Source organism: Moschus berezovskii, chromosome X (assembly GCF_049115385.1).
Source record: "Moschus berezovskii isolate FMDL1 chromosome X, NW_MosBer_1.0, whole genome shotgun sequence".
In the NCBI taxonomy this organism is placed as follows: Eukaryota; Metazoa; Chordata; class Mammalia; order Artiodactyla; family Moschidae; genus Moschus; species Moschus berezovskii.
In genome coordinates, this window is record NC_142488.1 from 56,670,947 (window position 1) to 56,812,078 (window position 141,132).

At 47.3% G+C, this 141,132-nt stretch overlaps 5 protein-coding genes and 1 pseudogene across 27 annotated transcripts; 2 read left to right on the top strand and 4 right to left on the bottom strand.

Annotated features, from left to right (window-relative positions):
* Window positions 1–4,569: 4,569 nt before the first annotated feature.
* LOC129535144 (protein peroxidase GPX7 pseudogene) lies at window positions 4,570–5,119 on the top strand (annotated as a pseudogene).
* Window positions 5,120–8,998: 3,879 nt separating this feature from the next.
* USP11 (ubiquitin specific peptidase 11) lies at window positions 8,999–24,379 on the bottom strand. Of its 11 annotated transcripts, none has more exons than XM_088833938.1 (21): window positions 24,173–24,379; window positions 17,290–17,399; window positions 16,985–17,115; window positions 16,527–16,644; window positions 16,241–16,386; window positions 16,056–16,117; window positions 15,843–15,942; window positions 15,300–15,473; window positions 15,055–15,213; window positions 14,441–14,665; window positions 14,215–14,298; window positions 14,002–14,096; window positions 12,972–13,178; window positions 12,224–12,315; window positions 11,787–12,047; window positions 11,641–11,711; window positions 11,194–11,306; window positions 10,089–10,238; window positions 9,870–9,985; window positions 9,607–9,695; window positions 8,999–9,528 (listed from the first exon to the last, which is right to left on the bottom strand). In XM_088833938.1, the coding sequence occupies exons 1-21, from the start codon at window positions 24,328–24,330 to the stop codon at window positions 9,391–9,393; spliced, it is 2,799 nt and encodes a 932-aa protein (XP_088690064.1). In that variant the 5' UTR covers window positions 24,331–24,379; the 3' UTR covers window positions 8,999–9,390. The 11 variants fall into 11 exon arrangements, with proteins under 11 accessions (XP_088690064.1, XP_055293729.1, XP_088690065.1 ...); XM_055437754.2 differs by having other exon boundaries at window positions 11,802–12,047; window positions 12,263–12,315; window positions 24,173–24,378; XM_088833939.1 differs by having other exon boundaries at window positions 11,802–12,047; window positions 24,173–24,378.
* A 2,927-nt stretch (window positions 24,380–27,306) lies between these two features.
* CDK16 (cyclin dependent kinase 16) lies at window positions 27,307–38,850 on the bottom strand. 3 transcript variants are annotated; one of them, XM_088833943.1, is made up of 16 exons: window positions 33,648–37,195; window positions 33,206–33,413; window positions 32,465–32,598; window positions 32,237–32,362; window positions 32,094–32,150; window positions 31,881–31,995; window positions 31,108–31,202; window positions 30,948–31,010; window positions 30,570–30,693; window positions 30,248–30,368; window positions 30,041–30,138; window positions 29,851–29,956; window positions 29,727–29,769; window positions 29,491–29,581; window positions 28,624–28,701; window positions 27,307–28,523 (listed from the first exon to the last, which is right to left on the bottom strand). In XM_088833943.1, the coding sequence occupies exons 1-16, from the start codon at window positions 33,954–33,956 to the stop codon at window positions 28,486–28,488; spliced, it is 1,806 nt and encodes a 601-aa protein (XP_088690069.1). In that variant the 5' UTR covers window positions 33,957–37,195; the 3' UTR covers window positions 27,307–28,485. The 3 variants fall into 3 exon arrangements, with proteins under 3 accessions (XP_088690069.1, XP_055293736.1, XP_055293737.1); XM_055437761.2 differs by lacking the exon at window positions 33,648–37,195 and adding an exon at window positions 38,480–38,850 and having other exon boundaries at window positions 27,310–28,523; XM_055437762.2 differs by lacking the exon at window positions 33,648–37,195 and adding an exon at window positions 38,032–38,354 and having other exon boundaries at window positions 27,310–28,523.
* Window positions 38,851–41,988: 3,138 nt separating this feature from the next.
* On the bottom strand, window positions 41,989–63,606 carry UBA1 (ubiquitin like modifier activating enzyme 1). Of its 3 annotated transcripts, XM_055437745.2 has the most exons (27): window positions 60,255–60,411; window positions 59,886–59,988; window positions 55,737–55,853; window positions 55,551–55,609; window positions 55,282–55,450; window positions 55,059–55,193; window positions 54,005–54,111; window positions 53,653–53,743; window positions 53,413–53,545; window positions 52,820–52,917; window positions 52,594–52,740; window positions 52,286–52,462; window positions 52,055–52,159; window positions 51,887–51,967; window positions 51,376–51,531; window positions 49,562–49,727; window positions 49,213–49,409; window positions 47,114–47,178; window positions 46,675–46,870; window positions 45,887–45,961; window positions 45,578–45,767; window positions 44,341–44,429; window positions 43,984–44,076; window positions 43,664–43,855; window positions 42,644–42,745; window positions 42,441–42,541; window positions 41,989–42,320 (listed from the first exon to the last, which is right to left on the bottom strand). In XM_055437745.2, exons 3-27 carry the CDS (start codon window positions 55,851–55,853, stop codon window positions 42,185–42,187), a joined length of 3,177 nt encoding a protein of 1,058 aa, XP_055293720.1. In that variant the 5' UTR covers window positions 59,886–59,988; window positions 60,255–60,411; the 3' UTR covers window positions 41,989–42,184. The 3 variants fall into 3 exon arrangements, with proteins under 3 accessions (XP_055293720.1, XP_055293717.1, XP_055293716.1); XM_055437742.2 differs by lacking the exons at window positions 59,886–59,988; window positions 60,255–60,411 and adding an exon at window positions 63,462–63,606; XM_055437741.2 differs by lacking the exon at window positions 59,886–59,988.
* A 7,177-nt stretch (window positions 63,607–70,783) lies between these two features.
* Window positions 70,784–96,409, bottom strand: RBM10 (RNA binding motif protein 10). Of its 9 annotated transcripts, none has more exons than XM_055438345.2 (24): window positions 95,940–96,409; window positions 93,967–94,108; window positions 85,731–85,914; window positions 84,008–84,238; window positions 82,147–82,216; window positions 80,294–80,367; window positions 78,824–78,910; window positions 76,657–76,717; window positions 76,337–76,513; window positions 75,817–75,974; window positions 75,553–75,650; window positions 75,379–75,466; window positions 74,584–74,770; window positions 74,344–74,483; window positions 74,125–74,242; window positions 73,939–74,030; window positions 73,689–73,853; window positions 72,621–72,770; window positions 72,249–72,314; window positions 71,983–72,171; window positions 71,829–71,903; window positions 71,418–71,524; window positions 71,213–71,342; window positions 70,784–71,128 (listed from the first exon to the last, which is right to left on the bottom strand). In XM_055438345.2, the coding sequence occupies exons 1-24, from the start codon at window positions 96,232–96,234 to the stop codon at window positions 71,003–71,005; spliced, it is 3,210 nt and encodes a 1,069-aa protein (XP_055294320.2). In that variant the 5' UTR covers window positions 96,235–96,409; the 3' UTR covers window positions 70,784–71,002. The 9 variants fall into 9 exon arrangements, with proteins under 9 accessions (XP_055294320.2, XP_055294317.2, XP_055294318.2 ...); XM_055438342.2 differs by having other exon boundaries at window positions 75,814–75,974; XM_055438343.2 differs by having other exon boundaries at window positions 76,337–76,516.
* Window positions 96,410–96,556: 147 nt separating this feature from the next.
* On the top strand, window positions 96,557–99,017 carry NDUFB11 (NADH:ubiquinone oxidoreductase subunit B11). The gene is made up of 3 exons (XM_055438351.1): window positions 96,557–96,987; window positions 98,506–98,636; window positions 98,792–99,017. The coding sequence occupies exons 1-3, from the start codon at window positions 96,781–96,783 to the stop codon at window positions 98,916–98,918; spliced, it is 465 nt and encodes a 154-aa protein (XP_055294326.1). The 5' UTR covers window positions 96,557–96,780; the 3' UTR covers window positions 98,919–99,017.
* Window positions 99,018–141,132: the final 42,115 nt, after the last annotated feature.

The following is a 141,132-nucleotide window of genomic DNA, read 5'->3' on the forward strand; positions in this document are numbered from 1 at the left end:
CTGTACTATCTCCTACAAAACAATTTCATTTGGAGTTTTACACTGAGTTTTAACATCAGAAAAGATGAAAGCTTTGGACTATTGTTGTTGTTTAGTTCCTAAGTCATGTCCAACTATTTTGCAATCCCATGGGCTGTAGCCCTCCAGGCACCTCTGTCCATGGGATTTCCCAGGCAAGAATACTGGAGTGGAAAATAAAAAAGAATACTAGAGTGGGTTGCCATTTGTTTCTCCAGGGGATTGTCCCAACTTAGGGATCGAACCCAGATTTCCTGCATTGGCAGGTGGCTTCTTTACCACTGAGCCACCGGGGAAGCCCAAACTTTGGACTATAGTTATTATAAACTCTCTTCATTCTCCAAAAGCACAAAATTAACTTGTTGTCTTATAAATAAAATTACTCCACTGACTACAACAGCACAATCTGAAGCTTCCAGCATTTCTGTATCCTGTGACAATGGAGAAGCAGCCCTGTGTGGTTCCATGATGGGAGTCCTCAAAACATGCCAAAGATAGAGATGGAGATATGGATGAATTACACTGTAGCAGTCAAAGCAGACAATGTTCAGTCTCTGCTTGGGCAACAAAACAACCAATCTCTTCTTTTTTTGATCCTAGGTTAAAACAAAGAGCTACCACAAATAGCTGAAATTTGGTGGTGGGGGGATTCCTAGAGAAAGTCAGCTTTGTTAAAGTGCTATCAAACCTCATGCCAGAACCACTAAGAAAGTAGGAAATCCCCTGAACTTGAGACATTTCCCCCTTGCCCACCCTATGATGATGGAAACTCCTTTAATAACCAGGAGGCATTAACCCCACCATGGCAGGGTGCAAAGAGATAAAGCTAGGGAACAGGATGGTCTAAAATAATTAACAGCTCTCTAAAGAGCTGGCCCTACTAACATGGCTCATTCTTTCCAATTATAGGAATACATTTCTTTGGGCTTTTTTTTTGGCCCTGCCATGCAGCATGTGGGATCTTAGCTCCCCAACCAGGCATTGAACCTATGTCCCCTGCAGTGGAAGCTCACAGTCCTAACCACTGGACCACCGGGGAATTCCCAATACATTTCCATTTTTTAAAAAGCTTACACATGATTAAATTCATTAGGAGGACTGAAAGTACTCTTTTTCTTCAAACAAACAAAATTGCTTTTCAGCACATGTTAGAAAGAATAGAGTAGTAGAAAGGGTGGGGCTGTAAAAACAAGACCTGGCTAAAAGATACCACTTATTTGCTATATGACCTTGGGCAAGGGCAAAATGCATACCTGCCTCAGCGGCAGCTCCATCACAATTATAACACCATATTCCACAGTGTCATACAGAGAGCAAGTGAGAACGTATCTAGAAACTTTTTGGTAATTCCTGAAGTCTCATATACACTGTTTTCATGACATTAGAACAGTACACAGTTTATAATATTTATTAAAGTATTTTTGTCTCCAGGATAGATTAAAAAACAGATTTTATGTGAAAACACATATTTTACCTTTACTGAAACTCATACCCCTATTCATACATGACAAAAAGAAAGGGTCAGCTGAAAGATAGAGACAGGGACAAGAGCTTGGGAAAAGGCAGCAGTGTTACCAAATAGATAGAAAGTCTGCTGTTTTCAGTACAGTGTCCTTTTGGAAAGAGGAAAGGTCCTCTCCAACCTGCCCTGTTTCCAACTGGGCACAGGAAACCTATTAACTGAGGGAAGGAGAAAGAGAAAAGCACTTTAGTGATTGCAACTGCTAGCACACACCAAACCTAAGAATTTGTTAGTTCCTACATGGAAAGAAAAAGATTTTAGAGCTGCTCAGAGAATGGGACAGGGATCTTACACAGAAATAGAAGAAAAGAAAGGAAGATCCCTTGGAACCCTGATTTCAGACATTGTTCATTCTTAAAAATACAGAAAGCTATACTCTCAATTAAGTTTTCTTCTATAGTGTATTTACATACTGGTGTTTTTTATTTTATTTTATTTTACCATTTTATAGAGAGCTAACACAGGCAGTGGTCAGCTCAATGGGGTGGCTGGTGAATGCATGTGGACCATGACCAGTCATGCGTTGCATTCCATGGAAACTACAACTGAAGATCTAGAAACCATAAGGGTTATATGCCATTTCTATAAACCTAATCCATGTGCTACTTTTTTCTAACTTTCTGTTCCCTCTTCTCCTTGCTTTCTTCTGCCATCCATATTTCCTTTGTAGCTTCCAAACTACTCTCTCTTCTATCTCCTTTCCACACAGAAAGAGTGTACAATTTTTTTAAAGGTATGATAAGCTTTTAAAATACAGAGATATCCATATTTATATACATTTTGTTCAGTTGTTAAGGAAACTTTTTTCAAGATTGAGGCTATGATGGCACCAAAAAACTGTAAGTATTTCACAAATGCGTTACTTTTTATTTAAAGAATAGTGTCAAAAGTAATCTATTTACATGGGGTTTTCACAATCCATGCTTCTCTTATTATCTAGGATTATAAACATAACAGGGCTTCCCTAGGCTCAGACAGTAAAGAGTCTGTCCACAGTGCGGGAGACCAAGGTTTGACCCTGGGTCTGGAAGATCCCTTAGAGAAGGAAATGGCAACCCATTCCAGTATTCTTGCCTGGAAAATCCCATGGATGGAGAAGTCTGGTAGGCTACAGTTCATGGGGTCGCAAAGAATTGGACACGACTGAGCGACTTCAGTTCAGTTCAGTTCAGTTCAGTCGCTCAGTCGTGTCCGACTCTCCGCGACCCCATGAATCACAGCACGCCAGGCCTCCCTGTCCATCACCAATTCCCGGAGTTCACTCAAACTCATGTCCACAGAGTCAGTGATGCCATCCAGCCATCTCATTCTCTGTCGTCCCCTTTTCCTCCCGCCCCCAACCTTTCCCAGCATCAGAATCTTTTCCAGTGAGTCAACTCGTCGCATGAGGTGGCCAAAGTATTGCAGCTTCAGCTTTAGCATCAGTCCCTCTAATGAACATCCAAGATTGATCTCCTCCAGAATGGACTGGTTGGATCTCCTTGCAGTATAAGGGACTCTCAAGAGTCTTCTCCAACACCACAGTTCAAAAGCATCGATTCTTCGGCGATCAGCCTTCTTCACAGTCCAACTCTCACATCCATACATGATCACAGGAAAAACCATTGCCTTGACTAGACGGACCTTGGTTGGCAAAGTAATGTCTCTGCTTTTTAAAATACTATCAAGGTTGGTCATAACTTTCCTTCCAAGGAGCAAGCGTCTTTTAATTTCAAGGCTGCAATCAGCATCTGCAGTGATTTTGGAGCCCAAAAAAACAAAGTCTGACACTGTTTCCACTGTTTTTCCATCTATTTCCCATGAAGTGATGGGACCAGATGCCATGATCTTTGTTTTCTGAATGTTGAGCTTCAAGCCAACCTTTTCACTCTCCTCTTTCACTTTCATCAAGAGGCTTTTGAGTTCCTCTTCACTTTCTGCCATAAGGGTAGTGTCATCTGCATATCTAAGGTTATTGATATTTCTCATGGCAATCTTGATTCCAGCTTGTGCTTCTTCCAGCCCAGCGTTCCTCATGATGTACTCTGCATATAAGTTAAATAAGCAAGGTGACAATATACAACCTTGACGTACACCTTTTCCTATTTGGAACCAGTCTGTTGTTCCATGTCCAGTTCTAACTGTTGCTTCCTGACCTGCATACAGGTTTCTCAAGAGGCAGGTCAGGTGGTCTGGGATTCCCATCTCTTTCAGAATGTTCCACAGTTTATTGTGATCCACACAGTCAAAGGCTTTGGCATAGTCAATGAAGCAGAAATAGATGTTTTTCTGGAACTCTCTTGCTTTTTCGATGATCCAGCACATGTTGGCAATTTGATCTCTGTGCCTCTGCCTTTTCTAAAACCATCTTGAACATCTGGTAGTTCATGGTTCATGTACTGCTGAAGCCTGGCTTGGAGAATTTTAAGCATTACTTTACTAGCATGTGAGATGAGTGCAATTGTGTGGTAGTTTGAGCATTCTTTGGCATTGCCTTTCTTTGGGATTGGAATGAAGACTGACTTCTTCCAGTCCTGTGGCCACTGCTGAGTTTTCCAAATCTGCTGGCATATTGAGTGCAGCACTTTCACAGCATCATCTTTCAAGATTTCTTTCTTTTCTAGAACCATATCAAGGCAAAAAGTTATAATAATTAATGAACTAAGTCTTCATCTCAAGAAGTGAGAAAAAGAACACCGAAACAGTAAACTTTATAAAGTTGAAGGACAGCAGTTCTGCTTCCAGCCAAGATGAAGCCACATGGACAAGACTCACCCTCCACGCAATGCAACTAGAGTAGCCCCCAATCACCCACAAGGAGGGAAAGCCCACATGCAGCAACAAAGATCTGGCACAGCCAAAAAAAAAAGAATGTACACTATAAACCATAAAGCAATCAGTGAATAAAACCAAGAGTTAGAGCTAATAAGCCAAAAAAAGAGATGAAGTGAAATCATTTTAAAAAACCTAATTCAAAATAAAGCAATTAAAGAGGGGAAATGACAAGAGGGAAGAGGACAAACAGAATCAGATAGCTGCCTCACCTCGCCACCTGCTCTGGAGCGAGTCATGGTGGTGGCACTGGTGGCCTGGCTGTTCCTGGCGTCCATGGCTGGTATGCAGCAGCAGCAGGACTCCAACATCAAGGCCGTCAACATCTGGGGCAAGCTGTTGTTGCTGAAGAAGTACAATGGCTAGGTGTCCCTGGTGGTGAATGCAGCTAGTGAGTGAGGCTTCATAGACCAGCACAGCAGGACCTGGGGCCCCAGCACTTCAATGTGCTTGCTTTCCCCTGCAACCAGTGGGGCCAGCATGAGCCCGACAGCAACAAGATTGAGAGCTTTGCCCCGCCGCACCTACAGTGTCTCTTTCCTCATGCTTAGCAAGATTGCAGTCACCAGCACTGGTGTCCACCCTGCCTTCAAGTACCTGACTGGGACTTCTGGCAAAGAGCCCAGCTGGAACTTCTGGAAGTACCTAGTGGCCCAAGATGGAAAGGTGGTAGGAGCTTGGGACCCAAGCATGACGGTGGAGGAGATCAGGCCCCAGGTTACAGCGCTGGTGATGAAGCTCATCCTGAAGAAGCAAGAAGACTTGTAACCACTTTCCCTCCTCTCCCCCATCCCCTCCCCCCACCGGGCATGAGTGACCAGAGCAAACTCAGATGGTGCTACAAAGGGACCACGGACTCTCCTCCACTCTTATCCTGATACCTCACTCCCATCACTCCTGTCAGGGGAAAATTTTAGTAGTTCGATTATTTGAATTTTAGAGCAACCTCTAGGAACCAGTGAGAGTTCTTGACCAATGACTTACCAGCTGGTAAGAACCTCTAGCCCATGAAAACATGTGGCAAATAGAAGCATTTCAAGCAATAATCTCCTATCTATTAAGTGGGACCAATTCCTACCTCACAGGGCTGTTGTGAGGATGAGGATGAAAAGGCTATGGAAATGCCAAGGGCAGTGACAGCTAACCAGGAGGCATTCAAGAAATGGTTTTTGCATATGAACCAAAAAATAAGTTGTGATCAACAAAAACTTGAACCCAACATGAATTTCTAGCCCTAAGAATCCAGGCCAAATATTTGCTGTTGTTACTGTTTTCCTATGTATTTTTGTCAATTACAAAAGTAATATAATTCATTGTAAAATAATACATGATACAAAATAAAAAATGAAAGCATCTCCCTCAAAAAAATAATCAGATAGCTAGGTGAAATACTGAAACTTAAATATATCAATAATCACATTAACTAAGTGATCAAAGCACCTCAATTAAAACTCAGACAATGTAAGATTATGTAAAAAGATCCAATTGCATTGCTTCCTAAGTGTGTTAAGAAACACACTTATAATACACAAGGGGAGTGACATCAGCAACATGGCAGACTAGGAAGCTCCAAGCTTATGTTCCCCAACAAAAACCTAAAATTAGATTTGAAAATAAAAAAGCAAGCAAGCCGAATTGTCAGAACCAACTGTGTCAGCACTTCTGGAAAAGTCACTCATCTAGAGCCAGACATCTTGGAATGTGAAGTCAAGTGGGCCTTAGAAAGCATCACTACTAACAAAGCTAGTGGAGGTGATGGAATTCCAGTTGAGCTATTTCAAATCCTGAAAGATGATGCTGTGAAAGTGCTGCACTCAATATGCCAGCAAAGTTGGAAAACTCAGCAGTGGCCACAGGACTGGAAAAGGTCAGTATTCATCCAAATCCCAAAGAAAGGCAATGCCAAAGAATGCTCAAACTACCGCACAATTGCACTCATCTCACATGCTAGTAAAGTCATGCTCAAAATTCTCCAAGCCAGGCTTCAGCAATATGTGAACCGTGAACTTCCAGATGTTCAAGCTGGTTTTAGAAAAGGCAGAGGAATCAGAGATCAAATTGCCAACATGTGCTGGATCATCGAAAAAGCAAGAGAGTTCCAGAAAAACATCTATTTCTGCTTTATTGTCTATGCCAAAGCCTTTGACTGTGTGGATCACAATAAACTGTGGAAAATTCTGAAAAGAGATGCGAATACCAGACCACCTGACCTGCCTCTTGAGAAACCTGTATGCAGGTCAGGAAGCAACAGTTAAACATGGAACAACAGGCTGGTTCCAAATAGGAAAAGGAGTACGTCAAGGTTGTATATTGTCACCCTGCTTATTTAACTTATATGCAGAGTACATCATGAGGAACGCTGGGCTGGAGGAAGCACAAGCTGGAATCAAGATTGCTGGGAGAAATATCAATAACCTCAGATATGCAGTTTTAGTGATATAGAATTCTATTATTTTCTGTTGACCAACCATAATACAATGGTATTAAGCAAATAATAGTTACATAATCACAATAGTAAAAGATGTTTATCAGTTTCACAGTAAGTAGCCAGACAAAAAAAGATAATTCTTAAGTTTTGCTATCATCTAACTCAGATCTATGGAGAAGGCAGTGGCAAGCCACTCCAGTACTCTTGCCTGGAAAATCCCATGGATGGAGGAGCCTGGTAGGCTGCAGTCCGTGGGGTCGCTAAGGGTCGGACACGACTGAGCGACTTCACTTTCACTTTTCACTTTCACACATTGGAGAAGGAAATGGCAACCCACTCCAGTGTTTTTGCCTGGAGAATCCCAGGGATGGGGGAGCCTGGTGGGCTTCCGTCTATGGGGTCACACAGAGTCGGATACGACTGAAGTGACTTCGCAGCAACTCAGATCTATCACTTGTTTGGTTCTTTCTCAACTTGTTTTCATTTTCACTTTTAAAGGTTTTAAATTTTTTTCACATGTAATCATCTCTATTTCCATGACCAGAATAAGCATGTTTTACACTGATGACTGAGGATTCTATTGTGTCTCTGTTACTGTGTTGTCTCTTATTTCTCCTGATTTTTAGGCATGTTGTTTTTTCAAGGTGTCTTTGGTTCAACCAGGGAAGTTATTTTGAGTTAATTCCTTTTAGGTGGATGTTTGTTCAGGACTGATTATTCATAGCTAATGAGGACTTATTTTGAACCAGCTCTTCATGCCTGCTTCATCTGCAAAATGGGGTAATAGTGCTTAAACCATATAGTCTTCTTGAGGACTTCAGTTCAGTCAGTTGAGTCAGTCATGTCCAACTCTTTGCAACCCCATGCACGACTCTTTGCAGCACGCCAGGCCTCCCTGTCCATCACCAACTCCCGCAGTTTACTCAAACTCATGTCCATTGACTCGGTGATGCCATCCAACCATCTCATCCTGTGTCATCCCCTTCTCCTCCCACCTTCAATCTTTCCCAGCATCAGGGTCTTTTCAAATGAGTCAGTTCTTCACATCAGGTGAAGTATTGGAGTTTCAGTTGTGAGGACTAAATGACAGCTTATGAGTCCCTGGATCCAATATTTTTATTTTTTGCTTAAGTCAGTTTGAGCTGAGTTCCTCACAGCAACTATCTCGATTTTACCTGCATCTACAGCATGACTGGAAGTTTGTGGGTGATAAGGCTGGGCTGGGTGCCCCTCAGAGGGGGCTTCGCAGGCCCAGTGCAAAGGCTGCAGGCTTGGCAGGGGAATGATCTCTCAGCCGCCCTGATCAGGATTCCCTTCCCTCAGTGTGAAGGGCTGCAGTGCCTGTCTATGTCCAGATACTGTACACTGGTCCACTCCATTCTGCCCGATTGTCCCCACTGGAGCTCTGTTTCTCTGAGGTGAGAGCTGGCACCCACAGGAGGGCTCAGGCAGGGGCTGTGCAGTGCTTAGATGGCATCCTACGCTCACACAATGCTGCACCCATTCTGCAGGAGGTCCTCCATCTCGCTCTTCTGTGGAATGAGGCTGGAGGGACCCTGCCTGGTGGGGAAGCTGCGGTCATGGTGGGAGGCTAAGCATAGGGGCAACACAGACACAGCCCACAACACATCTGTCCTGTCACTGTGGGTGGCTTGGGCCAGATGTACCACCCCCCCACTCAGAGGACACTACTGGTGGCCTGTGAGATGGTCTGGTTAGTATCTTAATATCCAGAACCCAGCCATTTGCCCCACACATGCCTTTCGGTTCCAGGCCACCTTTCCCACAGCGGCTAAGCACAGGTCATGTCCACTACCACTTCCATCCTGGGTCCACAGAGGTCAAATGTCACCTTTGGGGACTACTACCTCCAGTGTAAGTGATGAGGTGCCTGGACCTTTGGACATAACTCAAGCAATTACTTGACCTCTGCATATGTTTCCCCTGAAATTGGCAATGACAATTCCTCCATGAGACTTGTGAGGATTATGAGTCAATATTTGCAAAATGCTTTGGGAAACATTGGGCATGCAGTTGGTGCTGAGAATTGTGTCTGGCGCACAGATGGCGCTTCACAAGCACTTAGAATAGGACCTGGCACACAGATGGTGCTCAACAAGCACTCAAAAGCAGCAGCCATCACACACCTGGCATTCACTATGCACACAGGCACAGTACTGGTGCTTGGTTAAGGATGTGGAAAAAAAAAAACCCCACAATGCCAAGGAACACACTGGCACTTTTATATACACACAGCGCAAGGTACAGGGTCTCAATAAGAAAATACACTCTGTTCAGGTGCACCCCACCCCCACCCCTTGAGAACACCCCAGATTGAGGACAAGAAGGAAGGGGAGAATCATAAATAGAGAATAGAAGGGAAGGTTAATGCTCTAAAGGGCAAACACGGGCAGGGAACACACTGCTGGAAGGAGACACGACCTCTTCTTCCCTAGGAGAGTGCAATGTAGCAGCAAGGAGAACAGTAGCCACAACTAAGCCTGTGATGCCTGGCGTGGGGCACCTAACTCGGGTTAAGAGAATGGGGGTAGAGCTTCAGAAAGGTAGAGAGCTGGGAGATCTTCCTTCCCAGTGGCAGGGCCAGGGCCCCTCAGTTTGCATCCATGAACTCCGATTTGGGTGGGGCACCGCAGGCAGAGGATGCTGGGCGTTTTGACGAGCTGGTCTGGGTTCGCAGACGGCGTGCCACATCCTGGCGTTGGTAGAAGAGGACATAGGCTGCCTTGGACTGTGAGGAGAAGACAGGAGTCAGTGTGGGTTGGAGAAGAAGGTGTCGGGAGAGGGGGGGAAGAAAGATAGGAATCACCTCAATTTGATTCTCTGACACAGGTGAGACGCTGCTGTCATCGAAGTAGTGCCACTGGCCGCTGTCCTTGTTGCAGGCAAATGTCGTGTCTGTAAGAGAGGGCAAGTGGTCCTTACCCACCCTCCTGCCCCTAAGAGGGGTCCACATTGGCTCTCTCACTCCTCCGACACCAATGACCTCACCACTGGTTCAGATATCTACTTACCCACTGGGGCATCCCAACCCCATCACCCCCAACCCTGAGCATGCCCCCGGGTACATACAGTGTCCATCCCGCAGGCCCCCATAATGGTTGGAAACTGCAATCAGATCGTATTTGTACAGCTCCGGTGCTGAGTCGTTCTGCGGCTTGATGACAAACTCAGAGAAGTCCAGGTCCCTGTGGGTGTGGCAAGAGTTAATATCAGGTGCCCCCTTCCCCCAGTCCCTGCCTTCCTCCCCACCCCAATCCTGCCCCCGGCCAGCCTCCCCAGGCCCCAGACCGGATAGGAAACTCCACAAGGGTGTCCAGCTTTTCTCGGGAGAACTTGGTGTAGGAAAAGCGCTTCAGGTGGATGATGAGTGTCTCTGGCAGCATCCACAGGTCCAGCTTCTTGGTGGCCAGCTGGTGATGCTTGCAAGTGGGGCAGTACCTAGTGATGGAGCCCAGGTCAGGACACAGACACTTTCTGAGCTCTTGTTGCCATGCAACTTTCATGGGCCACATCTGGTCCAGAGACGCTACTCCTACTCCTATGTTACTTTAGCATGCTTGTTAAAACCCTGCCACGTACTTATCAATTGCCCAACGTATGCACTTTTGTACTGGCATGTGTTTTTGTCTGGATTCTGGTCTGGCAGACCCTAGTCATCTTTTTGAGCCTGGCTCTGTCCCTCTGGTTTTCTCTCTTCTGTTTTACTCACTCACTCGCCAAGTATTTGCCAACGGCCTACCATTGATATCTTTGGCACTACTTCATATTTGTTCCCTTTTTGCTTCATGGAGATGCTCCTCTTATATTTGAGATTGGCTTTATCTTTTCAGTTCTTTCTGTTTTGCTTATTCTCCAACAACCTAATGAGTGTCTACTGCACAGCCCACATCATTATAACCAATGAAAAGAGACACACAGTGAACTTAAAATGTTTTCACTCTCAAGGGGCTCACTCTAACAAGAAAGACAAAAAACGACGTAAGAGAAGAATCTAAGATGTGACATCAAGGGGTGTTATGGAGCAAGAAAGAAATGCTAGGCTAGGACAAAAACAGCACATGGAAGGAATGGAGGGAGCTGATGGCTGGGGGAGGAGCGGTTTTTAACAGAAGAGTAAGAGAAGGCCTTTCTGATAAGGTGATGATATTTGAAAAGACTTGAGCAAAACGAAGGAGGTCAAGTCCTGTAGATAACTGGAGGAAGGATGATTTTGGGAGAAGGAACAGCTCGGGCAAAGGCTCTGAGGTAGAAACAGGCTTGGAGTGTTGGTGGCCAGAGTGGCAGGAGGCAACTGAATGAGCGGGTGGGGGAAGGTGTATTTAGTGGTAACAGGGGCTGGGCGGAGGTGGTCCTACCTAATAGCACCCCCAGAGGCCCCGTTCTGGTCCCTTACCAGGGGTTTTCCTTCTCCAGGGTCTCAACGGTGGTGAAGAGCTCGATGCATTCCTGCAGGCGCACTGGTGCCTTCTTCAGCACATACCCGACGCAGTCATGCTTCACGTAGCCCTAGGTTGGGGGGAGCGGATGGCCAGGTATGAGGATGAAAAGTGAAAGTCACTCAGTTGTGTTGGATTCTTTGTGACCCCATGGACTGTAGCCTGCCAGGCTCCTCTGTCCATGGAATTCTCCAGGCAAGAATAATGGAGTGAGTAGCCCTTGGGGGATAAAAAGGAATGGGGGTAGAAGATGCATGCTAAGTAGTTAAGTGCATGGACTTTGAAGTTAAGAATCTGAGACCCTGGGTGCTCTGTGATCACGGCTCAGCTGAGGTAGGAGAGGGTGTGTGCGGCGCCAACTGAAAGTGCACCCCCCTCCCTGCCATCCCCGAGATCTCCTTTACCTCAGCCTCCACCTCGTCATAGTAACGCTTCTTCATCTCTGGTTCCCAGTCGATGGCAATGTACGGCTGGGCTAGGGGCGAGGGGAGGTGGTCATGGGCCCTGCTGCCAAGGAAAACCCCCTCCCGCCTCCCCAATCCTGGCTCACAGCTGAAGGAGACACCATGGGTATCCTCGTTGAAGGTTGAGCGGTCACTGGTCCCGTTGGAATTCACTGTATGCAGGGTGAAGAGGTGCTTGCGCCGTGCTCTCTGAGGCCAGTGAGATGGCCCAGGAGAGTTGTCCACAGGGGCCCGACTTCCGCTCATGACTCTGGAGCTGGGCCCAGCCTGCTCCAGCCCAGGGTCTCGGGAGCTGCCCTCAGTCACACGTCCAGGCTTAGGGAGGCTATCCTTATCCTCCAGGTCTGCTAGGATGGGAGGAGGGTGTCAGAGGTGGGAATGTGTGAACCCCAGTGGGCTGAGCAGCAATGCACATCCAGGTGGACCCTGTGTGTGTATCAGACCCACCCCAGACCCACCGCTGACCCACTGACCCTCCCTCTGGCCATGGGAGACCCTCATCCTTGCAGATCCATATACAGACCCTCATCCTTGCGGATCCTCTCTCCTTCCTCTTCCTCACCTTTCTCATCCCCGTCATCCTCATCATCTGAGCTGGGTCTGGTCACGTAGCGTCTGCCAACAGAACAGAGGAGACTCTCAAGGAGGGGGCCCTAAGGCGGGGAGGACAGAGCCCTGAAGTCTACTTTGCTTATGATGGGAAGCCATGGGTCAACTCCCCCACACACAGTTGTGGAGGAGCCAGAAGGTCTCAGGAGATGGTACAGGAACGTGGGAAGAGATGGCCTGACAATGGAGGATCTTGTGGGCCACAGTTAAGGAGTGTGGATCTTAAGTATGATAAGCCACTGTTATACAGATACATGATCAGCTGCACATTTCCATCAGGGAAGGCCTCTGAGGAGCATGCATAAGTGCCACGTGAGGGAGAGGTGAAGCCAGATAATGTACTGCTGTTTGCCTGGGGTGGACTCTGGGTTTTAAGCACAAGAAAAATCGATCAAAACACAAATAACCAAGACTCTCCTAGGAGGACAATTAAGTTCAAGATGACATTATCTGCCATGTTCATTCCTATATCCCCGGCACCTAGGTGAGGTGGTGGCAAAGTCAGAAATTTAGAGGAAGATAAAAACCTACACGTTACTCTCTGGCCATGTTGAGTTTGAACTGTCTTCAGGAGCTGGATGGGAGGTGGTGACCAAGTGGTTAGACACTCCGCTCTGAGTTCTGACCCCGCCTCCCCACCTGACCCGGAAGTGCAGACTCACGAGAGGCGGTACAGCAGGATGTGATACAGGGAGTCCCACGAGAGCCGGTCCCGAGGCACTGACACCAGGAGCGGGTGCCCAAAGAGCATCAGGCCATAATACGAACTGTTATAATCCCGGGATGGGGTGCGCTCCCGCAGGTAGATAGGAAGCACAACATCCTCTCTGGAGTTCTCACCAATAGCAGCCCTGCCGGACACCTCATATCTGTGGGAGATGAACATCAAGTTCCATCTGATAAAGATACCCAAGAGGGATTCAAGGACTCTGTCCCAGTTGCTCCAGCTACTCACCACTCACAGCCTGAAAGTATTTTAAAAAGGGTCCACAGAGTCACCCAGGGTTTTCAATCATTTACACAGCACCTTGTCTATGTGATGTTAGATAAAGTCTTTTGGTGTTATCGAGCACTGAAGGAGTTGACAAAAATTTTTCGTGACACAAGGATCTAAAACATTTTTTTTTTGAAAACTGCTTGGTTACAAAGAACTTTTCTACTCATAAAGCACCTTCTATTTCAGTTACCCAAATGTTTCAAACATTTATTTCTTTTTGGCCATACCACGTGGCATGTGGGACCTTAGTTCCCTGATCAGGGATCGAACCCATGCTCCCTGCAGTGGAAGCACAGAGTCCTAACTGCCAGGGAAGTCCCAAACTTGTACTGAATGCTTTTATGTTCAGAAAGCAGCTTAGCATTCCCTATCTTAAAAATCATGTGGGTTTTGTGGCCTGCAAAGTGAGTAAGGAGTGCAGATCAGCATCTGGTACATATGAGTACTAGTTAAGTGCTGAATAAAATAAACAGGAGCCTCCCTCACATAATAAGGAAAAAAAACACCCAAGGACACCCTGCATAAGGATTTCACCCCACTCACTGACACCTCCTAGCAGCCTGCCCTGCTAAGGCACACGGCCGAAGTCCTGAGCAGGCTGGTGCCCTGTTAATCAGGCTGAGGAAGGGAGAGGGAAGGTGGTTAACAAAGGAGGTTCCTAAGAAACCCCCATCTCCCCTGGTCTTCTTACTCACATGAAGATATCATCTCGGTCTAAGATGCTGCTCAGGGACTCCTCCAGCTGGAAGATCTTGTAGAAGCGGTGACTGAAGACATCAGCCACCATCATCTGGGAATGGGTTACGGAGAGGGGACCAATCAGTCTGCAAGATCTCCCACAGGCCTTTCTGCCTCCCTTGGTCTCCTTGCCCCTGTATCCCACCTTCCTTCTGTCTGCAGAGCCTCACCCTTTCTGGCGAGATGCCAGTGTGTTTGGCCAGAGCCACACACAGATCCGAGATCTTGCCTTTCTTGGGGACCACGAGCCGGTGCTGAGGGAGAAACGGTAGCCACAGAAGAGCAGAAGGATGTGTGGTGAGTTACTGCAGGAAACCCTGAGGTGTGGCTGAGTAATCAAACCAACTCTATGAGTGCAGGTCCCTCATTACACCCCCTTCCTCATTCCCCTCATACCTGCTCTGGCTTGCGGCGGGGGTCCATGGAGACAAAGAAGACCTCCATGACCCTCTTATGGCTCACAGGCAGTGGGACACTGAGGTAGCAGAAGGGGTCGAAGGTCACAGACACATTGCCACAATCAGGGCACACCAGTGTGGACTTGAAGAGGCCATGGAAAGTGTCCACGATCACAGAATCATTCCGCCGTTTGTGGTTCTGCCAGGCTTCCTGAGCAACCTCCTGTTGACAGTGTTGGGCTGGGTAGTGAGGCTTGCCAGGGGCTGGGGAAAACCATGGTTTGCAGGCGGGGTGCACATGGGAGTAAAGGTTAAGGCCACTGGTAAAGTTCAGAGACAGAGTTATAGTGAGGGCCACCTGGAGATGGTGTTGTTCGCTGTCAGGGCTGGGGGTTACTTGGGGAAGGAAACTGGGTGGGAGCTAACTCTCACTGGGTATGGGAGCAGATGAGATGTGCTGAAGACGAGGATGGGATTGAGGTCAGGGAAGATGAGCTTAACCAAAAATGGGAAGTGGTGAGGGTACCCCAGGGAGGTCAGAAAATCCCTGTGGCAGAGGTCCTAGTGGCTTTAACACGGTTCTCATGATGGGGGCCTTTTGGAAGCACCCACCTGATCTGGCCTCCCAGCAGCGTCACACAGCTCCACATATTCCTTCTTCTTGATGCGATTGAGGTCCTCGTGCAGCCCATCCAGGAGGAATGACAGCAGCTCCTGCGAGTCATGCTGCTGGTAGCCCAGAAACTGGGACGCAAAGTGGCCGACCTTGGTCTGAGATGGGCAGGGCGTCAAGCCATGAGGGAGGTGATGGGTGGGGGTTGGGAGGCAGATAGGGGCTAGCCAGGGCTGAGCCATACCTTGAACACCTGGGGTACGATGGAGCGGTGGTGGCCAGACCACGCCTGTTTCACCAGGTCCGCATAGGCCTGTGCAATCTCCCCCTTCATGCCCAGTGGGTTGCAGAAGTTGAGCTCCTCCAGGTATCGGTTTTTGAGGAAGTACTCGGTGAGCTGCGGCACGTTACTGAGGCACTGCAGGAGGCAGGGGTCAGGTGAGTGAAGGGGAGAAAGAGGTAACCAAGGTGGGGATGGATGAAAGGAAGGGGAAGGAGGACGAAGGGGAAAGAAAGGAACGGGCAGAGGAGTAGGGGAGAGGAGAGATCAGCACTTCAGGAGAAAGAAGAATGTGGTGACGAAGGAGAGGAGACTAGGGAAAGCAGGGAGCAAGTGGAGAGGAAAGGCATGGATATTTCAGAAAGAAACATGGGCACATCAAGCCAGACTGTGGGGACCTAGCTTCCAACCTGACACCTTGCCCTGCAGTGCCCCCAACTCTGTCCTCCATTTCCAATTCATGAATCCACCCCCATGTTGCACCAGACCTAGACCTCAGGGTCCAACCTGCAGGGCCGAGTTCATGAAGCACGTGTTGCCCAGATTGGTAAGACCACAGATGCCTGGCTGGCTCTGCAAGTCCTCTTCCTCCTCCAGTGTGCTGCTCCTGAGACAGATAAGAAATTTTTATCAGCTGAGGAATTACCATGCACAGGGAGAATGTGCTCATGGGCTCAGTCTGCCGACTGTGGGACCCCACTGGAAACCCCGAAGGCTCACGTGGCATGTGGCTGCGCACTGGGCCAAGTGCCATCCTTGTTTCGGGTCTCCATGACAACCACCTGGGTTGGAGGAAGAGGAATTAAAAACAAGGAAGGCATTCATGGAGGGCCCACGGGTACTGAGCTCTCACTTCTCTGAATCTTAGTATGGCCTGTGGGCAAACAAGTCCTCCCCACCCTCACCTGCCCAGTCTTGAGAGCGGCGTCAAGCACTGTGACGTGGGTGTTGCACAACCTCTCACAAGAGCCCTCCGCGTCCTTGATCCACAGCCGGGTCTCCTCCTGGGGACTCACCAGAAACTGCTCTCGAGCGGTGTGCAAAACTAGGTCTGTGGAGGGGGATGGTGCACGTTCAAGGTCTTCCTGGCACCCTGAAGGATCCCCCCGCTTCTTGACCTCAGACTCCTTAGGTCACTGAACCATGACTGTTGCCGGGAATGCCAATCCATTCCATGACCCCTGGGCTCACCAACAGAATCTGTCTGGCTGAATTGAGCCGTGTGAGGTGTGTCCATATCACTGTGCTGGACGAGCACCAGTTCTACTGGGTACACTTCAACCTTGTGGATGCTGGGCAGTTCCACAACCTGCAAGGAGGGAGAGGTACACATGCTGGCGTACCGACCGTGTGCACACACTGACACAGGGTGACGACCTCTGCAATCAAAGGAGCATCCACAGAGACAAACACACATGGCACAGACACATGTACGAGTCTGTGTGAGGTGAACACATACAGGCAAGCAAACACAGGGTACACAGCAAGATACCGTCTAATGACCTAAGAAAGGCAGAGCCAAATGTATGGGTACAGCGGACATGAACACACAGGTCTGGACCCGTCCTGGACCTTTAAGGCCTTCTTCCTACGCTTCCCCCCACCAGAAGCCAACCCCCACCCTGCAGCACCCGCGCCACCCACTATACCTTGCGTTCAATGGGAGGCTGGCCATGCTCTAGACCATACCAGTTGACCAGGTAATGCCAAGCAGCCGCTGGGAGCAGCACATAGTCCTCACCTTCCACCAATCCCTTCTTGAGGCGCCAGTTTACCTGGTCTGCAGGAGGGCGGGGGGAGGTGGCAGAGGAACAATCAGGGAAGGAAAGTGATGAGTCAATCTGGCCATCTCACCAGTGACCTAGCACAGAGAAGGGGCTCATGATCATTTGTTGGGACAGAGATGACAAGAAGTCCAGGGCTCAGCTGACATGGGGAGGCAGAAGCCTGGTACCTTCAAAGAGCTCAGCATTGTTGATGCAGCCAGGGAAGGTGCTGGAGTCCTTATCTCCTCCCTGCACGTACACCTCCCACTGCTCGTACCAGTGCTGCCCCACGAGGAACCTGGACCAGACAGGGGTGTTGCACAGTTACCTGGTGGTGTGTGATACCACGTCCCATAGTTATTGGAGTAAGCGTATCCACACGTTACCAAGAGGATAAGTTTCATGAACATCTGAAACTAATACAGAGCTAAAAAATAAAACAACAACCAAAACCAAACTCATACCCATGATGCCAAAAAACATGAGGTTTTATTATATAGAATAAACGATAATTTACTTGTATTAGTACGTGGGGTAACACAATCAAATTAGATTCAAAATAATTGTTATTTGCAGCTAATGTTATGAGACTTCAGCCATTTTTTGAATGCACAATGTTTGTACAGGATACAAAACTCTTCAGATGAGAAATGGATTGTTAAATATGGAAAATCCGCTCAGAAATTTAAAAAATTTCAACTGCTAAAAGAATCACAAAGTTCTCCTTCAAAAACTGCACATTGTGACCTTTAAAATAAATTTATCTTTAGGATTTATTTTGATGTCATAATAAATTTCTAAGTGTATGGTGACTAGCTCACTCTGCATAAAACTGTGAAAAACATGTAACATAAAATTTACCATCTGAACCATCTTTAAGTACAGTTTGACCTGCTTTTAAAGGAGACACTTTTATGCGCACTACTAGGATAAACATTTAGGACTGCTGAAATCTGCCTGTAGAATGCCATGAGAAATTCTCAAGTCTGCAGAACACCTGATAGAAAGTGCTAAATAAACATTCAGTTCAGTTCAGTTCAGTCGCTCAGTCGTGTCCGACTCTTTGTGACCCCATGAATCACAGCACACCAGGCCTCCCTGTCCATCACCAACTCCCGGAGTTCACTCAAACTCATGTCCATCGAGTCGGTGATGCCATCCAGGCATCCACTGATCTCCAGCAGCATACTGGGCACCTACCGACCTGGGGAATTACTCATTCAGTATCCTATCATTTTGCCTTTTGATACTGTTCATGGCATTCTCAAGGCCGTTATCATTCCAATCCTAGGGCTTAGACAAACAAGTTCATGTACACATAATCCTCATGCCTGCCCCCCTCCCCCCACCCCGGCGCTCTGTAACAGAAACCTGCTCTGCAACAGACTTTTTTTTTTTGGGGGGGGGCATGCCCCACAGCATGATCTTAGTTCCCCATCCAGGGATCAAATCATGCCCCCCTGCAGTGGAAGCTGACAGTCTTAACCACCAGGTTGCCAGAGAAGTTCCTGCTATGCAATTTTTGATACACAGAAGGCTATCCAAAGTATTTAACAGCCTCAAATAAAAACTTTTTTAAAAGTTACAAAATGGATGAAAAATATGTAACAGTTTTCTAGCTATTTAACTCTATACATTGGATTCTTCAAAATGGCACTTTTCTTTGTTAACCTGGAATGTCGCCCAGAATATGCAAACGTTTCTGTAGGCTGTTTTATTTATTTGGGGGGTTTGCAGTGACCCCCACAGATCCCGCACTTCATTCAGGCCGAGGACACACACACACCCTCCCCACCCCGGTGGTTCATGCCACAGACACTCATCTATAAGATTCTATCACGGACCTTACCCTCTACCACTTGCACCTTCAAGGTTTTAACTGCCTCCATGGATGGTCTATGACGTGAATTTACTCAGTAAAGCTAGTTTCTTATTAATGGGAACTGTGACACAAAAGGAGGCACAGCTTAACAGGTTTTTCTAAAGCAGATTTTAAAGGAAAATTAACATTAAAATAACTTTTTAGAGTGGTAAACAAAACCTCCACACCTGCCTACAACATGAATTTCTGAAGCCTTCATAGAAGACTGAAGCTTTACATAAATTTTCACAAAATGTTACTACCATGCTTTTTTCAATTCAAAGACACTTTGAATTTTTTTTTAACATTTCTGAATTGGGATGGCTCATAGCCTGTCAGCTCAGGTGACAGTCATGACATATAGTTGTCACTGTCTAATGGAAAAGCACACACATCATTACATTTACTCCTACATGCTCTTTTTTTTTTTTGGTTGCTACTGTAAATGTATCTCTAAAATTTTAACTTTCTAATTTCTTATTGCTAATATACAGAAATAAAACGGATCTTGTTAAAGTCACTTATGTTTCTGTTTCCTCCAATTTGTTAAAGTGATATGAAACTTGTACTTATGGAAAGAAGTTACTAAACAATATTGTCTGTCCTCTAGATTTCTTGTGTCTGGAGAAAATATATTTTGGTTAATCATTACATTACTAGGTATAATAATTATGGAGAAACAGAAATATGTATATAAGCTATGATTTCCTACTCATTTTATTAAAAGGTTGTTAGCTTATTCAGATATAAATGTACTATTACACTGTTCTAAATTACTTATATATCTATATAAGCCTAAATACATAAATAAAAATGGATATAAATAAGTCCTTTCTGTAAATTGTTACATGAATAATGTACCAAAGGAGGAAAATTAGAATTGGGGTTTTTTTCTAGAAAATGACTACGTTAACTTATACCCAGACTGGAAGCTCCTTTTTTGTCACCAAATTACTGTTAACTCTTGGTGCCTTTTGACCTCTCTTAGCTCACTTTTTAAAAAGAATTCTTGCTTTTAAGAAAAGTTAAGCTCCTAATAATCATTGCTATTTAGCACTGTATGTTTTACAAGGTTGACTATAAATTTCTTGTCTTCACTTCGATTTATATCTTGTTTTAAAAAAACAACAACTATTCTTGGGATTCCCTTGCTGGTTGGTGGTTGAGACCTGCCTTACCATGCAGGGGATGGGGATTCTATCCCTGTAAGATCCCACATGCCGCAGGGCTACTGAGTACACACGCTGCAACTAAGACCTGATGCAGCCAAAAATACAGAAATAAATATAAAACAACGAACTATTCTTGCTTTGTCTTTCCCAAATTCAGGCCAAAGTAAGAATAGTAACATTGTTCAAATGTTCTTTTCTGCCTAAACTATCTCTGGGAGATACCACAAAGATCTACTCCTTAACCCTACAAAAGGAATGCATTAGGTTTACCTAAAATTCCCCCAATTTTAATTAACTTAAATATTTTAGAAAAGCTCTTTCATTTTTCAAACTTTTTTAAGTTTTAAAAAATGACAAACCAAAAAGAAAGTTTATCTTCCTAGGTTAGTTATGGTTAATTATATATAATTAGATATACTAATATAAAAACCTTTCAATAACTGCATACTTTTGAAGCTAAACAGCATACTTGTGTTCAAGCAACAAAGACTACTACAATAACTTTCTACCAAAAGATCCCCCCCTCTATAACTCTAGACTCACAACCCCCTTTCCCATTTTGGTTCATAAGTAATCTGAGCAGATACTAGGGGTGCTGACTCAATTACAGGGGGATTGTTGGAGGCTTATTATTTATTTCACTCTTTCATTAGATTACACAGGATAAATACGCCTTGGCCACTGGCTAGTCTCTTAAGTTCCGGTGAGAAAATTGTTTTCCCTTCACACATCACAATAGATTCTGCAACACTGCACCCAGGCACCCACCTCCCTTGATCTGAACAAAGACAGGGTCATGCTTATTTACCTCTTGTTAGGAAACTATCTACACCCTACAAACAACCAGAGGCTCCTTCAGCTACCCCAGATTTAACTTCAGATGGTTCACCTAAGAAAATTTGCCAAGGAGGCTATACTATCATTGATTTGAATTTTCTCTTAAAATTTAAGCCTCTCCCGGAAATTAATCAGTTTAGATAGCCAAATAAATGCCCTCACCCAGATCTGCTAGTTGACAAAAGCTGCTGCTGCTGCTAAGTCGCTTCAGTCGTGTCCGACTCTATGCGACCCCACAGACAGCAGCCCACCAGGCTCCCCCGTCCCTGGGATTCTCCAGGCAAGAACACTGGAATGGGTTGCCATTTCCTTCTCCAATGCATGAAAGTGAAGTCGCTCAGTCGTGTCTGACTCTTAGCGACCCCATGGACTGCAGCCTACCAGGCTCTTCTGTCCATGGGATTTTCCAGGCAAGAGTACTGGAGTGGGGTGCCATTGCCTTCTCCTTGACAAAAGCTAGAAAGTACAAATATTAGCATGTATATTTAGGTATATGATTTGGGGTAGGTCCGAGACTTTGAAATGCTTTAAGAACACAAAATTCCTGATCACTCCAGTGACCCCCTATAAAACAGACAATTAAACTGGCTTCAACGCTTAACCAACATTGATGGGATAATTTTTTTATTGACACATCATAATTTTATTATTCATATAACATAAAATTAACCATTTAAAAGTGAACGATTTAGTGGCATTTAGTACATTCAGTGTTGTGCAACCACAACCTCTATCTACTTCCAAAACATTTTCAACACACCAACAGGAAACCTGGTATGGGTGGGATACTTTTAAAGGTTATTGTCACAAGGCTGTAAAGGTAAGATGGGGCAGGAACCAAAGCCTGCAAGCCCTTCTGAACACCTCCAAATGGGCTACAGCAATATTTGTTATTGTTGTTTACTCTAAAGATGGACTGAGGCTTTACCTTGCTGGAGAGCTATAGTGCAATAGTAAAATAAACTGCTTGGTTTCATATTTCCGATTTGGGGAATCTCAACTTGTCTCTCCAGTAACAGGAATATGTATTTCGCTAGTACTGTGATTAAAGAACTCTAAAAGGAGCAAACCTCACTCCTATCCTAAAGGCTTTCAGGTGAGAGCTTGCTTGCGGCGATGGAGGAACGCCAAGAGTCCAATATAGCCAGATGGAGAAAATGAGGGGGGAGGGTAATCTGAAGAGAGATGGGAGAAACGATCAGAGCCAGACACCAGCCTGGAAACTGTAAAGCTCTGCAAGTCACTGTAAGAATTTCAGCATTTACACTGCATTAAACAGTAAGACTGTTCAAACGTTCTGAGGAAAGGATGGACATAAAATTATTTTTTAAAAGAATCAGTGTATAGAAACAGGAAAATAGTACTAGTACAGTGGAGAAACCCAGCAAATACCTTCACCAAGTGATCAAGGTTAACATCACCAATGACGTCCTGTAGATACTGAGTACCCACCTGATATGATGCAAAGGGCACTCGACACGCAGCCAGTCTGATTTCACACATATCCTCCCATAAAATGAAAGCTTAGACCACAAATACTATTTAGGGATGCATACAATGGTGGGAAACTGATAACGAAATTAAAAATTCAGGGTAATAATTTCCTGTGGCAGGGAGGGGAATTTTCATCTGGGAGCGGCACAGAATTTAAGGTAACGGTTTGAATCTTAACCTAGGTGGTTAATTCACAAATTCTGTATTATTCTTTAAAATTTTAACTTAGAAATAGACTCAGAAAAGTCATAAAAATAATACAAAGAATTTCTGGGTGCCCTTCATTCAAGATTCTCCAAATTTAAATTTTTACTCACTTACTCGGTCATTATTTCTTTAAATACGTCTTTATATATGCTACTCTTTCAACCATTTCAGAGTAAGCTTGCTTACACAATGGTTCTCTAACCTGAAATATTTCTGTTCTTTAACCCTAAATGAATTTCCTAAAAACAAAGATATTATCTTTCACAATCACAATACAATGATCAAAACCAAGAAATTAGCAGTACTAACATCTAGTCTACAGACTTTGCTAAACATTTTATCAATTTCCCCATTCATACCTTTTACAGTAAAAGAGAGAAAATGCACCTTTTGAGGTGAACAAAAAGATTTTTAAATAATTAATTTTTTCTGCTCCGGGATCCAATCTAGGATCACACATTGCATTTAGTTATACATTCGTTAAATCCCGTTAATTTCTTCAATTTGGAACAGTTCTTCCCGACCTTGAAATTTTTGAAGAGTACAGATAGTTTATTTTTATAAAATGTCTATCAACCTGGCCTACGTAAACGTTTCATATAATCTTTGCGGGTCTTACGTATTTCTCAACTTAAAAAACGAGATGCAACTCGGCGAGAAATAAAATGAACCCAGGAACAGTACATTTCGAGCAGCGGTTAGCAAAGAAGTCAATTAAGTCGATTTATCAAGATACGCATTGATATTTTAAAAACAGCTGTTTTTTCTTGATTACAAAACAAATAACTACTAAAACAGAACACAAACATAACATCGAAGGCCCCTCCCGTGCCAATCACCTGCACTTTCTCCAGTCCTGGGAAGATGAGCTTGGCCAGCGGCAAAAACCTCGCCGCTTCACAAGCTTTGCTCGTTCGCAGGCGCCATTTTCTGCTTCACGGGCACCACCTCCCCTCTGCAGTCTCTCCACAGCCTCAGGACACGCCCCTCGGCCTCGTCACAAGCCTCGTTCCCAGGCTCCAGCTCTCTTCACCAAGCAGGGTCTGACTCCCTCCCTCTTACCCCGGCTCCGCCTTCGGCTCCCAATCCGCTCCTCGGCCTGACGTTACCCGTACTGACTTCGTTCTCAGGCGCAGCGCAGCAGTCACGGCCCGCCCCCAAAGGCTTCGTAACGCCCCGCAGACCACGCTCCCCAGCTCGGTGGCTGAGATCCCCTCCTTCCCAAGTTCCAAGGTCCACCTCTCTGGCCTGGCCCCGCCGCCGCGGCCTTCCCTTCTCCTGACCCGCCCCCTGCCTCTCTGCGCCAAATCGCACCGCGCTTAACAGGCTGCGCCGTGCCACAGGCCCCACCTCTTTCCCAGACTAGGCACTTCCCCGCCCCTCTCGTTCCCAGTCCCGTAGGCCATTCCTCCTCCCCAGGGCGGTTCTCACAGGGACCTCCGCCGCCTCGTCCCCCTACCGTCCCCCCAAGCCGAGGCTCCACTTTCAGCTCTGCCTTACCAGCTTTCGCCGACCTGCAACGGACGCCCTCGCCCATTCTCGTCATTCTCGATCTGGCGCCGCTGGCTCTCCAGGCCCGGCACCGCTTCGCGCTGTGGCTCTCGGTCATCGACCGCGGTCGCAGCCTTATCCGCGGGACTCGGTGCGACCGCCGCCATAGCCGTTTGCCCTCCTCTAGCGGCCACCGCAGCCCCTCAACTGCCACTTCCGGATTTTGGTCCCGGAAACGGAAGCAGAGCCCCCCATACAGCCAGGGGGCTGCTGCCATCTTGAAAAGGGACCCCCGCGCTCGGACTCGTCGAAGGGCTGGGCAGGCATAGGCCCTAGGGCGGTGATTTCCGCCACCAGTAGGCGGGGAAAATCCTCCAGTTGGGAACTAAGGACCAAGCTGTCTTGTGGGATTCTAACGCCATGTTGTCAGGACAAACGATTGTGTGGAAGGTAGAGATAGTGGTCCCTGAGGTGGAAGAGGACATGTTGGGGCGTGCTCAGGGGAAGCTTCCAGGACCTTTCGGTCCCATGCTCTGCTGAGGACCGCGGGCCTGTATTCTGGGAGCGGCATTTTTGCAAGCCTGACCGGGATGCCCTTCCTTCATTGCACTACCCTTCTCCATCAGAAACTAATGCAAAAGGGGGCATCACTTTCAGGGTGCTACCCAGGCCTGCGGGCCTCTTCTTTGCGTGAACTAGATTTATCCTCTTGACAAACGTGTTGAAGGCAAGTCAGCCCCAGGCCAGGTATATTTATTGGAGTTAAAGCACTGATAATAATAGTTGGCCCTGTTTAGATGTTTTATTGCACATAAATAGTAGTCTTAGGCAGCAGGTTGCCTATGGGAAACAATGGGGATGCTGAGGACTAGAAACGTTCATTCACTTTGCCCCACTAGTAAGTAGAGGAGTTGTGGTTGGAACTCAGGAATTCCAGTTCCAGAGGTGCCACCTTTAAATTCCAGGCCAGAGATTTTCAAACTAGGGTCCTTTTTGACTTTCTACCAGTTCAGGAGACCCTTTCATGGTTCACGAAGTCAAAACTATTCACGCCAAGACTTTTTCATGGTCATTTTCTATTGCGTGTGCCGTGGAATTTTCCAGAGACTGCATGACATAAGCAAAAGCTCTTTGAATATCCTTAAGAATATGAAGGAATTCTGAGACCAAGTTTGAGAACCAGTCCACTGCACCAGTTTTTTTCACCTTAGGCACTATTGAAATTTCTGTTGTAGGAAATTTAGCTGCGTCGCTGGCCACTACCTGCTAGATTCCAGTAGCATCCCCCAATTGCAAAACTTCCTCTGTGGGTGGGGGAGATTCTCCTGCTGAGAACCGCTGCTCTAGGCTATGTCTACATTTTCTCTGCTGGGGCTCCCAGCCCTCTATGTTGGTGATAACTAAAATTTCCCTCTTTGGCTCCCTTATATCGACCTGCCTATTGGCTGTCCCCACCTAACCATCGCACAAACTCCCTAAGACAGGCTTATGATTCTGGGTCTGTTTCAGTGTATTTCCCTATCACTACCCATTCCCACAGGCAAACACACACCTGCCTTTTCACACCTTTAGGGCCATGCACACACAGGTGTTCAAAATACCCTTTCTTTGCAGTTTCAAACCCCATGCCACCAATACACATGATCTCACAATTTACCTCTGTTTTCAGTTAACTTTGGTAGGGCAAGAATTGTGAATTACTGATGCCAGCCTCCAGCTCAGACCTGGCACAGATGAGGGGGTCACAACTCAGTTGTGTAACCTTTGAGGGAGGAAAGGGAGCAGCCATTTCACCTCAGGATCTGTAAAGTGGCATTCAAGTTGGGTCTGGCACATGGTAGATACCCTTCAGGCCTACCTGAAGCTTGTCAGGTTCTCTGAACTGACTCATTGCTCATCTGCAGACACCTCCTCCCCATTTAATTTGAAGCCTGTCCTTCCTACAATCCAACAAGAGGCCTCCCTCCCTAGGTTTGATTTCTCCACTTTCCAGAGACCAATCTCTGCCCACACCGATGACCCTACCAGTTCTGAGAGCAGTTGGGAGAATTCTAGTACTAAGTCCAGCCTGGCAATCTTGTCCCCTTTTGCAAGGTCTTCATTTTCCCCACCTCCCTTGCTTTCAGAAGTGGCCATGTCAACCGATTCTAGCCAAAGGATGGCACAAGAAGTCTGCTGAGGAGCTTAACGGATTTGGCTGTTATAAGGAAACAGGGAGGGTGGATTTCCTTGCTTGCTTTCCCATCTTTGGGGAGTTTACAGTCATGTGGAACCATAAGGCTGTAGACTATCACCAGAGTGCTTACAGGGACACAGTAGAGGTTCACTGCTACCACTGGACTTCAGCAACCAGCCACTTAGGCTTGCATTTCCTATAGCATTTGCCAGGCCCTGCCCACCCCACGTCTTCTGCCTGTAAATCTATCTGAGGCTTTGCCAAAGATGGTGGACAGGGGCTAGAACTCCCAGGACAGAGGAAATCAAAGCCTCAACTTGAGTCCCAGGCTATCTATAGACTTCTGGCCTCACAAACCATTGCATTCTTTCCACAGTCATCTCGTACATGTCCATGGTTTCCATTACTTCTTGGATACCAGTAACCTAAACTTCCATCAATGGCCCTAGTCCTAAATTTGACCCATGTGTTTTCTCCATGGTTTAAGATCTACCCTATCATATTCCAGCTGGCCTGCCTCATGGTCCCAGCTAGACATCTTAGTCATACTGGGTTTCTCTGCCTTATCTCCCCAAATCCTGGTTTTATTGGGCCTTCCAAGTCTTTCAAAGAAACAGCCTCTCCATACCTAACAGCCTATCCTCTATCTGGTTTCCTCGTATTCTGGGGTAAATCTGACTCCTCTCTCTCTGCTCAATCCTTAGCCCATCCTCTATACAGCCTGCCCTACCTGCTTCAACTCGATGTTCCACCATGGCATGTGCAACCCTCAGATGCTGTTTCATACTCCTGACACATCCCTGGCCCACTCGCAGTGCTCTTCTAGACAACAGGCACCAAGTGTGAATTCTCCAAGGTCCCAGTACTCACCCTGGCTTGAGCCCACCCCCACAGGGATTTGCAATCAGGTTTTTCACTTTAGACTTTTTAATATTTCATACAGCGATTACGGTGCATTCAGGAACCCACCCCTCCCAACTCCCCTAGGAGGGCCCCTGCCCTGCCCTCCCACCCCATTTGAGGGCCCCAGGGTTTAGAGTGGAGGAAGGGAAAGTAACCACCCATCTGGGGATTGACCCCAGAGACTGTCCCTGCCCTGTCTCACTTTCCCCAGAGGTTAGGGGGTAATGCCTGGGCACAACCTCCCATGCGCCCCTCTGTCCCTGCTTGTGCGCATATACACACTATGGCTCCATCGCTGAGTTGGTCAGTTCCTGGCAGGGCCCCTACTCAACAGCACCGTGCGGGATGGGGGCAGGAGGGCTGGGCTAGGGAGACCCTGAGAAGGAAGCCCCAGCTATGGGACTGCAGGAGGGAAAGAGTGGGGGCCCCCCACCTCATCCATCTCCCAGAGAGTCTCCAGTAGTCCCCAAGTCCCCCTGCGGCTGGGGATGGCAGGTGGGGGTTGGAAGGCGAGTTGTCAAGGCATGCTTTCCCTTAGCTGACCCCAGGGTCTGGTGATGATCAGGGTTTTGAATAGGGGCTATGTCCCTGCCATGAAAAGGCTGGGAGCAGGGCTTCATTGCACAAAATACTGTGGGAGGCCACACACAGTGAGTGGGGCCCAGCAGTCTGTATACAGAGATATTGCATTTAAAAAATGAAAACCTCATTTAAAATAATTAAAAAAACAACAATGAATGAAACAAACAAACAAGGCCCACACAACATGAGGCAGGAAAGCAGGAAGGGGAGCCTCAGACCCAAGGCATCACCATGTCTTGTCTGAGTTGAGATCCCCAGCCTGGGCTAGCTCCAGACCCCTGGTTGGCCATGGGGTAGTGGTCCTGGGGGAGGGGATGATGGGGAGGAGTCTAGGCCTGGCCTCAGTGTGGGAGGCTGGCACGGCCACACTGTCCACTGGCAACTACCAAGACAGAGAGAGAAAGAGACACAGACAGAAAGACAGACAGACAGACCAGGCAAAGGAGCGATGAGAGCTTTGTTAGCACCCAGCAGACAGGCCAATGGGTGGGCCAACAGGCCAATGGTCGGGTGTTCAGACAGGCAGCAGGGGACATGTGGGCATGGGAGCATGAGTCAGGCAGGTAGGCAGGCAGCAAGCAGGGAGGATGCAGTTGGGGGCTGCCCTGTGAGGGGTGTGGCATCCCTCCAGCTGCTGCCTGCTGGGGCCTCGGTCTGTGGCTTAGAATTCGGTGTCCACCACTCGATAAGCTGGCCTGCCTGCAGGGGAAAGCAGAGCAGATGGCTGTTGGTGAGCAAGCAGGTAAGTGGATGGGGGCCAGTGGGCAGGGAAGAGGGCAAGGGTGACACCTACGCTTACCTGAGTCAGGCATTGACGAAGATCGAATGCTGGCCTCCTTTTGTAGTTGAATCTCCTTTAGTGCAAATATGGAAGTAGCTGTGGGTGGAGGAGAGACAGAAGTGGGGCATGACCCATGAGGCCACCCAGGACCACCTCCTGTGTGGCCCCATTAGGGCAATTAGAAAAATTTCTAATTTTCTTTGAGTCTTGACTCTCATCAGCCAAATAATCCCACACACAAACCAGCTACCACTAGGGAAAATGGAATGTAGACTATTACATGACACTGAGAAATTAGTAATTTTGTCAAGTGTGATAGTGGTATTGCAATTACCACCTGTTAAGTCTAGATGATGGATGATGTTTGGGTTGTGACTGAGATTAATCCAATGTGTGTGTGTGTGTGTGTGTTTTTTAGTGTGATCATTGTATTATTGTTGTGCTTAAGAAAATATTTGAGAGGTACATGCTAAAATTGTAGAGATGAATGATGGATCTGAGACTTGATTTAAAATAATCAGAGTGAATATATATAAAACCACTCTGGCCATGAGTTGATCACTTGTTGGAGTACTTTGGGACTTATTATTTGGTTCAATATATAATAGACCATATTACTTGGTTTAATATATAAATATATGGGATTTTAAGGTAAAGTGATGGATATTCTGTCAGGTTTTATGTTTGAAAATTTACATGAAAGGTAAAAAAAACTGAAAGCTAAAAGAACTTTTTTGTAAAAAACATATCATATATGTGAACAAGGGCATATGCCTCACCCCATCAGAGGTGGCACAGCTAGAGCTCAACACAACTGCCCAGCTATCTGCAGCAATCCTGTTCCAAAGCCCCCCTCCAGCTGGTCCATTCCCAAGCCCCACTCACTGTCAGGAAGTTTGTGGATCCGATCTCCCAGACTGAGGAAGAATGGATGTTTCATGGCATCCTCTGCGGAGATCCGATTGCGACCTTCAAACTGAGTGTGTGTTGGGGTGGGGGAGTATTGACACTTTCAACAAGTAGGCTTCTCTTCCTCCCTGCCCCAGACCCTGCCCCTGTAGCTGTTTCCCCACATCTGGAATCCGCTAGCCCCCTAGGGTGGCCCAGGAAGGTGGTCTCACCTGCAGCAGCTTGGTGAGGAGGTCAGCCCCGTCGCTGTCAATTCTACCTCAAGGACAAGGGGACCTGTTTTAAACTGAGTTTGGGTACTCTGGCCCCTAATAGCCACCCACCCACCAGCCTCACCGGGGTGCATGGCTCAAAAGGGCCTCGGCTCGGTACTTGGGGTAGTTGTATGTCCTGAACTCTTCATTGGACAGGATGCCTGGCCATGTATCTTCATTTGGGGTTCCTGGCGGGGAAGCAGAGTTATCCTAAGCATCTTACAGGGCCTCACTGCATGTCCCCACAGCTCCTAGGGCTCATGCCTCCTTACCCAAGATGCGGAAGATGAAGTGCAGCTGCTCCTCCACTGTGGAGCCTGGGAAGAGGGGCCGGCCCGTGGCCATCTCATAGAAGATGCAGCCCACACCCCTGGGCAGGGAGAGCACAGTGAATAGGCAGGTAGTTGGCTGGTTGGCTGTTGTGACCAAGCCACTCCCCTTTACTGCGTGGCCCCTGCCACACTTCAGCCTGTCCTTACCACATGTCAATCTGAGTGGAGTAGTCCGTGGACCCAAGGAGGATGTCAGGGGGCCGGTACCACAGTGTGACCACCTCGTTGGAGTAGGTCTTCGTTGGAATTGACTTGGCCCGGGCCAGGCCTGGTAGGTGGAGATAATGAGCAGCTGGAATTGAGGAGGTCATGGGCCGTCTGGGGGAGAATGTGGTTGGGACTGAGGGCTTCCGAGGTGAAGCCTAGAGAGGCTGAAGGGGAGGGACTGAGACGAGGTGGTCAGGGGGAAGGAAGGGCTTGGACAGTAAGGTTGGGGGATCACTGGGATGAAGGGGGAGGCCAGGGGTACCGAAGTCGGCCAGCTTGAGCTCTCCTCGCTCATTGATAAGTAGGTTCTGTGGCTTGAGGTCTCGGTGTAGCACCTTCTGCCGGTGGCAGTAGGCCAGGCCACGGAGCAGCTGGAACAGGAACAGCTGGGGACCCAGGAACGGCAGGCAGAGGTCAAAGAGTAGCCAGCAGCCTGACCCCAAGCAGGCACTGCTCCCCCTCCCAAACACAAGCACTGAGCCCAGAGCCTTGTCTCACAAATAGAGGATAGGGTCCCAATGCCCTTCAAGGGCTCCCAGCAAAAAAGCCAAACAGGAAATGTCTGTTTCTGGGAGATTTGTGGGGTGGAGTGGGTGAGTGGGGGGCCCCCTTGTGCCCCTGCTTCCTGCCCCACACCCACTTTCACGTTGTGCATGTTGATGATGTTCCCACAGTCATCCAGGTACTGCTTCAGGTCCTTGTCCTGAGGAGAGAAGAGCAGGTAGAGGAAAGAGGGTCACATCCTGTGGCTCCTGGCCATCTCCCCACCTCCCCCAGGATCCATGGCCACCCAACCTTACCAGGTACTCAAAGACAAGGGTGAGGGACTTCTCCGTGTGAATAATGTCATGTAGCGTGACGATGTTGGCATGTTTGAGGTCCTTGAGCAGGGACACTGCAGGAAGCAGGGAGTTGGGACAGGGGAAGAGTCAAGGCCCACGCTCAGGACAGAGGCGAGGAGAAAGACTAGACAGGGTCAAGCCCAGGGTTTCCTCCTTTCCCTGTGTGGTTTGGGATGGTGGCTCACAGTCCACTCCAACCCAGCTCCAACCCACCTGCTATCAGGAAGAAGGTGTGTCCCCAAGTTCCAGACATGGAAACTAAGGCTCAGAGAAGAGTACAGAGCCAGAACCTGGGATCGCAGCCTTAGGCTTACATGATACTAGATCTTCACAACCAGTTTTTGGTTTTGGAAAGGGCTCTTGTTCCAACCCTCAGTTTACAGACCTGCAGCTTCGTGTAAAAATGAGTTTTCACACTCAATTTCTATACAATTCAGACTCATTCCATGTGATTTTTCTGACCAGAAACTATTGTATCAAGTAAACAGGTGAGCACTTCAAGGATATTCCCAGAACCAAAGCAAACAATTTACCTGCCTCTTCTCAACACAGGAAGACTCCTGGTTCCCCTGATTTATTATCTGGATGATGAGCACTTTTTCATGAAGCCCAGAGCACCACGAGAGAAGTCCCAGAACCCCCAGTCCTGTCCTCACTATGGGTGTGTATGTGCACATACACACCATGGGGAGAGCCTGGGAAGCCTGCAACAGATGGGGTGGGACCTGTACCTTCCCGGATGGCGGTGCAGGGTGCCCCCTCTTCGTGTTCCAGTCTGATCTCCTTTAGTGCCACAAGGTTGTCTGTGAGCTTGCTTTTGCCTTTGTAGACAGTGGCATAGGTACCCTGGAATGTGAGGAAGAGTGACAGGAGAGAAACTATGAGGCTACAGGGAGTTCCCACTAATCCCCAGCCTTACCATGGATCTCCTGGCTGTCTCTCACCTCTCCCAGCTTGTCCAGCTTGATGTAGGTCTCCAGTTTCCCAAAGCCAATCTCAGACTGTCGGGTAAAGGAGGCAGACTGAAGTAGGCTCAGCGGAAGGGACTGGGAGGAAGAAAAGGAGGACAGGAACAGAAGATGCTCACCAAGCTGACGCGGCGGAGACGGCGGCTGAGGGGCTTGTCAAAGATGGGGCTGTTGAGGGTCAGCTTCTCAAGGTAGCCCTCAGGCAGCCGGATGTCGGCTGGTAGTGACAGGCGCTTGTTGATGTCCTAGCAGGCAAGATGGGGGAGAAACAGGACCATCAACTACAAATCTCCAGATCCAACCCTTTTTTTCCAGCCCCGCCACTGCCCGGACAGGGAGTTAAGCACCTCAGTGGAGATCTTGCGTGGGGGATGGTTGCGCATGCGCACCCTCACTGGTGACTGCACCTCATCGGAGGACGTCGCTGAAGCCTGGTCACTTTCCCCGTCAGACCCCATCTTCAAGTCCTCATGCACAATCTCTGGTAGTGGGGACAGGGGAAGGGCACACCAGGTGGGCTCAGGAGCCCCAGGACAAATCCCCCCACCCCCATAACACATTCCCTCATCACACATGTACGCACATGGACTCCAGAGCAGCCTGGAGTTCCTCAGGGAAGAGGGTGGGAAGGCCCCAGGAGGTTCACACAGGTCAAGACAGGTTGAATTGGGCAGGGGGGGGCAATAGTCACCTAGTGGAGCACCCCGTGTCAGCGGCGAGCTGAGACTGTGGCTTGCCCAGGGCCAGTGGGCAGGCAGCGGCAGAAGTAGCCGAATGCCCTGGGAAGGCAGGCCTGGGGCAGGCAGGTGCCAGGAGGCCTGAAGGGGCTGTCACAGAGCGCAGAAGGGCAGAGGGAGGCTTGGGGCAGCTGTGGCAGGCGGGGCACCCTTCCTCCCCCTGAGACCTGGGCACAAAGCCAAGGAAAGGGGCACAGATGGACAACAGAGAGAGGGTGTTGAGCAAGGATGGCAGAGGTGGGGGAGAAAATGGAGAAAGGAAAGTGAAAATAATACAAGTCTAAGAAGAAATCGGTTGGCAGGCAGCACCCCTGAGAACCAGGCTAGGAGTGGGATGGTCAGTGGACCCACCTGGTGCAGAGCTGAGTGGGCCCCGTACAGAGCGAGGTTCCCCAGGGGCAGCACGTGTGGGGGCCTCTCCAAGGTCACTGCCGCCGCCCCCACCACTCTCATCCAGGCCTATCTGTTCAGGGGCACCATTGGTCTTATCTATACCTCGGCCCCCTCGGAGTGTCATTGACAGCTGCCGTTTGATCTTCTTCATCCGATCCATGGCGACCTGAGCAGGGGGTAGGGATGGAAATGGGTCCCACCCTAGCAGTCGCCTGACCCTCATGGGCTCCCTAAAACCCAGTGAGGTGCACTGACAGGAACCTGCAGCAGTGCCCACCCAACCACTGTGGAACCCTGGAATCACACAGGATTCCTGGAAACCTGGCATGTATGGAGACCTCAGTCAGTGCCTGCCACCTACACCAACCAGCCCCAGCAGACCCTGCTCCTAAGAGCCCACCTGGGTACTAAGACTTGGGTGGCTGGCTGAGGGAAAGGGCACAACTGGTGAAGTGTTGGCCTCTTTGGGGGCAGCCTCACTGTGGGAGCAGAGGGCTCTACAGCAGGCATTCTCAGGTGCAGCGGCACTGATGGACCCAGCCATCGGTGAGGTGGGGGACTCTCTCAGGACCCTGAGACCACTGACACGGCCCCAGGGATGTCCATATAATGGCATGTTCCGCTGGCACCAGCCCCACATCACCCCCAACTGCCAAGGCAGAAACGCTCCCCGTGGCCACAAGATCCCTCTCGCCCCCCCAGCAACCATCGTCAAGGTGACTAGTGGACTACCCCATTGGGCTACCCAGATGAGGGGTGCAGGGAGAGGGAGAGGTTTCCTGCCCAGACCCAACCACTGGGTGGCGTTGTGGGGGGATCTCAAAGTATACCAGCTGTCCTGAGAGTTGCTGGAAAGGTTCAATCAGGTTTGGACCACAGGGTCCCACAGAGATTTTTAGAAGCCAGGTCACGTTTCTTGTCTAGCTGAGAATGTACCATGTGTCCCTTATCACCCCAAATAAACGTCTCAGTCCTTCATGTGGCCCACAAGGTCTTACCCCATTCACACTACTACCCTTCTGGCCTCACCTCACTGCTTGTTGCTGTTCTGCAACTAGAAGTCCCTCCTCAGGGCCTTTGCAATAGCTGTTCCTGGTACTTAGAATACTCTTCCCCTAGATTTCAAAGTAGCCTACCCCCTTACCCCCTTTAGGCCACTGCTCAAATATCACTTTTTTTCATAGATAACCATGAATAACCCTATTTAAAATCTGAACCATCCTGAGCTCCCTCACCTTGTCAATTGTCCCCTCAGCACTTATCATCTCCTCAGAAATGACACCATCTACTTATTGGTTTCTTTATTCTTTACTGTCTCCTTACCACCATAACTAGAAGATCAGCTCTGCCAGGATAGATGAATGTCTGTTTAGGTCACAGCTATATCCTGAGGACCTGGAACAGTGACTGATTCAGAGTAGGTGCTCAAAAGGTGCTCATGGCAGAAATTAATGAATCAGGAGCTAAGGACCTAGGACCAACATTTGTCAGGGTGAGTCCCTGCTACTCATTAACAACCCCAGACAAGGTGGCCCAGGGACACTGGCATTGGCAAGAAGATGACCTAGATGGGGGCTGCTGGCAGGAACAGGGCCATCAAAAGGTTTAGGCCGGCCTTCTTCTGCTTCCTCCTGGGATCTGGGCCAGCAAGGAGGGGGAAAGACCTGGCTCAGGGACCATATGGACTCACAGCAGTGCCTAAGATGGCCCTGGGCCCAAGGGAAGCAGAGCTAGATAGGAGGCTAGGGCTGGGGCTGGATTTGAGGAGAGAAGTGAATCATCTGTTACCGTGAAATCAGGTGCTTACCCCAGCGGTCCCCACACCCCACTTCTGCCTGCCTGAATTCATCACCCCCAAAAGCGTAGAGGGGCCAGCCTAGCAGAAAAGACCTCAATAAAGAGGATGAAGTCAAACCTGGGACAACAAGAGCAAAAAAAAAAAAATCCTGACCCAGGAGGGTGAACACTGGACCTAAGGCTAAGGAAGGTGAAGCATGGCCAGTCCCCAAAGACTCTTGTGTCCGTCCATACGGCATGGATACCCAGTTGTTTTGCCTGTTGTGGAAGGGAATAGGGGATCTAGGAGGGGGGTGTATTGTAAGTAGGGCTGGATGGAGGATGAGGAAGGAGCCAGAAGGAGCCATGGGTCCACGACCTCTAAGTGGAAACTCCAAGGGCTGGACATGTTCCAGGGCTTAGTTTTGGGGAGATTTTAGGAAGATGAGGGTACAAAACCTGTGTTTCATGCAATGTCCCCAGCAGGGGGACCCTGCACAGGGTCCTGTGAGCAGAGACACTTGAACATTAACATGCAGTAAAACTTTTAAATATCATCTCAGTTTTCTCAGATTTTTAGATTTTAGGGTAGTGAATGAGGGAGCAAGAAACTGGATACACAACCACACTCAAAAAAGGGCACATGTTCTTTTTGACTCCCCAAGGGGATGTTTCCATCCTCAAAATATTTTCATACCCAAGGATACTCACCACCTCACATTACACCAGCCATTGAGGACACAATTATCACATTCTAGTAACTCCCATAGGAACATACCATCCTCATTCTGTTCAGGCACATCCCATAAGCACACCCTGGACTCTCACAGTGTCCTGCTTCCTTCAGTACACACTAGACCCTCAGGAAGGCTTCTCTGCATTTTAACTGCCAATAGCACAGCACTGTCCCTATTTATCTTTGACCCTATTAGCATACAAAGCCTCAACAGAACACTGAACTGTTAGCACCCAGCCAGTTCCTCTAAGTTAACTCTTAGCACCACATGCTGCCTGTTAGCTTCTCCACAGCGCTCACTGTTCCCCCAGCAAGATTCTGATCCCTATTTACAAGCACTTGGGACCCTGTACAGCTGTAAAAAGTAACCTACATTAGCATTCACTGGACCTTTGCACTGACCTGAATCCCATTAACACAAAGTGAATCTTGCAGATCCCTGAACCTGTTTTTGCCCACACTCAGACCCCTCCACAGCTGTGATCATTATTAACATGTTTTCTGGTCCTCCAAGTACCCTGTCCCCCCACTTCCCATCAGCACAGGCTGGACCTTCACTTCACCCTGACCCCTATTACCAGGCACCGGGCCTCACAGTGCCTCCCCATTAGCACACCCTGAACCCGTACTCAGCCCCATTCTCCAGGGACACACAAACACGCTGTTCTATAATGGCCTGACCCTCATTAGCACACACAGATCTTCATCCAGCCCAGAACCTCAGTAGCACACTTCAGCCCTCCATGGCTCTAATTCACTTTAGCACACCTAGACCATCACATATTCTTTTATTTCTCTTTGCTTCAACTCCTCCACAGCTATAACCCCTGTTGGTTGACAACTGGATCCCGTCACAGCCCTCATCTTCTTTACTGCACACAAGATCTTCTCCATAGCTCTATCCTCCATTAGCACTCCCTGGAACCTCAACAAATCTCAGGCACTCAGGAACACACTATCTTTACAATATTCTGACACTCACTAGCATATTCCAATACTCACTAGCATATTCCAGAACTCATACTGCTCTGATTCTCCCCACACTGAGACACATTTACATACCTCTGTCACTAAACCCACATGAGCAGTCACTAGAACTTCATACATTACCCTGCCTCTTCTTTATAGGGCGTCCTGGTGGCTCAGACGGTAAAGAATCTGCTTTCTCTGTGTGAGACCCAGGTTCGATCCCTGGGTTGGGAAGATCCCCTGGAAAAGGGCATGGCAACCCACCCTAGTATTCTTGCCTTGAGAATCCCCATGGACAGAGGAGCCTGGCGGGCTACAATCCAAGGGGTTGCAAAGAGTCGGCCACGACTGTCTAACACACACACACAAACACATAATCTCACACTCCCTGACCTCATGGATACACACTCATCTCACACCATTTTGATCCTTAATACAATGAACCTCCTACAATGCTAAGATTCTTCCCTCACCACCAATCCCCACTCCCCACACACCTATATCCACAATTCTGATACCCATTAGCACAAGGCTCAGGTCTTCCACCGGTTTGACCTCATTAATATACTGGGCCTTATACTGCCCAGACCTTTATTACCATATGCACATACCCTTGAGAGTTACGACCCCCCACTGGCACCCTCTCAACACTGGACCCTACCCTCTATAAGCACACTGTATCTTCAAACCCTGCAGTCCCTCATGGACAAATACATAGTGTTAACACCATCGTGACTCCCTTACCACACATAGGACCTCAGAGCTCCGATCCCACCAGCGAACCTTCCGGCACCACTACCACCTTATCCACCAGCAACACCCACAGGGCCTTTCTACAGCTATAACCCCATTTGCATATCTCAGCACTCCTCTGACGTCCTCTTCCTTGTTATTCATCCTCTGGCCCAGCACCGCCCCTCTGCTAGCACACACTGAGCCTCAAAACCTTACACAGCGCTAAGACTTATTACCACATGCTCCGACCCCTTCACAGCTGAGTCCCCCGTCAGCAAACCTCTAGTCTTTCACCACTCTGCCACCCATTTACACACCCCCTGGTCCTTCGATCACCCTACTCCCCACTAGCACCCATAGTACTTCGCATCCCTAGCTCCCAGACCAGGCCCAGGGCGGGGCCAAGGTCAGTGAGGCCCTGAATGACCCCCCGCCCCGGTGCATTCTGGGAAACTCGCTGGGGGAGGGGGCACAGGCCAGCGGTGCAGCCCAGACCACTGGGCACCGCCCGGGGTCTGGGTTCTGTAGGAAGAGCAGCCCCCACCCCATGCCTCGTGAACGCGCTCACCGGCGGGGGCGCGCGAGCAACCTCAGTGCCGCGGGGCCGGCGCGGCGGCGCCTGGGGCGGCGGCCCGGGCTGAGGCCGCGCGACCTCCTTCTCCTCCAGTTCGCCGCAGGCGCCCGTCCCAGTAGTCTTCGGCCATGGCTGCTGGGCCCGGGCCGCCGCCGGCTGAGGAGGAGGAGGCGGCGGCGGCGGCGGCGGCGGCTGAGGCGGAGGCGGCGTCCCGCTCAGCCGGCCATGAGCTTGGCCGCTGCGGGCGATGCCCCCGGGCTCGCTGGCGCCGGCTGGAATCCGAGTGCTCACGGCGGCTCGCGGTTCAGAGCCTACTGCTCACGGAGACGCGGCGAATCCCAGGGCCGAACAGCCAACGGCTAAACCGCTGCGCGCGCCGCGCTCCGCGCATGCGCACGCACGCGCTGGGAAGGGTGAAGGGGGAAGGAAGGAGGGGACTCACCTCGGACTGCAGGTACCAAAAGAGCCGTCCGCAGCGGGAGGGGGCGCGGCCATTGCGCGCCCACTGGGGAATGTGGCGCTGGCCCTGGAACGGCGCCAGCGAGGAAGTGTAGAGGTTATTTAGTACTGAGTTCCGATCTTGCTAGAAGTTTGCTAACGCCGAAGTGGGCAGCAGCCAGTGACCAGCGTGCCGGTCACCACTCGCTCACCCTACTCGGTCTCATTTGGTACATCCCCATAATAGAAAACGGGACTTTTGCAAGGAGGAAAAAGACAGATGAGGCAGGCAGTCCTAGTCCCCTGAGGTGCCTCGGGAGGCAGGGATTTTTAAAGGTTCGCGAGATGACTTTTCTCGGAGAGGCGGCCTGGAGAATCATTGGCCTTTACCACCTTAGATAGGACAGAGTCTAGCCCCGCCCAGCAGCTCCCCGCCTTCCTCCCGGACCGCGAGCTCATTCCAACTGTGAACGTTTGCAGCCCCGCCCTCTGAGGTGTCTCCCAGGCAATCAGATTTGCTCCCTAGGGTGAGGCTGAGCAAGAATGAAGGGCGTGGCCTGCCTAGAGAGGCGTGATTTCGCTGTCCTGGCCACGCCCCCTCCGCCAGGTTTTCACTGGTTTCGCCGTGGAGGGGGTGGGTCTCCTTTTTGTTCTGAGCTCCTCTTACTATAGGTCGAAGACCTCGCAAGGTGACTGGTCAAAAGATCGCTCAATCGCACTTCATCCCGCCTCTAGCCACCCCTATCTGCATTAACGAAGCTCACAGGGTGGAGCCTAGGCTGATGGGAAAGACGGACCTTTAAAGGGGCGAGTGCATTACTTGGCATGGTTGGGGCTTTGACTTGGAAGGAGGCGTCTTTCGCCTTTCGCCCGAGGACTTGCACCCTAAATTGGGTTTTACCGCCACCTTTCACTGACTGGATGGACAGGAGTTTGAGCAAGCTCCGGGAGTTGGTGATGGATAGGGAAGCCTGACGTGCTGCAATCCATGGGGTCGCAAATAGTCAGACATGACTGAGTGACTGAACTGAACTGCCACCTCTCAACTACCTCTTCTGGTCCGCCAGAGCCCCGCCCATGACTCCCTCCTGCACCACCTCCTGAGCTCTCCAGTTTTCCGTTGTATTTATTGGGTGCCTGTTGTGTGTCAAGCATTGCCAAGCCAACCTAATCCCTTACCCCTCTGCCTGGAAAACTCCTATACTATCACCAAGCCCAGTTCAAATGGAGGTAGACTCCACTGCACATCTTTACAGTCTAAAGTCATATTCCCCACCTCTTCTGGGCTTCCCTTTATGATACCCTTGACCATACCAGTTCATACAAACAAGGATTTACCAGAGCATGTCGTGAGTGTAAATACTTGACAAAAGTCCACCTCAGGATAGATTTTCAGGTCCATCACTTCCCAGGTCTCATCTCTTAACCTTCTCACTCCACTCCAGCCATACTATTATCCTAGCTGTTCCTGAATAAAGCAGGCAGAATCCAGTCTCAGGGACTTTGCACTTGCTGTTCCCTTTGCCTGGAATGCTCGTCTCTCAGATATTCATATGCCTCATCCTCTTCAAGTCCTTGTTTTAATGTCACCTTCTTCATAAAGCCTTCTCTGACTCCCCTATTTAAAAATGCCTGTCTGCACCCCATCATTCCAGACCTCCACACCTGGCTCTACAGACCATTTGAATTGCACTGATCAACTTCTAACATGCAATTTACTTACTGTGTTTACTGTCTATTCTGGGTCTCACCAGTATGTGCATGCACACACACCTTCCACCCAGGACAGGGATTTTTTTTATCTGTTGCTGTCTCCAACGCCTACAATACTGCCTGGCTCACAGTAAGCAGTTGACAAATGTTTGTTGAGTGACTGACGGTAAATAGTAATAGGCAGCGACGAGACAACCTTGTCCCTACCCTGTCCTTTGTGCCTGCTGAGTGCAGAGGGCTCAGTGCAGTGACTGGAAACCCTGCCCACTGAGCCCTGGTCTCCCATCTTGCTGGTGTCATAATAGTAGACAAAAATGACAGAGAAGTAAAATGGCATGTGTGGGCAACAAAGATGCAACCAGAAATCAAGGGTTCTTGATGAAGGGTTCTCATACCTTGTGTGAATTTGGTAGCAAGCTGTGCTGAGGGGAATACAGTGAACAAGGCCTAGAGTACCCACAAAGGTACCAGGATAGTAGCAGCAGAGAAATCAAGTTCGTGTGCAAGCCTCAGATGCCGCAACAGGAAAAACAGTGGACAGAGGTGCAGAGTGTTTCGGGTACTCTGGAACAGCAATAATGGACAAGGTACCTGTAGTGGGAAAACCTCTCCACTTGACCTAGCCAGCCAGCATGACCAGTAAATGGATCCCAGAGGTAAAGCACTTTAATCCCTAATGTCCTGGTGGAGAATGAAGGAAAGTATGGAAGGATGAGGTCACCCAAGCAGCAAAGGCCAAGAAAAGTAACCAGAGAGAGGTAGGCAAAGGTATATGCTGTCCTTGGGGTCTGGAGCTGGCCCAGGAGGCAACAGTTGTGCAGACAGGCTGTGATGGCTGTCAGGTCAAGTTCAGGCCAGGCTGTGCAATTCCCAACACTCAGGTTTGAGTGAAGGAATTTCTAAATGGAAAAGGAAAAAGTTGGAAATCTGGCTGGGTGAAAGACAGTGGTTATGAATGGCATCCTCTGGCACCACGTGGCCAGTCAGACTGGTGCTTTCAACTGTCTGGTGTGCTCAGCCAAGACCTAAGACAGAATGTTGGAAGTTCTGCAGTCCTGGTGGGGTTTGTGGTGGGCCTCCTACTGCCTGCTCTAACCAATCAACAACCCACAGCTGACTCTCACAGGTGGGAAGCCTCATGACAAGAAACCCAGACCCGAGGGACAGGAAAGAGGCTTTTCCTCCACAGATGTTCTCAGCTAAATATTTTCATCAAAACTTCAAAGTATGCACAAACACTGGCATTCCTCAGTCCAGCAGAACTGTTGAGCCCTCCCTTCAGCAGGGAAGTTGAACAAAGGGCACCACAGGCATTCCTGGCACTGGGAACTGTGATGCTGAAGGCTTTTCCAGGGTCTGAATGCTTCGATTCAGGTGGGAAGGGATCTTCCCCAAGGACATAAGCCACAGTGACCAAGTCCTGGCTGACTGGTTGCCATACGTTTTCCTTCACAGAGAAGGAACAAGGTTAGAGAAGTTAAAGGACTTGTTCAAACACTATTCTTTACTACCTCTCAAAATCAATAAGGCAGGAAGTTAGGACATAGAGACAGAGAAGGCTAATTTGAACCCAGCTCCAATGAAGTCACAGAGACCTAGATACCTGCTCTCTATGGCCTCACCCATGCTGCCACTTCTTCCTAGGCAGGAAGGAGAGGGGGGAAGACATGGCAATTCCCACATTTTCTCTCCCTGGGATGCTGGCAGCTGGGGTGAGGCTGAGCCCTTTGGGTTACCACATGAACTACACAACTCCAGGAAGTCCCTTCTTTCCCTGGAACCAGCAGGGTATGCCACATCTGGGTTAACAATTCTTTATTAGGAGTCAGGTTCCGAACAAGGTAGAAAGCAGCGGCAAGAGGAGTTCAGGTACGGGGATGAAGAGGGGAACACCAAGCCTGGCTAGCTGGGCCACTGCCAGAGGTCAAATGGGAGCCCTTAGATGGAAGGGATCTGGAGATGGGGGCTGGGGTCAGTCTGCAGGAGAGGACATGGATCAGCGGATGGTGTATCGTACATAGGGGACCTCAACATCCTCGCCGCTCTCATCGTTACAGCACAGCTCAAGCACCAGTGCTCGCACATGGCGGCCAAGCTTTCGTTTTGACACACGGCTTACAATCTCGGTCATCCTGGGGACGAGGGAGCAGAGGGTCAGGGAGGCAAAAGGTAAGTGAGAAGGGGCAGGTACCTGGGGGCAGTGAGCAGCAATGGGACAGCTGCAAGTTGAGGCTCCCCACCACCCAACTCACGGCTGATCCAATCGTTCCTTGAGCTTGGCGGCTGGCATGAAGAAAGAGTAGAGCATAGACACGCCCTGGGACAGCATAGTGATCTCCAACTTATGTTCTGTCTGGAAGAGGGGGAGGACAGCAGTGTCAAAGGGGTGGACAGGCCAGTCAGTCACCTGCACACTCCACCCCCAGGTGGGGGGAGAGTCAGAAAGGGCTCTTACCTTGAAGTAGTCAAGGAACTGTTTGAGGGTCATCTCCTCACCGTTAGGCTGCAAACCCTGTACCTCAAAGCGATCCCACAACGTCCACTCTTGGTTATAGTACTGTGGGGAAAGTAGCAATCTATGGGATGGGGGCCACCAAGGCACCAAACCCCATCAGTCTCCCCCTCACTTATGCGGACATGCTAAGACAGACCACAAGCCTCTTTTGTCCAAAACATTCTTGTGGCTTTTGTCTGGCCTTGAGTAAGCAGTGAAACCCTTATGATAACGGAGACAAGGCCTTACATCATGGAATCCTATTCTCTTCTGCTCATTTCCTATCCCCTCATCCTCTTCCACATTCTGTTCTAATGACTTCTTCCTCAAACAGGCCAGGCACACTCCTACCTCAGTACCCTTGCAGACACTGGTCCCTCTTTCTGGAATGCCTTTCTGGCAAGGCCTGGCCTGTCTTCTCACCTCCTCCAAGTCTGGACTCGTATGTCATCTTCTCCTTAAGGCCATTCCTGACTATCCCATATTTAAAATCCTAAATCCATCCCCTTGCCCCCTGGTATTCCCAAGTTCTCCTTATCTTGTTCTTTTTTGGAAGTTCCAAAATCGTTTACTGTATCACTCTATTTCAGGAATATAAATAACCGTAGCACCTGTTAAGAGTACCTAGCACACAGTAGGTGCTCAATAAATATTTGAGTGCATAAATGAATGAAGCAAGTAAAAGCACTGAGCATAGTAAGCACTCAATAAATGTTGGGTGCTACTTCTGTGCAGTTATTAATCATAATCTAATATTCAAATATCTTTTCTGAGGGCTTCCACAGTCAGATACCTACTTAACACATAGAAGGTACTTAAAAAAAAACATGGTAAGTGAATGAATGAACAAGGGTGTACACGAAGGAAGAAGGTACACATTGACAGAAACCCTCTCCTGGTGACAGGCTATGAAGCAAACTAGAGCCAACTCTACAAACAAACATCCCACCCACAAACCCACTTCCTAATGTAGACCCTCACCTGGTGACGAGGTGCTGCAAGGGGCTCGGAGAAGCCAAAAAAGGGCAGGGCCAAGTTAAGGAAACCATTCTTGTAGGAGTCAAGCTGTCGGTGCCCCTGCACCACCTTGTACAGCTCTAAACACACAAGGCCAACCACGGCTGCTGTGGTTGTGGCAATGGCTGGGATGATCTTTCCGGCAATCAGCTTGCTCTGTGAGGCAGCAAAGGATCAAGGAAGGTGGAAGTTAAGAGTAGAAGAGGCTGAGTCTAAAGAAGGAATGAAATGTGGGCAAATCCAGCCCGGGAGGGGGTGGAACGTTGGGTTTGGGTTTGCCTCACCTTGTGCCGGTCTGCAGGGGGAATGTCATAGTTCTCTGCCCGGAGGTTGGATGCCGCCACAATGAAATCCATATGGAAGTTGGTGTCATCATCCTTTGATGAGTGAGAGGTTAAGGGAGGAGGGTGGAGAGACAATAGGAGAGAATCAGAAGAAGAGGATTCCTGGCCTTTGGGGGTACAAGTATCCACTGCAATTACCTGCTGGGCTTTCAGATCATCCGTTCAGGGCTGCATAGCAGGCCCATGATCCAATCCCACAAAGGCCTGGGGCTGCCTCCCGATCCCCAGAAGCCTGTTCTGTCCAGCCCACCTATGCTTAGCCCATCCCCACTGCCTACTGGGGCCCCCACCCAGCACCTTCTCAAAGTCGATAGGGTACATCTTGAACCCAGGGAGCTTTTCGGGACTGGGCAATGTGGCCTTGAGCTCTTCCAGACGGCTGTCATCTGCAGGGAGAGAGGGACACCATCAACACTTTAGACCCAAGGCCAGGGTCTGACGTAGAAACAAGTGGGGCAAAAGGTGTTCAGGGAGACAAAGGATTTGAAAAGGAAAGACATCCTGGGAGAGACGAGGGACAATGGCAAGAAACAGTGCAGGACAACAGAGTACAAACCTGAAGAAGATTGGGGCGGGAGGGGTGCAGTGTGGAATATCAAGAGAGGTAACAGAGGTATCTCTAGAGACTAAGGAACTGAAACAAAGACATTAGGAGAAAGTGGGGATGGACAGATAAGGATGGGAGAGCAGGAGATCTCAGGGAGAATGATGCAGAGAGGTGGGGAGACATGGAGGATACAGGGGAAAAGGGCAGGGGAAGATATACAGAGAGGAAGTTGGGAGAAGTATGCAGATGTGGTTAAGATGGGAGGAAGATACAAAAAAGTAGAAAATAGGGGCATATATAGAGGGTGAGATGTGAGAAGACTGTACACCCTATATATAGTCTACATACACTGTGTCTGAGTGTATACACGCACACACACAATGTTTATACACATTTTACATGTACCTTTTTTTATATGTTTTATACATATACAAATACATGTACATGTATATGAGAAAAAGATGAAGGAAATATGGGTGAAATGCAGAAGTAGAAAAAATATAGAGAAGAACATGAGGGGTAGATATTTGGGAAAAAGATGGGAGACATGGGAGAAAATAAAAACAGCCACATTCATTCATCATGTATGGCTGCTTTGGGGCTTCAACTGCAGAGATCATTAGCTGCAGACACTATATGGCCTAGAAGAGTCAACTGTTTGGCCCTTCACCCGACAGAGAGCATGAGCTGGGGGAGAGAGATGGGGAACTGGGGTGGAAATATGAAGAGGGGGATGAGGAAAACTATGTGGAGGGTAACATCTCGGTGAAGACACACATGGAGGAACACAGGGGTGAGAAGATGGGGGCAGATACCAAAGGAACCAGACCACTGGCGGAAATCACACCTCCAGACAAACAGATTAAGAAGGAAGTCTCAGGACAGGGTTGCACAGCAGTGCCAGGGGCAGAGAACCGGTGAGGAGGCTGCACTGGGCAGAGGACCAGTGGGGCAGTAACTCCCGGCAGAGGGGCCAAACATCCTCACCCACAGAGGCATTGGCGCTCTGCAGCTCCTGGTCAGAAACATGGATCTTGACTCCAGACTTGGGGGTGAACTCAGGGACCTGCACAGACTGTAGGAGCGTGGCCACAGCAGCTCGGTCCTGAGAGCCTGTCAGTCCGTAGGTCTGGGCGAACAGGTTGGCAGCAGCTATCACGTAGTCCAGATGGAGGGACTGGGAGAAGGCAGGGCCCGGAAGGGTGAGCACGTCTGCCCTCACCTGGGGAGTCTCGTCCTCCTTCCCTCCCACCCACTCTCCACCTGACCCAAGGAGACCCCAAGAAGGAGACTTACGTTGCTGACATCAAAGGTGAGTGGGTGTGGACAGCGTTTGGGCCCAGACCAGAATGGAGCTCCTGAGCTTGTGAGCTAAAGAAGTGGAGAGATTTTTGAGCAGGATCTAAAACTGGAGCCTCTCCAGCAATCCTAACTTCTCACCTGGGCCTTGGGCGTGCCCTATTCACTAGCCCTGGCTGGGCATGCATGGCAGGGTATGGAGTCAATCATGAACAACCCAGACTGTAAGCGTCCTGTGAATGGAAGTTCTGATGCCAGGGCATTGATGAAAGAACTCCTGGCACTCACTCTGTGCCAAGACACAGCCACTTAACAAACTCTTATGAACTGCCAGGTACTGTTACTGAGTTAATATTAACAAATACCAAGAAATCCTCACAAGAACCCTCATGAGGTAATTATTACCACCTCTACTTTACTGACAAGGAAACTGAAGTACAGAGAGAAGCTATGTGACTTGCCCAAGTGCAAATGGTGCTGGGAGTTGAACCCCCACTGATTTCTTGAGCTCTTAACGCCAAGATTTTTCCTCTATGATCGCTATGTCCTAGGAGGTGGATGAGTCATCCCACCCCACAGGTAAGGGAAACAAAAATGAAAGTCTCTTGCTGGAAGGAAAGGGGATGGCAAAAATAGGTCAAGTTTAATCATTTTTCTGAGACTCCCCACACCTTGGGGCATGTGCCACAGCTGGATTAATCCCCAGGAGAAGCCAAAGAACTCACAGCAGGCTCCCATTACGGAAAAACGCATTCTGCCAAGTGGACCTGGCAAGTGGATGTTACCTGATCAGGAGGGAAGTTGTGTAGCAGCTGCCGGATGTTGTTAGAGTACTGCGTGTGCCAGTGGTGGCAGGCCCAGGTCACACAGTCAGCCCAGGTCTGTGGCCGCTGCAGCACAACACTGCGCTGCACGGCCTCCAGCACCTCCAGGGGTTGGGTGCCCGCCAGTCGCAAGGTCCGCTCCACAAACTTGGGGTCTCTATCAGGAATTTGGGGGGTCAAAGGGGCAGGATTACACAGCAGTCTCAGGAGTGGGCTCCAGGGAAACCTCACTTTCTCTAGAGAAAGCTAATCCTGACCGCCAATGGAATGAGGCCCAAGGCTCATTCACAGATTCATTTGAGAAGTGTGCCTGTGCTGGGTGTCACAGCAATGAGGAAAGCAGCCAGGATGCCTTGACTGGCGGGCAGGGGGTGGGCTGAGGGGACATTTGGTTACTTACGTGAGGTATTGGTTGACGTTTTCTGCCGGCTGCTTGAAGAGGCCTTCGAACTCATCTCTAGCCCACTACAGACAAACAGATTACAGGGGGCAATGGTGGACAAAACGGACTTCTGGAAGCGTTAGAAACACCATCAGTGAACAAATACAATGGGAAGAACATAGCTGCCCTGGGAGAAGGTAAGCCTTCCACCCGCAATCTTCCCCACTCCTCGACCCCTTAACACCTCAACTGGAAAACTAATGAACTTGACCTGGAAAGTGGTCACACTAGTGAATGTGTGAAAAAACATTAAGATCTGTATACCTTACTTGAAGTATGTCATGTCTAAATAAAAATAAAATTATGTATATGTTAAAATTTTAAAATAAAAGAAAAATGAAAATTCAGACCAAACACAAAAATAATTTCTATACAGGTCCTGAAGATTCAGCAGCAAACTGAACAGAGGCTCTGCCCTCTGAGGGGGTTTGGAGGACACAGCTGTGAGATCTAGGTTCAAATCCAGCTGTTACATACTATCTAACTTTGCGACTTCAGGAATACACAGTAACACCTAACTCTGTGCTGGTCTTTCCCAAATAGATACAGTAACAGTCCTAAGTACCGCAGGGGTTGCAAGTATGTATATATACATTTATAGTTTATTTAAAATAGCACCAGATACATAGTGAATGCTAAGTGCTTTACAGCAACCCTGTGAGGTATACACCACTGTCAATTCCATTCCATGAGACAGAGAAGCTAAGTTCAAGGTCACTCAAGGCCTAGTGACACTGTGGCAGGTGCACAAATATAAACACAACCAGCCTGGGACTGGAGAGGTGGAAGGGAAAGTGATGGAGGAAACTTTTCTCTCCCTATTTTGTTCCCATACCCCATACTTCAACTAAACATTCTGAATGGTCTGCTTTCAAAGACTGCAGTAAGAATCATCTGATAGCACAATGGTTATCCTCAGGTTCTGATTTGAGGCCTAGGTGCTGGATAACCTAGATATGTAAATTTTGTAAAAACCTCCAGGCAGATAATATGTGCGCTGCTGTGTATTATATATGTATGTGCATCATACCAACAAAATCATCCTGGAAAACCAGCTGTTAAACCCATTTGGAGCAATAGCAGGGGACACATGAATATGGACTGAGTGTTAGAGACAAATAAGTAACCAGGAGAGACAGTAAGAATTACCACTAACATTGTTCAACATGAAGGTGGTGTTTTGGCCAGACGCGGCAGTTCTCACCTGGGAGTGATTCTGCCCCCCCAGGGGACACCTAGCAATGTCTGAAGACATTTTTAGTTGTCACAAACAGAAGGGGGTGCCATTGGCATCTCGTGGATAGAAGCCAGGAATTGTGCTAAACATCCTATGGTGCTTAGGATGCCCCCATGACAAAGAAATACCGGGCCCCAACTGTCACCAGTGCTGAGACCCTGTTTTTATGTGGGAATATAGCTTTCCTTTGAAGAAGTATAGGGAGTGAAGCATTGTGATGTCCACAGTACACATGAATCTAAGAAAATGTGGCAAAAACATTAACAAATGTTAAATCTAAGAGTATTGGCGTGTTCCTCGTACTGTTCTTTGTATTTTGTCTAAATGTTGAAAATTTTCCCAAAAGAGAGAAATAAGTGGATCATTCTAGCAATATAGGCTGCAATCTATACAGTCCATGGAATTCTCCAGGCCAGAATACTGGAGTGGGTAGCCTTTCCCTTCTCCAGGGGATCTTCCCAAACTAGGGATAGAACCGAGGTCTCCCACATTGCAGGCAGATTCTTTACCAGCTGAGTCACAAGGGAAGCCCAAGAATACTGGAGTGGGTAGCCTATCCCTTCTCCAGTGCATCTTCTTGATCCAGGAATCGAACCAGGGTCTCCTGCACTGCAGGTGAATTCTTTATCAACTGATCTATCAGGGATGCCCTAAATGTTGAAAATTTTCCCAAAAAAGAGAGAAAAAGAAATGGATCATTCTAGCAATCTAGGCTACAAGATGGAAAGTAAGAGAGAGAGGTTTAGAGAAAAAGCAGAGGGGCCGGTAGCCATGAGGCCAGGGTGCCTGCTCCCTGCCCTCTCCCACCAATGCTGATCACCTGCAGGGTGTGCTCGATGGCATTGGGGAAGTTCTTCAGTGTGCAGATGGGGATGGACTTTTCAGGCGGGTCCTGGCTGGAGCTGTAAGATTCTGTTAGGAAGGGGATCACCACCTGCACGTTGCCCTTGGTTCCCAGTGTGCCCGACTCCAGCAGTGGTTTACGGTAGTACACGCAGCGGCGGTCCATGTACATGCCTGGGGGTGGGGGTCACAACACAACATGAATGGCAAAACGGAACATTAGGAGGCAGGAAGATAGACATCTCCAAAACACACACACACACGTGCACGCATACACGTAACTTGGCAACTTGGCCCCTGACCTCCTCACCCGCCTCCAAACTCACGGGCATCCACATTATCCAGGGCATTGGTTACACCATCCAGGTTTTGGAAGAAATCGTCATCATAGATGCGCTCAGTGTCAGGACCTACACGGTTCTGGTGGCTTGTCACTCGGATATGAGGATTCATCTGGCGCACAGCTGCAGCAGCTGTGTCAGACTTTAATTTCTAAGGGGGGTGAGAGTGGGAATGGGGGAACAAAACTCAGTTATTCATGTGTGCAGCCAGAGAACCTCTACGGAGCTGTCCTCCTGAAGGCTGGCATATTTAATGCTGCGAAGAACTAGGCCCTGAGTTCAGGAAGCTCCCTGGTTTGGCAGGAGACAGGTCGTGACAGTACCACAGGGCTGGGGCAGGGACAGATATGCCAGGGGTTCGGTGGAAAGAGAAGCAGTGGACAAGCATAGATTGGAGACAACAGGCCAGCCGTCTGTCCTTCTGCCTACCCAACATCCATTGTTCTTTCAGGTAATGGCACCTAGGCTGGGGAACATTCCCCCCAAACAAAACAATCTTAGCATACAGAGAAGGAGTTCGGAAAAAAAAAAAAAGGAGTTCGAGTCAGGTCATATCCTTCCTCTGCTGAAAACCCTCCCTTGCTCCCAACCTCCACTGAATGTAAGATGACTTGGTCCCCATTTCCTCCAGCTTATCTCCTACTCCCCTCCCATCTCAGCATCTTGGCCTGAGTGGTTGAGGAACTCTACTCCCTCATGCCCTCCAAGCTGGCAGAGATGAGCCCTTCCTCAACCACATATCAAAACTGCAAATTGATCTCCCTGGCCTGTCCACTTCCCTCATCCTGCTGTTGCTCTTTCCTCTGCAGAGCACTTACCAGGAACGCTGAGCATAAACTTCATTTTTGCACTGTGTTTATTCTTTGCTCTCTGTCCCCACCCCACCTATCTTTGTTTCCTCGGTGTACTGCAAGTACCTACAACAGCACCTACCTGGATAACTACTTGGTGAATAAATGAACAAAAGGGGAGTCAATCCTGGCCAGGCAATGACACTGTTCCCCACAGAAGGCTTACTAGCTAGATCCCCGTATAACCTAGCTTCTATCTGTGCAGAGAACAGTGAACCTAGCACAAGTGCTCTCCTAGGAAAGAGGCCTCCTGTCCAGGTTGGGCCTTGGCTGCAGTCTGGAAACATGGATTTCAAGAGTTCTTGCCATTCCCCACCTGGTAAAGGCTGCTCACTGTGCCTAGGCTGCTTATGCAAACCCTATGGTTTAGGCCGAAATCCTGGTCTTCTTCCAGGAGTCTGGAATTTGCAGATGTTCCCAGAAGAGGGTGCCTACATGACCAGCCCACAGTAAAATCCTTGGGTACTGGGTCTCTTACAAGCTTCCCTGATTGGCAGCATTTCACATATGTTGTTGCAACTCCCTGCTAGGGGAATTACACATGTCCTGTGCAACTCCACTAGGAGAGAGTCTTGGAAACTTGTGCCTGGTCTCCCCCAGACTTCTCTTTGATGATTTTATTATGTATTCTTTCACTGGAAAAAATCATAGCCCTGAGTATGACTATATGCTGAGTCCTGTGAGTCCCCCTAGTGAATAACTGAACTTGGGACCCCCAACACACTGTCCCAACCAACTTTCATAAGAGGTAAAGAAAAGAAAACAGGAGATGAAAAACGGTGGATTCAATGGAAGGGTACTCAGTGTTCATTGAACGAGTGACAGAAACTGAGGGAGAGCTGAAGGAAAGAAAAAGGCAGTAAAGCCCCCTTTCTAGGAAGAATGGGAACAAAAGTCAAGAGGAAAACAAGATGACAAAGTACCACCTCCACCCCCCACCACACTCACAGTGACATCCCAGGGCCGGAACAGAAACTGTCTGTTCAGATTTGACTTCTCAATGGTGTCCATGTCTGTGACAACAATTTCTCCATCTTCTGCACAGCCCAGCCCAATCATGGCAAAGTTCTTGAGCAGTTCACAGCCAATGGCCCCTGCACCCACCTAGAAGACAACCAAGAAGAGACACAGAGTGTCTGGGTCAGGGTGATGCAGGTCAGCATGAAGTCACTCATCACTCTGTACTCTCACTCCCCAGAAGACAGCAAGAGAGGGGTGTCTAGTGCCACATCCTTAAGTGCCACGGCTGTGAAAATAACCTAGTCATCTGAGGGTGGAGGCACAGATGGGGGAAACAGAAGGACATACTAGGCTTTCCCAAGATAAAAAAAATGCCAAAAATCATGTGATACAGATACAAGAACCAAAAGACACTCCCCTCAGGTGGCAAGAGACCCCATAACAGGCAGCCAGAGGCCAAGGGATATGAAGGAAGCAGGTGTCCCAGCGGATCACTCACCAGGAAGTACTTCTGCTTGCCCAACCTCTCCTGCAGGTCTGAGCCAAATACAGCCACCTGTCCATCATAACGGTTCTGGCGCTGAGGAATGCAAAGGGAGAAAGGTCAGAGAGCAGCCTCACCAGAAATGCCCCCTATGTCACCTCCCCCAGGGCCCTACTCACATACCGGGAGGCATTTGTCCTCCGTGAGGGCCTCTCTGTCTTCAGGGAGACACTCGAGGGCATCAAAGTACAGCCACTGCATGATGGGCATAAACTTCCCAGAGCAAGCCTGGAGAATGGGCAGGAGAGGGGAAGTAGTCAGTGCTTACCTGGGGCCTCATGCAGATTGGACAAGTGATAGAGGCAGGAAGGCGCCTGGCCTACCCCAACCCTGCCCTTTTCCACCTATGCTGACCTTCATGACCTCCTGGGCAGCAAGGCCTCCAATGAAGGCATTTATGGGAGCCAGGTCCCCAGCAGCCACATATGCTAGCTTCCGGATGAGATCCTCATCCAGGTGGTCCTGCTGCACTGCGGGCAGGGATCGAGTGTTCACAGCCTGGGCTATGGTCACCAGCTCTGCTGCATCCTCCTAGTGGGGCCAAAGGAACCAAGAGCGTGCCTGTTAGGTCACTGTGTCGGGGGCGAGAGGTGTAGGTAGTGGGGCAGAGTCGGCCTGCAGTGCCAAGGTCACCTGCCCGGGCTTGGCTCACCCACACCCACCTCATTGTGGGGCCGAGGGGAACGGCCATGCTGAGCACAGAAATGGTGTAGGGCCTGGAAGCCAATGTGTAGCTGGGCAGGGCGGGAATACTTGGCAAAGTCTGTCATCACAAAGTCAGGCTCTGCGAGGGATGCTGGCAAGGATTTCTGTGGGAAGTGGGGCATCAGAATCAGAAGAGAAGAACTGAGAACTGTGAGATGCCCAGCCCCAGCCCCTCACACTCACAAAGCTGATCTTCTTGGGTACTTTGACCTGGCTGACGATGCCTCCACGGATGTAGTCAGAGAAGTTGGAGGTGTCACAGATGCTAAAGGTGTAAGGACCTAGGATAGACAGGGAAACTGTCAGGACACCCACTCTCCCTAAAACCTACAACCACCTACGAAATGAAGGAAAATCCATTCCTGACCCAGCTCAGACATCAGGAGTAATCTCCTCTCCATCCTGGGTTCCACTCGAACTTCAGAAACCATCTCCCCTCTACCCCAGACCCAGCACCCATGGGACCCCACGTCTCTGAACCCCAAGTCTAAATGGAAGACGTTCTCTGCTCCCTGTCTGAATCAGCTCAGACACAAGTGGATTCTCTGATCTTTGTTCAAACACCAGAGACCTCGCCTCCCCTCAGTGCAGACATCAGGGGCCTATTCTATGAACAGCTCAAACACAAGACAGCACTTCTCCCCCACACCCTACTGGGTAGACCTTAGGAGACTCTACCTCTGGTTCATCTCAGATACCCAGGATGTGTCTCCCCTCATGCAGAGCCCAGGGAAACACCTCCTATCACCCCCGGTTCCCCCCTGGCCCTAGCTCACCCAAGACTTTGATTTCCATGGGCTGACTTCCATTTAGTTCAATCATGCCCTGTACTTCCGAAAAGGAGACGAAGTCGCCACTCTCAAAGCCATGTCGGGCCTCATCCAGGCAGGTAACCACACCGGGATTGTCCTGGTTGGAGGAGGAGTACCTCAGAGGTAGGCTCAGGGTACTGGGAGCAGACAGGAAGGCCTGTGACCGCCCATCCACCTGCCAGGACCCAAGGCTGGCCTCCTCACCTTGGTGACCATAGAAACCATAGCACTGAGTGGCTGCTCCCCATTGGAATCAGTGAGGATCATTTCCTCTCCAAAATCACAGAAGAGCTGCCTGTAGAGGGAGACAACAGGGCTGATGCCTGAGTCCCACGCGCACTGAGACTGCACGTGTCCCTCAAGATGCAGCGAGTATTTGCTCAGCAAATTCAGCCCATCACTGTTGGGAATCAGACTGCGCTCATGCTACTTGGGGCAAGGTAAACACACAGCATCCAAAACCCAAGGGCCTAAGGGGGGCTGAGGGCAGTCAGAGCTTGGGGGTCTTTTCTTGGGCAAGGCAGGGGTTGGGGTGGAAAAGGGCAGGGGCACTCACCCAAACAGGCCCCGGGTGTCTGCCACCACCAGCTTGATGCCACGGCTGTGACAGAACTCACCCACCCGCAGCTGGTCCTCCAGGGGGCTGTTAGTGAGGACCACCACCTGTGGAGAGGTGGAAGCTCAGGCAAGGGCCCAGTACCAGGGTGAAGGGTAAAGGGAGCGATCATGGAGGAAGGCTGGTAGGAAGGCTCACAGGGTCCTTAAGGCTTTGCTGGTTCAGCTCTCTATCACAAATACAAAGTATCTACCACGTATCAGATTCAGCCCAAGCAAAATTCAATGAAAGGAAATGTGAATCCCGAGACTATGACAGGCAAGGGAAAGAGGCAACTGGGAGGACAGAGTCTGGATAACAGCTGACTCCTTCATTTGCCAACACCCACTCCTGCCTGTTTACAGCCCTGCCATGCCCTGGGAGACACAGAAGTAAAACTTTGTCATCAGCCAAAGTCTGAGCTCACTCCTACCACACCCACTTGCTCCCAATTCTTAAAACACCTGCTCAGCCATGATCCTTGGGTCTCTGCTCTCTGCCTGAATGCCTACCCATTCCCATCAGGGTGAGCTCCCATGGCTACAGCAGGGTCCAGCAGCAGTGTCCTGGCTCGCAGGGACACCCTGGGGCAGAATTTCAGCTCCCACAACTCCTCTTTGTAGTCTAGAGTTTTTATTTAACCAACAACCAGCTGCTAGTCCATAGCCCTCACAAAACCTTTGTCAGGTCAGCATTACTACAATTTCCATGTCTGCAGACAGACAAAGGCAGAACAGGAGACTCCATGACTGGCCCGCGGTTATGCAAGTACAATGAGAGACTCGTGCCAAGGCAGTTGGGCTCCAGTCTGTGCACATAACCACTATGCCTTCCCGTCTGCTGGCTCATATATTCCTCCTAAAGAAGCAGGCCCAGGGTCTAAAGCCTGCTCGCATTCCCTTGCTGCACCCTTAGTGTGAAACCTGGCACACAGAATAGCCCATTAAATGTTTATCAAATGAATAAACCAGAGCAGGGAGAACTGGGCAGGAGGTCGGGTGATGGCCCATGGTACCTGGAAGTCACTGAGAAAGTCCTCCACAAGGGGCCCGGTGTAGGCGCTGACGGGCACGTAGCTGTTGAGCTCAGCAAGGCGGGGCTGGGAGACCTCAGCTCGGTTTTTTCCTATGTCTTCTTCCCGCAGGTAGAACTGCAAAGGGGAATGTAGGAAGAAGTGAACTGGCTGTGTAGCCCAGAGGGCTGGGGCCTTGGCAAAGAAGGGAGATGGGAAGAGGAACCTGGGAGGAGAGGTCAGCCCACTGGGCAGTGCCCTGGTCATGCAGGGTGACAGCCTTGACCCCTCCGAGGATGATGTTCTTGGCAATCTCCACACCCAGGCCCCGAAGGCCTGATACCAGTACGCTGGAGGTCTGGAGCCGCTTCATTGCCTCATGGCCCAACACATACCTGCCAGGTTAGAGGGTGTCATAGGTCAGGGTTAAGCCCTCCTGATCCTATCCACTCAGAGCCCCCTCCCACCTCACAGTCCAACTTCGGCTCCACTCACAGCTGCCGGGAGTAAAGGCCTTCATCTATGTCTGCGTCACTGCCATTTTTCGCCATTCCCTAGAAATGGAGGTGAAGACTAGGTTCAGGGAGATGTGCAGGAGGGACGGGACAGACAGGACAGGGACAAAGAAGACGTTCCCACCCACCACCCCACCCTGCCAGTCTCTAGGAAGAACAAACTCACGTTAGTTGGCACCGAGGGCACTTCAGACAATACAGAGTGGGCAGGGGAACAGTTAGAACCTGGCTTTGGATCAGGCCCGGACACGCGACGTCTCTTGGACAGCGGCGAGCTGGACATCTGGAGAGCATAAAAGAAATCAGAAGTGAGCCTGGGGCATGGGGGTGTTCCTGCTGGTTAGTGATGACTAGGGGGGAAGGGAAGATGTAAGGGCTAATATCCCCATTTTACAGAAGAGGAGACAGAGAGCTGAGGTGATTTGCCCAGGGTCACATAGCTGTCAGAGCTAAGATCTGAACCCAGGTGGTCTGGCTTGCAATCCATGCTGTTGACCACCAGGCCATTCGCTTTTCTCCCCAGCCCAGCATAATGAGGGAGAGACTCCAATCTTGTGGGGGGAAAGGAGTGACAAGAATGCACTTGTCGGGGAGTCAGAGGAAGGATGTAGCTTCAGGTGAGACCGTGCTACTCCTCGACAGATATCATTTAACCCTTATGGACTTGGTTCCCTTGCCTGGAAAACACAGGTGAGAATACCACTTACCTACCCCATGGAGTTGTTGAAATGATGAGATATAACACAGACCAGAGAGCCTGACATGGAGCAGGGAGGGAGGCAATAGCAAGGAGCCATTCTCCTTCCCCTTAATCCCAACGACAGGTACCAGGGTGGCATGATGGCAGGAGATATTATGCCGAGAACTCAGCTCCCAGAGGGGTTCACAGCAGAGTTTCACAAAGTCCAACCCCCTCCCCACCACCTCCAGCTCTGGGTGGGGAAAACACCCAGAGCCAATAAAAGAAGTTGCAGAGACAGAGGGGAAATACTCACTTCCCAAGCCTTGTCCCTGCATGGAGTCCTTTAAAAAGGTCAACAATGATAAATGAGTATTTATTAGGAGTCCTCCCTGTGCCAGATATCAAACTAAGCTCTTTATGAGCTATGTCTCACTTTGTCCTCAGGGCAGCTCTGTGAGGTTTGGACTACTATCAGTAAGACCACCCTCCAACTCACACTGGAAGAAAAAAAATCCACTCAGGGACTTTGGAGATTTGACTGAGGTCCCCACAGAGAGTGGCCAAGCTAGAATCATACTAGGATCTGCTGACCCTGGAAGCCCAGGCTGCCTCCTAACCTTATGGTGTTTCATCCACTCAATGGTCCTGACCCTGCAAGGCAGGGCTGAGTGTCCTTGCCAGACAAATGGAAAAACCTGAGCTCATGAGGACTAGGTCCCAGAGACAGAATAATGCAGCCTGCTGTGAAAGTGAGATCTTGGAGCAAGGGGGTGACTGGACCCAGAGACTGGAGATGACAGGACTCTGAATCATTTCCCCTCACCCCCAATGCACCTCTAAGCCTCTCATCTCCTACACTGAGCCTTTTCTGACACCCAATCACACCAAGTACCCCCACTGTACCTAGGAGGCCACCTTGGCACTTGTCACATGCTAGCACTAAGCAAGATGACAAGAGCACCCTAACATCTACTAGGAACTTACTGCCCATCAGTCTCTGGGTAAGGGGCTTTGTCTAGTTCTACCAATGCTCACAAACCAAATAACCTTATACCTATGCCACAAATGAGAAAACAAGGGCTCAGAAAACTCCAGTCACTTGCCCAGCATCACACAGCTGGTGCTAGACTGTTTGCTAGGCGTTTGCCAAACACCTCCTGGGGGAACAGAGTCAGGACCCAGCTTGGGGCACAGTCCACATGGCTGACAGATGAGAGGTGAGGGAGGGGTACCCAGGAGGCTGACTACGGTCCAAGGCACCCAGCTGAAGTGCTGGGAATGCCAAGAACCAACCTAGGTAGAAGAAGCTTGGTGAGTTAGTTGGGAGACCAAGGCAAATTCCATTTTCCATGACTGACTTCCTGAGACAGAGTAGTGAGCTCATTTCCTTTGAGCCCCATTTTTTTTTTTCCGCAAAGCAGGGACAAATGGAAATACCCTCAAGGGGCTGCTAGAGAGGTTAAAAAAATCAAAGTCTGTGGTCAGAACTCAGCGACTTAAGCTCCTCCCCAGACACTTCCAGAGAGGCCTCCATTACTTAGTTATCTCCTTGCCTTGCCACTGATTTGGTTGTTGAGCACACACCATCTCCCTGCACCTGAAATTAGAAATGGTCCAGGGCCAGAGAGAACTCTGCTATCTAGACTTCGACATCTGGATCCCTAGTGCTGGCAGTGAGGGTCTAAGCAGATTTCAGCAGATGATCTGAGAGAAGACTTCAATTGCAGAGATTGCAAACAGGCCAGTCTCAGGGCAAGCAGAAAGGGGTCTGGGGGAGAAACCCCAGAGCAGATTTAAAGATCCTCCACCCCAAGTATAAAATCAATACCTTTTCTCTCTCAACACATGCTCAGGCCCCAATTAGGACACATGTACCACCAAATGTTCAGCAAACCTGAACCAGGACTCAGAGAACTTCAGAGCTTGCCTGAGAGCTCCAAACTGCTAATTTTGAAACCTGAGCATTCTCTACCACCCAAACCAGAGACGGTTTGAGGTAGGAGCCCTGCAGCAGGCTTGAGAGCTGGCAGCCACAGGGTCAAGTCATCAGCACGCTGAGAAGGTAGGGCACAGGATGCTGGGGCCTGTCAAGCCTCCTAAGAGGGATTAACTGAGAAATCCCTAGGAATATAAAAGAGAATCATCAGGAAGCGGTTGCCGGAGCCTCTGGAGGGTCAGAGGGAGACAGGAAAGGGGATGTTAGAAGTCCGGGGTGGGGGCGGGGCGGGCGGTGGACAGCCAGGGTGTGACTGGGCAAGGTTGTTAAGACTCAAATCCGGGTCTCTGGAAAAGCTTTCAAGAAAGGGCAGGGAAATTGCACTGGAGGCCCCAGTGGCTACACAGGGAATGGATGGGGGATTCTGGGGCCCAAGGGGGTTTCAGGAAGATGATGGGATCTGGGGGCAGGGGGTGCTCTCCATCAGGAGGATGCTGGGGCCCTGGGGGTCTACAATGGTGGCAGAGGGAAATCTTTGACCAAAATTAACAGGGACTTGCAAGGGAAAAGGTGTCTCTGACCTTGTATATCAGAGATCCAGGAGGCTACAAGGGTGGATGCTGAGGGTGGGGTTGTGGAGGGATTTCTAATGGAGCACAGAGGCCTCGTGTTGATCTCTGATTGGTACATGCTAGGTACTGCAACTGCTCTGAGGAGTGGAAGAGGGAGGTTGAGCCCAGACAGTTCTGGCCCTAAAGATTTCAGTAAGCAGGGTTTCTCTGACCAATTATGTGGAAGCCCATGGAGGCTCTGAGAGTCGGTGCTGAGGAGGGGTTTTCTACTCTGATGGAAAACAACTGGACCTGTTGTGGGAAGGGACAACTGACCATGATGTTGGGGTCCTACGAAGCTGAAACCCTGAATGAAGGTGCTGGGATCCTGGAAAGCTCTGAGGGCAGATTCTGAGGCCTGATGCAACGTTAAGCGATCTGTGAGAGAAGCTAGAACCCTGGTCAACTTTTGAAGGCAGAGGTTGAGTGAAGGGTGGGATTTGAGAGGCAAGTCTCTGATGCAAGGGGCTAGGAGCCAACAGGGTCTGCAAGGGCCGAGAGATCTCTGATGGAGGATTATGTGTCTAAGCAATTCCTCCCTGGTGTCTGGTCCCCTGGGAAGCTCTGAGGGAAGATACTGGGGGTTAGGAGTGTCTGATGGGGGAAATGTTGAGGCCCGCAAAAGATAGTCTCTAAAGAGAATACTGGGACCACAAGAAAAAAGGAGGCATTCTCTTAAAATAAAGGAAGTCTTTAAGGACAGATTCTAGGAATGAAAACAGTCTCTAAAGGTGAATGCTGAAGTAGACCTCTGAATAGAAATGCTGGCACAAAAGGGTTTCGGAGGGAAGATGCTAGAGCCAAGGTGGGTTGGGAGACCTCTGGGATGTGGAGGAATGGTCTCTGACATGGAGGCCAAGCACAAATAGCCTTTTACAGGGTCTAGACTCCTTGAAAGCTCTAAGGACAGACTGTGTGTGTGTGTGCGTGTGGAGGGTGGTTCTGAAGGAAGATGCTAGAGAAGGTTAAATGAAACCAAATGGACCCTCCCTGAGGTTTGGCCCCTCTTGGAAGCTGCGAGGACAAATTCTGAGGAACGAAGGGTGAATGAAGAAAGATTCTGGGGGTAGGTCTTTAATGACATACACTGGTAGGAGGCTTTGACCAATGTCGATCCCGTTTAATTCTCCATTGCTGACTGGGGGGAAGTTCCGATCTGCCATACAAGACGCAGGACAGGGCCAGGTCCCTGATTAGGAATGCTGGATGAGTCTCTAATAGCAGATTCTGGAGATCTGAGCCTAAGGTCAGATTTTGGGAGCCCGAGGGACTGGGCTGGTCCCAGATGGGAAATACCGGCCCCGCCCAAAATGTACCCCCCACTTCTCTTCAACGATCCCTCCGTCCGAGTCATCACCACCCGCCCCGACATTAGCTTGGCCCAGCACCGGCCCATCACCATCCTATCTCGAAACCCCAGCCCCGGTCAAGGCGCTGAGAAAGGCCGTTTGTTACCAATGCCGGTTCCCCGGGTCGCGCCGCCGCCAACTCCTCTAGGAGCCGAAACCAAGCCCGGCCGCTACCCTCCTCCTCCTCCTCCTCCCCGCCGCCTGGGCCGCCTAAAATCGCCGCCGCCGACTTCTCCCCGGATCGTAGTGGTCCTGCTCGTTCCTGTTACCTCCTTCACCTCTGCCGCCGCCGACACAAGATGGCGGCCGCGAAGCCCGAGGCCGGAACAAAACCTTGGGCCCCACCCCCCAGAAACCCGGATGTAGGCAGGCCGCGCCCGTTAATGAATCATTAACGGGTATGCTGGTACCGGTTCGTACATCAGTCGAAGGGGAATAGCACCATCTGGTGGCTACTGTAGCAGTAACTAGGCAAACAGGTAATTGACAACGTGAATAATGAATACATTGTTACAGCCAGACTACCATGGTAACCCAGAAAGGCCACCAAAGACACACTCCCTGATCGTGAATTATGCATGAGGACGGGTGGCTGGTTGACTAACACCCCGCAACCAGAAAGCCAATGTTAAAACATGGAAGCCACACCCCAATGCTCATGAATAATGAATAATCCTGCTGCAGCCTGGAAGCCAAGGAGACTGAGGCCACATCTCATGAATAATGCATAAGGTGGGCAAGGACAAAAGAGACAGGTCGGCCCACTGCTGCATCTAATACCCTGTAAACAGGGAAATAGGGCTAAACAAGAAAATACTCTCACCTAGCTCATGAATAATGAATAGTGATGCTGCAGCAGCCCAACCTGGAAACTCAGAGAGGTCAAGAAAGGTCCCACCCAGTTACTCATGAATTATGCATGAGGCTGGATGGACAGAAATACTCCAGACAGCCCTGCCCAGCAAGTAAGGATTATGGTATTCCAGCCAAGGCAACACGATCACCGCTTCCTGTTCATGAATAATGAAAGATGCTGCAGAGTCACAGAGGAAACCCAGGGGGAAGTGGAGCTGCCTCCTCCCCACTGTTAACTAACTGCACGTGAACCAGAGCTGCTTTGGTCCACCCAAATCCAGGTTTACTACCTGCGTTTGGCAGTTGCCTCAGTTTCTACAACCGTAAAATGGGGGTAGTAATAGAACCCACCTACATCATAAAGGGAAAATGTGTTACTATGAAAACAAGAGAGTATAAACTATGAAATGAACTCAGAGCAGTGCTGGAACAGAGCACTGTTACATTTTTAAAGTATTATATATTAACGTAAAGGTAACATGTAAATATAATATTTTGTATTAATATAAATTTAGTTATGGGTGAGGGTATACCCAGACACCAGAGAAACCCCCAACTTGGGGCATTATCTAAAAAATAATGCCTTGAAACACCCTTCCAGATTTACACTGTAAAACAGAGCACTAAGGCCACCCAACGTTTGTTAAATAGGTAGCACAGACTACCAGGTTACCAGAGGTACAACTGTATACCAAAGCCCCAGGCACACAATAAACATCCACTACATTTCTATTTAATAATAATAGATCACATTAACCGATCGCCTGCTATGTGGTGGTTCCTATGGGGTGAGTCCTTTCCATGCGTTGTGCCACTTGTCTCAGGAATGCAGAGCAGGTAATCAGTTCCTTCAGGTCTCAGGTCAAAGGAGACCTCCTGAGTTCTCAAATCCTCACAAAAATCACTTCCACCCATCGACGACTAGCTTTGTGACCTGGGACCAGACACTTCTCTGGGCCACTGTTTCCCCACCCATAAAATGAGAACAATAGTAACCTACCTTGTGATGAAATTTAAATGAATAAACATGTAGAAAGGGCTCAGAACAGTGCCTGGCCACCTGGTGCTATATGACTAACAGTAGTAGAAGTACCAGTGAATTGGGTGGGTGGGAGAGAGACATTATGGTATTTAAGACTACAGACTCTCGAACTAGACTAACTGGATTTCAGTCGTGGCTCAGCCACTCACTGTGAGTAACCTTAGGCAAATTACTTAGCCTCCTGGTGTCCCAGTTTCCTCATCTATAAAGTGGGACGATAATAACCTACCTCCCAGGGTTGTTGTGGGGATTAAATAGTCTAATAAAGCTGCTAAATGAGTGCAAACTAACCTGATCACCATTATGCTCAGACTCATTTTTTCAAGTTCACAGATCTGCCAAAGATCACACAGCTGGCAAGGATTGATGTGACTTGAATCTAGAGTCTTTGTTGATAATCTGGGATTATCGGGCAGCAAAGAATGAACAATGCGCCAGGCCTCATCCCTTCGCGAGACGCAAAACTTAAATCCTGAAACCTCTAAGGAAAAGCTAACAGCGGATCGTGCCGAGGAAACCCTAAAAGCTACGCCCCTCATGAATAATGCACAATGCCCCTAGACAAGCCACAGAAAACTCCGGCGGCTACTCACCTTTTCACGCTTTATCAGTGTGATCTAAATTTGCCCGGCAGACTGCAAGGCGCCCCTTTCAGCACGCCCCTTAAGTACAATGAACCGCTCCCTCGTGAATAACTCACAAGCTGATACTTCCAACGAACCAGGTGCGAAAAGGGCCAAAATGGTCTTCCTCAACAGCTCATCTCCTCATGCATAGCGAATAAAGCCATGGCAAAGGAAAGCCGGTGACACTCTGTCCCCTCAGGAAGAGCCTAGCACGCTAGGCTCCAGCGTCCCTTCTACAGCCTGGGCTGGGGGCTCCTCTTCCTAAAACAACATGTGGGCCCCAATGTGTCCGGTCTCTCAGCCTTTAATACCCAAGCGCGGTGAGACATCATAATAGAAGGTGAGGTCACAAAGGCCATTAGATTCCTCCACATGCCACGTCGGTCCCGCCTGTTCCCACCGTCACCAGGACCCTTCCTGAATCAAGCCCCCCCCCCCAAATTCCGCCTTGAGTTCAGGAACCTCAAACTTTGCGTCTCCCCTTGGGAAGCACACCGAATCCTACCCCATGGACAAGAGTATTCATACACGGATCCTAAGGGTGGCCCCAAACATCCCCCTAAACCCGGTCTCTAAGGGGAATAAACCCTGCCTCCGAGGGACACTCGGAAAACAGACTTCAAAGTCCCACCTGAGTCCCTAACGCCACTTGCGTCCCCTCAAAAACAGCCACCTCTAAATGCCACACCGGGCTCAGAGCTCCCAAATATGCCCCTTCAAGAATCCCCGAAATTGAGCCCCCTCCTTCGACTGCTGTTCAGGGGACTGGGGGGACCGTGATCCAGCTCACCCCCTGTGCCGGGCGGAAGCCTCGCCTTCCTGCTGGAGATGAGCCGAAGCCACGGGGCAACGGAAGAGCAAATCACCTCAGTCGTAGAAGAGCCAGAGTTTGCGCGGAGCTCGGAAGCGCGGGGCCTCGGAGGGCCCCCGTTTGGGACGTACCACAGATGCTAAACTAGAGGGGAGCCCTCCCCTGCCCCAGCGCTCTTGGAGCCCGTGCCAGACCCCGACACCCCTATGAGTTGTGGTACTTCCTGAACGCGCGTGGCATGCTGGGGGTCGTAGTCCAGTTGGACGGGTGCCTGGTGCACGTGGTGGGCAGGAGCGCCCAGGGTACTGGAAAATGTGAACCTGGGCTGTGGAATTCCGGGAGCTGTACTCTGTGGGGTGAGGTGGGTAGGAAAAGGGATCAGAACATGGAAGTTACTCCAGATGGAAAGGCACATTCATCCTACAGATGGAAAAGCTGAGGCTCAGGTGACCAAAGGAGTTCATTCATTTGACACTTATAGAGCTCAAGCTGTGGGCCAGGTGCTAGGGATCTTCCTTGCCCTCAGGGAGCTGACAGACTAGAGAGACAGCCCATAAATGTAAAAATTGTATCTAACAAAATGTATCAATATTTGTAAATGTTACATAGTTTACATAATATGATAACTAGTATCAATATGTAAATAATTTACATCTGTAGGGAATTCCCTGGCAGTTAGGACTCTCCTCTCACTGCCCAAGGCTCAGGGCAATCACTGGTGGGTCAACTAAGATCCCACAAGGGAGCAGTGCTGCAAACAAACAAACAAACTACATATATAATAAATATATCACATACAATGTGTATAGTCTATATTCATATGTGAATATACAATTAAATAGATATGTAAATATATGTTGTGTATATGTGATAACTACTATGGAGAAAAATAGACAAGGTAAGGGGAAATGGGGCTTCCCAGGTGTAACTAGGGGTTAAGAACCCGCCTGCCAATGCAGGTAGACATAAGAGATGCAGGTTTGATCCCTGGGTCTAGAAGATCCCCTGGAGTAGGAAACGGCAACCCACTCCAGTTTTCTTGCCTGGAGAATTCCATGGGCAGAGGAACCTGGTGGGCTACAGTCCATGGGGCCTCAAAGAGTCTGACATGGCTTAAGTGACTTAGCATGCACAAGAGGAAATCTGTGCGGGAAGGTTGCATTTTTAGGTAGTCTGGTTATGGAAGGCCCTCCTGAGAAGGTGTTGCTCCAGCCAAGGTATTTAACATTAAATGCCTTTATCACCTTATCCCAAATTCTGTATCACATATCCTGTCCTCAAATTCTCCAAATTTGCTCATCTGAAAAAGATTTATTGAGTGCCTACTAAGTGCAGGGCTCTGGGAACACAGCAAAAAACACAGCAAGGAGACTCAGTTCAGTTCAGTCACTCAGTCATGTCTGATTCTTTGTGACCCCATGGACTATAGCATGCCAGCCTTCCCTGTCCTACTCCATCTCCCGGGGCTTGCTCAAATACATATTCATTGAGTTGGTGGTGCCATCCAACCATCTTGTCCTCTGTCATCTCCTTCTCCTTCTGCATTCAATCTTTCCCAGCATCAGGGTCTTTTCCAATGAGTCAGTTTTTCGCACCAGGTGGCCAAAGTATTGGAGCTTCACCTTCAGCATCAGTTCTTCCAATGAATATTCAGGACTGATTTCCTTTAGGATTGACTGGTTTGATCTCCTGCTCCCCTTGCAATGGTCAAGAGCACTCTTCCATCACATCTTTTCCTTCTGGTTTATCATTTGCCTCTCTCTGAGAGATCTTCCCTGATACCCCATGTAGAGTAGTCAGGGAGTAACTCTCTGAGGAGGTGGCCTGTGAAAAGTGAGGAAGCAAACCATGTATATTTAACATGGGGGGAAGCATCAGATAGAGGGAATGTCAGGTGCAAAGCCTTGAGGTTGGAAGTTCTTGAAGTGTGTGTAGCTGGAGAGGAGTGAGGAAGGGAGAGCACTGGGAGATGAGATTCAAGGCCATGTCAAGCAAAACCTTGTAAGCCAGGCTGTGTGTTTGGTTAGGTTTTTATTCTAAGACCCGTGGGGAGCCATAAAAGGATTCCATGTAGGGAAGTCACATTATATGAATTATATTTTAGAATAAACAATCTGGCTGCTCTGTGTGGAAGGAGAAAAAACTGTTCATGGCGGGGGGAGGTGGGCAGAGAGAGGAAGCAGACAAGCCAGTAACAAAGATACTGTTAGAGTCCAGGAAAAGATGAGAGTGTCAGGCCAAGGGGAATGTGGGGATGGGGATTCGATTTTTCAATTGATTTTGAAGGTAAAGACACCAGGGTTTGCTGAGAAATCAGATACAGGGCATGAAAACTAGAGAGGGACCCTGGCTGACCCCTGGGTTTTTAGCCTTAGCTGCTGGAAGGATGGTGCTGTCCTTAACTGTCAGGGAAATACTCCATTAGGAGCAGTCATGGGGCAAAATCAGGAGTTTGTTTTCAAATGTGTTACATTTTCAATGCTTGTTAGATATTCAAGGTCTGATATATGTCAGTTGAGTGAAAACTTTGGGGACTAGATCTGAGATTCAGGGGTTGTATTTGGGGGTCATCAGAGGTGGCAACTGAAGCCATGGGTGTGGCCAACTTCTTCTCTGAAGAATTGACTGCCTTCAAGTGGATCAGTAGGAGTAATTGAAACAGGATTTGGCCTTTCCCAAGTGAGAGGGAAGGTCACTGTAGTCAGAGGGAACAACTTCGACAAAAGCCTGTGGAAGTAAGAAAGCAGGGAGAGAGAGAGAAGTGGGGGCGAGAGGTGTACCATTCACATTGCCCACAGCCACGTATGAGAGTGCAGCTGGTTTATTGCCTCACTGAGCAGATTGTCAAACCTTTAGATGTTTGCCAATCCAGTGAAATTATAATATGTGTGTCTCTTACTAGGCATGAACTTGGGCATCTTTTCATAGATTTAAAGGTATTTGTCGTTCTTCTGGGAGTTTTCTGTTTGAATCCTTTATCCATTTTCTATGAGGTTGTTGTACTTCTTATGGCTTTTTAGGGACTCTCTATATATTAGCCTCTTGAAAAATGGAATCTTGAGGATGAGAGAGATTTGAACAGTTGTGGTGTGTATATTTATTCTTGCTTCCAAGGTCCAGTATGTGCCAAACCCTGGTCAAGGCAATACAGGCACAGTGGTGAGCAAGACAGACCAAAGTCCCTTCCCTCATGAAAGCTTTCATTCTAGTGAAGGAAACAAATAATGTAGGGGAAAAAAACATATAGTATATTAGAAATTGAGAAATGTTATGGAGAAAAAGAATATAAGGAATAGGGCATAGGGAATATTGACAGGGCAGAGTTTGGAACCTTAAATGGGGTAGCCAGGAAGTGACATTTGAAAATTCAAATGGGACATCTCCTTCAGTCTGGAACAGTTCTTCAGTCTTCCCTTGACCTTCATGACACTGACACTTTTGAAGATTATAAACCAGGAGTTTTGTAGACTGTCCCTTAGTTGGACTTCCTCTGACATTTCCTTGTGGTTAGATTCAGGTTCTGCATATTGTCTAGGAGTATCACAGAAGAAAAGCTGTCTCCTCAATTCATCCTATTAGATGGCTCAGGATTTTAATACTGCTTTATTGACTATGCCAAAGTCTTTGACTGTATGGATCATAAAAAAACTGTGGAAAATTCTTAAAGAATGGGAATACCAGACCATTTTACCTGCCTCCTGAGAAATCTGTATGCAGGTCAAGAAGCAACAGTTAGAACTGGACATGGGACAATGGACTGGTTTAAAATTGGGAAAGGAGTACGACAGGGCTGTATATTGTCACCCTGCTTATTTAACTTATATGCAGGGTACATCATGCAAAGTGCTGGCCTGGATGAAGCACAGGCTGGAATCAAGATTGCCAGGAGAAATATCAATAACCTCAGATATGCAGATGACACCACCCTTATGGCAGAAAACGAAGAACTAAAGAGCCTCTTAAAGAAAGTGAAAGAGGAGAGTGAAAAAGCTGGCTTAAAACTCAACATTCAAAAAACAAAGATCATGGCATCCAGTCCCATCACTTCATGGCAAACAGATGGAGAAACAGTGGAAACAGTGACAAATTTTATTTTCTTGGGCACCAAAATCACTGTAGAAGGTGACTGCAGTCATGAAATTAAAAGACACTTGCTCCTTGGAAGAAAAGCTGTGAGAAACCTAGACAGCATATTAAAAGGCAGAGACATTACTTTACAAAGTTCTGTATAGTCAAAACTATGGTTTTTCTAGTGGTCACGTATGGATGTGAGAGTTGGACCATAAAGTAAGCTGAGCGCTGAGAAACTGATGCTTTTGAACTGTGGTGTTGGAGAAGACTCTTGAGCATCCCTTGGACTGCAAGGAGATTAAACCAGTCAATCCTAAAGGAAATCAGTCCTGAATATTCATTGGAAGGACTGATGCTGAAGCTGAAACTCCAGTACTTTGGCCACCTGATGTGAAGAAATGACCCATTGGAAAAGACCCTGATGCTGGGAAAGATTGAAGTCAGGAGGAGAAGGGGACGATAGAGGATGAGCTGGTTGGATGGCATCACCGATTGGATGGACATGAATTTGAGCAAGCTTCGGGAGTTGGTGATGGACAGGGAATCCTGGTGTGCTGCAGTCCGTGGAGTTGCAGAGTTGGACACAACTGAGTGACTGAACTGAATGTTCACTTTTTTCCCTTCATTGAGATGGTGTCTGTCAAGTTTCTCTACTAGAGAGATACTATTTTCTGCCTTGAAACTTTGGATCTATGTAAATATCCTGTTTACGTCAAAGTGTAACCACTGACTTTAGCACCCAGAGATTGAATCACATTAGCTGAACATCATTACTGTACCGATTATTAGTTGACATTCTACTCTAAAGGAGATATTTCTCTTCTCCATGTATTTATCTTTGATTTCTATAAATATGGATTTATGGATTCTTGAACTGTATCAAATGCTATTTCTGTGGTTGCTGTTTGTTTTAGTCTGTTTATCTATATATATTCTCTATTGTTGGTCCAATTTTGCATTCATGAGATATTTGATTAAAACATATTTGTTAAATATACTATTGGATTCACTTAGCTAAGATTTTATTAAGGATTTTTACATCTACAGGTATAAGTGGCTTGAAATATTTTCTTGTATTATCTCATCTGTTTTGGGGATCAAGATGACACCAGCCTCATAAAATAGACAGCTTTCGTTCTTTTTTCTTATATCTAGAACAACTTTGTATGAGATAGCGATTAGGTGTTCCTTGGGGGTTTGGTAGATTGCACCTATAAAAACCATCTGGGTTCTTTTTTTGGCCAGGAGAGGGAAGATTTCAACTTCTTTACTACTTTGCTCTATTCAAGTAATCCATTTCTTCATGGAACAGTTTTGGCATTTTATATCCCTCTACTAATGTATTCATCTATATTTTCAGATACACTTTCTCTGTTGCATCTGTAGTGAATTCCCCCCTCTGGTTTGTGTATTTGGTTTGTCTGCTTCTTTTTTAATTGATCAGTCTTGCCAGAGAGGTCTGCTTTTCCTCTTAATTTTTGTTTCAAAGATTCCACTCTTGATTTTATTAACCTGTTGTTTCCCTCCCTACTTCATCTATTTCTGCTCTTCTATGATTTCTTTTCCTGTTACTGAGGTTTGCTCTGGTGGCCTTTTTCCAACTTCTTGTGTAATTTATATGACAAAATGCCCAGATTTTAATTATACAGCTTATTGAATGTATACATGGTTATACACCCATGTGACCAACACCCCAGTCAAAATACAGAACATTTCATTTTTCTAGAAAGCTGCTTTGCAACACTTTCCAGTAAATCCAGAAAATCTCTATCACCACAGATGTGCTGAGAACCTGATACAAACAGAACAGTAAACAATGTACTTCGTGTCTTTTTTCACTCAACATGTTTGTAGTTCATTTGTGTTGATTTTTGTGTCAGTGATTTTGTCACTTTTCATTGCCAGGTTGTATTCTGTTATATGAATGTACCACAATGTATCCATTTTCCTCTTGCTGGATGTTTGGGTTGTTCCCATTTTGTGGTTATTCTGAACACAGCTGCTGTGAATACATGTAACAAGTCCTTTTGTTGACATGCTTGCATTTATTTGGGATAAACATCTAAGAACGGAATTTCTTGTTCACAGGGTAACCTTATGTGTACCTTTGTATGAAACAGCCATATTTCCAGAGTGGCTGTACCACTGACTATTGCCAGTCATGTATGAGGCTTCCTTGACATGTGATTCCTGGGAGCTACACTCAGGAACAGCAACAGGGAAGGGAACATGGGGTTATCTCCAGACTGAAAGCCACCCTTTCAGGTGTCCTCTTTCTGTTCCTATTTCCTCTCCCTTTCCCACTGGGCCAACACCTCCACCCCAGATCAGCACCATCCCACTTCTAGGGGGCCCCATCTTTCTCACCTGTCCCTGCCACTGATGCAGGGTGATGTCTTAACGCAGACTATTAAGAGGGGAGGGCTTTTGAGCCAATTGCTCTTCCTGAACCACCTCCCTTCCTGTCTCACAAGCTTATATGTTTGGGGGAGGGCGGTTCCTGGCCCTGTTGCACAGCCCAGACCCCTAAGGCCCAGAGAGGGCAGGCCCAGCTTTGTGTTCTGCCGCACTCAGACCTGTGCTGAGAGCACACACACTTGTGAATCACAGGGTGTAGATTGGTTAGCTTGACCGGAGCAGTAAGGCACTGTGGTAAAAGCCATGGAGAAGACTGGGACATGGGTGGGCCCAAATGGTGGGGTATCCCTGGGACCTGGGTTTGGCAGGTTGACTTCTCTATCTCCACGCCTCTGGGGTCATCAGCCCGCTGAGAGCACAGGGCCCGCTGGTGCCAGAGTGCCCATCATCATTCACTTAGAAATGCCCTCAAGCACTGTCCTAGGGAGGGCCAAGTACAGTTTAGCCTTGTGACTGTACAGCAAGTGTAGCTGTGGGGTGGCGAGGCCAGGGGGTGGGGGTTCCTCATCCTATCTCTGATTCGGAGGGACAAGCCCAACAGTGCCCTGGTGGTGCTTGACTTCCTGGTACAGTCTAACCTGCTGGACCTGAAATGGTGAGGCGCTGTGACCAGGATCTTGCATGTTGGGGAACAGGCCAGAACACCATGTCCTGCTCCCAACCCTCACCAAGCTGGGAGGCAACATGAAAAACACTGTGAATGCCACCATTGCCACCCACCTCAGCCTGACAAAGCCTTGTCTATCTGTGTTTATGTTCCCATGTCTGCATGTGCCACAGACCACTCTGGGACATGAGAAAGAGACATAAGCTGCGGACTTTTCAGCTTTTATTACAAAAACAAGGAAGTGATTCCAGCCCAGTTTTCCAATAAAAGTCTGCAACTCAAAGTTTGACTTGGTCACAGCTTCTCTGGCTGGGGAGTAGGGCTGGTAGACAGGTGCAAGGCTTCGCTTTGACCATCCAACATTTCATTTTCCCCCGCCCCACGCTGGACACCTGATACAAATATAAGTAGGTCTTGCAGCTGCTCACTGGGCCTCGTTGAAGCGGGTCACCATTGTCTTGTGCAGTGTCTCCTTGTAGGACTCAGTTGACGTGACCCCATAGGAGCTGCCTCGGGCACCCAAGCCAGAGCCCCGCACCCGTGTCTGGGCCTGTGTGAGGGAGGCAGACTTTTAGTCAGCCAAGGCTACAGTGGAGAGCGCTGGAGGACAGGGATGGGATCCCAGCAGGCTCACCTCAATGGGAGTCACAATGCCCTGCTTCTTGCGGCCCAGGCCACTGCCCTCTTTCCAGCCCATGGCTTGGAGCATGCGACTGCCAATGTTGTCACTGCCCAGTCCATCCCGTGTGGGCTGCTCAAAGTCCCTGCAGGGGACAGGGGCACAGTGTGAGCGGCAGACCTGCTGGCCCCACGCCCCCCACCTGGCCCTGGGCACTCACACAGAGGCCGCGGACATGCCACTGTACTTTCTCCTCTTGGGCTCCGGTGGCTCAGGGATGCCGTACTTCTCTCTGCGTTCAGCTGCGCGGTCCCGGTACTTCATTTGCTGAAACAGTGTATGTGTGTGAGAATGAAGGGGCTGACAGCTCTTTGCAGGAAACATGGGCAGAGCTGGGGGGGGTGCCCACAGGGAATGAGATCTGGCCAACAGGTCTGAGGTCCTACAGCTGCCAGCAGCCCGCCAACACGGGGTAGTTGGGAAGAAGCTCATGCGAGGGGACAGATGTGAGGTGGCTGATGGCAGCCAGGCTGTCTAGCTGAAGAACTTGCCCACACCAGTTGCCTGCATGACAGACGGGGTGCTTGGCAAGGGACTGACGGATGGAGCCGGGGAGTGGATCACACCTCACCTCCATGTCATTCTTCTCAAGTGCCTCCAGCTCGTTTTCTGACAGGTGGGCTCGCCGGTGAATCTCAAGGTTTTGCTGAAAAGGAGGACAGGAACAGAGTGAAGTGGCCGGGCCAGGCCAGGCTGGGGTTCCCTGCCAGGCCTCCCTCAGTCACCTTGTGGAGCCCGGAGAGTTGCTGGTGCCGGATGAGCGCCTCCTTGCTGGGGAACTGGCGCCGGCAGAGCAGACAGGCCAGCTTCTGCCAGTCGGTGAGCTTCTCTTCCCGCTCCGGGCCCCCACGTTCCTGCTCCTCCTCACTGTCACTCTCCCCGCTGTAGGCTGCCACCAGCCCCCTAGGTGGGCTCTGGAAAAGGGGAAGGCAAGAAGTCAGGCTTGGCTAGTTCACAGCCCCCCACCCTTCCTTCTGCCCCAGGCACTCACTGGGCGGTCATCGCTGGCCAGTTTTGGGAGGTCCATGCTGGTGTGCTGTCTCTCAGCTAGTGCTCCCTGGGGTGGAAAAGTGGAAGTGTGAGTTGCTCTGTCAAGTCGGACTCTTTGCAACGTCATGGACTGTAGCCCACCAGGCTCTGTCCATGGGATTCTCCAGGCAAGAATACTGGAGTGGATTGCCATGCCCTCCTCTAGGGGATCTTCCTGACCCAGGGATGGAACCCGTGTCTCCTGCATTGGAGGCATATTCTTTACCCTCTGAAGCACCAGGGATGGAGAGACAAGGAAATTCAGGGACTCCACAGAAGGACCAAAGGGATGACAAGCCTGGGGACAGAGCACAGATGGACGGTCACAACACACCTTCTTCTCGAGGATGGCGTAGCCTGCATCCGCGGTGGCTGACTCCCGCCTTTCATCATCTCGCAAGTTGCTGATGGGCTGGAAGCTGTTTTTGAAGTTTTCTTTTTGCTTGTTGAGGCTGCGGGCCCAGCGTTCCATGTCCTTCGCAATCTAGGGATGAGGGTGGTGGTGGGGTGAGGCTCCTAGGAATCTACCAACTGCTGGGGTCACCAACTCCAACCACAGCCCTTGTAGCAGCCTGCCCCTTCCTGCCCTGCAGCCTCAAGCAGAAGGAGAGAGAGGCAGAGGTTAAAGTCCCCATTTCTCTGTCCTCCTGTCATTGGTGCTCCTCCAGCAAGCCCCTCCCTGGCTGTGTCCCTATCCTCCTCACAGGTGTCCATGCTACTAGGGTCGCTGCAAGTTTTCATCATTCTGAAATACATAGAATGGCTTGTTCTGCACACAATTTTAATTAACAGGTGTGATTCTATGCCACATTCCATATTGATACCCAATCCCCACCCAGGCACACCATCAGTTTTAGAATTTACCAGGCTGTCAAGGGAACATGAAGTTCTTGCTTCTAAGTGTTGCACCCAGACTGTCACACTCTTCTTCCTCAGACAAGACATGGAGGTTCCCTCCAACTGCCCACCACCACAGAACACTGCGATGGCTGTTTTCCTGCCCACCCCCTGATGGGCCTGTAAGAAGTTCTCTGGCACGTGTATACACAGACTGATGAATACACACCATCAGGTGGGTTTCTGGGCCCACAGGAGCAAACTTGTGCATCTGCTTCCCTAGGCACGATTAGCCTGGCTTCAGGTGTGCCCAGACCAGCCCACATTGTCACCAACAGCACAAAGGTTCCCACCAGGGGACAGGAAAGTGGAAAGGCTGCACTTGGATGGCAGTGGCCACCTCAGGAAGGTGGGCAGCCCCGCCGTGTACCGAAGAGACAGCCCTGGCTCAAGGTCACACAGCACAGAGCAGAGCCGGACCAGGAGTTGGGTCTCTCTCAAGCACAGATACTGCCCAGAGGACACCTAACAGACAGACAGTGACTGCTGGACTCCCAGTGTTCACCTGTTGGGCTGTCTTGGTCTTGTGCTTTTCCTTCTTCTCTTTGCCCTCCTTGGAGGGTGCCCCTGTCTCCTTATGCCCGTCAGCTGACTGCTCCAGGGCGGGAACGTAGGTCCGCCTCTCCCCATCCCAGTACAGGTACTGTTGGCTCTGGGCGTTGTAGTAGTACTGGGGGTGATGGGGGAGAAGGGGCGTGAGGGAGGCCTGAGACGATGGGCTGCAGACCCCATCCCTCCCCAGGCGGCCCCATCACCTGAGAGTTGGGATCATAGTAGAGGCCAGTCTGTGGGTCGTAGTAGTAGCCAGATGTCTCATCATACTGGTAGGTGGAGACATCAGGAACAGCTGGGGAGTGAGAAGTGTGGCGGGGGGGGTGTCACACACCTCGCTGCTTTGTGAAGGGGTCCCCCGTCCCTGGCTGCGGGCTGTGGCTACTCACGGTACTGGCTGTAGGACTCCTGGGCAGAGGGACTCGTGGCCGGTGGCAGGGTAGAGCTGGGATGGGTGGGACTCTGGAGCTCTGACTTGAGTACAGCGGGTGATATGATGGTGTATGACTGGTCACGGGGGCAAGAACAGGGAACAAGGCTCAGTGTCTGCCAGTGACACCATGTCACCCAGGGGCCCTCCAAGGACCCCACCCCCCAATTTCCCTCACCTGGCTGTTGGCAGCACCCTGGCTCCCGCCTGCTTCGGCTGCTGACTGCTGGTAGACACCAGGAGCGGCACCAGGCTGGGCACGGGAGAAAGCCTGTAGGGACACAGAGTCCACCCCAGGCTCCAGGGAGGTCTCGGGACCTGGGAAGGGCAACAGAGAAGAGAGAATGTGAATGGGAGGGCCCAGGACCCTGGGCCTGCCACTCCCCACTGTGGGTTTGGGGGAGATGCTGGGGCTCACCTGCTCCGGCCGGGTCCCCTTTGGTTCCGGTGATGCCGGGGCCCTTTGCGCCCTTGAGGTAGCCATGGGCATAGAGAGAGGACTCTGTGCCCTGGCTGCCGCCATAGCCCTCATCCTGTTGGTAGTAGCTGTAGTCGACCGCTGGCTCCTCGGGGGTGGCCCAGGCACCCTCCCCACCCTGGGAGGCCTGAGGGGCAGGTGGGAGGGGCTCATTAGCAGAGGAGGTGGCACAGAGGGGAGGGGAGCCGGCTGAGAGGCATCTGCCCACAAATGAAGCTAGTGCCTGTCTGCTGACAGAAAGCATGCAGGCTTCAGACAAGGAACACCGGGCCACAGTGGAGTGGGGTGGCAACAAAAACAACACTGGAACAAAGACATGTGCCAAAACATTCCCAGAGCTGACACTGCTAGATGTGCTGTGTGTTATATGGGCTGGGGGTCAGACCAGGGAAGATACCATCCTCCCCTCCTCTATTTTCCTCTCCCGATTTTCTTATAGCCACTTCTAAGTTCCCTTTTATCAAAAAAAGTTGAAACAATTCATAATGACACATGACCACCAAACAGAAGAGAAAAGCAGCTGCATGGCCCTGGAAAGGGAAGCCTGGGAGGAGGGGCTGGGGAAGGGAGCTGCCATGAGGCCCCTGCAGCCCACACCGGCAACCACTGGGAGAGGGTTTCCGGTCCACGGGAAGCCACTACAGCAAGGCAGCCCTCCTATTTGCAGAGAGGGAGCGGGAGGGTGGAGGCGGCCCAGGTATGGGGGAGCTGGGGTGGACGGGAATCTCTGAGTACCTGTGAGATGGCCCACTGGGCCGCGGCAATGGCAGTGCTGGCCACAGAGGCAGCATTGATGCGACTGCCTTCGTTGGAGGCCATATCCCTGGGGAGGATGTCAGAGACTGGAAGTGAGACAGGAGGCCCCAAGCTGGGGGGCAGGCTGAGAAGGGACACAGGTGGGGCCCTGACCTCTTAGAACCCTTGGCAAACTCAACGTTGATGGTCTTGCCGTCGATGGTGAGTGGTGGGTGTAAGGCCTGCAGGATCTGTAGCAGCTGGGCTGCCTCCTAGGGGGGGCAGGGCAGAAGGGTCAGGCCCGGGGAGGCCCCCGGCTCCATTGCCCCATTTCCAGGTTTGGGGCCGCGGTTGGGGAGCTAGGGTCAGGGTCCCTCCTCCCTGCCCTGGGGGCCGGGACCCTGGCTGCCCGGCCCCCCCCTGTGCCGCCCTCACCACGATGGTGGAGAGCTGGATAAAGGCGAAGCCACGGTTCAGTTGGGTCTGCTTGTCCTTGATGACGCGTACATTGGAGGAGGACAGCACTGCATAGGGTGCCAGGGCCCCCAGGATGGAGTCCATGGTGCTATGTGGGTTCAGGTTGCGCAAAATGATGGCTGTGGGAAGGGACCCAGCATTAGGGAGCACCGATAACCCCCTCCAGCCCTGCCCTCTGCTGGCTCCCCACTGCTTCCTCTCCCTGGCCTCCATGTTCTTGTACCCGCTGCTTCCTCCCACCTCTTCCTCTCTGCTTGTCAGCCCAAGTCCCAGCTCAGCCACTTGCCTGGTGAGAATCGTCTCAACACACTCTTCAAGTAGAGTTTGGTAATGTTCTTCTTCTGCTCTCCCTACATTATGTGTCTGACTCCCAACCTGGTGGACCCCTGGGAAGACTAAGTCCTGGTCACCACTGTCTCTCTGGCCTTGGGGAGCCCAGCCTAGACACCCTAAGGCAGGAAGGAAGGAACAATGGACTCACTGTCGTTGGCATTCTCCGAGCTTGGCTCTGAGCCCTGTGACAGGGCCTGGGAGGCCAGCACTCCCTGGGCCTGGTAGGGCTGTGGAAGGGGCAGCAGGCCCTGGCTTAGCTCCCGACCCCCCAGCGGCAGCGTCTGCTGATCCAACCTCGCGCCCAGGGGCAACTTCTGCTCCGCCTCTGCTAGGGGCATCAGGAGAGAGGCCGGTGACAAACAAGAAGGAGGTCCCAGGCTGGTCACCCTCCTTCCAGAGCTCTGGCCCGTCACCCTTCACCCCTCTCCCCAAAATGTACCAAGGAAGAGGGAGGTAGGAAGGCCATACCTGACTTGGGCACCCCACATTTGAAGCACTTCTCGCGGCGTTTGAAGTTCTGGACGCCACACTGTGAGGCACAGGCCAGGCTGTCAGAGGCAGCAGGGGGTGGGGGGTGGGGGCTTTCCATTGCACCCTCCAAACGTGGATCCAGAAACCTTCCAGGGATCCGGCCACACCCCAGGAAGGTCCCAGGGTCGGGGAGGGGGGAGCAAAGGGCTTTGGGAAATGGCTGTCATTCTCAGACACATGACTATTTACATGGTTTCATATTTCTTCTCAGTGCCCACCCTTCAACTCAGGAGTCCGTAACCCACCCCTCACCTCTGTTACCAACTGCTGTCTCCTCCAAGGGACCAGTTCAGAGACGTTTCCGCCTCCAAAGTCCTTTTAGCAGGTTCCTCTTCCCAGAACGTACTTTCCTTCTCAGAAACCTTCATCACTTTTCTATCCTTAAAAAGTCAGTAGCCCCTCTCCTGCCAAGCCTCACCCCTTCATCTCGAGGTTGGATCCTGCCACTCTTGAGAGATAAATCTGCCTTGGGCATTGCAGCCTCTGGAGACCCCCAGTTTTCACATTTCAGTCTCTGATCCGCGGTCAAGTCCTGAGCACTGTCCCCATGCCAGGCTCTCCGCAGGATGCAGCCTAACAGTAGGGAGCGGATGTGGCACAGAGGGGCAGCAGGCTGGTCTGGAAATGGTCACCACTGGGGACTCCAGGAGAGGAGAGGGCCTTGAGACCCAGCTTACTCAGCTGGGTATGGTCCACAGGGCTGTTTCACCTGGGAGGCCCAGAGGTTTGGTTTTGCTGGGAAGTGCTTGCTAGCGGAGGACACAAGACATTTTGTGTAGCTGGTGTAGGAGGGTGGGGAGAGAGGCAAAAGCCGAGGCTGGAGAAGTAAGGTGACACTAGACCCCAGAGGAGCGGCACACTCACGTTCAGATATGAGCAGATTTTTTGCAGAGGAGGAGGGACATGGTCAGGAGTGGGTGTGAGGAATGCCAAAGGTGAGGGAGTGGGAGACAGGCAAGAGGCCAGAACACCAGAGAGGGGCCCATGGCGACTGTCTGGAGGAGGGGTGAGGACCAGCCTGCACAGTGGGAATGGCAAAGGAAGGCGTTTGTGTGATGGACGTGACAAGACCAGAGAGCAATAGGATGTGGTAGATAAAGGAGAGGAAAGAACAGACTGCCCTAGTTTCAAGGAGTATCTGAAAATACAGGAGAGATGGAGTGAGTCCTCCTGTCACTCTCTCCAGAGAGGTTGGACATCTGCCTTCTGGTATTACTCTTTTCATTTTCAAACAAAGAGGCGCCACCCAACTCCCCACCTCCGCGCACCCCCCCCCTTTACTGGGCAGAGTTCTTCTTGGGGAGAGGCTCGGGGCACCCTGCAAGCTCTCAGGACTCCCTTTAGGTCTCAGGGCTGCCAGCCGGCTGCGGGAGGTGAGGTTGGCCTGAGGGGAGACTTGAACCCACGTTGGCACCCACAGTCCATGATCAGGAATAAGACACAGCTCGAGGTTCCGTCTCTCTGAGCCTCAGCCTCCTCCCAGGGAACATGACCGCAAAGACCGACAGCTTGTACAGTCACTCTCTGCGGACCTGGCTTTGTCAGGGGGTGGGTCACCTGACACAAGCTCTCAGAACACCCTACACATTACTCAGGACAACAGCTGACAGGTGCTGTTCCAAGTGCTACCCTCTCATCACTGTATTTCAATCCTTCTGACCACCTCTGGGTATTTAGTATTTGCATTTTCGAGATGGGGAGAGTGAAGCAAAGACAGGTTCAATACTCTGACCAAAATCAAGGGAGATTTTTGAGGGAGTCTAATTTCAGCCCATCTGGCCCTGATGCCCACTTTGCATACACCATGTTATGCTTCACCATCACGAGTCACTCACATGAACGTCTGTGTGACATCTACTGGGGCCTCAGGCAAGATCGTGCTGCATGAGGGCAGAGCCTGGCACTGAGTGAAAGCTCAGTATGAATTGGCAGCTGGCTGGGTGGATGGGGAAGGGGGTCGGGGGGGAGGCAAGGAGCGGTGCTGCTGGAGCTGAGCCAGTTCCTCCATGCCCACACCACTCAGAGGCCCCAGGGAGACAGACATGTCGCCACCCCTACCGCGGCTGTCTCAATCCACGGCACCTGCTGCCCACTGCCCCTGTACCTTATTACACAGCCAGTCCTCATTGATCTTGGGCTTGGGGTCGCTGTAGTGCATGGACACCTTCTGGCCCAGGATGTTGAGAGAGTGCTGCGGGGAAAAGCAGAGCACAGTGAGGCCTGGGCAGCAGTGCCCCACGCACCGTTTCAGCACAGGAGAAGAGAGTGAGCGAGCCCTTCAGCTGGATGGATGAGGGACAGGGAACGGAGGGAGGTTGGAGAACTGACAAGGGAAGAAGGAAGGGAAGGAGGGAGGGAAAGAGCCACAGCCCTCGGGCGCAGCTGTTTGCTGCCTTTCCGGGCACGCACACGTGAACACACTCCACCAGGCACACAGTGCTCGGCTGCCCGAAGCTTGCCGGACAGTGCGGCAAACCCCCACTCAGCCCTGACACTGCCAGGCCACACCCAGGGCCAGCACTACACAGGCTACACTTGGGATGAGGGGGGACAGGGAGGGGAGGGAGAGGAGGGGAGAGAAAGAGAGAGAGAGCGCACGCGCGCTAGTGCTGGAGAAGGGGAGAAAGAAAGAGCCATATTTAAAAGATGGACGATCCTGCAGTGAAGCTGTCTTCCCGTGGCCAGCTGGGTCCTTGGGCCCACTAGCCTGTGGACCAGCAGAGATGGCTCCAGGGCCGCCCCTGCTGAGCCCCCTTGCACCACATCACCCCATTCCCCTTCCCCGCCGCCCGAAGCACAGTGCCCCATAGCAGTGAGCTGGGCTCTGGGTGGGTGAGCAGAAGCTTTGGGTCTCTGAAGGTCCCAAAGCTGTTGGGTTAGGAGCTCATGCCAGGCTGGGGGAGCGAGCTCCCCTCCCTTCTGGACAGCAAGACTCCTTGCTGGGAGGGCAGGCCTGTCCCCGGCAGAGACTCCTGGGCAGGCCAGGTGCAGTAGGGGGGTGGGGCACCAAAGTGAGTCCTGGTGAATGAAACGATGACCCCTGACTGGTACTTTAGATCAATAGAACCCTGCTGGCCTGTCCTATGGAAATCACAGGGCCAAGCTCACAGGGAGAAAGCTGGCAAAACGGGACTTGCTAGTTAGTATGCCAACAACTAAGTTTCCCCAGTGGCTGGACTTGCAGTGGTGCCTGAGTGAAACAAAGTCCTGGCTCTGCCTCACCCCAGGGCAGGGTGGTCCCCCGGGGAGTGGGCACCTGGGAAGAACCCCCCTACCACCCCCAAGGCAGCCCTTCCTCTGAAAGCTCAGCTGGGAGAGGAGGAGAGGCAGAGCTAGCGCCTGACCAGCGGGAAGGGCCAGTGGTGAGTGTGGGCTCTTAATGGGGAGCCCAATGGGTAGCAAGAGACAGGAAGAGGAGATAGTGAGGGTCAGGAAGGGGTAGAGAGAGGGGTTGGTGGGGATGGGACACAGGACCACAGGGCAGGGAACTGTGTCCATAAGAATCAGGCGATGGGGAGCGCTCGATTACAAAGTAGTATTTGTTTGGGGGGGGGTTCAAGTGCGGCAAAGCAACCTGATTGGCTTCCATCCATCGTGTAGCGTCCTGCAAGTGACTAAACTCGACGAAGGCGAAGCCCCGGCTCTGACCTGGAGACAGCATTCAGATACAGACGCAGTGGGTTAGTCAACAGCTTTGGACACACGGCGTTCCCGGGGGCGGGACCCGAGGGGAGAGGACTGGGGGTGGGGGGCAGAGAGGGAAGTGGAGAGAGGAAAAAGGAAGAAAGGGAGAGAGAAAAGCAAAGAGAGAAAGACCAGGGTGTGGGAGTCCAGGGAGATGGTTGGGAGGGGCAGGAAGGAGGGAAGAAGGGAGGCAGGAAAACACAGCCGGAGAGGAGTTGGGGGCGGGGGATACACACACGGTAGCTGGGAAGAAAGACAGAGAGAGATGGGGTCTCAGGCACACCTGCCCAGACAGCCTGGGGTGACAGAGATGGAAAGAAGGAGCTGGGAGGGAAAAGGTACAAGGAGAGGTCTGTCTCCAGAGAAGGAAGGAGGGCAGAGGGGCAAGCTGATGGTTTCACATGGGCTAGAATCAACACTGGAATGGTGGGGCCCAGTACGAGGCCAGGGCAGCCCAGGAGGGGTCCCGCAACAGGTGTGTAATGGAAAGAGCAAAAGAGAAGCAGGGCTAGGCTGCTTGGTGAGGCTGGGGAGGCTCCAGGACCATCAGGAACCAGGGGGAGTCAGGGACACAATGTCCCCCTCAGCCTCACCACCATGCAAGGGAGGTGGGACTCCCCAGGGAGCCACCTCAGGGCCAAGCTGGGAAGACTAAAGCCACCCCAGTCCAGGTCCTCCCAGATGGCAGGAGAATGGGGGCCAGGTGGTCCAAGGAGACCCTCAAGAATCCGCAGGGCTGTGGTAGGAGCAGCCGGGGCCGCAGAGGGGGCTGCACCTGGGACGCCACCCCAGGAAGACCAGAATCCTGCCAGCCTGGCTAGGGCACAGCACAGCAAGACCAACATGCTACCAAGAGAGACTCCAGGCCTGGCCAGGGCTGGGAGAAGGATCCAGGGCTTGAGGCCGCCGGAAAGCAGCTCCTTCTTTGGAGGTGCACACACTGGGAGGGCTTAGACACGGCGGGGCATGCTTGATCTCCAAAAGAATAACCGTTAGGATGCACAGGAGGATGAAATGGTATAATTATAGAGAGAGCGAGAGGTAGGGACAGAGAGACACACACACACACAGAGATGGAGGAGTGGGGAGGAGATTGAAGATGGAGAGAGAAGCCCAGGCAGAGCGAGGCCCCACTGGGCCTGACTTGGGTAGCCTGGGCCAGAGATCCTGCAGAGACACCCCACCCCGCCCACTAACCTCAGGCCAGCTCCAAGCAGCCTGCAAGAGGGAGGGTGGGAACGAGCGAGGCCAGCGACCTGGGCTGTTCCTTGGGATGCACTCTTGGACAAGAGCCATCCCCTGCCTCCCCTCCTGGGACACGCGGGTGGGACCTACTTTCTGGTCAGAGGCTGTTACCAGAACAGTGTCAGGGAGAGCAAGGAGCAGGGGAAGGAGAAGAAGAGGGAAGGAAGGGCATCTACGAGGGGGACGGGGTTACCGTCTCAGATCCTCAGAGTCCCACAGAGGACGATCCCCGGAGCCTGGCCCTGGCCCTGCCCCCGGGGAGCATCAGCGCAGCTCACAGCTGCACCCCCTCCCCGACAGCCCCGCATCAGAGGCTGGCCAGAGCTAGGAGGAGGGTGGGAGGCGGGGGGAGAGAAGAGAGGGCACCCCCAAGTGGCCCATTCCCAGCTGTGGCAGGAAGGCAGGGTGGGGAGGGTGGGGGAGAAGGCAGAGGCAGGAGGGAGACTCAGAGGCTGAGGCTGGCCAGCAGAAGGGGAGGGTAATGGAACGAAAGCTCACCTGAGGATTTGTTCCGCATCAGCCGGACCTCCCGCGCTTGGATGCCATGGGACTGCAGCTGGCCACGGATCTGTACGGGGTGATATGGATTGGGGCAGGCTCAGAACAAGGGGGCTGTGGGTACCAGGGGCTGGCTGGAGGTGTCCGGGACTCCAAGGGGGTCACAGGGGTTGTGCGCACACTGTATCCACTCCCTCTCTCAGGGATTCTCCCCCAATGATCACAGCCCCAGCCCCCTACCAGTACCCAGTCTCAGCTTTCAGCCCCAGACTTGCAGAGGGAATCAAAGGAAGGAAGGGGTGGGCTGCAAGGTGAAGCATGGCAGTGTAAGGACTTTCAGGGGTAGAGAATATTGAGAGAGCAAGCGAGGAAGCAGCTCAAGAATGGTGGGCATGGGTGGTCTGCCAACGGGTTTGGTGCAGCCACAAAGCAAGGAAAGCTGGGACGCAAACCTGGCCCTTCACGAATGGACTGCCCTCCAGCTTGCATCGAGAGAGACCCATGACACAAGCCCCAAACTGGGAAGGACTGGGGTCTGAGCAAAGCCCAGCCATGGGCACTGGATCACGAACAAAGTGGGAACTTGAGGTTGAGACCAAAAGGCACAGCTGTGGGGTATGGAAAGCTTCCTGGATGACCTACGCCAGGCGAAGCTGCAGATGCAACCTGGGATTTGGACCAGTGAGGCGGGTCCTGAGGCCAGTGGCACCTCTCACCAACAACTGGATGCCTGTGCTGGGCACTCTGGGCTAGTGGCCGTAATGCCTCTGGGCTTCAGTGCCCTCACCAGGGTCAACAACAGATTGGAGGTTCAACAAGCACACATGAGAATGGAGAAGAGATACACAGGAGATCAGGATCGCAATACTCAAGGAGGGTTCAGGAAATGGCTGGAACATGGGCTCTGGGGCTCAGCTGCCCAGGTTCAGATCCCAACTCTGCTCTGTCACTTGCTGGCTGTGGGAACTGGGGTCAGCTGCCAGGGGCCTGGCCTCCTCATCCATAGGATGAAAACCACAGAGGACCTTCCCTGCAGGGCGGCTGTGCATGTGGCCCACCATGTGACAGATCCTCCACAAATGGGAGCATGCAGCAACTGCCTGACTCCAAATAGGGCCAGACCTGAGAGCTTTCAGACACACAGGTGGGGTTTTCTCTGCGACAACACAGGCAGCCAGCAGGTTTCAGGGGAGAGCTGAGTGGAGCCTTCATAGGCCGTAAGGAGGAGGAGGAGAACTGGGTAGGGTAGTAAGCAGGCTATTCTAGTGGCCCCCATGGGGTTTTCCTGCTCACAAAGGGAAGTCGGTACGGACAGGGAGGGAATGTCACACAGGCAGACGGGGTGGGAGGGTGGCAACAGCAGTGAAGGAAGGAGGACCCAAGGCTCTGTGGCTCTGCCAGTGAGGGGATCTGGGGCTGCTGGCAAAAGAGAGCAGGTGGTAGGGAAGGAGAATAAAACCTCCGAAAATCCCATGGAGAGCCTCCCCAGCCTGCAGGGTCTCCATATCACCTCTGCCACCAGCAATATCTGGCAGCAGGCCTGGAGAGCATCTGGCCTTTGATCGGCATATGCAGAAGGGATGGATCACCAGCAGAATGCGTGGAAGGAATGCTCTGTTCCCTCCCACACCCACCACCGCAGCCCCCTGGCCAAACCAGCCTGTGCCACGCTCCTCCCTTCCAGACTAGGAGATGACGGGCCTGCCCCGGGGGCAGAGCAGTGCCGGGGAACAGGGCTGGGGGGAGAAGGGGCTGAAAGGTGCCGAGGAGGTGAGGGGTAAGGGAGGGGCTGAGGGCCCTGGAGGGGACCCAGCCTGGCCTCCTGCTCTGCCGCCTGCCCGGGGACATGGGGAGCACGTACGTCATCCTCAGTGGCTGCCTGTGGCAGCATCCTCAGCATGACGATGTTACTGGCCTTCTCCTCCTCCTCCTCCTCCTCCTCCTCCTCCTCCTCCTCCCCTTGCTCGGTCCGATAGTCCTGGTCCCGATAGTCGCCGTCTCGGGGGAAGCCTGGCGGGCCGGTAGGGCTGTGCCTGTGCCGCCGCCGCCGCCTACGCTGAGTCTCGGAGCCCGGGGAGGCCTCGTAGGAATCCTGGCCAACAGAATGAGACGAGAGACACCAGGCGGGCAGTCAGTCTGAGGGTGGGCCTAGGGGCTGGCCGCTGGCTCTCTGAGGCAGGCAGGCTCTGAAAGCCAGGGGTGGGCGGGCTCCGGCTAAAGGCTCGGGGCAGGCAAGGTGGGCAGGCCCTGAACTGTAATCCTCCTGGGATTGGAAATTCTCCCCCAGATGCTTTGGGGGGGTTGCTTTGACGGGGAGTAGGGGAGAAGCAGGGGGCAGTGTTGGTGTCGGGGAGGAACTCCTACAGACAGCTGAGCAGACACCACTGAGACCTCCGTGGGAAGAGACCGTTGGAGGTTGGCATACTAAACCCTGTACTCTTTCTCCCCCCTCCTCCCTCACCAGCTCAGCTAGTACAAGCACAATTGTTCCCTGTGCCACAAAAGGCCACACGTCACTTAAGACTCCCAGCCTGGGCCCTGTCACCAAGTTGTGGGTTTAGGAATCGCTTAAGACCTCGGCCAGAGTCAGCCAGCAAGGGCTGGCAAAGACTGCGAGGGCTACAGCGCTGCCCCTCGGTCCCTGATCCTCTGCCTGGCCAGTCCTCCATCACCACCATGCTCCTTACTAACAGGGTGTGGTCACTGGATTCCTGGGCATTGCCCAAACCCTTCGTTCAGCACTAAGCAAGGCAGGCTTGGGTCCATGCCCATCCTGCCCTCATGGGGGCCAGAAAATTCAGCTCTCCACTCTTCCTGGTCCACCCAGGACCCACCCAGTGCTCTGGACACATCCAAGCACAGCTCACAGTTGCCACCAAGGAAGCCTGACTGCCCACCATGGGGGTCTTTGTTCTGGACCCCCAGAGGGTGGCTGGACACCCATATTCTGCTTCCCAGGGCTGGGGTTGCAAGGGTACCCTTCCCACTCCTCTGTGCCCATGTGGACCAGGGCCCTGAGTATCCCCTCAACCTGGAGTTCACATAAGGCAAGACTGTTTCATCCCCTCAGATGGGGATTCCCTGATGGTGGGCATCATGCCTCCCCCTCAGGCCAGGGCTAACTATCCAATATGGAAGTGGCTAGCTGGAGCTCAGAGGAGAGTCCTGATGGGGCTTTTCTTTCTGTCTAGGGGCTCTACCACCACTAGGAATGCCCACACTCAGCCTCCCAGAGCCACTCTGCTTGCTGATACCCACATGACATCCAGGTGCCCTCCTGACCCTAGATGCTGTGTCCCCAAACTGGCTGGGAGCAGGCAGTAGAGGGCTTGCAGTGAACCCTGAAGAACAGGGAAGAAGGGAGAGAGGTGGTGGCCAGGGGCCCTCAGAAGTACAGAGCCAAGCATGTGGAGGTCAGGTAGACCCAACCTGGGAGAGGAGCCCTCAGAGAGGGGAGTAGGGACAGACCCTTCAGGTGAGGCAAAGCCTTTGAGCACAGTCTGAAGGCATGGGAGTGGAGAGCTACTGCACGCGGAGCTGCAGCCAGATCGAGGCCCTGCAGGAGCTGGCCCCCCAGCCCTCACCTCTGCACTCTGCTCTTCGGATGAGTCATCATAGTCATGCTTGCCCTCCTGGCTGCCGTACTCGCGGGGATATGAGCGGTAGTCCATGTCTCTGTAGTCATGATCCCGGCTACGGTTTTCCCCACCGTCATCCTGTGAACGATCGGTGGCTCCGTAACGGCCAGTCCTGTCTCCACGTCCCCCTCTGGGGAAAGAAGGATGGGAAGGGATGAGAGGACAGTCCTTTCCGAAAGAGGAAAGCGGAGAGGGGGACCCCACCCACTCCCCGCCTCGAGGCCCTCAGCTCCACCCCCACAGGGATCCCTAAGGCCAACCCCTAATCCCCAGGCTGCCACCACCTCTCCTTCAAATCCAGCCCACTTCTCTCCTTCCCTTCCCTACCTCTCCATTCCCTCACTGGGCCTTCAGGTGTGGCCCCCTGCCTGGTCTCCTCACCCCCACCCAGGCCTCCTCCAGTTCATTCTCTCCACCCTCAAAGCAAGGGAGTGTTTCGTAAGGCAAAGCCCATCAAGCCCAACCACAGTGCTCCTCTGATGGCTCCCTCTTATTCTCAAGACAAAAAACGCTCATCAAGGTCCTACAAGGCCTGCAGGGTCCTGTGGGCTGAGGTCTCTGCCAACCTCTTTCCCTCCAGCTCCCTGGGCACTGCACCACTCTGCCCCTCTGTTTCATGGTCACCTTGCTAGTGCTGGCAGCTGTTTTGTTAAAATTTCTCCTACTGAAATAACTGTAAAATAATTAGCTCAACATTGATTTAATGTGCATTTCTTTGATGATTTAAAAAATTACTAGAATGAATTCGGGGAAAGGACCACACCTGTTTGGTTCACTGCTGTATTCCCCAAAGCTTAGCTTAGTGCCTAATACTCAGCAGGTGCCCAATAATTCTCTCTTGATAAAATAATGACTCTAAAGAGCACTAAGTCCTAACCACTGGACCAGGAGGGAACTCCCAGAATTCTGAATACAACCAATACGTTTCTACTTAAAACAAGAAAAGCTGGACACCAACATAGACCACTACTAGCAGGATCGTAATCCTGGTTAGAAATGACATTAGAATGTCCATTCTCAACACCATGATTATTATTCTAAGAAACTAGCTAGTAAACAATTAAAGAAAAAAGAGATTAAAAGCTAGAAAGGAGATGGTAAAATTACTATTACTTGTAAATGATATGAGGATATATCTGCCTCTGCCTAAGAGAATCAATGGAAAAATCATTACAAATAAATCAGTAAAGATGCTGTGTTCAGAAATTAATATGCAGGAATAAATACCTTGCTGGTATTCAGAGAGTCACTGTTCAGAAATCAGAAGATTCCAAGTATAATTGCATCATAAAGATTAAATACCTAGACATACGCAAGATCTTATGACTATACGTCACACATATGAGCCAGGATTCATCTGAAATCGGTCAAAGATTTAAATGGAAGAAATGAAACCATAGAAGAAAAGAAGAAAACATGAGATAGTTTTTTAATAATCTTGAAATGGGGAAAACTGTGACCCAAATCAAGAAGCCATACAAGAAAAGGCTATCAAAACTGATCATATAAAAATAAAACATAACTGTTTGGGAAAAAACAAAAACAGAAAAACAAAAACCATCACAAGCCAAGTCAAGACAGACAATAAACAAGGAAAACGTATGGGGAAAGAAAAAAGAGAACTGAATTTACAGAAAATAATACAGTTGACCCTTGACCAACCACTGACCTTCTGCTCTGTTGAAAATCCAAGTATAACTCATAGCCAACCCTCTCCATTTATGGTTCCTCTACATGCTTGGATTCAACCAACCATGGATTGTGGTGCACTATAGTATTTACTACTGAAAAGAATCTGTATATAAACAGACCTGCGCAGTTCAAACCTGTGTTGTTCAAGGGTCAACTGTACAGATGGTTTATATTTGAAAAGATGCTGTCTCACTCAACAAAAGATGAAAATTAAAACTATACTGGACAGTTCATTTTTGTAACACTTAAAATTTATTCTTGTGTATTTTCTCAAATCTTCTTTGTGATAAATTATATACATAGTTAACAAAAATGTTACCATTTTAAAGGGTACAACTCAGCGAGTGACACAATGTACAGTCACAATGTTGTATAATCATCACTACTACCTGCTCCAGAAGCTTTTCATCACCCCAAACAGAAACTCCATACTTTCCCACCCCACCGCAACCTCTATTCTCTCCTGTAAGTTCACCTATTCTACGCACCTCATATAAGTGGAACCATATAATACTTATGCCTTTGTGTCTGGCATGTTATCTCAGCAGAATGCTGTCAAGGTTCATGTTGCAGAATGTATCAGAATTGCATTTCTTTTTATGGCTACCACATCTGTTGACAGACAACTGGGGTATTTTTACCTACTGGTTATTTTGGATACTGTGTATAATGCTGCTATGAACATTGGTATACAAGTATCTGTTTGAGTCTATTTTCAATTCTTTAGGGTACATACCCAGGAGTGGAACTGCTGAATCCTATGGGTTTCCCAGGTGGCTCACTGATAAAGAATCCGCCTGCCCAATGCAGGAGACACAAGTGATACCAGTTTGATCCCTGGGTTGGAAAGATCCCCTGAAGTAGGAAATGGCAACCCATTCCTGTATGCTTGCCTGGAAAACTCCATGGACAGAGGAGCCTGGCGGGCTACAGTCCATGAGGCTGCAAAGAGTAGGACACGGTAACTCTAAACTTTTGAGGAATTTCCAGTGCTCCATAGCATCTGTACAACTTTACATTCCTATCAGTGATACAGTTGCCAATTTATCCGTATTGTCATCAACACTTGTTACTTTGCCTTTTTTTCATGTGCTTATTGGTCATTTATACCTCTTTGAAGAAATGTCTATTTGAGTCTTTTGCCCATTTTTGAATTAGGTTTTTCTGTTACTGTTGTAGGAGTTCTTGATATATTCTGGGTGTTAATCCCTTATAAGATATATGATTTGCAAACACATCCTCCCACTCTTTAGAATGTTTTTTCATCCTTTTGAATAGTGTTCTATGATATACAAAAGTTTCTAATCATTTAAAAAATATTTATTTAATTTTTTGGCTGTGCTTGCTCTTAGTTGTTGCAGTACACAGGCTTTTCCCTAGTTGTGGCATGTGGGCTCTCTAGTTGAGGTGTGCGAGTTAGTTGCCCTGAGACATGTGGGATCTTAAGTTTCCTGACCAGGGATTAAGCTCATGTTCCCTGCATTGGAAGTGTGGAGTCTTAACACTGGACTACCAGAGAAGTCCCAAAGTTTCTAATCATGATAAAATTTTAAAAAAATGATAATTTTAGATTTACAGAAAAGTTCAAAGATAATAGAATTTTCATATACACTTCACACAGTTTCTCCTCATGTTAAGAGAACCATGGTACATTTGTCAGAACTAAAAGTTAACTGATCTATAGATTTTATTAGCATGTCACTATTTTTCCACTACTATCCTCTTTCTGTTCCAGGATTGAATCCAAGACACCACATTGCATTCAGTTATCATGCCCCTGGTTTCCTCTGGCCTGTGAAAGTTTCTCAGTCTTGCCTTGTTTTTTTTTTTTTTTTTTTTAATGACCTTGACAGAGTTTTGAAGCACGCTGGTCAGGTAATTTGTGGAATGTACCTCAACTTGGGTATATCTGATATGTTCTTGTTATTAGACAAGATTTATAGAGCTGAGCCACCCATCCAATCACACTAGATCTCAGGTGCATGCTATCAACATGACTTACTACTGGTGACGCTGAACTCGATCATCTGGTTATGGTGGGGTCTGCTGTAAAGTTTCTTTTCCCCTTACACTCTATTCTGTAGAAGCAAGTCACTAAGATCAGCCCACACTCAAGAGGAGGAAAAATTAATCTCGACCTCCCAGAGTGGGGAGTATCTACATATATTATTTGAAATTCTTCCCTAAGGAAGATCTTGTGATCAAATGTTTTTAACTCAACAAATCTTCAAAAGTCCAAATGTTTGACAACAAACTGTTGGCAGGGCTGTATGGGAAATAGGCACTCTCATATTGGTGGTACGAGTGAAAATGGAATGATCCCCATGGAGGGGAACTTGGCAATAGCTGGCGAAACTAAAAATCTATATGCTTTCTGTCCCCCAATTTTCCTTCTGGGAATTTAATGTGCTGAAGCACTAGGACGCATACAGAAATAGTATTCAATGTGACACTATTTATAACAGCAAAGGACAAGAAACAACTTGGAAGAGCCAGGAAAATTTGGTTCAAAACAAAGACTAATGATGGGGAGAGGAACCCCATCAAATATTAAAACGTATTAGAAACGTCCTAAAAGGACGTTTTTGGAACAACTGATGACATCTGAAAACAGACTTAAAAGACAAAAGTACTGAATCAATGTTAAATTTCTTGATAAGTATCCTGTGATTATGAAAGAGAAAGTAGAAGGAACTGTAGTATTTTCTATAGTATTTACTGCTCATGTCTTCCACTAACTCAAAAGATTCCGAGAAAAAGGTGTTATGTATAGAAAGGGAGAGGGAGAGGGGAAGGGAGAGGGGAGGAGAAAAAAAGAGGGGGAAGGAGGGGGGAAGAAGGAGTAGGCTTGTAGGTAGGCAAAACAAATGTGGCAAAATGTAGAGGATTAAGGGAGTTCATTGTACTTGTAATTTTTTTTTTGGTAAATCTGAAGTTTTTTCAAAATAAGAAGTTATAAGCATACATATACATACCATGATCATGGAGGGTATACCTTAAGCATATCAAGGATGCAATTTAATGCAATTATGAAGTTGATAGACAAAAGGAGAAAAAAGCATGCAATTATGAAGTTCAATACTCATTTCTGATCGGTCTTAGCAAACTAAAATTAGAGAATTTTCTTAACTTATTAAAGACTACATTTTAAGAGCCTACAGTACACATCACACTTGATGCCAAAGCAAAGGAGGTTGCCTATCAGGCCTGGACTGATTTAGAAAGACAATCAAAATCAACAATGATTGAGTAGAAATAATAAGAGAACACAGCAGAGACAAGGTAATTTACAAAAATCAACAGCGTTCCTTTACCCCAGCAAATACCAGCTTGGGAAAAAAAAGGATGCCAATAAAAACTACTGAAGCACCTCTGAATTACTTTAACAAACAATACACAACCAGATTAAATTTAAAACCTTTTGCACAGCAAAGAAAACCATCAACAAAACAGAGACAACTGACTGAATGGGAGAAAATATTTGCAACCGGTACGACCTATGAGGGATCAATATCCAAAATATATAAACAGCTCATAACCTCAATATCAAAACAAACAAAAACAAACTTGATTTAAAAACAGAGAAGACCTGAATAGATATTTTTTTCCAAAGATGACATACAGATGGCCAAGAGGCACATGAAAAGATGCTCAATATCGTTAATCATCAGAGAAATGCAAATTAAAACCACAGTGAGATACCACCTCACACCTGTCAGAATGACTATCATCAAAAAGAACACAGACAACAAATGCTGGTTGAGAATGTGGAGAAAAAGAGGACCTTCATACACTGTTGGTGGGAATGTAAACTGGTGCAGCCACTGTGCAAAACAGTATGAAGGCTTCTCAAAAAACTAAAAACAGTCCACTCCTGGGTATATATCTGAAAAAAAAAAGACCAAACACTAATTCAAAAAGATACATGCACCCCAATGTTCACAGCAGCATTATTTACAATTGCCAAGATACGGAAGCAACCTAAGTGTCCACCAATAAATGGGTGGATAAAGAAGATGTGTTACACACACACAGGAATATTAATCAGGGGAACACATGTAACACCCAGGGCAGATTCATGTCAATGTATGGCAAAACAAACAGAAATAAATTCACAGATATAGAGAACTAGTGGTTACTAGTGGAGAAAAGGAAAGGGAGAGGGACAAGATAGGGGAGAGCATTAAGAGGCACAAACAACTATGTATAAAATAAATAAGCTACAAAGATACATTGGACAGCAGGGAGAATACAGCCAGCATTTTGTAACAATTATAAATCGAATGTAACCTCTCAAAATATATTACTATGTGTTCACTTGAAATAATGTACATCATACATCAATGGGGAAAAAAAGGAGCACCCAAGACCTGTATTTTGGTTTATTCAGATTTTTATGTCCTTTAAACGAACCTTGTAGGTCTTTATGACCTGTTTAAGAGGATGAGATGACTACTTACAAAGATGACAATTCTCCTGAAGTATATAAATTTAATGCAGTCTCAAAGTTCTTGAACTTTTTGAAAGACTTGATAACTTTTTACATAAAGCTACAAAATTACTAAGTCAAATTCGAAAAATAAGAGCAGAGTAGGTGCTATTAAGACATTCTATAAGACCACAGAACACTAAGGTTCTTGTGTAAGAATAGCAAAAAGACCAATGCAACAAATCGGACCACTCAAGACAGATCCATGTACATGAGGGAACTTGAGATGAGATGCGGTACCACAAATCAATAAAGAAAGAATGACCTATTGTGGGGGTGATACTAGGAACACTGCCCACTATATGGAGGAAAATAAAAACAGAACCTACATTATAACATATTTAAAAGTGGACTCTAGATGGATTTAAAGACCTAAATGCAAAAGGTAAATAAAGTTAGGGATCCAGAGATAAGAATAGAGAAGATTTTTCAAAGGACAGATTTTAAGACAAAAAAGGGATGAATTTCAGCACACCAAAATTAAGAACAGCTATCCACCCTTGAGAGAATTATTAAATAAGAGGCAGGAGACACACCCCATAGTGCCCTTGGGACCAATTAGAAGCAAAGCACTAACATACAGGTAGCAATAAAGACAGATCTTTAAAATGCAGTGCTGAGTAACATAAAGCTCAGGAAACAGAATGAAAACTGTAACATTCTGACATTTGTGTAAATTGAAAACACTCCAAACACCACCACATATTTTAGAAGGATACATTTCAAAGACAACAGAGCAGCTGCCTACAGCTATGGGAATTGCAAATAAAACAGGAAAAAATAAATATGGCAAGAGGCGGTCTTGTAGCAACCTGTGATAGAAACGTGCCTTGAACTGGAAAAGTATGATTAACTCCAACCCTTGCATTCGAGGTTCTTTAAAAGCCAAAAGAAAGCCAGTGGCTTTGCCTCGTAATGAAGTCTGAGGCAAGTGAGCTACCTACTCAAAGTCAGAAATTGCCACACAGCACTTCTATTGAATACCATCCAAATTTTTTTGAAAGGTCATGGCTGAATAACACCTGATGATAACCACATCTCAAATTCGGGCTCATCACTTTTCAGAAACCAAAACATTATAATTCTACATTTTTCAAAAGGGGGTGGTAGCAGAAACCCTTTGTAAGGCAATAAAAAATTATTTCCTCCTTGACTTTTTCATAATCTGCTGACTTTTGATAGAGGCTCTCTGGGATGGTTAGGTCTACTTCTCTATACAATCTTTAAATATCAGGAATGAATCATCTACATTAGAATCAAGTAAGGCGAGCCACCAGTATGGTAAAAGTACGGTCTAGGATCTCTGTATTTTACCAAGTGTTCCAACTATTTCTAGTTAGTCCCAGAGTTTAAAAATAACTGGCTAAGAGTGTCCACACCAACTTCAGCTGATCCTGTCCCTGAATCCCAGATCTTAAAAAGGCCATGGCTAAGTAATACTATCTGACCTGGTTTGCCCCTTACATTTTCTGGGCAAATTTCTGACTCTGAAGGCAACGCCCCCTCCATCCTCAAACCCAAGCTACAGCCCACACCTCTCCCCTGAGAATCCACAGGCACTTACAATCCAACAACTGCCCACCTGTCACCCACCTTTGTCTGTCCTGTGGCGACTGTCCATACCTTTTATACCTACCTGGGTCATCCAAAGTGGAAACCTGGGAATCAGTCTCCACGCCTCCCTTTCTCTTGATCCCTTCCCGCCCTGCAACCGCATGTGGTGCCTATCAACCAGAAACTGCGTGGCCTCCCTTGTGAGACCCTAAGTGAGGAGAAGGCTGCAATCTTATTTGTCTAGTTTATCAATGCACTCCCAGAGCCCATTACATGTCCTGGCTCTTGAGTGCCAAGTACATGTTTGCTGAAAAGAAACCAATCATCTGCGGCACTGTTTGGTTTTATCCTGCCCAGATGCCCCCTCCAAGCACTTCCTTGGATCGATTCTCACACAGGGACAACCTAAGCCGCTTGGGAGAGGGTGGGGGTTAGCGGGGAACTCACCGTCTTTCATACTCCATGTCCTGACAGGGCCTGCGAGGGCTGCTGGGGCCCCTCCTCAGCCGCTGGCTCCGTTTCACTTCCCAGCCACCCCCAGTGCTGCCACCATGATCTGCCACCCTGGGTGATGCCTCCTGCAGGGACTCTGGGGAGAGCAGAAGAAAGAGGTCAGGGCAGTTGCGGCAGAGAGGGTCTCCTTAAGAAACGCTTGGTGCCGAGGCTCTCTGCTCTCCCCAAGCTCAGCAACGCTGTACCCCAACTCCTAGGGCTCCTGAGGATTGGAGCAAGAAGGCAGCCCTTACTTGGCCTGCTGCTTCCCTTCCCTTCAAACGCGAGGCTAGAGCCGGCCACCCTGGAAACAGCACGGCCCTCGGCAGGCACGGAGCATCTTGCAGAGAGACCTGGTGGTGCCACCCATCCTGGGATCATGGCTTTGCCATCTGAGACTGGTAGACAAGCTCAAGCCTGGAGCTACTTGCCCAGGGAGGCTCTCGGTGCTGGATGACTTGTCTGAGATTGGGCACACTAGGCACGGAGGCAAGTTTTCATGACAGGAGTACCAGGCACCCACCAGGCTCCTTCCATGAGCTTCCAGGTGCCATTTCATCCTCCCAAGAAGATGCTGGTTGCCCACTATGAGACGGCAGGAGACCATGAAAGGTTCCAGGGGTAAAGGGGCAAACCTGGCAATGAGACAGCTGCCGCCTCCCTAGGCTCTGGGCCAACACAGTTTTGGCCCTCACTCGGCAACTGGCTTGGCTCTGAGCCTGTCTCTTATGCACAGCCAGGTTCCCCAAGACGGCTCCCTACCCAGGGCTCTGGGCCCAAGTTATTCAGAGGTTAAAAGCAGCCCTTTTGGAGCCTGTTTTGAAGCACTGTGTTATTCTGCTGGAATGGGAGAGCAGTCACTTCACGGCAACCTGCGGTGAGAACTAAGGAGGGCCCAGAGCCATGTGACTGGGCCAGGGGTCACCACAAAGTATCCCTGAATCTTCAGGCCCCACCCTCTGAACAATAATCAAGCAAAAGTCAGGCGTTAACAGCACCTGCCCAACACTAGGTTGCCACCACACCTTTCCTTCATGTATACACTCCTACCAATTTTCTCTTCCTCCTAAAGTCTCAGGGAATGAGTTACCTGCTCCCAGATGGGTAAGACTTAGAATCACAACCAGGGAACCCAGTGGATGAGAGCCAGAGACAAAACCCTCAGTACATCTGGCAAAGGCATCCATAACAGATAGGGACCCAAGTCACAGGGTCGAGCCCCGAAGAACTACGGGCCAAAACCACGGACAGGAACCCACAATAAATACGGGCCATGACCCCACAGGCCCCCTTTCACAGAATAAGCATCAGAGTAACCGATACGAACCTCCCCTCCCCCCAAAAAAAGGAGCAGTCAAGTCTTACACAGCTTCCTTGCACTTCCCGCCCCCACCCAGTAAGTGGATTATGGCCAGTCCTAATAAGACTTTCTATGGGTAAGGACCCCCTCCCCATGGATAAAGACCAGAGTTACAGAGGTTCTGAGGATAGAGACCCTAGTCAGACCGACGATCTCCCTTCTCCTCCACCCAAGAATAAGGACCAGAGCCACAGAACACTTCCCCATGGGTTGGTTAGTACCAAAGTCACACACGAAAGCAGAGAGCACACTTCTTCGGCTAAAAAGAAAAGTCGCAGACAGCGGCCTCCCACGGAAAAAGTTCGGCGTCGCAGACACAGTGAGCCATAGGAGCCCACTCCCATCCGTCCCTCCCTTCCCCCAACCCGCGTGCACCCATCCAGTGCCCCAATCGCGCACGCGCCTCTGCTCTCAAAAGGAGAAAAACAAAAAACAACAAAAAAAGACACCCTCTCCCAGGCTCAGCCTGTGCCAAGCATCGGTCTGTTCTGCGCAAAGCCCAGACCCGTCGACCACAGGCCGCCCTCGCGGTTCCTCTATGCAACCCCCTCCACCCCCGGCCCCTTACCTCCGCCCCCACGACCAGCGTCGACGCTCACCTTCTCCGCCCGGGCTGTCAAGGGAGGGCTCCCGGACATCACCTCGGCCCGCCGCCACCTCCTCCAACTCTCCCAGCTCTGCCCGAGCCGGTCTGCGCAACTACCAAGTCCGAGGCTGGAGGCGAAAGGGCGGAGGAGGGGGAGGGGAAAAGCGCCAGGCGCGTTGCCCTCCCCAGGAAACCCACTGTCGCCTACTCCCAGCCGGCCGCGATCACCAGCACAAAATGGCGACGACGAGAAAGGAGCCGGCGCTTCGACCACCATCCACCTACTAAGGGAGCGCGTTCTGGCCAACCCCGTCTATTGGTCGCTGTCCGCCCTCGGTCATCCCTGGCCTACTCTGATTGGCAAGCGTATTGCCACCTCCCCGCTCCCTTGCGAACGCCCGCAAGTCGAGAAAAGCGGTAGCTATTGGCCAGTAGGGCGAGGCTGGCGTTTTAGAAGCTCGGCTTCTTTCGAAGATGAAAGACCAACGGAAGCTCCGCCCTTTTCGCCCGAGGGCGAGGCAGCGCTCCGCGCGATTGGTTGAGAACATCCACGCAAGTGTCATTGCATTCTTTTCGTCAAGTAAATTCCACAGCCTAGCGGTCAGAAGTTCCACAGTCTGAGAGGAAAAGAAGGTGGTTGCTTCCCTGAGGTCATGACAGAGTGAGGCAAACAGGACCTCTCACCCGTTCTAAAGCGAAGTCCCAACTCAGGACCTATTTAGTGCGGCGGGGGCGGAGCGACAACTCTCGCGCTTAGGCCAACTGCAGCTGCGCGGAGTCACACTTCCGTCCCCGACCCCGAGAGCTTGGAGAACGATCTGTTATGGCGGCTGGGATGTTGGGTTTGTGCGGCCGCCGCCTTTTGGCAGTAGCGGCGACGCGAGGGTTCCCGGCTGCCCGTGTTCGCTGGGAATCCAGCTCCTCCAGGGCTGTGATCGCCCCATCCACTCTGGCGGGAAAGCGACCGTCAGAACCGACTATACGCTGGCAGGAGGACCCAGAACCCGAGGACGAAAACCTCTATGAGAAGGTGAGAGGGAGGGGAAACGGGACGCCGGAAGGGTCAATTGGGGACCGGCGGATAGGGCGCCGTAGAGGACGGTCTTAGTCGGCTGGGAATAGCGCAGCTGGCGAAATCTTCGAAGATTTGGAAATTCTGCCTAGGTTGTTTCCTCCTTTGTACGGGTTCAGGGTCAGAGATTGGCTTAATTTTGAAGACAGACATCTGCAAACTTGGGGGTAGGGAGTTACGAGGTTGAGCCATAGGAAGTGGGCAATGTTCAAAGCACGTTTGAAGCAATATAGAATAACAACAATGTTACTAAACGCTGGTGTGGTGCTTGCTCAGGTGTTTGAAGCACTTTACATACATTAACTCATTTAGTTCTCATAATAACCATATTTCGAGGTAGGTGGTTTTGGTGTACCCATTCTACAGATGAGGAAACTGAAGCATAAAGATGTTAAGTGACTTGCCTGAGCTCACATAACTGAATGTGTGGCAGAACCAGGTTTGCTGTGCTATCTGATAGCGGACTGAAATCAGAATGCTGTAGTTGGAATACAGGCATTGACCTTGGGCAAGTAGCTTAAGCCCTTGATGCTTCAGTTTCTTTGTAAGATGGGGAAAGTATTAGGACATTTTCTAAAAGAATAAAATACTACATGTGCCTCCGGTATTTAAATGAGTCAAAATGCTCAAAACAGCAGCTGGAACTTAGTAAATACTCATCATTAGAAGGTGTTCTTTTTTTTTGCCACTTTCCACCTCACTGGGATATTGTGCAATTTGCGCTTGTGAAAAGGCCTGGCATATAGTAGATGCTTCATCCATACTGACCTCTTGTTGGGGGGCTTAGATATATAGGATACTCATTCATGCATTCTGTAGCTATGTATTGAGGGCCTGCTGTATGCCAGGCTAAGTTCAGGGTGCTATGAATTCAGCAGTATAGAAATCAGATAAATCCCTTGCTTTCATAGAGCTTACATGGTAGTGGAGAATACAGAAAATAAACATGTAAAATATTAGAAAACAGTAAGATAGGGTATGCAACCAATAATATAATGTGATCAGAGTATTTGAAGGATATGCTACTTTGGTAAACTAATAAATGCTTGAAAGAAAGTTAAATAAGATAAGTGGATGGAGAGTGACTTGGGGGTAGGGAGTTACAAGGTTGAGCCATAGGAAATAGCCAATACCAATCATTTTTGACCTGTAAAAATGTCAGTTTCATCTAGATCAACTTAATAGATAAGGTGACTAGGGAGTGCCTCCTAAGGGGAATGAAGATGAAGCCAAAAGCTTGAATAAGCAGACAGATCCAGCCCCGACTAAAACTGGGGGAAAGGCTTTCCAGACAGAAGGAACAGCAAGTGGTGGGCTCTGTGGTGGGAAGGAGCTTGACAAGTCCTAAGAACAGACAGGAATTTAGGGAGAGAGGAGAGATTGGTCCAAGGTGAAGTTGGAGACCAAGTTATACGGGACTTAGCATCAGGCTTTGTGGAGCAGCAGGAAGCCCTCGTTGACTTCTCTCTGCCGTAGAACCCAGACTCCCACGGTTATGACAAGGACCCTGCTGTGGACGTCTGGAACATGCGGGTTGTCTTCTTCTTCGGATTCTCCATCGTCTTGGTCCTTGGCAGCACCTTTGTGGCTTATCTGCCTGACTACAGGTGCGTGGGGGTGTCCAAGAGAATGGGATGGGTGGGGACAGAGGCAGGGGTGGAGACTGAAGGAGACCGCCAGGAGTCCATTCCCTGGGGAACTGAGATGGGGATTGATGTCCACTGAGGCTCCCTCACGTCTTCCCCAATGCTGCTGCCTCCAGGATGCAGGAGTGGGCCCGCCGGGAAGCTGAGAGGCTTGTGAAATACCGAGAGGCCCATGGCCTCCCCATCATGGAATCCAACTGCTTCGATCCCAGCAAGATCCAGCTGCCAGAGGATGAGGACTAACTGGTTGCCAAAAGGGGCATAAGAAGCACCACCTTCTCTACCCTGCCTGCCATTCTGCCCTCTCCTCAGAGCCTCTAATTAAAGGGACTGAAAGTGTGACAGGCTGGTGTTGCTTCTGTTGTGAGAGGGATGTGGGAGTGGGGGCGTCAGAGTAGGGGTGCCTTTTCTGGGTATTCTGGTTATCTGTTGCCATGTGACAAACACCCTAAAACTTGGTGGCTTAAAACAATTTAGTATTATGTTTCATGGTCCTATGGTTGACTGGGCTCAATGAGGTGGTCCTTCTTGAAGACTTGGGTGATTGCAGTCAGATGGTAGCTGGGGCTGGAATCATAGGAAGGCTCAACTGGGTTGAACGTCCAAGATGACTTCTTTATTTCCATGTTTGATACTTGAGTCTTCTATGTGGCTTCTCTCTCCAGCAGAACAGCCTGGGGTTTTTGTACGGTGGCTCAGGCCTCCTCTGCATTGAGGTGTAGCACATGGGAAGAAGTGGACAGCAGCCATCTTTAGAAAAAAAGCTACTACACTGGGACTGCATATGTTGGAATAAGGGCCAGGGTTACCAGGGATTGAGGGTGGTGACTCAGAGCTGGGCTTTTCTATTGCTGAGGGTGAGTGTTTGTCTCCCTCCCTGCCTTCTTCTGTGTTTTTCTCAGTGCTGGAGTTTTCGCCTCTGCTTTGTGTCTTGGTGAATCTGGATGCCTCTCTCTTCCCCTCTGTCCCAATCTGAGTGGTCTCTGACTCAAGATCCACATCTCTCTTGTCTGTGTCTGTGTGTCTGTTTCTTTCCCTGCCCCCTTATCTGTCTCTGTCTTTGTCTCTCTTTTGAGCAGGAAGTCTCTCCCTACCGCCTTTCCCCCAAACATTCTTTTTTCTGGGAGTAGGCCATCTGCTTGCATCAGGGACTCATTCTCACACTTTCTCTGTCTCTGGATCTAGAAGATGGAGTTGGACACTTGCTCTGGCTCTTTGTTTATTTCTGGGGAATATCTCCTAAGATCCAGATCCCTGTTAACTCGGCATCTGGGCTCCCCTTCATGCCCCTGGCATCTCTGCCCTCTTCTCTGTGGCCCCCTTCCACAGCTCTATCTTGCAGATTCCCACATCATACACTCATTGCTCCCATCTCTGTGAGTGTCCCTGCCTGGGATATTGGAAAGTGCAGGAGCCCCCAGTCACTGGCTACTGGAAGAACATCTGGCCTAATGAACCCTCCACTACAGGTGCTGCGTATCCCTAACTTCTGAGTCAGGAGGAGTCCTAGTTCACTTGTATGTGGCTAAGGTGAGAGCAATATCCATGTGAACCTTCCTGGGAGTGATCAGTGTCATTCCCTGAGTGCTCCCCTGTGGGGCCAGTCTCCCAACTTGAGGGCAGCTCCAGAGCAGACAGTACTAGTATGTAAAGGGAGCACTCCCGCTACTGGGCATATACCCTGAGAAAACCACAGTTCAAAAAGACATATGTATCCCAATGTTCATAGCACTATTTACAATAGCCAGGACATGGAAGCAACCTAGATATCCATTGACAGATTAATGGATAAAGATAATATCACACACTCACAGGAATATTATTCAGCCATAAAAAGGAACAAATTTAAGTCAGTTGTAGTGAGGTGGATGAACCTAGAGCCTGTTATACAGAATGAAGTAAGTCAGAAAGAGAAAAACAAATACCATATATTAACACATATATATGGAATCTAGAGAAATGGTACTGATGAACCTATTTGTAGGGAATGAATGGAGCTGCTGAAGTAGGGGGCTGTCTTGTGGGCACAGCAGGGGAAGGAGAGGGTAGGACAGATTGAGAAAGTGACATTGACATATATACACGATCATGTATAAAATAGATAACTAGTGGGAAGCTGCTATATAACATGGAGCCCAGTCTGGCGCCCTGTGATGACCTAAAGGGGTGAGATGGGAGCAGATATATATAATTATGACTGATCCTGGTGTATGGCAGAAACCAACACATCATTGTAAAGCAAAGATCCTCCAGTTAAAAATAATTAAAAAAGGAGAATGTGAAACAAATGCCAAAAGCTCCCTTCAGGTCCAATCTTCCACACCAAGGGTAATCACTTTCTGGACTTCTAACAGCTTTTGATCTTATGATGTTTGCACAATGGATCCACATTGTTGTGGAACTTGTAGTTCGCCTATGTTCACTGCTGTATTCTCTTCCATTGCTATGAGTAGATCACACTTCCTCTATTCCATTGTTGATGGGCATTTGGGTAATTTTCTATTTGGGGCTATTAAGAATAATTCTTCTGTGAACATTCTTGTATATATCTTTTGATGGATATATGCAGTCATTTCTCTTGGGCGTGTACCCAAGAATGCAATTGTTCAATCATGGGAGTAGATACATGATCAGCTGTGTAAATCATGCCAGTTCTTCAATTGATGCTTCCCCAGTGGTGAATGCCACATCCTCAACATCACATGGCACTCCTCATCTGTTTCATCGTAGCCATTCTGATTACTGACTGACCTTTTATGGACCACATTGGGATGAAAGGCTGGGAGTTGAATGCCTACTGTGTGCCAAGCCCTGACAGGGTGCCAGGAATGACAGATACCAGGATCCCTGTCCTCGGGAATTTCACAGGGTTGGGATGGAGGCCAGTGTGAGTGGTCAGAGACTTAAAGTCAATGTTTTCATCCTGCTTTTTGGCTCCAAGGATATTTGAACCTTGGTATTTGGGGTCCAGTTTTGCTCCAGCAACATAACAGGTAAAAAGCACCTTCATCCTTCAATCTAGGGGAACATTTATATGCGCAAGGCCCAGTGAACAGGATGGTCACAGTCCCTGTGACAGACACTGTCAGTTCCCTGCCCATAACCCTGTGACCTCACTGCTTCAGCGTGTGCTGGCCAACTGGCAACTGCCTGGGTTTGCATCTCTTGGCTTAGAGGGCTTCCTCTCAAGCTGCAGAAGACTGTTCTGCCTCCGGGTCTGGCAGGCTGGAAGGGGCCAGGAAATGAATACCTCCTGGCGGCAACCCTCAGCCAATGACTGACAAGAGCTGGTAGATAAATACCACTTTCGCCTTGCCCCTCAGATGGGACATGCCTGAGATCTATGTTCTCCATCAGTCCTTAGAACTCCACAGTGGGAACAAGCCCCAGTGCTAAGTCACACACACATACACACACACACACCAGTGCTAAGTCACACACACACACACACACACCCCAGTGCTAAGTCACACACACACACTTCCTTGACAGCGGTAAAGAATTCAGTTCCTGGATCAGGAAGATCTGCTGGGGAAGGGATAGGCTACTTACTCCAGTATTCTTGGCCTTCTCTTGTGGCTCAGCTGATAAACAGTCCGTCTGCAATGTTGGAGACCTGGGTTCCATCCCTGGGTTGGGAAGATCTCCTAGAACAGGGAAAGGCTACACACTCCAGTATTCTGGCCTGGAGAATTCCATGGATTGTACAGTCCATGGGCTCACAAAGAGTCAGACACGACTGACTTTCACGTTCACTCTCATATATATATAGATATATATGTCCATATATATATGTTTCAGACATATATTCCAGTTATATATCAGATACTTTTTTGTTATAGGTTATGACAAGATATTGAATATGGTTTTCTGTGCTCTACAGTAGGTCCTTGTTGTTAGAAGGAGTTTAGATTTTATACACTATGCAAAGTTGACCAGAACCTTACTGAAAAGCCAGCTTAGCAAAGCCCATTCCAGATAATTCCTGACTGTCTAAAGGGATTGCTTACAATTTTTCTCCTGGATTACCCAGGAAATAAAAACAAATTATCTTACCAGTTTCACATTGACTATGACTGATAGACATAATCACTGCAGAATAAACTGACCACAGCTAAAATTGATAGATCCAATGCTCTCAACCAAACATGAACTTGCAAATTTCAATCCTGATATATTAGACTTGGTGAAAACTTGCCACAAATAAAGCTCAGAAGAACTAGAGCTGTTCATTCAACAAATATTTATTGAGTACCTACTGGTTGCCAGACATTATTATAGGCAGGAGGGGATACAGCCAGGAACAAAAGATTCAAAACTTCCTGCCCTCATGGAGCTTTTATTCTAGTAGAGGGAGAGAGACAATAAAGAAGGCAATAAATTACATTATATTTGTATATTGGGATGTGATAAGTATGCATTAAATTAATAATAAAGGCAGAAGAGGGATAAATTAAGACTTTTGGATTAACAGATATATAATATTATATATAAAATAGATAAACAACAAGGATCTACTGTATAGCACAGGGAACTATATTCAATATCTTGTCATAACCTATAGTGGAAAAGAATCTGAGAAAGAATATATATATCTATACATATGTATATATACACATCAGTTCAGTAGCTCAGTGGTGTCTGACTCTTTGCAACCCCAGCATGCCAGGCTTCTCTGTCCATCACCAACTCCTGGAGCTTGCTCAAACTCAAGTCCATCGAGTCGGTGATGCCATCCAACCATCTATCCTCTGTCATCCTTCCAATATTCTGGCCACCTGATGCGAGGAACTGACTCATCAGAAAAAACCCTGATGCTAGGAAAGATTGAAGGCAGGAGGAGAATGGAACGACAGGGATAAGATATATATGTACATGTATATGGCTGGGAAAGATTGAAGACAAAAGAAGTGGGCAGCAGAGGATGAGGTGGTTAGATGGCATCACCGACTCAATGGATATGAGTTTGAGGTAACTCCTGGAGATAGTGAAGGACAGGGAAGCCTGGCATGCTGCAGTCCATGGGGCTGCAAAGAGTCAGAAACAACTCAGTGACTGAACAACTGTGTGTATAATTGAATCACTTTATACTTGAAACATTGCAAGTCAACTATATCACAATTAAAAAGATAAATAATTTTAAAATAAAGGCAGTAAGGGGGATTAGGAGTTCAGGATGGGAGAAGATTGTATTTAGATAGGGTAGTCTGCTTAGGCCTTGTTAAAAGGCAATTTTTTTTTTTTTTGAGGAAAAAAATATGAAGAAAGACTACAGATGCAAGAACATTTCTGGCAGATGGAACAACCAGTACAGTTCCTGAAGCAAGAACGTGCCCGAGATGTTCAAGGAGCAGCCTGAGGTTAAGGAGATATCTGGGGCAAAGCTATTATTGCTGAAATATGACACAGATAACAATGTGTGCATCTAATCATCACTATAAAGATTAACCCGAAAATGAGTCATCCTAGTGAAAATAATTTCAGAAAGTGAAAATGGCCAAAATTGGCTTTTTGTTAACTTTATCACTTTATGGCATTGAATGAGGAATTACATTGGCTCAAAATTCACTCCAGGGCAAACTTTCTCAATAGAAATTCATCCGAATTGGTATAATTCTGATTTTAAATTTGTAAACAGAGCCAATACATCTGTGGTAAATAGCATGGGATTTTGAAGGGTGAATCCAGGGCCAGCCAGGGTCCAGGCAAGGCAGCCTGGAATCAGCCATCATTGGAAGGGTTCATTCACTCACTTATTCATTCATTCCACAAAGGAAGGGTTCATTCATCCATTACACAAATATTTGCCAAGTGCCTACTGTGTGACAGGGGACACAGCAACAAATAAAGCAGGTGAAAATTCTTGCCATCTTGCAGCTGACTTCTAGTGCAGGAGACATATTGAATATAAAGAACAAATAATAATTTGTGATAATAATTGCTAGATAAATAAATGAAATGTATAATATAGTGATAAAAGCTGAGAAAAATTACTCAAGAAAGGACATAGTGAGGGAGAGTGTGTGTATGTGTGTGTGTGTGTGTGTATAAATTTTAGCTAGAATGGCCATGGAAAAGGCCTCACCGAGAGGACATTTAAGAAAGACCTAAGAAAAGTGTCTATTTGAAGAAAGAACTTTGAAACAAGAGCCATGATTGCAAGACAGTCATAGGGGTTAAGGGTATGGATTCTAGAGTCAGATGGGGTTCAAATCACCAGCCCTCTCCATATCCAGTGTGTGACCTTATATTCCCATCTTCCTCCTCTATCAACTGGGGCTAACAACATTAATTACCTATGTGTGTGTAAAGTGGTAAAGAATCTGCCTACCAATGCATGGGATGCAGGTTCCATCCCTGGTTCAGGAAGACCCACTGGAGGAGGAAATGGCAACTGACTCCAGTATTCTTGTTTGAAAAATTCCACGGACAGAGAAGCCTGACAGGCTACAGTCCATGGAGTTGCAAAGTCAGACACAACTGAGCAACTGAGCACACAAGGATCTTGAGAGGATTAATCTGAGAATACTTACAACACTGCCTGCCACAGATTGGGTGTTTGTAAATGTTGGTTGAGTGAATGAATCCTCATTAACATTAATGTAGTGGCCCTGGACATGCCCTATAAAATGAACTTGTGGTAGTCATGGTTTTGGAGATGTTCAGGTTGTGGAGTTCGTATGGACAGTGGTTTGGAACCCTGGCAGTCAATACTGAGAGGTTTAGGGTCTGGTATTGAAAGTTGTGGTTCCAGGAGACAAGGTTTACAAAGTTACTTAGGCCAGTCTGTTTAGTTACTTTAAGTAGTAGCTATTGGAAAAGCTGCATGATTCTTGGAGTCAAGTTGTGGTTCCAGGAGACAAGGTTTACAAAGTTACTTAAGCCAGTCTGTTTAGTTACTTTAAGTAGTAGCTATTGGAAAAGCTGCATGATTCTTGGAGTCAATTGTCTCAAAGGTATAGAGGGTCTGGCAAACTGCCAGGGTCGGAATGAGGATCTGGGGTCTCAGCTGAAGTTTAGGAAGAGAGCAGCCATCAGTGAATGCCACAAGGTGTCAGTTAGAGGTACACCTCTGGGGGCCCTGCAATGCTCTGGCTTTATCTTTTTATTCTTTTTCCAATTCCTTCACCTCCTTCAATTCTTTGCTAAATATCAGCTTCTCAAAGAGGACTCCCCTTATTTAAAAGAATAACCCCCCTTACTATTCATTATGGGTTTTTTTTTTAGTTCTTTTTTTCCCTTCATAGCACACACAAACTGCGTTATGTGTGTTGTCCTTGTAATTGAGGTCATGTTACCAGTAATTAAACAAAAATAAACTAGATTGTTATTTTAATGAGGGGGAGAGTGAGACAAGGAGAGAGAAAGGAGGAGGAGAAAGAAGAGAAAGGAAGGGGGAATGAATTTTCAAAAACCCTAAACCCATCAAGGTAAGGTAGGAATGGTGCTTTGGGGCCAGATCATACTGGACTCTGAATGTCACACCAATGTTTGGCGTATGTGTGTGTTTCAACAAATTCCATCTAAGTGAAAAACATCCTCTGCACAGTTTCCAAACTCTGCTTCTGCCAAGATTCTAAAACACAATGACCTCTGGGCCACTGTCTTTTCTCACCTGGAATCCACTTTCTCCAGAGAATTTTTCAGAAAATTCCACTTGCCCTACAAACCTGGCCTCTTTGGGGGAAGAGCTCACTTTGAAAAAAAGCTCAGAGGGGTCGTTTGGGATCTGACCTTGAAAAAAGCTTTTGATTAATGAAATTTACCATTTCTAATTTTTTAAAGTCTATTTTGTCTGATAATGTAGCTACACTTGTCTTTTTTTATTTGCAATCATTTGCTTGAAATACATTTTTCCATCCCTTTGTTCCCAGTCTATATGTATCTTTAAGACTAAAATGAGTCTCTTGCAGGCAGCATATGGTTGAGACTTGTATTTTTTATCTGTTTACCTACGTCCTTTGATTAGAGCATTTACTTTATTTACATTTAAGGTAATTATTGATAGGTAAGGATTTACTATGAGTTTGAGCAAACTCTGGGAGATAGTGATGGACAGGGAAGCCTGGCATGCTGCAGTCCATGGGGTCGCTGAGTTGGACATGACTTAGCAACTGAACAACAAGGATTCACTATTGCCATTTTGCCCATTATTCTCGGCTGACTTGTAAGTCCTTGTTCCTTATTTCTTATCCTGCTGTCTTTGTGTTTGTGTGTTTTTCTCTGTGTGTATTTGTGTGTGTGTGAGATGTCTTTCTGTATCAGTATGTTTGGACTTTTTATCATGTTCTTTTGTGCAATTACTGCAGGTTTTCCCCTTATGGTTACCATGAAGCTCAAGTAAAATATCTTATAACACCCTATTTTAAGGTGATAACTTCAATAAAATTTTACACTTTTCCTCACAATTTAGGTTTTTGATGTTACAGCTTATATATTTTTTTTATATTGTGTAATCAATAAGAGTATTGTAGTTATGGTTATTTTTTACTACGTTTGTTTTCCAGCTTGAGTTGTAAGTGAATTACGCACCGCCATTACCATATTACAGAATCTTAAAAAAACACAGAAAGTTTAAATATATTTTGAAAAAATCAGACATGCATACACGCAGGTAAAATTTCCCACGCAGTCTGAAGGAAAGCCAATACCTAAGCGCCAGGTGAGAACACCAAAGCAGCTCAGTAGCTCGCTGAGTTAATCTTTAAAAGTGTTCTGGATCCACCCCCAGGATTTCGTTTTTCCAGAATGCAGCTGCGCGGAGACGCGGTCCCTCTGCGCTCTTTCAGACTGGGAAGCCAACACTGCCCCAAAGTACCCCTTCCCTGGTCGAGACGGGGCTCCAAACTGGACATCTTAAAAGGACCAGCAGAAGGAAGCTGGGATGGACGCAGAGCCTGTTTGTGGGCCCGTGTCTCCGTGTCAATAGATGTCTGGAAAGAGGCAGAGCCAATCGTGACAGATCTGTGATCTAGTGACAGCCCTTGGGATAATCAGCTGTTCATCACAGCAGCTTTGCCTCCTTTGGCCGCGTGGGTTCTCCATTTGAAAGGGCAGCAGGCGGCCAATCAAAAGCTCTGGCTCCTGGGGGCTCTGGGTGTGCTGAGCCAGAGGGTAGAAGACTGATTCAGCAGCCACCCTGCCTGTGAGTATAGGGTCTGGACCCACTCCTCTTCTGCGAGCAGGGGGCGGGAGAGGGACTTGATTGATAGCCTTCCAACCAGTGAGAACGTCTGAGTCACGGGGCACGTGTCTATTGGCAGTCGAGGGTAGGGTCTTGCTTTGACTGACACATTTATCATCCAGTAAGCATGCCAGCTTGAGTTGGGGGGCGGGACGGCTGGTGGTAGAAAAGGCAGGATCTTGCCCTTGGCTGACCCTTGTTTTGTTTAAGGAGGAAACTGAGATTTCACAAGTAGCCCCCGCCCTTTTCTGTTTTTAAAAAGGCTATGATACTTTACAAAGTTGGAAAATTACAGCTTTAGAGCAATTTAGCTTTCTCATGCTGGACAGAAATGGCAGCCTCACTGAACCTGAAAAAGAGCTGCTGCTGCTGCTGCTAAGTCACTTCAGTCGTGTCCGACTCTGTGTGACCCCATAGACGGAAGCCCACCAGGCTCCCCCTTCCCTGGGATTCTCCAGGCAAGAACACTGGAGTGGGTTGCCATTTCCTTCTCCAATGTGTGAAAGTGAAAAATGAAAGTAAAGTCGCTCAGTCATGTCTGACCCTTAGCGACCCCACGGACTGCAGCCTACCAGGCTCCTCCATCCATGGGATTTTCTAGGCAAGAGTACTGGAGTGGTTAGGAAAGGTGATCTTAGGGGTGGAGACTGGAACTGGAAGTGGTTCTCAGAAGCAGCTGAACAGCAGTTGGCATAGAGTTGGGACTTGATTTGAATTTTAGGGCTTGAGAGACTGTGATGGAGGAGGCGGTCTAATACAGGGTCTCTGGTGAGAGTGATGGGGATTCTGAGGACAGCAGCGGGAAGTCTGTAATGGATGGTGAGTGGTTGAAGTCAGTCTGGGTGACCCGTCTTGACGCTGATAGTTCAGGTTTGTTCTTTGATGAGACCAACTGGAATCAAGCAATGGATGGAGCCTGCACTGTCCAGATCACTGCTGCTGCATCTTGGACATGGCAACATATCCACCACCAGAGACTGGGTACAAAGTAAAAATCTCTGTGTTGCTAATGCAGACTGTTTGCAGTCTAACAGTGGTGCACCCAACGATGCTTCCTACTATCAGCAGATATCTGATATTGCTGAACATTGTGTGTTGTGTTTACTCAATCATGTCTGACTCTTTATGACCCCATGGACTGTAGCCCACCAGGCTTCTCTGTCCTTGGTGATTCTCCAGGCAAGAATACTGGAGTGGGTAACCATGCCCTCCTCCAGGGGATCTTCCCAACCCAGGGACTGAACCCAGGTCTCTTGCATTGCAGGCAGATTCTTTACCATATGAGCCACCAGGGAAGCCCTGAACATTGAACAGCCTCCTAAGAAATGGACTGAAGGATTTCAGATGTTACCTCTCTCACCTCTTCCTGGTCCACACACTTAAATAAGTCAATTTGCTCACTGAATGTGACTGTCACCTGAAAGGGATCATCGCCTATTGGGTACCTTCTGGGTAATGGTTAGGACAAAAGGGGTGACAACTCAGTCCAAAATGGGTCTAGGGGATTTGAACTTCATTCTGGTTCAGTCACCTGGATTTTCTTGTTGAATGGACATGGTTGTAGAACATAAGCATGATGACCACTTAATTGGAGACACTGTGCACTGAATTCCCCTCCAGTGGCCCACAGGGGCCAAGATAGATGACATTTAAATAATCTCTGTAAATTTTATAAAAATGCCTTTTATCCCCTTGCATCTGACCCAGCGTCTGGATGAAAGGTCTGTGTGCAAACAGGTGATTGAATAAAAGTGAAGTTATAGGTGCTAGGATGGGACACACCAATTTCATGTCTATGGAAGGAATGTACTTGGGAAGAAAAATCTTAGACCCTGAGAGGTGTGAGATGGGAACCCGTTAGTATTCTTTGTCTCCTACATTGAGCACTACAACCTGGCAAAGCAATCAAATGGTTTCCCAGAGTCAGGCAGACAGCTGGCAATCTGACCTGCTACCAGGTCTGTCATCCCTTCCTTGGGATGACAAAAACAGAAAATCTCACTTGAACATGGCTGGTCTTAAACAATTCTGCTGTGCCAGAGGCCATCAATGTCACCTCCTGAACACAGACCTGAACACAGACTCCCTCATCACTGTACAAACACATGACTGTTTAGATCTGACTGATACAAATTCATCTTCTCCTGATACCTGAGAGGTCTTGGATTATGCCACATTTAGCAATTGTTGTTACCAAGCATGGGACTTAACCAAATCCATGTTGTGGTGTTCCCAGTCAGATCTAACAACAAATTCTGAGTTGAACCATGTCCCTTTGGGTTATGTGTTTGTATATGGAGGAAAGACGGGGGTGCAGATCATCTCTCTACTGGGATTGGGGTTTGATTTTGGACTCTGTCATTATTGCCAGTGACACCAAATATGCAAAAGTCAGTCTAAACTCCTTTGTGTGGGTTGCAGTGTAATATCCTGGCCCTAGACTACTTCGTGGTTGTGGAAGAGTGGGCTCTGACCATTTACTACCTTAGCCATTTCTCAAGGCTATGTTGACAGTGAGGAATCTTGAGGGATGAGGTAATGTCTCCCTCTGGGACAAACAGCTGGATTCCCAAGTTCAGCTTTTCATGGCTGTGGTGTAAACCCACTGTGTGCTACATCCACCAGGGTCCCTCTATGTCACCTCTGTGGGACTTAGAGGACATGGGCCGCTGATACGATGTGAGTGTTGCACCCAGGGTGAGTAGTAAACTTCCTTTGTCTCTGCCTCAGGAATCTCGTGTCTTCTGTCATCATCTCTAAAATTTGCTATCCTATAAGAGAGTAAAGTCTCAGACCCTTTACAGAAGAATCTTGACCCTGACTGGGTCAGTCCCTCCAGGACTGAAGGATGGTTCTGTATATTCTGATAGTCCCTGTGATTTGGCTATTGGCAGTTTTGGAAGGTCAGTGATCAGCTGCCGGTGGTGTCAGGAATGCGATTCCAAAATTTTGAGTCCTGAGGTAATTAGTGATTGGAGACCTGCAGGGCTGCTGGCATGTGACTGTCAATCACTGGGAGGGGGGCTGTGCTGATAGAGTTTATGAGGCAGGGGACAGTGACGAGTAACACTCTGATAGAGTTTGTTGTCTCCTTCATTGGATTCTTTGAGGGTCATTGTTTGGGGTTGTGTCATGGGTGTTTGGGGATTTTGGAGGACCTTGTGGGAAATAGAGCTGTTTTCAGAAAGATATGGAATTTTCAGGGAGATATTGGATAGAATTTTTCTTAGATAATAGTTACCCTTTAGATAGGGAGAAGGCAATGGCACCCCACTCCAGTACTCTTGCCTGGAAAATCCCATGGACGGAGGAGCCTGGTTGGCTGCAGTCCATGGGGTCACTATGAGTCAGACACGACTGAGCAACTTCACTTTCACTTTTCACTTTCATGCATTGGAGAAGGAAATGGCAGCCTACTCCAGTGTTCTTGCCTGGAGAATCCCAGGGATGGGGGAGCCTGGTGGGCTGCCCTCTATGGGGTCGCACAGAGTCGGACACAACTGAAGCGACTTAGCAGCAGCACCCTTTAGATTAAGACCCACCGGCATTTGGTACTTAGCTCTTAAAAGTGAAAGAAAGTGAAAGTCGCTCAGTTGTGTCCGACTCTTTGCAACCCCATAGACTATACAGTCCATGGAATTCTCCAGGCCAGAATACTGGAGTGTGTAGCCTTTCCCTTCTCCAGGGGATCTTCCCAACCCAGGGATCGAACCCAGGTCTCCTGCATTGCAGGCGGATTTTTTACCAGCTGAGCCACAAGGGGAGCCCACTTAGCTCTTAACCACTTAACAACTGTGTAGGAAAAGCATCCAGCCCTCTCACTTCTGTATAGGAAAAATAAAATCCCACTCTCTCATTTCCCTCTCTGTCCCTTACTAACACTTTACTTCTGGCACGCTGGTCACCAAATGTGTGCAGGTTTTTCCCACATCAAGCAGAATTCTCTGCAACACCAGCTGGTATCCTACAATTTAACTCAATTCTAACACTACCTGGAGAGCGCATCAGATCCAAGAGGTTAAGGGCTCAATCCCACAAAATTTTCCCACACCCCACTACAGATGCCAATTACAGGTAGTAGGTCCCCAGGTTACCCACAAGTTCTGTCTGATTTCGTTGCAAATTGGAGGTTCCCGTGACCCCCTCTTTAAGTTAGATTAATTTGCTAGAGCAACTCACAGAACTCAAGGAAATACTTACGTTTACCAGTTTATTAAAAGACATGATAAAGGATACAGATGAACAGTCAGATGAAGATATACATAGCGTGAGATCTGGGAGGGTACAAGTGCAGGAGCTTCTGTCCCTGTGGTGTTGGGGTACATCACCCTCCCATTATGTGGATGGTCCGCCCATCCTGAAGCTCTTGGGACTCCACACTATTGGGATTTTATGGAGGGTTCCTCATGTAGGCATGATCAGTTATTAACTTCATTTGCAGCTCTCTCCCCTCTCTGGAGGATGGGGAGGTGGGTCTGAAAATTTCAAGCTTCTAACTATGGTGTGGTCTTTCTGGTGACCAGCCCCCATCCAGGAGCCATCCAGACCCACCTAGAGTCACTTCAATTGAATAAAAGATGCTGCTGGTGCTCTTTTCACATAGGAAATTACATGAGTTTTAAGAGGTCTGTGCCAGGAACCAGGGGCAGAGACCAATGTATTTATTTTCTATTATCTCACACCAACATAGTTTTACCTTGGTCAAATTCCTTATTCCTTCTGAGCCTCAGTTTCCTGATCTGTAAAATGGAGATAATATATAGTACAAATAGTATGTAAAATGTATAAGATCTTAGATTATTGTGGAAAATGCTCAGCATGTCCATAGTATAAGACTATACACAATTTTCGGGAATAGGGACAGTAATACACTCGGGTAATGCCTATGGATTCAGGACTTGCAGGAAGGGGGGACATTGTGGATAGGGAGTGACTTACTTTACACAGTAAGATACATTTATTAGGATTCTGTTTTAAATTTTAGCAGTTACTTTTTAGACATCTATTAATTATTACATGTTATTTTCTTGTTTAACTTGATAGTATATTTAAAAATTTCTGATGTTGATCCTTGGATTTATTTTAAATATATTTTATTATAGCATTGTTGACTTACAATGTTCTGCTAATTTCTGCTGTACCGCAAACTGATTCAGTTATATATATATATACATTTTCTCATATTCTTTTCCATTGTTGTTTATCATGCATATAGTTCCCTGTGCTCTACAATAGGACCTTGTTTATTCATTCTATATATATTAATTTGCATCTGCTAACTGTAAACTCTCAATCCATGCCTCCCTTACTTCCCCTTGGCAACCACAAGTCTGTTCTCTATGTCTCTTGAGTCTGTTTCTGCTTTGCATAGAAGTTCATTTGTGTCATATTTTAGATTTCACATATAAGTGGTATCATATGGCATTTGTCTTTGTCTGATTTACTTCACTTAGTATGATAATCTCTAAGTCCATCCATGTTGCTGCAAAAGGCATAATTTCATTCTTTTGTATGGCTGAGTAGTATCCATTGTGTGTATATATATATATATATATTTATATGTGTGTGAGTTTGTGTGTGTAAGAGTCCCTGAAATCTACCCTTTTATTAATAGCAAATTTCTAGTATACATTATTATTAACTATAATCATGCAGTACATTAGATCTCTAGAACCTATCCTACAAAACCGCAACTTTCTCCACTTTGACCAGCATCTTCCTATTTCCCCAACCTCACAACCATTGTTAACCACTGTATTTTTATTTTTTCAAGATTGTTTTTGATTATTCAAATTTTAGAATTGTTTTTTCTATTTCTGTGAAAAATGTCATTGGAATTTTGATAGGGATTGTATTGAATCTGAATCTGTATAGTACAATATTGATTCTTCCAGTCGATGAACACAGGATAGCTTTCCATTTATTTGTGGCTTCTTTCGTTTATTTCATCAATGTTTTATACTTTTCTGTGTACAACTCTTTTACCTCCTTGGTTAAACTTATTTCTAAGTATTCTTTTTGTTGCTATTATAGATGAGATTGTTTCCTTGATATCCTTTTCAAATAGATCATTGTTGGTGTAAAGAAACACTGCTGCTGCTGCTAAGTCACTTCAGTCATGTCCGACTCTGTGCGACCCCATAGACAGAAGCCCACCAGGCTCCCCCTTCCCTGGGATTCTCCAGGCAAGAACACTGGAGTGGGTTGCCATTTCCTTCCCCAATGTGTGACAGTGAAAAGTGAAAGTGAAGTTGCTCAGTCGTGTCCAACCCTTAGCGACCCCACGGACTGCAGCACACCAGGCTCCTCCATCCATGGGATTTTCTAGGCAAGAAACACTACTGGTGTTTTTTGTTTGTTTTTCCAAGCCGAGAGGCATGTGGGATCCTAGTTCCCTGACCAGGGATTGAACCTAGGCCCTCTGCATTGGGAGCTCGGAGACTTAGCCACTGGACCACCAGGGAAGTCTTCCTCTTTCATTTCTGACTTTATTTGAGTCTTCTCTTTTCCCTAGTCAGTCTAGTTAAGGGTTTGTTGATATCCCACCCCCACAAACGCACCTAGTTTTTTTTTTATTATTATTTTTCTACTGTGTTTCTATTCTCTATTTGATTTATTTCTACTCTGATCTTTATTATTGTCTTCCTTCTGCTAACTTTGAGTTTAGTTTTTTTCCCCTAGTTTCTTGAGATATAAAGTTAGGTCATTTAGTTGAGATCTTGTTTTTAATGTAGGCATTTACACCATAAACGTCCCTCTTAGTCTGATGTTGAGTCCCTCTATTGAATTTTTCAATTCAGTTATTGTATTCTTCAGCCCTATGACTTCTGTCTGGTATTTTAAAAAATATTTTCTCTTTATTGAAATTCCTACTTTGTTCATGCATTCCTTTCCTGACCTCAGTGAGAATCTTTATGACTGTTATTTTGAATTCCCTGCCAGGGGAGTCACTTATCTTCATTTCATTAGGACGCAGTTCCTGGAGATGTATCTTCCTCTTTTTGTTTGGAACTAAAACATCTCTCTGTTTCTTCATTTTCCTTGACTCCCTCTGTTGGCTTCTTTGCATTAGATAAAGCAGCTGCTTCTCCCAGTCTTAACAGACTTGACTTGTGTAGAGATGAACCTCACCCAGCTTACCCAGCCAAAGATTTGGAGTGCCTCTCAAGCCTTTGTGCTTGTCCAGACCACCATCTTTGTTCTTAGTGGGGCCCCAGGAGACTAGAGTGTACCTAGTCCTTTCAGTGATGCAGAAGCAAGGCAGATCCTCACATGCCTGTTCAGTCTCCCGAAAGACTACTACTTGCCTGCCCTTTCAGCTCCCAGTGGCAAGTTAATTTGTTTGTTTTGTTTCTTGTCTGTTTGCTGCACTGAGTCTTGTTTGCTGAGTGTGGGCTCTAGCATGCAGGCTCAGTAATTATGGCACATGGGCTTAGTTCTGCAATGGCATGTGGAATCTTCCCCAACCAGGAATCAAACCTGTGTCCCCTGCAATCGCAGGTGGATTCTTAACCACTGGACTACCAGGGAAGTCCAAACAGGTTAATTTGAAGCTTGACATTATATCTACTACTGTGGGCAAGAATCCCTTAGAAGAAATGGAGTAAGTCTCATAGTCAGCGAAAGACTCTGAAATGCAGTACTTGGATGCAATCTCAAAAATGACAGAATGATCTCTGTTTGTTTCCAAAGCAAACCATTCAATATAAGTCAACCAGTAAAGCTGAAGAAGCTGAATTTGAATGGTTCTATGAAGACCTACAAGACCTTCTAGAACTAACACCCAAAACAGATGTCTTTTTCATTATAGGGGACTGTAATGCAAAAGTAGGAAGTCAAGAGATACATGGAGTAACAGGCAAATTTTGCCTTGATGTACAGAATGAAGCAAAGGCTAACAGAGTTTTGTCAAGAGAATGTACTGGTCATAGCAAACACACTCTTCCAACAACTCAAGAGAAGACTCTACACATGGACATCAACAGATGGTCAATACTGAAATCAGATTGATTATATTCTTTGCAGCCACAGGTGGAGAAGCTCTATACAGTCAGCAAAAACAAAACCAGGAGCTGACTGTGGCTCAGATCATGAACTCCTTATTGCCAAATTCAGACTTAAATTGAAGAAAGTAGGGAAAACCGCTAGACCATTCAGCTTTGACCTAAATGAAATCCATTATGATTATACAGTGGAAGTGACAAATAGATTCAAGGCATTAGATCTGATAGACAGAGTGCCTGAAGAACTATGGATGGAGGTTCATGACATTGTACAGGAGGCAGTGATCAAACCATCCCCAAGAAAAAGAAAGGCAAAATGGTTTTCTGAGGAGGCCTTACAAATAACTGAGAAAAGAAGAGAAGTGAAAGGCAAAGGAGAAAAGGAAAGATATACCCATTTGAATGCAGAGTTCCAAAGAATAGCATGGAGAGATAAGAAAGCCTTCCTCTGTGATCAATGCAAAGAAATAGAGGAAAACAGTAGAATGGGAAAGACTAGAGATCTCTTCAAGGAATCTCTAGTCTTTCGCATGGCCTGGCGTGCTGTGATTCATGGGGTCACAAAGAGTCAGACACGACTGAGCAACTGAACTTAACTGAACTGAAGGGAGCATTTCATGCAAAGATGCGTACAATAAAGGACAGAAGTGGTATGGACCTAACAGAAGCAGAAGAGATTAAGAAGAGGTGGAAAGAATACACAGAAGAACTATACAAAGCAGATCTTAATGACCCAGATAACCACGATGGTTTGATCACTCACCTAGAGCCGGACATCCTGGAATGCGAAGTTAAGTGGTCCTTAGGAAGTATCACTATGAACAAAGCTAGTAGAGATGATGAAATTCCAGTTGAGCTATTTCAAATCTTAAAGGATGATGCTGTGAAAGTGCTGCACTCAGTCTGACAGCAAATTTGGAAAACTCAGCAGTGGCCACGGGACTGGAAAAGGTCAGTTTTCATTCCAATCCCAAAAAAGGGCAATGCCAAAGAACGTTCAAACTACCGCACAATTGTGCTCATCTCACACACTAGCCAAGTAATGCTCAAAATTCTCCAGGCCAGGATTCAACAGTATGTGAAACTTGGACTTCCAGATGTTCAAGCTGGATTTAGAAAAGGCAGAGGAACCAGAGATCAAATTGTCAACATCCGTTGACTCATAGAAAAAGCAAGAGAGTTCCTGAAAAAACATTTACTTCTGTTTTATTGACTATGCCAAAGCCTTTGACTGTGCACATCACAACAAACTGGAAAATTCTTCAAGAGGTGGGAATACCAGAGCACCTTACCTGCCTCCTGAGAAACCTGTATGCAGATCAAAAAGCAACAGTTAGAATTGGACATGGAACAATGGACTGGTTCCAAGTTGGGAAAGGAATACGTCAAGGCTGTATATTGTCACTCTGCTTATTTAACATATATGCCGAGTTCATCATGTAAAATGCCAGGCTGGATGAAGCACAAGCTGAAATCAAGATTGCCAGGAGAAATATCAATAACCTCAGATATGCAGATGACACCACCCTTATGACAGAAAGCAAGAAAGAACCAAAGAGCCTCTTGATGAAAGTGAAAGAGGAGAGTGAAAAAGTTGGCTTAAAGCTCAACATTCAGAAAACTAAGAGCATGGCATCTGGTTCCATCACTTCATGGCAAATAGATGGGGAAACAATGGAAACAGTGAGAGACTTTATTTTGGGGGCGCTGCAAAATCAGCGCAGATGGTGACTGCAGCCATGAGACTAAAAGACACTTGCACCTTGGAAGTAAAGCTATGACCAACCTAGACAGCATATTAGAGACATTACTTTGCCAACAAAGGTCCATCTAGTGAAAGTTATGGTTTTTCCAGTCGTCATGTATGGATGTGAGAGTTGAACTATAAAGAATGCTGAGCACCAAAGGGTTGATGCTTTTGAACTGTGGTGTTGGAGAAGACTCTTGAGAGTCCCGTTGACTGCAAGTAGATCCAACCAGTCCATCCTAAAGGAAATCAGTCCTGAATATTCATTGGAAGGACTGATGCTGAATCTGAAACTCCAATATTTTGGCCACCTGATGCCAAGGACTGACTCATTGGAAAAGACCCTGATGCTGGGAAAGATTGAGGGCAGGAGGAGAAGGGAACGACAGAAGATGAGATGGTTGGATGGCATCACCAACTCCATGGACATGATGGCATCACCATCAGCAAACTCCAGGAGTTAGTGATGGACAGGGAAGCCTAGTGTGCTGCAGTCCATGAAGTCGCAGAGTTGGACATGACTGAGCGACTGAACTGAACTGAACTGATCTTTGGGCAGCAGGTGGGAAAGTCAGGTCATTAGATTTGCAGTCTATCCCTTTTCAGGGAGGAACTACAATCTGGATGCTTTTGCCTCTTGTTCTGTGCTGAACCAGGGGGAGTAGTGATCAGTAGTATTTGTGCACCCATTTAAAAAGAATTCTTTGTCCTCTGTGGTCATGGGAGACTTACAAATACTGAGCCCTGTTTGCTCTCAAAACTAGATGATTTAACCCTCAATTTTGAAGCTATTTTTTTTTTTGCCAGGTATAGAATTCTAGACTATCTTTTTTTTCAATTCATTACTTTAAAGATATAGCTCCAATGGGTCATTTTTTTATTTTCCATGTCTCTCATTGAGGTTTTGAACTTGTAGAATACCATTATAGTAACTTTTAATGTCTTTCTCTGCTAATTTTAATATCTGTGTCTAATCTTGGTTGGTTTTGATTATTATTTTTATATTTTCCTGCCTTTTCTGGTAAGCTTTGATTGGATGTCATATATTGTGAGTTTCATCTTGTTGGGTGCTGGATACTTTTGTATTACTGTAAATGTTCTTGAACTTTGTTTTGGAATGTAGTTAAGTTTCTTAGAAATAGTTCTATCCTTTCAAGTCTTGCCCTTAGGATTTGTTAGATGGGGTCCTGACCAATGCTCAGTCTAGGACTGATTATTCTCCTGAGACAGTTATTTTGAGGCAAGACCTTCCTGAGGACTTTACCCAATGTTTGATGAATTAGGTGTTTTTCCCAGTCTGACTGGTGGGAGCAGGACCTATTCTTGTTCCTGTGTGAGTCCCAGGCACTGTTCCCTCTCTCTAATCATTTCAGATGGTTCTTTCTGTGGCCTCAGGTGTTCTTTTCACATGCATGCACTGATTAGAGCTCTTCTGAATACTCAGGGGTACTTTCTTCAGTTCTCTAGGGTTCTCTGTATTAGTCAGCGTTCACCCAGAGAAACAGAACCAGCAGGAATAGTCTAAAACAATAGGAAACAATCTAGAATAATGTTTGACCACACCTCTGGATACTGTGACCTACTCAAGTGGACACATAAAAAATTAACTGTCACATTCTCTGCATATTTTTTTTCACTCTTTTGTTCTTTGTTCTATCATCTCTAGTTGATTCAATCTTCCAGGAGACTCAGCTCCAAATCCTCAACTCGGGGAGTCAGTTGGGCTCTGCCTCACTTCCTCCACCCTGTGCCATGCCTGAACACTTTTTCAAAGCAGTCTGGGGGAATCCTAAGTACTCACCTCATTTGTTTCCCTCCTCTCAGTCCTTGGTTGCCTGCTGTTCAGTGTTAAAACCTGCTGCTTCAGGAATTCCCTGGGGGCACAGTGGATAAGAATCCACCTGCCAGTTCAGGGGACATGGATTCGATCCCTAGTCCGGGAAGATTCCACATGCTCTGGCGCAACTAAGCCCGTGCACCACAACTGTTGAACCTGTGCTCTCGGACCCGAGAGTCACAACTTATGAGCCTCTGTGCCACAATTACTGAAGTCCACACACTCTAGAGCCAACTGGTCACAACTGTTGACGCTGTGTGCAGCTCCTGAAGCCTGTGTGCCTAGAGCCTGTGCTCAGCAATGAAAGAAGCCACCACAGTGGAGAAGCCCATGCACCACAACTACAGCATATACCCCTCTCTCTGCAACTAGAGAAAACCTGCATGCAGCAATGAAGACCCAGTTCAGTTAAGTTCAGTTGCTCAGTCATGTCTGACTCTTTGTGACCCCATGGACTGCAGCATGCCAGGCTTCCCTCTCCATCACCAACTCCCAGAGTTTGCTCAAACTCACGCCCATCGAGTTGGTGATGCCATCCAACCATCTCATCCTCTGTCATCCCCTTCTCCTCCTGCCTTCAGTCTTTCTCAGAATCAGGGTCTTTTCCAATGAGTCAGTCCTTGGCATCAGGTGGCCAAAATATTGGAGTTTCAGCTTCAGCATCAGTCCTTCCAATGAATATTCAGGACTGATTTCCTTTAGGATGGACTGGTTGGATCTACTTGCAGTCAACGGGACTCTCAAGAGTCTTCTCCAACACCATAGTTCAAAAGCATCAATTCTTAGGTCCTCAGTTTTCTTTATAGTCCAGCTCTCACATCCATACATGACTACTGGAAAGACAATATCTTTGACTAGATGGACTTTTGTTGGCAATATCTCTGCTTTTTAACATGCTGTCTAGGTTAGTCATAGCTTTTCTTCCAAGGTGCAAGTGTCTTTTAATTTCATGACTACAGTCACCATCTGCTGTGATTTTGGAGCCCCCCAAAATAAAGTCTATATTTCCATTGTTTCCCCATTTATTTGCCATGAAGTAATGGGACAGGATGCCAGGATCTTAGATTTTTGACTGTTGAATTTTAAGCCAACTTTTTCACTCTCTTCTCTCACTTTCATCAAGAGTCTCTTTAGTTCTTTCTCGCTTTCTGTCATAAGGGTGGTGTCATCTGCATATCTGAGGTTATTGATATTTCTCCTGACAATCTTGATTCTAGCTTGTGCTTCATCCAGCCTGGCATTTTGCATGATGTACCCTGCATATAAGTTAAATAAGCCGGGTGACGTACTTCTTTCCCAATTTGGAACCAGTCCATTTTCCCCAGTCTTTTTCTAACTGTTGCTTTTTGACCTGCATACAGATTTCTCAGGAGGCAGGTAAGGTGCTCTGGTATTCTCATGTCTTGAAGAATTTTCCACAGTTTGTTGTGATCCACACAGTCAAAGGCTTTGATGTAATCAATAAAACAGAAGTAGATGTTTTTCTAGCATTCTCTTGCTTTTTCTATGAGCCATCAGATGTTGGCAATTTGATCTCTGGTTCCTCTGCCTTTTCTAAATCCAGCTTGAACATCTGGAAATTCACAGTTCACGTACTTTTGAAGCCTGGCCTGGAGAATTTTGAGCATTACTTGGCTAGTGTGTGAGATGAGTGAAATTGTGTGATAGTTTGAACATTCTTTGGCATTGCCCTTTTTTGGGATTGGAATGAAAACTGACCTTTTCCAGTCCTGTGGCCCAGTAGAGCCAAAAATAAATAAATAAATAAGCAATGGATATAGCAGTGTGTACATGTCAAAGAAGCCTCCTAATGTTTCATTCATTCTGTCAGGTTCCTTTGATTGTTTCACGTGGGAGTACAAATCTGGTCCCTGTCTATATTTGATGGAAGCAGAACCAGAATCATACATTCTTCTCCAATATAACCACTCAATATGACTTAAAAGAAATCTAGACAAAACCAAGTAATTTACTTTCAAATAACTTGGTCCCTTCACAAAAGTCTTAATTGGTTTCAATAAATCTAAATGAAAGTAAGTACTTACATGAAAACAAGCTCAGGGACTCCCCTGGTGGTCCAGTGGTTAAGAATCCGCTCTCCAATGCAGCAGACTCGAGTTCAGTCCCTGGTTAGAAAACTAAGATCCCACATGCTGTGGGGCAACTAAGCCCTTGTGCCACAGCCACTGAGGCTGCACTCCAGAGCCTACTTGTCACAACTAGAGAGAAGCCTGGGAGACGTAACCAAGAGCCCCCAGCAAAGACCCTACGTGCCCCGACCAAGACCCGACACAGCCAAACTAATAAATAAATAAATATTTTTAAAGAAGATCAGCCCCTGAAAGAAAAAGAAAAGAAAGAAAGGAAGCTCAGAATCTGCATTTTTCTTCAAAGTAACTTCTCAATACCAGTTAGAATGAAATCTAATGAAACTAGCAGTTGATATGTAAATAGTTTAGAATCACGTATTTCCTGTAAATAAACTCTTTACAGTGAGCTAAAATAAATCTAAGTGAAACTAAGAGCTTTATTTTATTTTATTAACTTATGGCCATGCCACCTGGCTTGTCATATCTCGTTCCCCAACCAGGGATTAAACCTGGGCTCTCAGCAGTGAAAGCGCAGAGTCCTAACCACTGGACCTCCAGGGAACTCCCAAGAGCTTTATTTTAAAACATATTCAGAATCATAAATTTTTCTTAAAAGTACTACTTTTATGGATAGAGTAAATGAAGATGAAACTAAGCTGTATATGTTTCAATAAGCACAGAATCACACATAATTCTAAAAAATTATGCATATAGTGATTTAGTGCAACTTAACTGAGGCTCAACATTCAGAAAACTAAGATCATGGCATCTGGTCCCATCACTTCATGGGAAATAGATGGGGAAACAGTGGAAGCAGTGTCAGAGTTTATTTGTGGGGGCTCCAAAATCACTGCGGATGCTGATTGCAGCCATGAAATTAAAAGACGCTTATTCCTTGGAAGGAAAGTTATGACCAACCTAGATAGTATATTAAAAAGCAGAGACATTACTTTGCTAACCAAGGTCCATCTAGTCAAGGCTATGGTTTTTCCAGGAGTCTTGTATGGATGTGAGAGTTGGACTGTGAAGAAGGCTGATCGCCAAAGAATTGATGCTTTTGAACTGTGGTGCTGGAGAAGACTCTTGAGAGTCCGTTGGACTGCAAGGAGATCCAACCAGTCCATTCTAAAGGAGATCAGTCCTGGGTGTTCATTGGAAGGACTGATGCTAAAGCTGAAATTCCAATACTTTGGCCACCTCATGCGAAGAGTTGACTCAGTGGAAAAGACTCTGATGCTGGGAGAGATTGGGGGTGGGAGGAGACGGGGACAACAGAGAATGAGATGGCTGGATGGCATCACCAACTCGATGGAGGTGAGTTTGAGTGAACTCCGGGAGTTGGTGATGGACAGGGATGCTTGGCGTTCTGTGATTCATGGGGTCACAAACAGTCGGACACGAATGAGCGACTGAACTGAACTGAACTGAAATGGAATTAAGCAATATAAATGAAAACAAGCTTAGAATCACACATTCTTCTTAGAAGACCCCAGTGCAAATTAGGGCAAACTTAGACAAGAAGCAGCAGTATGTTTTAAAATAAGCTCAGAATCTCACTTTCTTTGCCAAGGAAACAAATTCTTAAAAGTTAGAGCAAATTTAGATTAATCTAAGTAGTATAAGTAAAAATGTGCCTAGAATCACACATTCTTCTCCAAAGTAGCTACTTACTGTGATTTAGAGTAAACTTCGATGAAACTTAGCAGTTTTTGTGAGGACAAGGTCAGTGAAAACAACATTAAAAGAACACATTTTTCTTAAAAGTAACTTCTTATGACTAATTAGAGAAAATCTTTTTATTATTAACAGTATATGTAAAAAAAAGATCAGAATAACACATTTTCTTACAAAATAAGCATAGGATCAGGTTTAGAGATAATGTTAGTATCCATGTTATGGCTAGGTTTAGGATCAGGGTAAGGTACAGGATCAGGGAAACAGTTAATTTCATGATTAGTGTCAGGTTCATGGTCAGAGTTAGAGTGTCAGTTTCAGAATCACTACCAGAATGAATCAAGCTCATTGTCAGGGTCCGAATTAGGGTTTAGGGTCAAGATTAGAGTTTGATGTATAGCTATGTCAGGTTCTCAGTAAGGGTTAGTGTTCTGGTTAGGTTTCAGTCAGGGTCAGGTTCATGATTAGGGATAGGGTTAGGGTAAAAATCAAGTTTAGGATTAGGTTAAGGGTTACTTAGAGTCAGGGTCATGGTCAGGTAATGTTTAGGATCTAGTTTATGGTTAGTTTTAGGGTTAGGGTTTATAGTCAAGTCTAAAACTAGGTTTTGTTGTTGTTCAGTTGCTCAGTTGTGTCCTACTCTTTGAGATCCCATGGACTGTAGTCCACCAGGCTTCCCTGTCCTTCACCATCTCCTGAAGCTTGCTCAAACTCATGTCCATTGAGACAGTGATGCCATCCAACCATCTTGCCCTCTGTTGTCTTCTCCTCCTGCCCTCAATCTTTCCCAGCATCAGGACCTTTTCTAATGAGTCAGCTCTTTGCATCAGGTAACCAAAGCATTGGAGCTTCAGCTTTGGCATCAGTCCTTCCAATGACTAGTCAGGATTGATTTCTTTAGGATTGACTGGTTTGATCTCCTTGCAGTCCAAGGGATGCTCAAGAGTCTTCTCCAACACCACAGTTCAAAAGCATCAATTCTTTGGCACTTAACCTTCTTTATGGTCCAAATCTCACATCCATACATGACTACTGGAAAAACCATAGCTTTGAGTTTAAGGTTATGATTAATGTGAAGGTTGAGTTCATGGTCTGAATCAGTGTTTGGGATTAAGTTTAGGTTGAGGTCAATATTTAATTGTTCGATTTCGGGGTCAGGGTTAGGTATGGCTGACAAAGAGGGCCAAGAAGCTCCTTACTTGAGGTTGGTTAGATAGCTGGCTACAACTGGGATTGGGGGAGCACTTCTTGGGGATTGGGATCACCCCGGTTCCACAGTAGGCCTTTTCTAAAAGGTCTCTGAATCCTCTGTGTTGAATTCCATGGACTTCCCACAGACATCCCCCACAGTCTCTGCACCCCTTGCACGGGCTCTTGAGACCTCCTGGTACTAGACCTGCTCCTCTTAGACCTCCTTAGGTTAAGATTGGAGGTCAGAGGACAATCAGAGCTATGCTAGGCAGCTAGCTATTTACAGGTCAGGGAGCATAGTGTTGGGTTTCAGATGGCCCTGAGGTGGCAACCCACTCCAGTACTCTTGCCTGGAAAATCCCATGGATGGAGGAGCCTGGTAGGCTACAGTCCACTGGGTCACAAAGAGTCAGACACGACTGAGCGACTTCTTTCACTTTTCACTTTCATTCACTGGAAAAGGAAATGGCAACCCACTCCAGTGTTCTTGCCTGGAGAATCCCAGGGACAGGGGAGCCTGGTGGGCTGCCATCTATGGGGTCGCACAGAGTTGGACACGACTGACGTGACTTAGCAGCAGTAGTAACAGCATGCTTCTTCCTTCACTGCAGGGACTCTCAAGGGCTCAAGTCTTTTCAAATGCAAATGACTTCTCCTAGCTGATAACCAAAACCAAGATGTCACTGGGTTGCAGTAACCTGGTTAACTTGCTGCAGTTTGAGGAGGAGTTGGGTCTGGAGGTAGGGATCAGCCCTGAATGTCAGAGCTCTCTTCAGAAAGGCCTCTTCTTCTCCTGAAGAGGCTCCCAGGGCTCCTGGCACTGGTCCTACTGATTGAAAAGGTAGGAACCCATGGCCCCACAAGCTTATTCTGTGTGGAAGCCATCAAAGGAACAGGAAGCCTGTCCTACTACTCTTTGACCTCACCTCTGAGAACTGGGGCTGGGAAGCAACAGGGTTGATGTGAAAGAGAGCCTCCTGAAGTGTTAGGAGCTTGATCTGAGGCTTTTCCTAGAGCTAGATGTCTGGAGGGGACCTCCTAAAAGGCCTCTGCACCCTGTGTAGAGGTCCAGGGGAATTGAGCAAGTCAGTCAACTTTCCAGACTACAGCATGAGAGAGTGACAGTGTTAGGCTGGAGAGGGTGGAGCTTAGATGAGGTTTCAAATGGTCCCTGTTCCATAGGAGGTTCCCCTGAAAGATTTCTTTATACTTCACGTTGAGTCATGGGGTCATTGCATGGGATTCCTTTGCTCCTTCACATGATAAACTGGGGCATAGATCACTGGTAGTTATTGGAAGACTAGCTGGATGCAGAGAGGGGGGCTTCTTGGGGCCTCAGATCCATCCAGTTCCTACTTTGCCCCTCCTGAAAGGCCATTCACTGCACCCACCAGGGAGAACCTGAGTTGACTTGTGTTATTTTCATGAATTATTTTCTCCCCTACATAACAAATGAGGCCACTAAGTGTCCAGGTGCAGGTTGTGTGTCTAGCCAACTCTGTTGGGAGAACATGTGCTTATATTTGGGTTTACCCCTTTTTCCCAGTTGGTCCATCCTAAAAGTCCTCTGTACCTTTGATGTTGGCCCCTGATATTGTTCACTGCTCTCCAACTTCCTCTACCCAAGAAAGGGGGCTTCTAAGTGCCTGGGTCATTATCAACAGAACAACCAGCCACAGAAGGTAGGAAGGGCCTGCTCAGAGTCTCTTATTGTTCCTGGTTTTCCTAGGATCTGTCCTGAAGGGACTCTGTACCTTCTCTGGAAGACTCCAGGGTCTACCTTTGCTAGTCTCTCCCCGTTCCTTTCTCCTCTGCCTGAGAAATGGTACCATGAAATGTTTGGTTAAGATCAGGTGGTTAGACAGCTTTGGTGATCACTTGTGAAAGTTGGGACTTAGCCTCTTTACTGAAAATTGGAGCCTTCATCTCATGACTAAGAACAAGGACTTAGATCCTGGAGCTGAAATTGGGACTTAGCATTTGGATGGGGAGTGGAGATTTGGCCTCTGGCAGAGAAATTGGGGAACTTATTGATCGTGGCACAGGATGGGAGGCAGAGAGCCTGACTTGATTTCTGGCAGGAAAGGTCAGAATTTGGTCTCTGTAGGGAGAGACTGGAGTCTAGTCTCTGAAGCATAAAGTAGGAGGTAGATTCTGGAACTGTTTGTGTGGAATTAGCTTCTTGAGGGGGAATTGGGGCAGTAGTAGTTGGCAGCAGAGGTTGGGAGTTGGTATCTGGCAGGGGGGAGACAGGATCTAGTGCCTGGTATGAGGAGCTGGTGTTACTGCCTGGCCTGAGGACCCTGGACTCAGTGTCTAATGGATGCAGGTCAATGTCCATAACTGTAAAGGTGGCTCAGATGGTAAAAAGTCTGCCTCTGATATGGGAAATCCGGGTTCTATCCCTTGGTCAGGAAGATCCCCTGGAGAAGGGACTGGCAACCCACTCCAGTATTCTTACCTGGAGAATTCCATGGACGGAGGAGCATGGCGGGCTACAGTCCATGGGGTCACAAAAGAGTTGAACATGTCTTAGAACGACCAACACTTTCACACTGAGATTTTACCCTACTTGCAAGCTAACATGCTATCCCATTTCAAACAGAAGACATGAGACTCCTGCATCAGAGGTAAAGGACTTTACTATTCACAGCAAAAGCAGTAGCCAAAGAGCTAGCATAGTGCTTGAACTGGTTCTCCAAGTGGGTAATACAGGTGAGCCTAGATACATGCCTGTGCACATAGTGGAAAGGAACACTGAATGTGGGGTATTAATTGCTCCAAAAAGCAGCAACAAGCCTGCTTTTCGTCTGGAAGGAAATATTACCCTATTTCTCAAGGGAGCTGGCTGCAAGCACAACTCTGAAAAATAAACTGAGTAAAGAGTGACTAGGGCCTTGCATTCTTGGCATGCCCAGCAAGAAATGTGCCGGTATCCTGAGGGATAGTAAAAGATTTCCCTTTGATAAGTCAAGGTGACCAGATGATCTGTTTTGGAGTTTGACAAGATGTTTTGATTCAGGGGTTGATCTGAACTGTGCATTTGTGGGTTAAACAGATGTCTTGATTCACTGCCAAGTAGATGTTATTTTAGAAGTTTGGTTGACTAGATGGCCATCTGGGCAGCTAGCCAGAAAAGACTCAGATAGTGCAAGGGGGTTGTTTGTCATGGGAAAGACTTCCACTGCCAGGGGAGGGGGCTAGAGCCTGGGTCCAACTAGGTTGAGTTTCTGGGTCTAGAGGTCTTGGAGAGAGGAATTCACTCTGGAAGCTTGGGATCACCTGAAATTCTAGATTTGCTCCTCAAAGTCCTTAGACAAGCCACCTTGGTCCCTGGAGCTCCTCCAATATTTCACTACTCTCTGATCTACCTTGAATAATGTGCCTCCTCAGCCATTCCACCGCTGTCACTATTTGGAAGTGAATGGGTTGGATCTTGATTAAAGATCCAAAGACTTCAAGAACTGAGCTAATGCTGTACCTCTTTCCTGGTCCCAGACTCACCACTGGGGAGTACACATATGAGGCAGACCTGAATAAAACTAAAAACTTTGTGAAAACTGAACTGACACTGGAACCACACTAGCAGAAGATAGGATGGAACCTGTGGGCTGAGCTTAAACATGCAGATTGTCTGTTAAAACAAATATATCAACATTCTTCTGGCTTCCCTGGTGGCTCAATGGTTAAAAATCTGCCTGCCCATGCAGGAGAGATGCTGGTTTGATTCTTAGGTTGGGAAGATATTCTGGAGAAGGAAATGGCAACCCACTCCAGTCTTCTTGCCTGGGAAATCCCATGACAGAGGAGCCTAGTGGGTTACAGTCCATGGTGTCACAAAGCTTTGGACACAACTTAGTGACTAAAACAACAACAGCAATCAACAGTCTTTATAGGATTTAAACAGGACCTAGAGTCTCATAACAGAGAAGGCAATGGCAAGCCACTCCAGTACTCTTGCCTAGAAAATCCCATGGATGGAGGAGCCTGGTAGGCTGCAGTCCGTGGGGTCGCTAAGGGTCGGACATGACTGAGCGACTTCACTTTCACTTTTCATTTTCACACATTGGGGAAGGAAATGGCAACCCACTCCAGTGTTCTTGCCTGGAGAATCCCAGGGACGGGGGAGCCTGGTGGGCTTCCGTCTATGGGGTCATACAGAGTTGGACACGACTGAAGTGACGCAGCAGCAGCAGAGTCTCATAATGTAATGTTAAAATGTCCAGGATACAATCCAAAATTACTCAGCATATAAAGAACAACGAAATGTTTGATTCAAGTAGGGAATGACAATCAACAGGTGCCAAGAATGAGATAATGCAGATGTTGGAATTATCTGTTAAGCACTTTATAAAAATGATTGAATGAGCAATCATGAAAATTCTCAAAACAAATATGAAAATGAAAAGCAGTAGAATATAAAAAAAGACATAAAAATTAACCATTTTCATTTGTTTCTATGCATTTTTTATTTCTTCTGTTATTTATTGCTTATTCAGAAGCACGTTGTTTAGCCTCCATATGTTTGTACCTAAGGGATTCAGTAAAAGCAGTGCTAAGGGGAAGGTTCATAGCAATACAAGCTTATCTCAAGAAACAAGAGAAAAATCATATAAATAACCTAACTTTATACCTAAAGCAACTAGAAAAAGAAGAGATGAAGAACCCCAGGATTAGTAGAAGGAAAGAAATCACAAAAATTAGGGCAGAAATAAATGAAAAAGAAACAAAGGAAACTATAGCAAAAATCAACAAAACTAAAATCTGGTTCTCTGAGACGATAAAAAAAATAGACAAACAATTAGCCAGACTCATCAAGAAAAAAAGGGAGAAGAATCAAATCAACAAAATTAGAAATGAAAATGGAGAAATCACAAGAGACAACACAGAAATACAAAGGATCATAAGAGACTACTATCAGCAACTATATGCCAATAAAATGGACAACTTGGAAGAAATGGACAAATTCTTAGAAAAGTATAACTTTCCAAAACTGAACCAGGAAGAAGTAGAAAATCTTACAGACCCATCACAAGCACGGAAATCGAAACTGTAATCAGAAATCTTCCAACAAACAAAAGCCCAGGACCCAGACGATTTCACAGCTGAATTCTACCAATAATTTAGAGAAGAGCTAACACCTATCCTACTCAAATTCTTCCAGAAAATTGCAGAGGAAGGTAAACTTCCAAACTCATTCTATGAGGCCACCATCACCCTAATACCAAAACCAGACAAAGATGCCATAAAAAAAGAAAACTACAGGCCAATATCACTGATGAACATAGATGCAAAAATCTTCAACAAAACTCTAGCAAACAGAATCCAACAACATATTTAAAAGATCATACATCATGACAAAGTGGGCTTTATCCCAGGGATGCAAAGATTCTTCAATATGTGCAAATCAATCAATGTGATACACCACATTAACAAATTGAAAGATAAAAACCATATGTTTATCTCAATAGATGCAGAGAAAGCCTTTGACAAAATTCAACATCCATTTATGATTTAAAAAAAAAACCCTCCAGAAAGCAGGCATAGAAAGAACCCTCGATATAATAAAAGCCGTATATGATAAACACACAATAAACATTATCCTCAATGGTGAAAAATTGAAAGCATTTCCCCTAAAGTCAGGAACAAGACAAGGGTGCCCACTCTCACCACTACTATTCAACATAGTTTTGGAAGTTTTAGCCACAGCAATCAGAAGAAAAAGAAATAAAAGGAATCCACATTGGAAAAGAAGAAAAACTCTTACTGTTTGCTGATAACATGATCCTCTACATAGAAAACCCTAAAGACACCACCAGAAAATTGCTACGGCTAATCAATGAATATAGTAAAGTTGCAGGATATAAAATCAACACACAGAAATCCCTTGCATTCTTATACACTAACAATGAGAAAACAGAATGAGAAATCAAGGAAACAAGTCCTTTCTCCATTGTGATGAAAAGAATAAAATACTTAAGAATAAATCTACCTAAAGAAACAGAAAAACTATATATAGAAAACTATAAAACACTGATGAGAGAAATCAAAGATGACACAAATAGATGGAGAAACATACTATATTCATGGTTCAGAAGAATCAATATAGTGAAAATGAGTATAATACCCAAAGCAATCTATAGATTCAATGCAATCCCTATCAAGCTACCAATGGTATTTTTCAGAGAACTAGAACAAATAATTTCACAATTTATATGGAAATACAAAAAACCTCAAATAGCCAAAGCAATCTTGAGAAAGAAGAATGGAACTGGAGGAATCAATCTGCCTGACTTCAGACTATACTACAAAGCTACATTCATCAAGACAGTATGATACGGGCACAAAAACAGACATACACCACTGGAACAAGATAGAAAGCCCAGAGATAAATCCACGCATCTGTGGACACCTTAACTTTGACAGAGGAGGCAAGAATATACAATGGAGAAAAGACAATCTCTTTAACAAGTGGTGCTGGCAATACTGGTCAAGCACGTGTAAAAGAATGAAACTAGAACCCTTTCTAACACCATACACAAAAATAAACTCAAAATAGATTAAAGATCTAAATGTAAGACCTATAAAAACTCCTAGAGGAGAACATAAGCAAAACACTTTGAGATAAATCACAGCAGGATGCTCTATGACCCACCTCCCAGAGTAATGGAAATAAAAGCAAAAGTAAACAAATGGGACCTAATTAAACTTAAAAGCTTTTGCACAACGAAAGAAACTATAAGCAAGGTGAAAAGACAGCCTTCGGAATGGGAGAAAATAATAGCAAACAAATCAACTGACAAAGAATGAATCTTAAAAATATACAAGCAGCTCCTGCAGCTCAATTCCAGAAAAATAAATGACCCAATCAAAAGATGGGCCAAAGAACTAAATGGACATTTCTCCAAAGAAGACATACAGATGGCTAACAAACACATGAAAAGATGCTCAACATCACTCATTATCAGAGAAATGCAAATCAAAATCACAACGAGGTACCATCTCATGCCTGTCAGAATAGCTATCAAAAAGTTGACAAACAATAAATGCTGGAGAGGGTGTGGAGAAAAAGGAACCCTCTTACACTGTTGGTGGGAATGCAAACTAGTACAGTCACTATGGGGAACAGTGTGGAGATTATTTTAAAAACTGGAAATAGAACTGCCATACGACCCAGCAATCCCACTGCTTGGCATGTACAATGAGGAAACCAGAATTGAAAGAGAGACGTGTACCCCAATGTTCATTGCAGCACTGTTTACAGTAGCTAGGACATGGAAGCCATCTAGATGTCCTTCAGCAGATGAATGGATAAGAAAGCTGTGGTACATATACCCAATGGAATATTACTCAACTATTAGAAAGAACACATTTTGAATCAGCTCTAATGAGGTGGATGAAACTGGAGCCTATTATACAGAGTGAAGTAAGTCAGAAAGAAAAACACCAATACAGTATATTAATGCATATATATGGAATTTAGAAAGATGGTAACGATGGCCGTATATGTGAGATAGCAAAAGAGACACAGATGTCAAGAAGAGACTTTTGAACTCTGGGAGAAGGTGAGGGTGGGATGATTTGAGAGAATAGCATTGAAACATGCATATTACCATATGTGAAATAGATCACCAGTCCAAGTTCGATGCATGAAACAGGGCACTAAAAGTGGGACAACCCTGAGGGATGGGATGGGGCGGGAGGTGGGAGTGGGGTTCAGGATGGGGGACATATGTACACCCATGGCTGATTCATGTCAATGTATGGCAAAAAACCACCACAATAGTGTAAAGTTATTAGCCTCCAATTAAAATAAATAAGTTAATTTTAAAAATTAACCAAATGGATATTTTAGAACAGAAAAAATAAAACAACAGCAAGAACAAAAAAAAATCACTGGATGGACTCAACAGCAGAATACAGATAACAGAGAAAAATAAAGCCGGTGAATTTGAAGTTGTATCAGTAAAAATTATCCAACCTGAACAAGAGAGAAGAAATATTGAAAAGAATTAACTGAACTTTGGGAACTTGTGGTAAAACAACAAAGTCTAATATTCAGGTAATTGAAATCCCAGAAAGAGGAATATGAGGCAGAAAAAAATATTTTAAGAAACAATGGATCCCCCAAATTTCTCAAGTTAGGTAAAAGACATAAACCTATAGATTTAATATGCTGAGCAAACCTTAAACAAGATCAACCCAAAGAATTCATCTTCAGACACATTATAATCAAATTGCTCAAAACTAAAGGCAGATTGAATAATCTTGAAATCAGTGAGAGAAAAATGACTCTTTGCCTGTAGTGGAACAATGATTTCAACACCTGAAGATTTCTCATCAGACACCATGAAAACCAGAAGGAGATGGCACATTTTAAAACTGCTAGAAGGCTGAAAGAAAAGAACTATCAACCATGAAGTCCACATCCAGTGCAAATAGCCTTCAGGAGTGAGGGTGAAATAAAGACATTCTCCTACAAAGAAAAATTAAGAGAATTCATAGCCACCATATCCACTCTAAAAGAACTGCTAAAGTTCTTCAGACAATAAAAATAATATAGGAAGGAAACTTGGAATATCAGAAATGAAGAACAACAAAAATGATAAGTATCTTGGTAAATATAGCATTCTTCTCTTGAGGTCTTTCAAACATGCTTGAGAGTTCCCTGGTAGCCCAGTGGTTAGTATTCTGGGCTTTCACCACCGTGGCCTAAGTTCAGCTCTTGATTGGGGAACTGTGATTTCACAAGCCACACGGCATGGCCAAAAAAAAAAAAAAAGAATAGAATATGCTTGATAGTTGAAAGCAAATAATTTAACACTGATGATATAAATATGGTATGTAGATATAGTATGTATACAGATATAGTATACAATACACTTATAACATGAAAGAAGAAGGGTAAAGGGACGTCTATGGTGGTAAAGTTTATACACTCCAATTAAAGTGACAAAACATTGATTCTAAATAGACTATGAAGAATTAACTATGTATTTTATAATCCCCAAAGTAGTCATAAAAGTAACATAAATAGATATAGTCAAAGTCATGATAGACACAAGAATAAGTTCAAATAACCCAAAAGAAAGCAGGGAGGAGCAAACAGAGGAACGTTAAACAGGAAAAAAAAGAGAGAGAGAAAGCACATAATAAAATGAGAGACTAAAGTCAAAGATATCAGAAACTATATCAAGTGTAAATAGTTTAAACACATCAATTAAAATATGAGATTATTAGAAGGTTTTTAAAAAATGACTCAAATTACATCTAAAACTAATGCAATATTGTAAATCAATTATTCTTCATTTTTTAAAATACTCAATTATATGCTATCTAGAAGAAACTCATTTAAAATATGATATAGGTACTTGAAAAGTAAAAGTTTGGAAAAAGATATACCATGCAAATATGAACCAAAAGAAACTGACAATGTAGACTTTGGAACCAATAAAATTACCAGGGATAAAGAGAGACCTTACATATTGAAGAAGGGTCAATTCACCAAGAAGACATACAATCTAAAGGTATATGCACCTAACACTAGAGTTTCAAAATACACAAGCCCAAACCTGTCAGAACTGAGGGATGATATGGGGAGGGAGGTGGGTGGGGGGTTCAAGATGGGGAACACATGTACACCCGGGGCGGATTCATGTCAATGTATGGCAAAACCAATACAATATTGTAAAGTAATTAGCCTCCAATTAAAATAAATCAATTAAAAAATAAATAAACAGGGAAAAAAAAGAGAGAAACAAATCCAAAATTATAGCTGGAGATTTCAACACTCAGTAACAGAATTAGAAGATAGAAGCTCAGGCATTCCAGCTGCTCTTTAGTTTAAAATTAGGTTTATGAAAAACAGACACCAGTCTTCAGGCAACACCCAAATAGGTCAGAACATTGCATTAAGGTTTTTGTGATCAATCTGGTTTGCTGGAGGCAATTGGGAACTGAACTGCCACCCTTTACAGATCAAGACTGCAGTGTAAAAGTCAGGGGAGTGTTTTCTTTATTAAGAAATAATATTTTGGCTCCCGGCGGCGCAGACGCGAGAGACGCCCGGCTCCCGGCGGCGCAGACGCGAGAGACGCCCGGCTCCCGGCGGCGCAGACGCGAGAGACGCCCGGCTCCCGGCGGCGCAGACGCGAGAGACGCCCGGCTCCCGGCGGCGCAGACGCGAGAGACGCCCGGCTCCCGGCGGCGCAGACGCGAGAGACGCCCGGCTCCCCGGCGGCGCAGACGGGAGAGACGCCCGGCTCCCGGCGGCGCAGACGGGAGAGACGCCCGGCTCCCGGCGGCGCAGACGGGAGAGACGCCCGGCTCCCGGCGCAACCGACCACGTGTAGAATCGTGGCTGAGAGGAGCTGCCCCGCGCCCAGGGTTGGGGCGGTGGCCGAGAGGAGCTGTAGCATGTCCAGGAGGTGGTGGCTGCTTGGGCACCGGAGGGCCGAGAGGAGCTGATCCACATTCAAAGCAGGAGGGGCGGCCTTGAGGAGATACCCCTCGTCCAAGGTAGGGTACAGCGGCTGCGCCTTGCTGGAGCGGCTGGGAAGGGATACTCCACGACCAGGTGGAATATAGGAATCCAGTGTTCTGGGGAGGAAGGAACAAGACGGCGAGACCACTTTCTTCCCCACAAATTCATCAAAAGAACATTTGAACGTGGAGTAAAGTCCACAAAACCACTTCTGAATACTGGCAGAGGACATCAGGCTCCCAGAAAAGCAGCCCATTGTCTTCTAAAGGAAAGAGAAGAAATCCAGCTCCACCTACCAGAACACTGACACATGCTTCCCTAACCAGGGAACCCGGACAAGTCACCTGTCTAACCCCACACACAGCGAAGAAACTACATAATAAAGAGAACTCCACAAACTGAAAGAAGAGGGAAAGGACACCCCAAGCAAAGCAATATAAGCAAGATGAAGAGGCAGAGAAATACCCAGCAAGTAAAGGAACAAGATAATTGCCCACCAACACAAACAAAAGAAGAAGATAGAGGGAATCTACCTGATAAAGAATTTCGAATTTTGATGGTGAAAATGATTCAAAATCTTGAAAGTAAAATGGAGTTACAGATAAATAACCTGGAGAAAAGGATTGAGAAGATGGAAAAAAGATTTAATAAGGACTTAGAAGAAATAAAAAAGAGTCAATATACAATGAATAATGCAATAGATGAGATCAGAAACACTCTGGAGGGAACAAACAGTAGAATAACAGAGGCAGAAGACAGGATAAGCGAACTAGAAGATAGAATTGTAGAAATAAATGAAACAGAGAGGAAAAAAGAAAAACGAATTAAAAGAAATGAGGACAATATTAGAGACCTCTGGGACAATGTTAAATGCTCCAACATTCGAATCATAGGAGTCCCAGAAGAAGAAGACAAAAAGAAAGACCATGAGAGAATACTTGAGGAGATAATAGTTGAAAACTTCCCTAAAATAGGGAAAGAAATAATCACCCAAGTCCAAGAAATCCAGAGAGTCCCCAACAGGATAAACCCAAGGCGAAATACTCCAAGACACATATTAATCAAATTAACAAAGATCAAACACAAAGAACAAATATTAAAAGCAGCAAGGGAAAAGCAGCAAATAACACTCAAGGGGATTCCCATAAGGATAACAGCTGATCTTTCAACAGAAACTCTTCAGGCCAGAAGGGAGTGGCAAGATATACTTAAAGTGATGAAAGAAAATAACCTACAGCCCAGATTACTATACCCAGCAAGGATCTCATTCAAATATGAAGGAGAAATCAAAAGCTTTACAGACAAGCAAAAGCTGAGGGAATTCAGCATCACCAAACCAGCTCTCCAACAAATGCTAAAGGATCTTCTATAGACAGGAATCACAGAAAGAGTGTATAAACTTGAACCCAAAGCAATAAAGAAAATGGCTACGGGATCGTACTTTTCAATAATTACCTTAAACGTAAATGGGTTGAATGCCCCAACCAAAAGACAAAGGCTGGCTGAATGGATACAAAAACAAGACCCCCATATATGTTGTCTGCAAGAGACCCACCTCAAAACAAGGGATGCATACAGACTGAAAGTGAAGGGCTGGAAAAAGATAGTCCATGCAAATAGAGACCAAAAGAAAGCAGGAGTAGCAATACTCATATCAGATAAAATAGACTTTAAAACAAAGGCTGTGAAACGAGACAAAGAAGGAAACTACATAATGATCAAAGGATCAATCCAAGAAGAAGATATAACAATTATAAATATTTATGCACCTAACATAGGAGCACCGCAATATGTAAGACAATTACTAACAAGTATGAAAGGGGAAATTAACAATAACACAATAATAGTGGGAGATTTTAACACCCCACTTACATCTATGGATAGATCAACTAAACAGAAAATTAACAAGGAAACACAATCTTTAAATGATATAATAGAACAGTTAGACCTAATAGATATCTATAGGACATTTCACCCCAAAACAATGAATTTCACCTTTTTCTCAAGCGCACACGGAACCTTTTCCAGGATAGATCACATCCTGGGACATAAATCTAGCCTAGGTAAATTCAAAAAAATTGAAATCATTCCAAGCATCTTTTCTGACCACAGTGCAGTAAGATTAGATCTCAATTACAGGAGAATAACTATTAAAAGTGCCAACATATGGAGACTGAACAACACGCTGCTAAATAATGAACAAATCATAGAAGAAATCAAAAGAGACATCAAAATATGCATAGAAATGAATGAAAATGAAAACACAACAACCCAAAACCTCTGGGACACTGTAAAAGCAGTGCTAAGGGGGAAGTTCATAGCAATACAGGCACACCTCAAGAAACAAGAAAAAAGTCAACTAAATAACCTAACTCTACATCTAAAGCAACTAGAAAAGGAAGAAATGAAGAACCCCAGGGTCAGTAGAAGGAAAGAAATCATAAAAATTAGGGCAGAGATAAATGCAAAAGAAACAAAAGAGACCATAGCAAAAATCAACAAAGCCAAAAGCTGGTTCTTTGAGAAGGTGAATAAAATTGACAAACCACTAGCCAGACTAATCAAGAAACAAAGGGAGAAGAACCAAATCAATAAAATTAGAAATGAAAATGGAGAGATCACAACTGACAACACAGAAATACAAAGGATTATTAGAGAATACTATCAGCAATTATATGGCAATAAAATGAATAACCTGGAAGAAATGGACAAATTCCTAGAAAAGTACAACTTTCCAAAACTGAACCAGGAAGAAATAGAAAATCTGAACAAACACATCACAAGCACGGAAATTGAAACTGTAATCAAAAATCTCCCAGCAAACAAAAGCCCAGGTCCAGACGGCTTCACAGCTGAATTCTACCAAAAATTTAGAGAAGAGCTAACACCTATTCTACTCAAACTCTTCCAGAAAATAGCTGAGGTAGGGAAACTTCCAAACTCATTCTATGAGGCCACCATCACCCTAATCCCAAAACCTGGTAAAGACCCCACAAAAAAAGAAAACTATAGGCCAATATCACTGATGAACATAGATGCAAAAATCCTTAACAAAATTCTAGCAATCAGAATCCAACAACACATTAAGAAGATCATACATCATGACCAAGAGGGCTTTATCCCAGGAATGCAAGGATTCTTCAATATCCACAAATCAATCAACGTAATACACCACATTAACAAACTGAAAAATAAAAATCATATGATTATCTCAATAGATGCAGAGAAAGCCTTCGACAAAATTCAACATCCATTTTTGATAAAAACCCTCCAGAAAGTGGGAATTGAAGGGACATACCTCAACATAATAAAAGCTATATATGACAAACCCACAGCAAACATTATCCTCAATGGTGAAAAACTGAAAGCATTTCCCCTAAAGTCAGGAACAAGACAAGGGTGCCCACTCTCACCACTACTATTCAACATAGTTCTGGAAGTTTTGGCCACAGCAATCAGAGCAGAAAAAGACATAAAAGGAATACAAATTGGAAAAGAAGAAGTAAAGCTTTCACTGTTCGCTGATGACATGATCCTCTACACAGAAAACCCTAGAGACTCTACCAGAAAACTACTAGAGCTAATCAATGATTACAGTAAAGTTGCAGGATATAAAATCAACACACAGAAATCCCTTGCATTCCTATACACTAATAATGAGAAAATAGAAAGAGAAATTAAGGAAACTATTCCATTCACTGTTGCAACGAAAACAATTAAATACTTAGGAATATATCTACCTAAGGAAACAAAAGACTTGTACATAGAAAACTATAAAACACTAGTGAAAGTAATCAAAGAGGACACTAATAGATGGAGAAATATACCGTGTTCGTGGATTGGAAGAATAAATATTGTAAAAATGAGTATACTACCCAAAGTAATTTATACATTCAATGCAATCCATATCAAGCTACCAACAATATTTTTCACAGAACTAGAACAAATAATCTCACAATTTGTATGGAAATACAAAAAACCTCGAATAGCTAAAGCAATTTTGAGGAAGAAGAATGGAACTGGGGGAATTAACCTGCCAGACTTCAGGCTCTATTACAAAGCCACAGTCATCAAGACAGTATGGTACTGGCATAAAGACAGAAATGTAGATCAATGGAACAAAATAGAAAGCCCAGAGATAAACCCACGCTCCTATGGACACCTTATCTTCGACAAAGGAGGCAAGAATATAAAATGGAGAAAAGACAGTCTCTTTAACAAGTGGTGCTGGGAAAACTGGTCAGCCACTTGTAAAAGAATGAAACTAGAACACTTCCTAACACCATACACCAAAATAAACTCAAAATGGATTAAAGATCTAAATGTAAGACCAGAAACTATAAAACTCCTAGAGGAGAACGTAGGCAAAACACTCTCCGACATAAATCACAGCAGGATCCTCCAAGACCCACCTCCCAGAATATTGGAAATAAAAGCAAAAATAAACAAATGGGACCTAATTAAAATCAAAAGCTTCTGCACAGCAAAGGAAACTCTAAGCAAGGTGAAAAGACAGCCTTCAGAATGGGAGAAAATAATAGCAAATGAAGCAACTGATAAAGGATTAATCTCCAAATTATACAAGCAGCTCCTGCAGCTTAATTCCAGAAAACTAAGTGACCCAATCAAAAAATGGGCCAAAGAACTAAACAGACATTTCTCCAAAGAAGACATAAAGATGGCTAACAAACACATGAAAAAATGCTCAACATCCCTCATCATCAGAGAAATGCAAATCAAAACCACAATGAGATACCATTTCACACCAGTCAGAATGGCTGCTATCCAAAAGTCTACATGCAATAAATGCTGGAGAGGGTGTGGAGAGAAGGGAACCCTCTTACACTGTTGGTGGGAATGCAAACTAGTACAGCCACTATGGAGAACAGTGTGGAGATTCCTCAGAAAACTGGAAATAGAACTGCCATATGATCCAGCGATCGCACTCCTGGGCATACACACCGAGGAAACCAGAATTGAAAGAGACACATGTATTCCAATGTTCATTGCAGCACTGTTTATAATAGCCAGGACATGGAAGCAACCTAGATGTCCATCTGCAGATGAATGGATAAGAAAGCTTTGGTACATACACACAATGGAGTATTTCTCAGCCATCAAAAAGAATGCATTTGAATCAGTTTTAATGAGGTGGATGAAATTGGAGCCAATTATACAGAGTGAAGTAAGCCAGAAAGAAGAACATCAATACTGTATATTAACGCATATATATGGAATTTAGAAAAATGGTAACCTGAACCCTGTATAAGAGACTGCAAAAGAGACATAGGCATTTAGAACAGTATTTGGGGCTCTGTGGGAGAGGGTGAAGGTGGAATGATTGGGGAGAATGGAATTGTAGCATGTATATTATCATAAGTGACCAGTCCAGGTTCGACGCATAAATTTTCCTCTGTTCAAAAAAAAAAAAAAAAAAAAGAAATAAATGTTATTATATAGAAAAAAAAAAAAGAAGCTCAGGAAGGATGTAAAACTGAACAATACCATCAACTGAATCTAACTGACATCTGTAGAACACTCCACTCACAACAGCAGAATATAAATTTTCCTCAATGCACATGTAATACTTAGCAAGATAGTAATACTTACCTAGGTCCCAAATCAAACTTCAATGAATTTCAAGACCTGAAATTATAGAACGTATGCTCTCTGACCATAATGAAATTAAACCTGATGTCACTGCCAAAAAGATAACAATAAAACTCTCCAATCATTTGGAAATTGAGCAGCACTCTTGAAAGAAAGTCTCCAAGGAAATTAGAAATTATTTTGAACTTAACAAAATGGAAATACAACATATCAATCTTTGTGGGCTGCAGAAAAAACAGTGCTGAGGGAAAAATTATAGCATTAAATACTTATTTTAGAAAAGAAGGAATGTCTCAAGTTCATAATCTAAGATTCTAATTTAAGAAGCTAGAAAAAGAAATAAGCATATATACAAATATACATAAATAGAAATAAAGCAGAAGGAATAAAATAATGAAGACAGGATAAACCAATGAAATAAAAAATTGGTTCTTTTAAAAGATTAATACATGGATAAACTTCTAGAAAGACAAAGAATAAAGAGAAGATACAAATAATCAGTACCAGAGGAAAAGGGAGATGTTATTACAAACCTCATAGATAGACATTATTAAAAAATATGGAAATACTATGAACAACACACAGAAATTTGACAATTTATATGAAAATGAACAGTTCCTTGAAAGCCAGAAACTAGC

What these genes read in the sequence shown, in the direction of transcription:
- USP11 (XM_088833937.1), bottom strand. Translation starts at nt 24,330, where the DNA reads ATGGCGGCGGTCGCACCGAGTCCCGCGGATAAGGCTGCGACCGCGGTC. An exon ending in TCGTACCCCAGGTGTTCAAG is followed by an intron (nt 15,214 to 15,299) that starts GTATGGCTCAGC and finishes TGCCCATCTCAG; the next exon opens with ACCAAGGTCGGCCACTTTGC. An exon ending in CTGCTGGGAGGCCAGATCAG is followed by an intron (nt 14,666 to 15,054) that starts GTGGGTGCTTCC and finishes CACTGTCAACAG; the next exon opens with GAGGTTGCTCAGGAAGCCTG.
- NDUFB11 (XM_055438351.1), top strand. Translation starts at nt 96,781, where the DNA reads ATGGCGGCTGGGATGTTGGGTTTGTGCGGCCGCCGCCTTTTGGCAGTA. An exon ending in ACGAAAACCTCTATGAGAAG is followed by an intron (nt 96,988 to 98,505) that starts GTGAGAGGGAGG and finishes TCTCTGCCGTAG; the next exon opens with AACCCAGACTCCCACGGTTA. An exon ending in GCTTATCTGCCTGACTACAG is followed by an intron (nt 98,637 to 98,791) that starts GTGCGTGGGGGT and finishes TGCTGCCTCCAG; the next exon opens with GATGCAGGAGTGGGCCCGCC.
- CDK16 (XM_088833943.1), bottom strand. Translation starts at nt 33,956, where the DNA reads ATGGTTGCTGGGGGGGCGAGAGGGATCTTGTGGCCACGGGGAGCGTTT. An exon ending in TCCACTCAGATTGACATGTG is followed by an intron (nt 30,139 to 30,247) that starts GTAAGGACAGGC and finishes CTCCCTGCCCAG; the next exon opens with GGGTGTGGGCTGCATCTTCT. An exon ending in TTCGTCAATGCCTGACTCAG is followed by an intron (nt 28,524 to 28,623) that starts GTAAGCGTAGGT and finishes TTTCCCCTGCAG; the next exon opens with GCAGGCCAGCTTATCGAGTG.
- UBA1 (XM_055437742.2), bottom strand. Translation starts at nt 55,853, where the DNA reads ATGTCCAGCTCGCCGCTGTCCAAGAGACGTCGCGTGTCCGGGCCTGAT. An exon ending in TGCCCTCGGTGCCAACTAAC is followed by an intron (nt 55,610 to 55,736) that starts GTGAGTTTGTTC and finishes CTCCATTTCTAG; the next exon opens with GGAATGGCGAAAAATGGCAG. An exon ending in AACGTCAACCAATACCTCAC is followed by an intron (nt 46,871 to 47,113) that starts GTAAGTAACCAA and finishes AATTCCTGATAG; the next exon opens with AGACCCCAAGTTTGTGGAGC.
- RBM10 (XM_055438341.2), bottom strand. Translation starts at nt 96,234, where the DNA reads ATGGTGGTCGAAGCGCCGGCTCCTTTCTCGTCGTCGCCATTTTGTGCT. An exon ending in GACATGGAGTATGAAAGACG is followed by an intron (nt 85,915 to 93,966) that starts GTGAGTTCCCCG and finishes TTCTTTCCCCAG; the next exon opens with AGGGGGACGTGGAGACAGGA. An exon ending in CCCAGTGGGCCATCTCACAG is followed by an intron (nt 74,771 to 75,378) that starts GTACTCAGAGAT and finishes CCTGCCCCTCAG; the next exon opens with GCCTCCCAGGGTGGGGAGGG.